Source organism: Cupressus sempervirens, chromosome 7 (genome assembly GCF_028749045.1).
Source record: "Cupressus sempervirens isolate cs-2001-9-10 chromosome 7, ASM2874904v1, whole genome shotgun sequence".
NCBI classification, from domain to species: domain Eukaryota; kingdom Viridiplantae; phylum Streptophyta; class Pinopsida; order Cupressales; family Cupressaceae; genus Cupressus; species Cupressus sempervirens.
In genome coordinates this window covers 509,600,747-509,744,925 of record NC_143124.1, presented here as the reverse complement: position 1 = coordinate 509,744,925, position 144,179 = coordinate 509,600,747, and the positions used below count along the sequence as shown (strand labels likewise).

The 144,179-nt window shown below is 36.9% G+C and overlaps 1 protein-coding gene across 4 annotated transcripts; it reads right to left on the bottom strand.

The window, feature by feature from the left end:
* Positions 1-33,129: 33,129 nt before the first annotated feature.
* On the bottom strand, positions 33,130-137,655 carry LOC149547763 (uncharacterized). 4 transcript variants are annotated; one of them, XR_016353917.1, is made up of 3 exons: positions 137,458-137,634; positions 96,364-96,524; positions 33,130-33,537 (listed from the first exon to the last, which is right to left on the bottom strand). XR_016353917.1 is itself a non-coding variant. In XM_089791820.1 (3 exons), the coding sequence occupies exons 2-3, from the start codon at positions 96,490-96,492 to the stop codon at positions 47,508-47,510; spliced, it is 360 nt and encodes a 119-aa protein (XP_089647946.1). In that variant the 5' UTR covers positions 96,493-96,524; positions 137,458-137,655; the 3' UTR covers positions 47,208-47,507. The 4 variants fall into 4 exon arrangements, 2 of the variants coding, with proteins under 2 accessions (XP_089647946.1, XP_089647948.1); XM_089791820.1 differs by lacking the exon at positions 33,130-33,537 and adding an exon at positions 47,208-47,738 and having other exon boundaries at positions 137,458-137,655; XM_089791822.1 differs by lacking the exons at positions 33,130-33,537; positions 137,458-137,634 and adding exons at positions 47,208-47,738; positions 106,830-106,901.
* Positions 137,656-144,179: the final 6,524 nt, after the last annotated feature.

Here is a 144,179-nt window from a genome sequence, read left to right as displayed (position 1 = left end):
TGTCATTGATTCATTCATAAGACATGAGCTCATAGAACTTTCACTCATACTCCACAATGGTCATGGTATACTACCTCAGATTATGAAACTCATCAAACCTCTATTGTTTCCACTGTTCTGGTAAGAAGCAATCACAAAAAATTTCAAGGAACAACTCCTAGGTAACAATATTCATGTACACACCTAGCTTCTTTTCCTCAATATTCCACCATGCGGCTGCAAAGACTTTCAAATGTGTGATGGCATACCTTACTTTTACATTGGATTCAAAGTCTTGCATTGTGAAACATTTGTCCAAGGCAATTAACCACTACTCTGCAACATATCCAGTACCTACCCCAGTGAAAGGTTTGATCTTGGATTGTTGTAGGTCCCTCATATGTGTAGCCTTGGCCGATCTCTATCTATCACCATGAGGATCTCCCCGAGGACTCATGGATCTCCACCTCTCCTTGTTTTTAGCATGATTTGATTCCACCTAATCAACACCTTTTGGAGGGGGTAGGTAATTTAGGATAATCCTCATCATCTGGCTCAAATTGAACTTTTATGAATCATCCTGATGTTCTCCATTGTTCTCCTCCCTGTTCTCTTCCTAAACAAGACTCTCATGACCAATCCCATGCAAATTGATATCTCTACCTCGCCTATGACCTCTGCTTTGGCCTGAGCTATGATCTCTCATAGTCGATTGAGTCCTGAAAACCATCCTCCTATAACATCCAAGCAAGAACAATGAAATACCAACAAGGCAATACCACTATAAAGCATAATCATAAGAAACATGTTTTAAAAATAAATCAAGATTTATTCAAATTTTGCCTTTTTCTAGGTTTAAGTATTCAAGTTTGAAGTTCATAGTTTTCACATTGTAATACATGCATATAGTTTTTAAAGTTTCGTTTAAGTTAACTAGTTGTCATCTAGTGGCGTTCCAATATACTCAAAGCTCCCAATGTAGAAACTTAGGCTCTAATACCAAATGTAATACCCTGCCAGGGAACCCAAAATAATTAACCTATTTTTTCACTAATTTTGTCAAAAAAATTTTTATAAAGATTAATACAAATAAGAGATGATAGCAAAAGCAATAACTCACATACATACATAAGCAATACATTAACAGTTACATCTCTTAAGGGTTCCATGACATTGAATCACATACATAAATTTTATCAAGATTAAATTTGATACTTAACAAAATCCACATCATAGGATAACCATAAGTATGAAATCAAATGAAATAATATACAAGTACATAAGATGCCACATGGCATAACCAAAATTCATAATCATCCTCTATACAAGTCACAAGGTATGAAATGCTTTAAAAGAATATACATCATGATAAGGTACAACATCTCATAAGATCTCCAATAATCAAAGTATAGTAAATCAACATATTATCATAGAACAAAATCACAAGATCAAAAGAATGGAACAACTACACAAGTACATCCAACAACAACATCTAGCTATCAAAATCTCAATGGTATAAGAAACACTACCACCCGGCCTTGTGGAACCTAAATGATCCACTCCCACCATGTTGAGGAGATAATCTCAAGTCCCATACATATAAAAATCCAAAATTCATAACTAGAATCAAGGTCAAGGAAATCTTGATAGCAATCTATCTCAAAGGTATCAAATACACAAATAACATCTAATCCCACAAGCAACAAAGACATGTAGGAAACCTACTATGTAAGTGGACAAGTGTCATCGCATGAGCCAACTCTAAGGTTACCTAGTAGCCTCTTTGGACTTTGGCCCCCTAGTGACTCTATGTGGCATCAATATCATTCTGTATTCGAGCTTCTGGGTGTGATTGTGTATGATTTTTAACATCAACATTTTGGATCATAATCTATGATCCATCATCAGGATGATAATGAGAGAGCTAAGAAAAAGACATATCATTATTTTTCTTAGCTTTCTCATTATCATCCTAATGATGGATCATACTCTATGATTCGAAATGTTGATGTTAAAAATCATACACAATCACACCTAGAAGCTCAAATATAGAATTTTATGGATTGTAGGAATCTGTTATAATTAATCAATATCATTTCTTATAGACAAGGCATACTAACGAGGCAAGGTTGCAACCGAACATCCTCTCTACTCCCATCCTAGCCTATACTAGCACTCAAGGTATGGACGAGGTAACACACTAATTCTTGTTGATTCATTTTTAACCCATTTAATGAAATGTTGTCACTTATTTATAGGACTTACAGTGGGTTACCTAGGCAACCTCTTTAGGGCTCTAGCCTCCATTGCAAACCACTTCCCAACATACATAAAGATAGCCTACCCTAAGCTTAGAACATAAAATCTCATAAAGTCATAATGACCACATCAGTCCTTTACAAGCAACTAGAAATCCCAATATATGTTGATCAATACCTCAAAGGTTAAATCAAAATAATCATGACATTTCACACAAAATCATAAAACAAGTCACTCTATTAAACATACCTAACTGGTCAAACCTAGGTTTACCCCAAAGTTGAACATGAAATAAACATAGCATCACTTTATGTAATTAAAACAAGTTTAGATATTTAATCATTCTAGTTTTCTATAGTAATACTCTAAGTTTCGATTTTGAGTAACACTGGAGTCTATGGTGTGCTAATGTTTTTAGTTGATAAAATTCTCCATTTCAATTTGATCAAAATGAAACTTTCAACTGTATAGTTAAAACCATAATTTTCTAATAATCAAGTATTATTCTCTTAGTTCAATGATCAAATACCTATTCGAAAAGCATCCTTTAAAAACAAAAGTCACAAGGTAAATAGGCAATTTTAATAATATTTAATAATCACATCTAATTATATTTAACATCAATCATATTTAATTGCTAAATTTAATTAGCATTTAGACAATAATCAAAAATTAAAATATGATTAAATTTATATTAAATAATATTTAAAAGACTAAATCTATTATTTATTTATATTTATATAAACTATAAACAAAATATTTAAAATTAAATAACATTTATATAAAGTATTTAAATTAATATAAATATATAATTTTTTATGTTTTTATTTTAAGAAAATAAATTCAATATTTTTTAATAAAAAAAGAAATTACCAAACCCATAATTAAGAAGTGGTTGGTGCATAGCCCAAGGCTTGGCTGCCTCGACAGCCTCGATGTTGTGGCAATCCTTGACTACATTGTAGCCAAGTACACACAGAAAAAGGGAAAAGGAGAAGGGGGGTGGGGTTGGTAGCCCTCACCCACCCAAACATACAATATTATTTTTATATAATTTCTTTTTAATAAAGATTATTTAACAAAACAATTTACCCAGCCAAAAACTAGTATTACCACAGTAATAGCTTTATTACTGTGGTGTGTATATATATATATATATATATATATATAACTATTCTTGTGCAGATCTGATAGAAAATATAATTATAACCATTAAAATTTTATTCAATTAATATCCTTTTCTTGATTCAAACCCTACCCATGAAGTGTTTCCTAAATTTTTAAGCTTCTTAGCAAGTGTTTCAACTCATTTTCTTTCCACAGATGTTTCAATACGAAGAATAATAATCTACAAAAAATAAGGGTTCTAATTTAAAATAAAATTTCCAAAAAAAGAATCATATATAGGCATAAGGAAGATTGAGAACAACATGAGATTTACTATGATAAACTCAACATAATCCCTACCTCGATCTGATGCTAAAATCTGACAGACGCTCAAAGAATGCAAGATTCTTGTCTCCCAAAATCCTTTCTAAAACTTGCTCCTCCAAACATGTGTGTGGAGAAATGAGCTCTAACCTCATAATAAAGGATTTTCTCCTCTTAGGGTTTCGGTTTTACAAACATACAAAAACATTTTCTTTTATTATTTTACATTATTTAATTCCATGTACCTACTTTTTTAAAAAAATTATAGTAATTTTTTTTTTAAAAATTCTCACTTTGATTCTATTAAATAATAAGACGTATTTAGAAAGTATATTTATTAAATTAACTAATAATAATAATTAGAAATCATTATTAAAATGAAATTTTTAAATTAATTATTATTAAATTAAATAAATATAACTACACCAAATTTGAATTTTTAATTAGATCTTTAAATTTATTTCCTCTATTTAATTAATTTCTCAATAATATTAATATAATTATTGATTTTTTCTTATAATTTTTCTCTTAAATTTAATCATTTAATAATATATTTATTTGATTTAATTATAACTAAAAATAACAATAGATCCACAACTTAACAAAAAAACCCATCTAAAAGACAAAGTACAAATTCAAACTCGAGGGTAAAAATCTTGAATTCACGTCACTTGACGAATTCAGAAGGGTACATAACACAGATACTTGTCCTATATTCTACGACATATGGCTCACGGTTAGGATTTGGAGTTGAGAACTGTTGGAAATGAGAATGGAGTAACTGAGAGGGGAGGGGTGAATCAGTTACTACAAAAACTTTTCCCACAAGTCCCTTAAGATGTCAAAGGAAATACTCATTGCTGATACTCATATAATCAAACTGAAAACACAAGAAACAAGAGACAAGAAACACCAGATTTAACGTGGAAACCCAATATGGGAAAAACCACCAATGTAACTAGTTACTATTTTTCACTCTTTTGAAGTGAGCCCTGTTAGGAGCCAACCTTGTTAAAGGTTACAAAACACACTGTTAGGTGCGACCTTGTTAGAGGATTTAATCACCCTGCTAGGAGTGGCCTTGCTAGAGGTCTTTAGATCAATTCAACTGAATTGACACCTTGTTAGAGGATTTTACAAAAGGTTGTTAAATCCACTCTGTTAAGAGATTTGAAAACACTGTTACAATTGTTAGAAAGTAACAATGAGTGATCTGAAATAAATACAACTTCTCTGGATCTTCTATGATCAAATGCAACTCTGCATCTCTAATCCTTCAAAAATTTGTTCTGACCTTCCTTATAATTCACATATTAGATATTCAATCATATCTGCTAGCTTTTTCACATTCGTACTTACATACTTGAATTTGCAACTTGATTCTTCATATATACCTTTCAGATTATCAAGTCGGCTCAAATACAAGTTACAATTATAAATAATTGTGCTATAAGTCGGCTTCATACATTACAAAAAGTAATTAACTTTAATTACTTAACCTTCAAGAAATCCTTCGCTGGCCGACTTAACTCGGTAAATACTGCACAGAAAATAATTCCTGTGTCAACCGACTGAGCTCGGTTAATACAGAGAATTTCGTGAAATCCTTCAGTCGCCGAGTGAACTCGGTAAACACCGATTTCTTCGACTTTCCTTTGAAGACCGAGTGGGCTCGGTTAACACTGTCTGCTACTTTTCTTCGATGATCGAGTGAGCTCGGTTAACATTGTCTGCTACTTTTCTTCGATGACCGAGTGATCTCGGTTAACACTGTCTGCTACTTTTTTTCGATGACCGAGTGAGCTCGGTTAACACTGTCTTTCGGCAACAAATCCTTTGATTACCGAGTGAGCTCGGTAATCACTGAACTTCCTTTGTTTACCTTGCAAGCTCGGTAAACTCTGTCAACAGTTGTACTTACCTTCTGAGCTCGGTAGACTCTGTCTGATGACTGATATGACATTTGTGTAACATCAAAGACAATCATGCAATTATCAATTGTATCCAACAATCTCCCTCTTTGGCATTGATGGCAACACAACATGTCATAGCAGAATGAAATTTGAAAACAAGTCCTTGTCAGCACAATGTGTCATCAAAACAATTCTCCCTTTAAGATGATAGACTCTCCCTCTTTCAGTAATCTCCCTCTGTGAAGGAATTACATAAGAACTTTCTTTTTCACACAAATTTCAGAAAGATATGACAGTCAAGTAAATCTCTCCCTCTTTGACAACAAATGCCAAAGACAATAGAACTTAAATGAATTGTAATGTACCTTTAGTACTGATTCATATGCAAAGCTTCCAGATTTGACTGCATCAACAGATAGATTTTCATTTTGGTATGCGTTGATGCATCACTAAAACTTGTTTTTAGTGAATTTCGGATAGGGGTGTAACCCCTAACTTACCTCTGAGATACAAGAATGCATCCTTAGGTAGTGGCTTTGTGAATATGTCAGCAATTTGTTCCTTTGAATTGACATATTCTAATCTGATCTCCTTGTCTTGTACCAATTCTCTGACAAAATGATATTTGATTGCAATATGCTTGGTCTTAGAATGCATCACTGGATTCTTTGATATATTGATTGCACTAGTATTGTCACAGAACATAACAACTGGTTCTTTGATTTCCATCCTCATTCCTTGCAATAACTGTTTAAACCAAACAATATTTGAACAATTTACTGCTGCAGCAACATACTCTGCCTCTGCTGTAGATTGGGATGTACAATTCTGCTTTTTGCTTGTCCAAGAAACCAATCTCTTTCCAAGAAAGAATGCTCCTCCACTTGTGCTTTTCCTGTCATCAAGGTTTCCTGCCCAATCAGCATCAGTAAATACTTTCAAATCCAAATTACCTCCAAATTTATACCATAGCCCATAATCTTCAGTTCCTTTCAAATATCTCATTATTCTTTTGATTGCCATTATATGAGTTTCTCTTGGTTTCACTGAAAATCTTGCTACAATACCGACTGCAAGGGCAATATCTGGCCTAGTATGTACTACATACTGCAACTTTCCAATCATAGATCTATACAGTGTTTGATCCACTTCTTTGGATTCATCTTCCTTGGTAAGTTTTAATCCAGTACACATAGGGGTTCCAACTGGTTTACAATCCTCCATACCAAATTTTTTTAATATCTCCTTGATGTATTTTGACTGTGTGATGAAGATGCCATTCTTACTTTGTTGGATTTGAAGACCTACAAAGAATTTAATCTCACCAAACATAGACATCTCAAAATCCTTGTTCATTTGTTCCGAAAATTCTTTGCATAGATCATCATTGCCTGTGAAAACAGTGTCATCTACAAATATTTCTGCCAAAACAATCTTATTATCTGGACCTTCTTTTATATACAAGCTACTGTTATCATTAGTCCTTTGAAAACCAATCTGAATAAGATAGTTATGCAATCTTTCATACCATGCTCTAGGAGCTTGTTTTAGACCATACAGCGCCTTGTGTAATTTGCAGACCATGTTCTTCTTATCTGGATCAACAAAACCTTCAGGTTGTTCAATGTAAACTTCTTCATCCAGTATTCCATTGAGAAATGCTGACTTGACATCCATCTGATAAACTTTGAATCCTTTGTGAGCAGCATATGCAAGTAAGGTTCTTACACCTTCCAATCTTGCAACAGGAGCAAAGGTTTCTCCATAGTCTATACCTTCTTCTTGAGCATATCCTTTGCATACTAGTCTAGCTTTGTTTCTTGATACCTTGCCATCTTCATTTAGTTTATTTCTGAATACCCATTTTGTTCCAATCACATTCTTATCTTTGGGTCTAGATACAAGAGTCCATGTTTTGTTTTTCTCTATCTGTTCTATTTCTTCATTCATAGCCTCAATCCAACTATCATTTGCCAATGCATCTTTGATATTTCTGGGTTCAAAATCAGCAAGTAAACAAGTGCCTTTTAACTTACTTCTTGTCAGAGTTCCTTCAGATTTGTCTCCAATGATCTGATCTGGAGCATGATGCCTTCTGACATATTTAGCTAACACAGGTTCTTTACTTCTTGAATGAGTTTCATTGTTGTCCCTTTGTACTTCAGATTCTTGCTGTTCTGGCTCGGTAGATTCAGACTCGGTAGATACTTGCTTGGTAGAGTCTGAAAGTGACTCAGATTCTTTTAGCTCGGTAAAAACTTCCTGTGTCTCGGTTTGAACTTCCTGCAACTCGGTCATTGATGACTCGGGGGTTGAGGATTCCTGATTAACTGGAGTACTTGGTATAGTATCAGGTTCAATGTAAATAAATCTTCTGTAGTCTTCAGGAACCTTCTTGCTTTCTTCTTCTGATTTCTCTGCAAACTCATCAACTTTTACATGTGCACTTTCTATGACCTTGTGAGTAGATAGATTTAAACATCTATATGCTTTGCTTTTACAAGAGTAGCCTAGAAATATTCTTTCATCTCCTTTTACATCAAATTTACCTTTTCTAGATTCTTTCAGAATATAACATTTGCTTCCAAATACTTTCAGATAACTTACATTGGGTTTGTAGCCATACCATAATTCATAGGGAGTTTTGAATGAGTCCTTTTTCAGTTGTACTCGGTTCAAGGTATGAACTACAGTGCTGATAGCTTCCTTCCAGTATTTGATAGCAATGTTCTTTTCAATCATTAGGGTCCTTGCACAATCCATAATGGATCTATTTCTTCTTTCAGCTATCCCATTTTGTTCTGGAGTTCCTGGTGCTGAAACTTGTCTTTTAATTCCTCTTTCAATGCAGAAGTTATTGAACTCATGTGAAATGAATTCACCACCTCTGTCTGACCTTAAGCATTTCAATCTTTTTCCTGTTTCTTTTTCTACTCTTGCCAAGTACCATTTGAATTTCTCAAAAGCTTCTGATTTATTCCTTAGGTACATAACAGTCATCATTCTTGAGTAATCATCAACAAAAAGAATGAAGAACTTTTCTCCAATATAACTTTCAATTCCAATGGGTCCACATAAATCAGTATGCACAATTTCTAATATATCTTCAGACTGATAGCTTTTGCTTTTAAAACTAGTCTTTCCCATTTTTTCAATCTGACAATTCTTGCATAAACCGACCTCAGGTTTCTTTATATTAGGAATGCCTCTTACCTTTTTGAATTTGCTTATCTTCACCAGATTATCAAAATTGACATGACACAACCTCTTATGCCATAACCAACTTTCTTCAATTTGAGCAATAAAACATGAGCATTCACCAAGTTCTAGGTAGAACAAGTTACCTTTAGTTTGTGTGCCAGATCCTATCAGCTTTCCTTGCTCATTCAACAGTCTTGCCTTTCCATGCATGAATTCCACCTTAAATCCGGTATTGAGTAACTGTGCCACACTTAGCAAGTTATGTTTAAGACCTTCAACCCAATAGGCATTGTTGCATATAAGTTCTTTGGTTAGAGAGATTCTTCCTCTTCCTTTTATGAAACGAGGTTCATTATTACCAAACCTTACACTGCCACCATCATAATCTTCAAACTGATCAAACTTAGTTTTATCACCAGTCATATGATGAGAGCAACCACTGTCTATAATCCATGTATCATTTATACTTATATGAGAGATAAGAGCCATTTTATCTTCCTCATCACTATCAGAATCATCTTTCACAGCAATATAAACAATTTCATCTTCACTATTATCAGAATCCTTAGAATTTTCAGCCATGAAACATGATTTCTTACCTTTGTTCTTGAATGATTTGTAATCTTTCTTTCTATTGCATTTATGACCCTTCTTTTCATCATTGTTCTGCTTGTTTGGGCACCTAGCTGCAATATGACCAATTTCTTCACATGAAAAACAGATTAGAGGAACTTTACCTTTATATTTTCCTCTGCCTCTGGAGTATTTCTTTGCCAGTAGAGCTTCAATTACTTCAAGATCACTGTCTGAACTTTGGTCTGATTCATCATCACTTTCTGACTCTGATTTCTTTTTGCCTCTATCTTTGAGTGAAAGTTTGGCCTCAAATGCTGATTCAGTGTTTTTGGAAGCTGGAACATAGTTGTCAAAATTGTCTAGTTCAAATGCGGTTAGTCTTCCAACTATAGCCTCCAAATTGATATTATGATTTGCTTCACACCTTCTTTCTTGAATTGCAGAAACTCTGATTGCATAGATGGGAAGCAAAGTTCTGAGAACTTTGCTTATAACCGTCTCTTCTTTGATATCACCTCCAGATGCCCTGATTGCACTGACACATGCTTTGATTCTATCAACATATTTTGCAATGTTTTCATCCTCTCTCATTCTCATTTGGTCAAATTGTCCTCTTAGACTTTTTTCTTTTGCTCTTTTCACATTGTCATCTCCTCCATAGATTTCTTTCAGCTTGTTCCACATGTCAAAAGCGGTTTGGCAATCCTTGATATCATCAAATTCTTCATAGCTTAGTGCAGATGCAATGTCTATCATCATATTTTTATGAGTCTTCTTTTCAGCAATATCATTGACAGATAATGTGCCGGAAGGTTCTTTGTATTTTTCATCAAGATATTTCAGTCCTGTATCACCAATAGTAGCCAAATGAAGTTTCATCAATCCTTGCCATGCAGAGAAGTTATTTTTGTTGAGTCTTGGAATTTCTCTCTTGTAAGACATCTTGATCTTTGGCTTAGATCCTTGAAATCTTTTCCTGCAAGCACCAATAAGCTTTGATACCAATTGTTGGAAATGAGAATGGAGTAACTGAGAGGGGAGGGGTGAATCAGTTACTACAAAAACTTTTCCCACAAGTCCCTTAAGATGTCAAAGGAAATACTCATTGCTGATACTCATATAATCAAACTGAAAACACAAGAAACAAGAGACAAGAAACACCAGATTTAACGTGGAAACCCAATATGGGAAAAACCACCAATGTAACTAGTTACTGTTTTTCACTCTTCTGAAGTGAGCCCTGTTAGGAGCCAACCTTGTTAAAGGTTACAAAACACACTGTTAGGTGCGACCTTGTTAGAGGATTTAATCACCCTGCTAGGAGTGGCCTTGCTAGAGGTCTTTAGATCAATTCAACTGAATTGACACCTTGTTAGAGGATTTTACAAAAGGCTGTTAAACCCACTCTGTTAAGAGATTTGAAAACACTGTTACAATTGTTAGAAAGTAACAATGAGTGATCTGAAATAAATACAACTTATCTTTGCTGATACAGATCTCTGTTCGGTTCCTCTGGATCTTCTCTGATCAAATGCAACTCTGCATCTCTGATCCTTCAAAAATTTGTTCTGACCTTCCTTATAATTCGCATATTAGATATTCAATCATATCTGCTAGCTTTTTCACATTCGTACTTCCATACTTGAATTTGCAACTTGATTCTTCATATATACCTTTCAGATTATCAAGTCGGCTCAAATACAAGTTACAATTATAAATAATTGTGCTATAAGTCGGCTTCATACATTACAAAAAGTAATTAACTTTAATTACTTAACCTTCAAGAAATCCTTCGCTGGCCGACTTAACTCGGTAAATACTGCACAGAAAATAATTCCTGTGTCAACCGACTGAGCTCGGTTAATACAGAGAATTTCGTGAAATCCTTCAGTCGCCGAGTGAACTCGGTAAACACCGATTTCTCCGACTTTCCTTTGATGACCGAGTGGGCTCGGTTAACACTGTCTGCTACTTTTCTTCGATGACCGAGTGAGCTCGGTTAACACTGTCTGCTACTTTTCTTCGATGATCGAGTGAGCTCGGTTAACACTGTCTGCTACTTTTCTTCGATGACCGAGTGAGCTCGGTTAACACTGTCTTTCGGCAACAAATCTTTTGATTACCGAGTGAGCTCGGTAATCACTGAACTTCCTTTGTTTACCTTGCAAGCTCGGTAAACTCTGTCAACAGATGTACTTACCTTCTGAGCTCGGTAGACTCTGTCTGATGACTGATATGACATTTGTGTAACATCAAAGACAATCATGCAATTATCAATTGTATCCAACAGAACTATCTCCCCTCTTTACCATTGAGATACTGTGATAGGGTACGCTCATCTTGGCAATTCAAGGAAGTCGATACCCAGTACCTATAATCTGCATAAAAGTCGAACATGTACATATGCATATATATCTAAACTAAATAGGCAATAGCGAGGAGTGGTACATCATGTAGATCTTGAATAGCACGTGATTACAACTCCCTCCCTCAACCATATAAGAAACATCAAACATAAAGTAAAAATATACATGTACACCATACACATGCAAGTATGGGGTAAGTAACCATAAAACCCATATATAAATCATCCATCTATCATTATGAAATAACTAAAATCACTATATGAACATACAAATTATCATCATCGAAAGAATAACCATGAATATATGAAATAACTAAGTATCAAGTAGCTCATCAAATATATAATCTAAGTATGAAATAACATCAACCAAATTAAGTAACCAAGTACCATTGAATGATAACACATAACCACAAAAATTGGCCTTAAAGAATTTGGCAATATAACATGAAAAATAAACTAGGGGTAGGCACTACATGCTACACATAAGCACTCAATCATCTCTTCAACATGCCAAAAGACTCCCCCAAAGGGATACTCTTAGCATTCATTCTAAGAAGCTTTCTCCTATTGAAGTCCTTTCTCTCTTTCTTACATATTCTTCATTATCATACTACTATCAATTTGCAATGTGTGTGTGTGTGTGTGTGTGTGTGTGTGTGTGTGTGTGTGTGTGTGTGTGTGTGTAAATTAGTTTATAGGGATATCTGACCCTCATCTTTGAGATATTACTTGGATTTTTTTATAGGCACCAAATGACATATGTATTGATATAATAATAGTTTTTATTAAAAATATATATCTTATGAACATGATCCTTTTCCAACACACTATACAAATGGAATATTAGAAATCGTTGTTTGAAAATAAGTGTATTCATTCATAGGTCATTTCTTTGATTATCATTCATTGAAGATATGTAAAGAAAACCGATATAATGCTACATTTGTAATATAATAGGGTTTACATATGTATATAATTATTCCATTTAGATTAAATGTATTAATATTATTTGATAAATCTTGGTGAATACATATAGAAATTCCATACATAATTATCTTGAAGTATATCATGATTATTACATTATATAAGAAAATAATCTATAAGACCATATATAGGAATTAGGGTTGATGTTTGAGAGACTCCATAACATTAGGATTCCACTAAATCTAAAGAAAAACACTTTTAAAACTCATTTTGACACACTTTTGGGACATAACTTTTAACTATAATATTTGATCCACTTAATATAGCTATTATTTTGAATCTAACAACACCCAAGAATACAACATAGATAAAGACATTCTTCAATTATATTACTTTTATAAAAAAAAAACCATGAAAACTTATATTACAATTTTAAAGTTACTAATTTTTTAAAGAAAAAGATCATATAGTTTGAATGAATATAAAAGGTTTATAAAACAATATAGAAGCTTCATCATTCATGTTTAGAGATTGGCCATAACCCTTTTCATGTTTAGCTCAATGCATTCAATACATCATTTAACTAAGTTATAGCAAAACCTGAACAAAAAGAGTGCACACTTGTTCCAAATAACTATGGTACTTGATGATTTATAAGCTAACACTCAATCACTATCTATTGGCACCTTACTAGATAGTTCTACTAAAGAAGAAACATAGATATTAACTATGAAATCTATTTCCTATGTAATTTTCAATAGAAAAATCATATATATATTAGGGAAACATGAACAAGATGAGGACCTAATTGTCGATATTCTCTTGATCATCAATAGATCAAATATATACAATGTCAATACTTCCTTTCTACCAATTAAATGAGTTTTGAACTATTCACCAAAAAATACAAAATATTATCCTTATAGTACACAAGTTTTCTCTATCTCTTTTGTATATTATTGTTAAGAAATATTGGGAATATTTAAGAATACATAGCAATTTATATTTTGGGCAAATCAGTAGTGATCCAATGACATGGATGAACATTTGGAGGTGATGATTTGGCATTACATTGTTCGAGGAAAATGTATGGAGAATATTGTAGAGGATGCAAGTGGTTGATCAAAATGTGTTTGACCTATGGCATAGAATTCTATGAATTAGTTGGTGTGATCGTGTACATGTGTTATGTAGCATAAGATATTATCTTATGGAGGTTGGATCTAAGAGGGATATTTGAATTTTGTATCAGTAACATGATTAAGGTGACAAAATTGGAAAGCCAATTTATACTAGTAAAGGATGAATAGTTTGTGTTGTTGATTATGGTCAAGCAAATGCGGTGAAGAGGTGCAAGGTGTGAACCATCTAAGAAGAGGCTAGGTGTGTTTAGAAGTGATGTTAAGATTTATTGGATTTTATTAGGAAGAGGTGGTGTTGTTACACAAATAATTCTTTCTATTGTTCTTTAATAGTTACAACAATCACAATCCCTTAACCGGGTGGATCCTAATAGTTCCTTTGTTGTAAATCCTTTTTCAGGTTGACAACTTATCTAGTGTTTAAAGTCATTTAACAAGGCCACCCCTAATAGGGTAAAGTTCATAATAGGGATAGAGGTAAATCCCCTAATAGAGTGGCATCTAACAATCCTATTACACACTTCAAAAGAGTACACATTTTGTGGGTGCTAATCTCCATTGTAATTTTGATCCAATTTTGTAATACAAAAATCTGTGTCAACTTTGTGGATGTTTTCATGTATTGAATGATTTTATGTGTTGCTATCAAGTTAATTAGCAGTTAAAGATTTAAAAGGTTGAAAAGATGATTATTTAGTTGATTACTTGTTCACCCCCTCTAAGTATTGTGATCCCTTAGGACTAATAATTGGTATTAGAGCTCTAGTCCTCTATTGTGATGAAACTTAATAGCTCAAGGGAACAATCTAAGATGACGAGGAAGGAAGGCCCTGATTTCACGAGGGAGAAATAGCTAGTATGGTGTCGCAAAATGAAACTTTGTCTCAGAGGTAAGGGTGAGCAATATTAAATCATGTAGTCACAAGATGTGTTGATCATGTATGAACTCTTGATGTAGACTAGTTGAAGGCACAATAGGAACATACAAGTACTATAGAAGCCATAGCTATCACTCTTTTTTATGCAGAATACACCAATTTCCAAGACCTAGATACATCTCATGATATGTGGGAGAATGGAGAGAGTCTATTGTGGAGACTCACATGTGTATAAGGATAAGGTAGGTAGTCTGAAAGGGAAATATGATGAAATGAGGATGATGGAGAATGTGAGCATGGAGAAATATAGTCAAAGGATCAAGGATTTGGTTTCTTCTATCAAAGGCATTGGATGTACTCTTAAGGAAGAGGATTTGGTAAGTAAGACACTTAGAATTTGATTGCATTAGTATCCTATTAGAGTCTCATCTATTCAAGCAGTTGGATCTTTAGGTAGTGGTGTTGTTACTTTGGATGCATTCATAGAAAATTTGAGTTCTTTTGAATTGAGTAACTTTGATAATAGTATGCCTATGATAGAAGTTGTATTCAAGGCATCTATGTCTCTTGCACCCATAAAAAGAGGAAAAGATATCACAAGAACTTCTACTTATTTTTCTAATGTCTATGAATCTATTTTGATTGAAGAAAAAGAACAAGAGGAATTGGAAGTGTTGCTTACTAGGAGTTTACCTAGAGGAAGTGGTAAATACAAAGGTATAGTACCTTTGAAGTGTTTCTCATGCAAGAATATTGGACATGTTTCTTTTAGATACCTTGACAAGGGAAAGGAGAAGTAAAGAAAACCCAAGGAGAACAACAAGAAGGAACACTATCTTGCAAAACAAGGTATTACCAATGGGGAATATAAAGAAAGAGAAGAAGATATTATGTTTGTTGTGGTCAAAGAAGATCCCTTTGATGGTGGTGAGAAAGAATTGGTTTCTAGTATGAGTCATAATGGAGAATGGATAATTGGAAGTGGGTTGTCACATCACATCAACAATAATAAAAGAAAGTTCATTAGAATGGACTAATTTGTTGGAGAATCAGTGTAATGTTTTGAAACAACAGTCCTTATGTTGTAACAGGTAAAGGTTATATGATTTTGGATAATAAGATAAATTATGATAATTTTTACTAGGTTAAAGGTTTAAAATATAATCTATTGAGTTTCTCTCAAATAAATAACAAAGGATATAGATTGGAGTTTAATGAAGGAATAGGCTAGATCACTGGAAAATTAGGATATGTGATTGCTATCGGTGAACAAACTAGAGGTAAATTATTCCATATGAACTTTACCATTAAGAGTTGTTTGATTACTAGAGTTGAAAATTATTGGTTATGACATAAGAAGTTATGTCATGTTAATTGTGGTAAACTAGTCAAAGTAGGTAAGATGAAATTAGTAAGATAATTTCCCAACCTAGTGAAACTAGATGATGTGATGTGTAAGGAATGTTAGCTTGAGAAGTGGACCAATTCTAGTTGCATTGGTAAAAGGATACATCTAAAGGAATCCTAGGCATAGGACATACCAATCTATAAGGTCCAATAGGAATTGAATGATTTTATGGAGATAAGTATTTTATATTGTTTGTATATGATTACTTTAGGATGATGTAGGTTGTATTTTTAAAATCTAAATCCAAAGCTTCCTACATGTAAAAAATTTTCAAAGATAGAGTAAAAGTAGGGTAAACTTTAAGAAACCCCCCTCCAGAAAAAAAATTAAATTTATTAGTGAATCTTTCATTATTTTGAAAAACCAACGTATTTTTATTCGCGAATCTTTCAATTTTTTTCTTTTAAATATTATTTACAATAGCGATTATTTTGGAATCATAATTTTTGAGTAGAAAATATTGGCAAATCTCAATAATAATAGGAAGATCGCTAATCGTAATGAAATATTACAAATAAAAATTGAACATGTTTTATCTCATGGAAATTATGAGGATAATTACATCCTATTTTAAATCAATAGTGAAAACTAAATATTGGTAATATATCCCTAAAGTAACTAATAATTATGATAATTATTGGTGAATTAATTTTAATTTCTTTGATAATATATAATATTGAGGTGAATCAAATCTAATCATGTATCAAATATTGTGGCAAATCTTTGAGTTTAAATTTTTTAATAAAATAAATTATTGAACAATTTTAAATATTTTAGAAGTAAATTTAATAAAAATGTGGTGATTTAGGTTGCATTAATCTTAAATTATTAACCAAATTACTAGCAAAAAAAATAAAAAAATTTGCAAAATTACGAATATTCGCCACTAAAAAACACCCTAAGTAAAATGGAAATTGGTAAAAGGTTGAAATGTCTTAGATCAAATAGAGGAGGTGAATTTACATCACATGAATTCACTGCATACTATGAAGAACAAAGTATCATAAGGAAAATGTTAGCTCTAATGACACCTCAACAAAATGGCATCACTAATCGGATAAATAGGTCAATCATTGGTAGTGCAAGAACGTTAATGTTGCAAAAAGTTGTTTCTCAAACTATCTCAAGAGAAGTGGTGAGTACTGCAATTTAAAAATTAAATAGGGTTCAACTAAATATAGGCACAAACAAAACTCCCTATGAAATATGGAATGGTCGATCACCCTATGTGAGTTATTTCATAGTGTTCAAAAGCATATGCTATATAAAGAGAGATGATCATTTAGGCAGGTTTGATTCAAGAAGTGATGAAGGGGTACTCATAATATATTTCACTAAGCTATATATTCCATTTTATATATTGTATCCTATAGGAAATCCTCAAGTGCCTTCATCCATTGTTTGAGTCCCAAGAAAGTTTTCTCATCTATGACATTATCATGTCTTCACATTTTCACAAATTCAAAGTCATCTGAGAGTTAGGAAAATTTCTAGAACCTTACAAAGTCAAGGTTTCCCCTATAATGCCTTTCGTGTTTGCAGTTTGTACCTTGTTATATTTTGATCTAAGAGATACTTATTACTCATGTTATTTTTACATGTTGAGATGACTCAAGGGTCGGATGTTATACTTTGATTTCAATATCAAGATGTTAGACTACTATGTTGTTCAGTTGATCATATTTGCATGATGATGCCATTTAGAGATGACAATATGTTTTATGATGATATCTGGTTATTTGGTTTTGGACATATCTCTGATTATGTTAGATGTGAATTTAATGCTATGGTGATTTACTTCATTCTAGTTTTGTTATGCTTTATGTGAACATGAGTGATGTAAATGGATTATTTCAGCATATTTGAATAATTGGTTAAATTAGGTATTTAATGCATTTATTGCTTCGACTATATCATTATATGCAATTGCACTTGATCATGTGTTTTAGTGTACAGGATTTATATCGCTAGTAGTGGTACATGAAGTTAATGATTCAACTGTTCATATTTTATAAATATCATCCTTGTATGGTCGATGTATCTTATTTAAACGTTTAAATTAAACCTTCCAATGATTTGAGAAATCCATACTCAATTTCTGGCAGCTTTTCCGTAGATGAATTCCAATTACTTGGAATAGCCTATTTTTGTTTGGGTTGATTTGAGATTTAACTAGGTTTCCTAGTTATTCACCCTAATCTATTATTCACTTGAAAAGTGAATAAGTATCCAAAGAGGAAATTATTTCCTCACTTCTCACTTTTGGATATCACAAATTTGAGAGCTTTTTCCAAAATCCTCTTCTGGAGGATTGTGTTTTTGTTCATTGTGAGAGCTACAGGCGTGGGATCTTCGTGAGGTCAGTCTCGTTGGATCCAACTCAGGGAGACCTTGGTTTGTCGTGACTTTTGGTAGTTTCTATGGGATATTTATTTTATCTGGCTGATTCATGTTTTAGCCCTTTTGGTTGTTAGGTAGGGCTCTCTCATTTTTGTGTTTCAACTCCATTTATGGTTTCGTTTCGGGTAGCTATTTGTTAGGAGGCTGAGAGCTAGTGCTCCCCTCTATTTTTGATTGTTGGTTATGCTTGGTTGGTTGGGTATGAACGTTTTCCCTATTTTTGGGATGAGGGTTTGGGGTTTGCACCATTATGCTGGTCATTTTTGCATACGGTGTTCCAACCCAAATTTTATTGGATTTTCATGGCTTTTATGCCCAAAGAACAAAAGAGTTTTTATTTCAAAGTTTTTGAGTTTTAGGGGTTTTACCTCGATTTGTGTGTTGCCTAGATTTCTCAAGTTTTCTTAGTATTGTATTGGTCATGGACTTGAATCATCTGTCGGATGTCAATTAGACTATTGGCACATTTTTATGTTGCATTGAGATGTGTGCCACATTCGTTCTCTTGAGTTTTTTATTGGTTGAGTGTGATTTTACTTGTGTTCTCATCTAGCCCTTGTGTTTTGACTTTCATGATGGTGGTGTGCCCACACACAAGCACATGCACGTGCATTTATCGAGTGACTTGCGAGGCCTGAACTCCTGGTGGCAATTTGGTTATGTCTTTTGGGGTTGGGTTGGGAATACACATGCCTACGAGCACTCATTGTGGGATGAGTATGGGTAGGGTAGGGTAGCTTTATGGAGGGGCTTCTATTGCAACCTTGGTGACTATTTCCTAGGTTGATGGAGAGAAGGCTTAATTAAGTGATAAGTAAATAAATTGTTGGGTAATAAACTTAAGATAATAAAATGTGTGAGCACCCGATTAAGTTTGAGGACATAGTGCATGATCCTTCCATTGGGAAGTTGATTCCGCACCACACTAGCTTGGGCTACTTGATGCCAAGCTATTTCCCCTCTAGGCTAGTCCCTACATAGTAACCCATTGAGTCTCTGACTAGGACCTGTTGTACTTGCATTGTCTCATGATCTTGGTTGTAGTCATCTTACTATCTAGTGTAAGTGTTAGCCATGGATGTTTTCTTTATGTGTGTTTGTGGTTGGGCCATTATCTCCATCAACACAGCGGGAGTGGACCTACAAGTTTCACATTGCTGGGAGGCATAGCTACCTATACCACTACTGGGGACCAATGTACAGAGATGGTCTATTATTCCAGTGTGACCGATGCTTGATGTTTACTTGGTATATTTAGGATTCCAAAGTATGGTTCCTTGTGATTTATGCTTTCATTGGAATGCTTGGATATCATGTTTAGATGATGTTAGTTATTTGACACATTACTATATTATGATGTTTAGCATATGATTAGATGATGTGATTTGTTTAGTTGGAGTATCTATTTCTTATTGGTTTAGCATGTTAGATTTCCTATTCTTATGATGTTATTATGTTTTAGTACTGACGTCCTCTTAAGAAAGCTTTGACTATCTAGTTGGTAGTTTGGGATGTTACGTGCAGGGGATGGCTAGGGCCTTCAAGGTCTCATGATGCTATTATGGTTGGGAGGAACTGTGCATGAGTTTTGTTATGTTCATTTATTGCAAGGTTGCTTTTAGTTCATTTCCTTTATTGCTATGTCTTAAATGGTTAGTTGTATTTCCATCATGCTATCTAGTGTTCGAGTGTCCAAGCCTCGACTTGTGGATCTGGTACTCCCCGGTGTGGAGGTTCTAACTCTTGTTGTGTCCCTTTGAAGATTCTTGTATCTTTTCTTGCATTTTTTGGGCAACAGTGTTCTAGCACTGAGTGATACTTATAAAGTATCGCATGTCCAAAGAAGGAATATCGTGCTATACTAGAAAATATCACACGCCTTAAGACAAAATGTCGTGCGATACTAGAAAGTATCATATGCCCATTGGAGAAATTTCGTACGACACTAGAAGAGTGTCACATGCCCTTAGAAACTTTATTGCCCGATCATTGAAAGTATCGCACTACTTGAGAGAAGTACGATAATGGAAAGTATCACCCATGTTGTTTGGAAGTGTCACATAATTTTGTTAAGAAACCTGTTTGGGCGACTAGCGAGTACTTTTCATCTCGACCAAATTTTTTTGAGATGTGTTTGGGATACCCTTTGCAGAGTTCTTGAACTCCTCGGTTTGGCTTTTCGAATTAGGGATGTTCTGGATTCAAATGTGTTTTGTGTTTTCCACAATTTGTCATTTTTAGTCAGTAGTGGCATTTGGAGATCCGTTGGTGTTTAGATGTTTGTTTAGTCTTCTGTTACGATCTTTGTGATCCTCGTATGTTGATTGTCGTATGCATCCATACTTGTTTTTTTTTTTTAAATCTTGGCTTTTATTTATCCTTGTTGCAAGGATCTATGGGCAGGCCATTACATCCCCAAACACTACCATTGTATTTCTCACATGTAATTAGGTTTCTAAAAATTGATTATATATTTCCCTTTGCACTACATCAATAATATGCAATCAAGTTTTTAAACTCAATTGCAAGTTGTGCACCAACATATGCCTATTTGCATTAAATGAAAGCAAGACCATATTGAACTAATTCACATGCAATTAAGTTTCTAAAATTTAATTTCAAGGAATTTGCAAGTCCAAACAATTCACTTGCAGTCGGGTTGCAAGCCATTCTTTTTGTTTTGTTAAAACATCTAGAATTGGACCTTATAACAACCCAATTGCAATTCATACACCTTACACATTTTCAATTAGGTTTCTAAAACTAAATTAGAGGTCTCCATTGGAAATATACAAGGAGTAACTGAGAGGGGAGGGATGAATCAATTACTACAAAAATAAATTCCAGATCCCTTAGATGTCAGTACAAAACAAACTTTGTGAAAACTTAACTCTGCTAAAACTCAACAAACACACAGAATAATGTTGTAACTCGGTAAACACTAAAATAGCTTGGCAAATTCTTAACATGAAAATCTTTAAGATATTAATTATGATTAATATTACTTAACTTAGTTGAAAACACATAAAAAAAATAGCATGAACACATTTGACACCAAGATTTAGCGTGAAAACCCAACTTGGAAAAAACCACCAATTGCAACTAGTTAACAATTTTCACTCTTCTGAAGTGAGCCCTATTAGGAGCCAACCCTATTAAAGGTTACAAAACACATTGTTAGGTGTGACCCAGTTAGAGGATTTAATCATCTTGTTAGGAGTGGCCTTGTTAGAGGTCTTTAGACAATTCAATAAAAATGCCACCTTATTAGAGGATTTGCAAATAGTTGTTAAGCCAACTATGTTAAGAGATTTAGATTACTGCTATAATGGTTAGAGAGTAACAATGGGATGACCTGATTCCTGATGCAACTAAATTGCTAATTACATATCTCAATTCTAGCTTGTGTACTTGATCCTTCTTCATCAAATGTATCTTTGCATCACAAGAAGGATATTCTGCATATCCTTCTTATTTGCTTCCACTTGGCATCATCAAGTATTCAATTATGTTCCACTCGTTCATTTTCTAATCCTCAACTTGACCTTATATTTATATCTTGCATATTGCCATGTTGGATAAAATATAACTTAGAATAATTATTGTACATCTCCTCAGTCGGCTAAAACCAACAAACAATTTAATTGAACTCAAAATGTCAAAACAAGAAAATCTTTCATTGGCCGACCCTGCTCGGTAGACACTAACTCAGATATAATTTTCCTATGTTAACACTACATATTCACAAAGTTCCTTTGGTAACCAAGTGAGCTCAAATAAGACTAGTTCCATCCAACATTTCCTTTATTAACCAAGTGAGCTCGATTAACACTCAACTTTCACAAACTTTCCTTTGATGCTCGAGTGAACTCGGTAGATGCTATCTTCTGAACTAGGAAAACTCTGGAATGCTCGGCATATACTAAAAATTATTTTTCAATGCCCGAGTGACCTCGATATACACTGACTGACAATGATATGACATTTTGTGTAACATCAAAGACAATACACAATTAATCAATTTTTCCAACAACCTCCCTCTTTGGCAATTATGGCAACACAACATGTCATAATGCAATGAAATTTTAGAGCAAAAATAAAGTAAGAAAAATATCCTTTGTTTCATTCTGATTCTCATCCATGAGAACTCCCTCTATCAGTGTGAACTCCTTCTGCCTTCAATGACTCCCTCTGGTAGAAAATTTTTGTCTTCAACATCTTCTTTTGATAGCAAACTCTGTCTTTGATATTAGACTAAGTTCATTCTCCCTTTTTGACATCTCTTTCTCTTTTTCTTTATAAAATTTATATGAGACATGACAAAAAACTTCTCCCTCTTTTTCATCTCATGCCAAAGAGAATATTTAACAAATATCAATGTACCTTATGTACTTATTCCTTTGCAATATGCTTTTTGTCAATACTGCACCAACTGATTGATCTTCAAAATCCTTTGGTTGATGCATCACTAAATTTCACTTAGTTAGCTTTAGATAGGGGAATGACCCCTAGCTTACCTCTTAGATACAAAAATGCTTCCTTAAGTAATGACTTGGTGAATATGTCTACAATTTGTTCTTTAGAATTCACATATTCCAATTTGACTTCTTTATCTTGTACCAATTCTCTCAAAAAATGATATTTTATAGCAATGTGTTTTGTTTTGGTATGCATCATTGGATTCTTTGATATATTGATTGCATAGCCACTAGATCATTGATCTCTATCTTCATACCTGCCAACAGTTGTTTGAACCAAACAATATTAGAACAATTAACTGTTGCTACCACATAGTCTGCCTCTATTGTGGATTGAGAAATACAATTTTGTTTCTTGCTTTTCCAAGACACTAGTCTTTTATCAAGAAAGAATGCTTCACTACTGGTGCTCTTTCTGTCATCAATACTTCTTGCTCAATCAGCATCTGTGAATACTTTTATATCCGAATTGCCTCATATTTTGTACCATAAACCATAGTCTTCAGTACCTTTAAGATATCTCATGATTGTTTTGATTGCCATCATGTGAATTTCTTTGGGATTTGCTGAGAATCTTGCCACCATACCGACTGTTATTACAATATCAGGCCTTGTATGCACTACATATTGTAATTTTCCAATCATTGATCTATATGTGGTCTAATCTACCTCTTTAGAATCATTATTTTTTGAAAGCTTATATCCAGTAGACATAGGGGTTCCAATTGGTCTTGAGTCTTCCATTCCAAAAAAATTTAGTATCTCATTGATATATTTAGATTAAGTAATGTAGATATCATCTTTCTTCTGTTGGATCTGCAATCCAACAAAGAATTTCATCTCTCCAAACATAGACATCTCAAATTCTTTACTCATTTCTTCTGAAAATGCCTTGCACAAGTCATCATTTTCTGTGAATAAAGTGTCATCCATGAATATTTTTGCCAACACAATCTTCTTATCTGGTCCTTCTTTGATATACAGACTATTGTTATCATTTGTTCTTTGAAAACCAATCTATATCAAGTAGTTATGAAGTCTTTCATACCAAGCTTTGGGAGCTTGCTTGAGACCATATAATTCTTTGTGTAATTTGCAGACCATATTTCTTTTGCTAGGATCTACAAAACCTTCAGGTTGTTCTATGTAGACTTCCTCATTAAGAATTCCATTCAGAAATGCAAATTTTACATCCATTTGATAAACTTTAAAACCTCTATGAGTTGCATGTGCTAGTAAAGTTCTAACACATTCTAATCTTGCAACAAGAGCAAAAGTTTCACCATAATCAATACCTTCTTATTGAGAATAACCTTTACATACTAACCTTTCTTTGTTTCTGAAAACTTCTCCATCTTCATTTAACTTATTTTCGAATACCCATTTTGTGCCAATTACATTTTTATCCTTAGGTCTAGGAACAAGAGTCGAAGTTTTTTTTTTCTCTATCTGTTCTATTTCTTCATTCATTGCTTCAATCCAACTTTCATTATCCAAAGTATCTATAATATTTCTAGGTTCAAATTTGGCAAGTAAACATGTACCTTTCAATTTGTTTCTTGTCATTGTTCCATCTGACTATCTCCAATGATTTGATCATGTGCATGATGCCTTCTAACATATCTTGCTAACATAGGTACTCTGGATTTGGAGTTTGTTTCATTGATTTCTTCATGATCTTCTATATTAAGCTTGGGTCCCACTGTCTATGACTCGGGTCCATCGTACTCGGTTTGCTCTAGTAATAGATCGATAGCTTCTAACTGCAATTCTGGTTGTATTGATTGCAACTCGGTAGCTTTTGGAGATTTTGGGGACTCAAGAGGTGAGGCCTCCTATCTTCCAGATAGATTTGGCAGAGTATCAGGCTCGTAGTAAACAAATCTTCTATAATCCTCAGGCTCCTTGTTTCTTTCTTCTTCAATCTTTTATGAAAACTCATCAATTCTGACATGTGCACTTTCTATGATTTTATAAGTAGACCAATTCAAACATTTGTATGGTTTACTTCTGTAGGAGTACCCTAGGAATATGTATTCATCACCTTTGACATCAAATTTACCTTTCCTAGATTCTTTCAAGATACAACATTTTCTGCCAAATACTTTCAAGTAAATTACATTAGGTTTGTAGTCATACCATAGTTTATAAGGAATTTTATTTGAATCTTTCTTCAATTGTACTTTGTTCAAAGTATGCATTGCAGTACTGATTGCTTCCTTCCAATATTTGATTGCAACATTCTTTTCTATCATCAATGTTCTTGCATAATCCATTATAGATTTGTTTGTTCTTTCAGCTATACCATTCTACTAAGGTGTGTTAGGGGCTAATACATGTCTCTTAATTCCTTTTCGATGAAGAATTCATTGGAAATGAATTCACCACCTCTATCTAATCTCAAACATCTCAACTTTCCAGTTTCTTTTTCTACTCTTGCTAGATACCACTTGAATTTTTTAAAAGCTTCAAAATTTTCTTTTAGATACATTACAGTCATCATTCTAGAATGGTCATCAATAAAAAGAATGAAAAAATTATCTCCACTATAACTTTTTATTCCAATAGGTCCACATAAGTCTATATGTATAAGCTCTAAGACTTCTTTAAAATGATAGTTCTTGCTTTTGAAACTAGTTTTTCCCATCTTACCAATTTGAAAATTTTTGCATAGACCCATATCAGGTTTTCTCAAGCTAGGAATACCTCTTACTCTTTTGTATTTGCTTATCTTGATTAGGTTATCAAAGTTCAATGACATAATCTTTTGTGCCATAACCAACTTTCTTCTACTTGAGTAATAAAACATGAATTTTCACTGAGATCTAGATACAATAGATTACCTTTTGTTTGATTGTCAGATCCAACTAGATTTCCTTTTCCATCCAGCAGTTTGGCCTTTCCATTCATAAATTCTACCTTGAATCCAATGTTATTCAACTATGCCACCCTCAGTAGATTATGCTTTAGTCCTTCAACCCAATAAGCATTGTCACATCTAAGTTCATTGGTTAATGAGATACATCATTTTCCCTTTATACAACAAGGTTCATTGTTTCCAAATCTCACACTACCACCATCATAATGTTCCATGTACTCAAACTTTGTTTTGTCTCCAATTATATGATGTGAGCAGCCACTATCAATAATCCATGTATCATTTTTGCTAACATGGGAGATACGTGTCATTTTATATCCTTCATCATCAGATTTATCTTTTACAACAATATATACCATTTCATCTTCACTGTTATCAAAATCTTTAGCCATAAAACAAGATTTCTTACCTTTGTCCTTGTAGTCCTTGTAGTTTTTGAATTCCTTTTTGCCTTTGTACTTATTGCTTTTATTTTCATCATTGTCTTCTCTATTTGGGCACCTTGTAGCAATGTGACCAACTTCTTCACAAGAAAAATAGATTAGAGGAATCTTACCTTTATACTTTCCTTTGTCTTTAGAATATTTCTTTGCAAGTAGGGCTTCAACAACTTCATGATCATTGTTTGAACTCTCTTCTTCTTCTTCACCTTTTGGTTGATTCGCCTTTGATTTCTTACCATTTTTCTTGAATGAAAGCTTGGCTTCAAATGTAGATTCAATACCTTTGAAACTAAGGGCATAGTTATCATAGTTATCCAACTCAAAAGCTGCCAATCTTCCAACTAGAGCATCCAAAGTTATTTTTCTATTTAGATCACCTCTCATCTCTTGAGTGGCAGACATTCTAATTGCATAGATAGGAAGAAGGGTTCTAAGTACCTTGCTTACAACTATTTTGTCATCAATCTCTCCTCCAGATGCTTTGATTGTGCTTACATTTGTTTTAATTCTCTCAACATATTTTGCAATGTTTTCATCTTCTCTCATGTTCATCTGATCAAATTGTCCTCTGAGACTTTTGGCTTTAGCTCTCCTTGCATTATCATCTCCTCCATAGATGGCTTTCAGTTTGATCCACATATGATAAGTTGTAGTACCACTTTTGACTTCATCAAATTCAACATAATTAAGAGCAAAAGCAATGTCAATCATCATGATGTTATGATTTTTCTTTTCAACAATATCTTCAACTGATAATGTTCCAATAGGAGTCTTATATTCGTTATCAAGATACTTACAACCTGAATCATTGATAGTTGCCAAATGTAACGTCATAAGTCCTTGCCATGTTGCAAAGTTGTCTCGGTTCAACTTGGGAATCTCTCTTCTATAAGACATCATGATCTTTAGCTTTGGTCCTTAAAAGCTTCTCTGCAACACCAAAAACGCTAATACCAGTTATTGAAAATATAAGAGCAGTAACTGAGAGGGGAGGGGTGAATCAATTACTATAAAAATAAATCTTAGATCCCTTAGATGTCAGTACAAAACAAACTTTGTGAAAACTTAACTCTGCTGAAATTCGGCAAACGCATAGAAAAATGTTGTAACTCGGTAAACACTAAAATAGCTTGGCAAATTCTTAACATGAACATCTTTAAGATATTAACTGTGATTAATATTCTTTACCTTAGTTGCAAACACATAAAAGAAATAGCATGAACACATTTGACACCAAGATTTAATGTGAAAACCCAATTTGAAAAAAACCGCCAATTGCAACTAGTTATTGATTTTCACTCTTTTGAAGTAAGCCTTGTTAGGAGCCAACCCTATTAAAAGTTACAAAACACACTATTAGATGTGACCCTATTAGAGGATTTAATCACCCTGTTAGGAGTGTCCTTGTTAGAGGTCTTTAGACAATTCAATAGAAATGCCACCTTGTTAGAGGATTTGCAAATAGTTGTTAAGCCAACTCTGTTAAGAGATTTAGATCACTACTACAATGGTTAGAGAGTAACAATGAGATGACTTGATTCCTAATGCAACTGAATTGTTGATTACAGATCTCAATTCTAGCTTGTGTACTTGATCCTTCTTGATCGAATGTATCTTTGCATCACAACAAGGATATTCTATTTATCCTTCTTATTTGCTTCCACTTGAAATCATCAAGTATTCAATTATGTTCTACTCATTCATTTTCTAATACTCAACTTGACCTTATATTTATATCTTACACATTGTCAAGTCGGCTAGAATATAACTTAGAATAATTAATATTCATCTCTTTAGTCAACTAGAACCAACAAACAATTCAATTGAACTCAATATGTCAAAACAAGAAAATACTTCATTAGCCAACCCTACTCGGTAGACACTACTCAAAAATGATTTTCCTGTGTTAACCGAGTGAACTCGATCAACACTGTATATTCACAAAATTCCTTTGGTAACCGAGTGAACTCGATTAACACTGGTTTCATCCAACATTTCCTTCATTAACCAAATAAGTTTGGTTAACACTCAACTTTCGCAAACTTTCCTTTGACGCCCAAGTGAACTCGGTAGACGTTGTCTTCTGAACTATGCAAACTCTGAAATGCTCAGTAGACACATGAAACTGTTCTTCAATGCTCGAGTGACCTCAGCATACACTAATTGGCAATGATATGACATTTTGTATAACATCAATGACAATACACAATTATTCAATTGCTCCAACAGTCTCCATCACCATGCATATCATATGTAATTAGGTTTTAGAAACAAGATTGCATGTCAAGTGACTTCCATATGAAATTGAGTTTTTGAACCCCAATCACAAGATCACCAATTTGCATTCTAATTGCAAATTGGTTTTCAAAACCTAGTTGAAAGATGCTCTATCTCACATGTAATCAGGGTTCTAAGACCTGACTAATGTAAACTTTTGCTCTATTCTAAACACTTTAAATTCAAGTTTTAAAACTTAGAATTCCAACTATCCCAAACTTAGTCATTTTCTTCTTTCTTTTTATGTTTTTGGGATTTTCCTTTGAGTGTGCATGACCTTTACTAGCGCTGTATTCAACCTCAAGAATTCTTGAATTCAATGTTGCATCTTTGATCCATATATCCATATTTGCACACCAAAGCCTAAAGACTTTGAAGTACAAGCTACTAAATGAAGATATGAAGACTCCATTAGTGAATAGTGTGTGCAAGAAGAGCAGGTCTCCTGACATTAAGCCCATTTTTGGGCATGCATTGTATAACTTTCTTTTGACATATTATGTGTAAAATAAAAATTTCTAATACATAGGATTGTATTTTTGAATAAGTCAAAGTTGGGTGTATCTCTACCCCCTTTTGTTAGCCTCTAATCTATAAATATGAGAGTGCTCATTGCAAATTGGGATCTTTTGGCAATGCAACGAAACTCTTCTAGTTTGAGAAGAATTTCAAAACTTTGATTTTGTGTAAAGCATATTGCAGTCAATAAAAGATGTCAGTTGATTTCGATCTATGTTGGAACAAATTGTTATGTTGTGACATTGTCGGAAGTTGATTGGGTGTATTGTAGTGTTATTTAAAAGGACTTGATGTTGCAATGTTTGAGCTCCTTGTTATGTTTGAAATGTAATATATCTTCAAACTAGAGATACTTGTAGTCTTTGAACCACTTTTATCCTCTATGCTTGTGTCATTAGGGTGTATTGTATGTTGACGTCTGAGTTGCACGCATATTTCATCTTTGTTCTTGAAACTTTATAAGAAGTAATTGAAAGTCTTTAAGCTTTCATGAACTTCTTGTTTATTGATTCTACTAGATTGTACTTGAATGATTGTTGTAAAGGAGGATAATCTATTTTGAATACGATGAAGGAAAGAATACTTATTCCAAAACAAAACAAAATAAAAGCGAAAAAAAGAATATGGTGAAGGTAACACTCTATTATTAATTTAGTGTAGATAATTAAGTGTTAGTTTATTTGAATAGCAATAAACAAGGGGAGTCTCCCCTTAGAACAAGAGAGCCCAGCCCCCACACATTGTGGTTGAAATTGCGAATCTTTTACAGTTGGTTTAATCAAGTCAATTGCAAAATATTCACCTAATACCACCAACATTTCATTCTTGCCCCAAGCCCTCCATAGAAGGAATAGCTCAATCCTCTTGTGAGGTCTTGGTCACCCTGTCCTCAAAACTTACCCTCGACCAAAACCCCACCAGCATATCTGATTTATCTTTATCTATCATCAACCTCTTTTCCTTCCATATTCATGCATAGATTTACGAATCTTAGGACATTTTCTGACCTATCTCTTTGGCATGAAAAACAAGAAAATGCCATGGATTCAAACTCTAGTAGAGTGATTCCAGATCCCAAGCTTCAAGTTAATTGGTGCAGCACCCAAGAACGTAAATTTATCGTAATACAAATTTTCATGTAATGTTGCCTACATGTCTTAATGTTTTGGTTTTTAGTTATAGGATTTACAATTGAACTGTGTCTTTTAATCTATTAGAATAGAGATTAAACGTAAGGGGAATGTCGGTCGAACTAGGTAATTGACAGCACACACGGAGATTTGCATTAATTTTTTCCAACAAGGAAGCAGTCGAGTGTGAGGCAAGAAGATGATTGTAAAGGTATTGTGAGGAATGTTTATTATGAGTCAAAAATATGGGACTGTACTGTCGGTGTATGGAGATTTCAATATAAATGAAATGGGATTTCTGCACATCGGTATATGTCTTGATTAATGTGTTGGCAATTGATTTCACTTAATATATTGGTTCATGCAAGGAGTCGCCTATATGGTGTTAAATACATGGCACTTGGTCCTTGCATCTTCAGTTTAAACTGAGAACAAATTAAATCTTGTGACTATTAAACTCTCGGCGCGAGGGGGCTATCTCCAAGCTTAACCATTCGATCTCGCTCATTAAAAAAATTTACTATGTGGTTGGAAATCAAATTTGCAAGAATCTCATTTGAGCGATCGGCAAAATCTGATTGGGTTCAAAAGTTATACCTGACTGTGCGCAAGTCCATATGGAATCCATGAATTAATTATAGTAGAGATTGAAGGATACCGACAGTGGAAGAAATGTTTAAGGTATATATTGCGGGGTTACTTAGTATTGGAAGAGGCCACGAGCATTGAAGGTGGGGCTCGATAATGATCAAATCTGTTTAACAGAATGGAGATGGAGGAAACGTGTGGGTAAGACATATATTGAAGGTAGTTGTAGAAATAGGGGAATCTATCAAGGTAAGTCAGTTAAGTTATTGTTGAGTTTCAATTCACAATAATCTGTAATTGAAAGTTGATGAAGTTATGGAACAGGGATTTATACATATAGTTCAGAATTAAATGCAAGGAGTAAATGAGTTAATATAAGGTAGGGATTTTGTTTGTGAAGATTAAGAAATATAAACAAATTGCCAAGAGATTTGAGAAGGTCTTACTATGTTATTTGTAATTCAGAGAATGGTATTTATTATTCAGCCTCTAATAAGTTTGATTACTGATAGGAATAGAAGCATCCAAAGGAAATGTTTAATTTTGTGAAGCACTCTGCGTCATTCTATGGATTCAAAACAAATGCCCCAAAGAACCAACAATTCCTCTAAAAACTTCCTTGCTGCAACCACAGGCAAGCCAGAAAGTCTCACCCATACTGATATTGAGCTTAAAGAACAATCATTGGGATTGGACCCAAACTCTCACCCATACTGATATTAAGCTTAAAGAACAATCATTGGGATTGGACCCAAATTCTCACTTTGTGGAAATCAAAGTAGTTTAGCGAATAATTCAAGTACATCTAGTCAACACATCCAGCTTATCATTCTCTTATACAAAAGAAAATAAAAACCCTTTTTGTCATATTTGCCACATCATATGACACATCAACCTACCCTTGTGTACATCATCTTTTAAGAGATAAAAGAGAACACCATTGAATGGTGACCAAGGAACTTCCCAACCAACCTACCCTTGTGTACATCACCTTTCAAGAGATAAAGAGAACACCAATTCAATACTTGAATTGTGACCAAGGAACTTCCCAACCAGAGACATTCTTATATTGGAAATACTTGTATATAATGTTGCCTGAAACCAAAATAGAAAACTACCTAAAACTTAATCAGAGATTATAAACCAAAGGTGAAGAGCTCATACCTTTTGGGTGGGCAACAAAATAATCTCACTGTTTCAAAATTTCCAAAGTATCTCAAAAAGATTTCTGAGGTATCGAATGGCGCATCTCTAGGAAAACTAAAGGCCCCATCAGAGACAAGGTAAACCCCAAAAAGAGGGCCCAATTAATAACCTAGTAGCGAGACTATGAGCATCCAACCCTCTACCAATAGTAGATCTACAACCATTAATACTAATTGTCATTAACACTTAATTCAAAATTTTCCTCCTTTTTTAAATTCGCATTCCATCTAACTAGAATTTGTTTTATTTAATATTTTAAATAAAATTCTATTTATTTAAAAGGATATATTTGTTCGTATCATTCTTATGATTTTTTTATATAAGATAATTTATTAACATTGATTAAAAAATATAACATAGTTATAATATTCATAAAATATGTATAATTTAATAATTAAAAATTAATTTAAATAAATAAATGGCAAAATTTATTTATATGTTAAAATGAATGGACATCAATTAAAATCACAGAAGATTCATTAAGACTCTTCAATTCATTCTAGAATATAATAGACTTCTAGATATAAATAATGCTCCTATTTATATAGGGTTTTAAGAAGACTCCATTGTCTAAGGTTTAAGATTTAATGATTGAACAAATGTCTTATTTCTTTCTCTTTTCATTTGAAGTGCTCACTAAACCACTTTCATCTGAATTGGAGGTATTGCCAAAGATTGAAGTTTTTCTTCAAGAGAATGATGAGTTTTGTAATTGAATGAACATGATGAAAGAATGTCTTACTCTAGTGCTGACTTGTCTTTGGATCATGACGGTACTCTTATACCATTCTAACTGAATATAATCGCAATGAAAGAGAATTCTTGAGTGCTTTGCAACCTTTAATGATCCAGTCTTTTTTAACTAGAAACTAAATCAGTAATGTAGTTCATTCAAGAGTTGCATTTGGTAAAAACTAAAACGAAATTAAAAATTAAAGCTCCAAATCTTATCAATATATTTTCATCTATAACATGTCTGAAGAAAAATGAAGGTCCAAATGTTATCAATGCATTTTTGTCTATAACATGTGTTAAGAATGGTACGTATAGGAAGAATTCCTATTTTAGATTTGAATGGAGAAAATTTAATTTTCTTGAGGATAGAAGAACTCTTCAATTTCACAAGATGAACACTTAGAAATTTTTTTTTTAGCATAAACCTTTATTAATGCTAAACAATTTTGCAAATTGTGCTGTCTTCAAGCTAATAAAATCCATTTCCGAGTCCTTATACCATGAAATTATACATGCTTATTAAACAATGAAACTACTAATTCTCCTTGTACTTCTTTATTTAGAAACGAGTTCCAGCGAGTGCACTAACATAGTATCATCTTTACAACATGGGACCAACTTTGACAACTCACAAATAATGCATCTATGCCAATAAGAATTTGTATTACCCAACTTCATTAATGTCATAAATATTGAGAACGAAATGAAACTTGAACGCTACTTGTTCTTGTTCTTCTGTTCCCATTCTCTCATCTCTTCTAGGGGGGGTGGCCGTGGGCCCTCAGGTGGATATACCACATAAGAATGCTGTTTCAATTATGCAAATGAACAAGTATCATCAATATCAGAACATCAACAATTAATCGATCTAAAATGGTATCAATGTGATACATTTCTCACACAAAATTTTTAGCATACTTTATCAATTGCTAAGTCAATTGCTACCTGATATGAATTCAAGAAATAAATACTCCACATCCAAGGATGATAATAAACAAGATGATAGCAACTAAAACATCCTATTCATGCTAAGCAAAATGAATCTACACTATAAATTATAAGTCATCAAAAAAGCTGAGGCTTATATTTTTCATTTCCTCTATTTTTACATATGAAGTTTAACGCTGGGCTGACTTTAAAATCAAGAAACAATATTCCTACATGAACCAAAAAATTAAAATATAGTGTCAAAAACCTATGAACTGTGTTGTGAAGAATATAGTTTATAAAACTTTAAGCATTCCATCTCTGTTTTTTATCCTTAACATGCCAGGCACATTGAGAGTTGTGTCAAAGAAGAGTTTGCAAGTAGAGAAACAAGATATTAGAAAGGATTTTTCACTCCCAATCTACGATTTACTATGGCTTCTGATTTTCTGCTATCATCGAACAGCTAAGGGCTCCGAGCGGGCTGATTAAACAAAAACACGTCACATGGGTATGCATAAATGTTTGGTGGCCCTGCTCATAATTCACTTCGTGTTTCTGAATTGAATGAGTACTTGATCAAAACTTGCAACTTAATATTATAAAGAATTTCTCCTAAAGCGATTGTAAGAATGTACCGCCGAATTCTATCACTCAAGTGTACAAAAAACTTCACGTTGAAGTTCTTCAAATGTGCACGTCAATCCATTTCTTCACCACGTCCACTACGAAAATGTCATGTCCCAGTCTTCAAATAAGGTTTAAATAACATAATAATAATAATAATAAAGATGAAGGATTAATTTATTTTTTAAATAATAATTTAATTGAGGTGTGGATGGAAAATTTGTCTCCCCTCAAATATGAGGTATAAAAAGGAGAGAACTTTATTTGTAGGGAAACTGGAGGGAGGAATAAAGGAGCCCAAGAATTAAGGATCAAGGGAAAGAATAAGAAAGAGGGAACATAAGAATCAAGGAAGGATTAAGGGAAAGAGTAAAGAAAGGAAGAAAATTAAGAATTAAGAATCAAGGATTAAGGGAAAGAGAAAGTAAGGGAAGAAAATAAAGAATTAAGGATTGTGGCTCTTTCAAATGAAAATATGTTTGATCATTGAAAAGGACAGATATGGTGAAGAGGTGAGACACTTCCTTACAAAAGATATAAAAGGGAAGAAGGCTCAAATGAATGGAGGAAAAGTAGAGGAGATTTAGAGCAGAAGTCTAAGGAGGGATTTCAAAGGAGAAAATAAGATGTGTAGATCTGCTGGGATTTCAAAGGAGAAAAAAAGATGAGTATATCTGCAGATTTTAGAAGGGATATGTGCAAATTTAAAAAGAAGTAAAGACAGATATAAGGAGTGAGAGATACATGAAGAGTAAATAAGAAATGAAAGGGGCAACAGTTGGCATCTTTTCTCTTCATAACCAAAGGGTGTTGGCCCTTTCATAAAGGCATCAAAAGAAATATGAAAGAGGAGCTTCATTTGAAAAAGGGGATTAAGGGAGATCAAGTTAGAAAATAAGCATAGTTACACCACCCTTGGGGATGGGGGGAACAGCGGAACAGTGGGGCAAGTTCTCGGGATGGGAGGGCAGAGAGACCTTAATTTGGGGACAACAGGGTACGATGCTGGAGGACAAGGGGGGATTGTATATGATATGATACTTAAAATGCTAGTTACGAAAAAGATGTATTGCAATATAAGATATAAAGACGAAAAAAGAGTAAATACTTGAAAATTGCATTGAATTGGAAAATCAAACATTGAACATAAATAGTCAAATCAGTAAATAGTCAACATCAGGATGTCCCCCCATCCTCGGCAAAGGTGGCGGAATCTGGAGCTGCCACTGGGGAGGGGGGTGGAGTCCCCAATTCCCTGGTGTGTCACCATCTCCGAGACGTGGGGCAAAAAGTGGGCGATGTGTCTCCGTGTTACTACAGAAATAAGATAGTAAAGGTAACATTGATAAGTGGTGACTGAATTCTTATGAATGGTGGTGACCCTTTCCTAATGATGTGTGAAGGAGAAATCAATTAGAGCCCTCAGGGATCACTTATCAGCACTCAACAATATATCAAATCAACACGCCTTCAATCCGTTGGAATGTAATGCTGATGCTATCATTGTCGCTGTCACTGATGGTCATTATTAATGTCAAAATATCTTGTTCTTAGATGTGGATTAGTTTCTTTGGTGATTTAGTATAGTTTTCTCTAGATGATGTGTCGTAGATATTTTTCTTTAGTCGTGTTCATGTTGGTTCCATTTATCTTGCAACATAATGTGGTTTGTGTCTCCAGATCTGGTCCTATCAAAAAAGTGGTCATTGTGCTTCAGTTCGAGTGTTTGCATTGTAACGAATAGATTTTAACTGTTGGTTCCAAAGATCTCAGGGATTGTGTAGTGTTTTGTTATGAGAGGCTTGTTTTTATGAGTGAGGTGAATCTATGTGGTCCACGTTTCAATCCTTACTACCACATGAATGGTTTTGTGTGACCTATTTCAAATTGTATTAGGTCAACCTAGTTCTTGGCATGGCATTGTATAAGAGAACAATGATTCTATTCGACAAAGGAAGTGAGCAATATGTGAAGTGAATGCAAATCTTGACAAGGAAAGATTTATGTGATGAGTACATGTGAGCTCGTGTGACTAGTAGCAGACTATAAAATTATTTATGTGTTTCTGATTGTTGGTGATAGAGAGATTTTAGTGGTAGATTTTGTTCATTTCTTATATTCTAGCAGTGAGACTTATTTCTTCTAGGTAGTTCACCCAACTAATACAAAGCCTTACCTGCAGTGGGCAAATCGACAGTAATCCCTTGTAAAAACCACCTTAACTAATATTCTATTCATGAGATTTGATTTCTCTGTGATTTTTCCAAACTTTATTTTCCACGTTCATGGTGTTTGAAGTTTTGTGCTTTCATGTTCTCATTTATTACAATTTTTTGCTTGCTTTAGGTATTCATTAGATTAATTAGGCTTAAGGAAATTGTTTTACAAAAATTTATTTGCCCCCCCTCTCAGTTTTTCGGCCCATTCAACACCATCATCTGTTGGCAAGTGTATGTCATGTGACCATATAGGTGTTGTCATTTATAGCAACATATCTCTTTGGTATGGCAGCTAGTCATGATAACAAGCTTTGTTGAGTTAGATAAGTGAACAATGACTAAGTCTAGGAAGGATTCATAGTGTGCAATTGAACATTTTTGGTCAGCAACGATAGAGGAATGATCAGATAGCTTTATAACTTCAAGGATATGATATTGATGTATAGAGTCTATTATCATGGTCACTAGTTTTGATATGTGATGCAGCAAAAGTTATGATATCGTAAAGTGGGACAAGTCTAGTAAGGCAGAGATATAGAGTAGTTTTGAGCTATTTAGGATAGTTTAGCTTAGTAAATTAAATTGGCCTGACAATTCAATTACTTAGCATTGAAGGGACAATATCTAAGGTCTTAAATTGTGGATAACATGAATTTATTTGATGTTTTGATATGGGTATGGATGCATTTAATTAAGTCCCTAGTGTAGCCAACTAAAATAAAGAATGATGGTGGTATAAATGAATGTACTATGACATGCAAGGATATAGTCTGGTATAAATACAATGTGTGAGTCTTGATGTTGATTATCAAAGCAAAGTAGATGCAAGTTAACACTGGAACTAATCAGGCATTGTGATGCTATGTATAGTTCATTGGCTATAACCTATACCCAAATTTAATGTAATATTTCATGTAAAGAATTGTGAGTCCTCGAAGGAGGCTTTAACATTCTTTGTATTTGAGCAGTGAGCTCCCTCTATGTTCTCCTCAACTCCTATCAGGGTTCTAGACCTTTAACAAGGTCTAGTCCTCTAAAAAGGACATATGTAATAGATGTATAGGTCTCCTAATAAGGAAACTTTTATACTAGTACATAATTGGTAAAAGAGCAACTTCCCATCAACTCATGATTCTTGAGTAGTTGATCGTTAGAGAAGACAGATGATCTAGTTCAAGGTTTCATGAAGAAGTTTTCTCAAGCTTGTAATAGGATGCAATAAATCAGGGTCCAATTTGGGACCAAAATGTCCTTTAGGGACATTTAGGGACAATAGGTTAAAAAGTTGTAATAATGGCCAATATAGCAAAAAACATTATGTAATGGCACATTTGAGTCATTTTTGTCATAATTGGACCAATTATCACCAAGTTGGAGTCATAGGTCAATATTTAGGCACATATGCAAAAAGTTGCAAAATTTGCTCAAAAGTTGTCAAGAAACTTCGCAACTTTTTGCAATGTTTCTTGCAAACTAACAACCCAACAGTCCTTTAATTCAAAAGGTGGTTGAAACCAGTTGGGATAGCTGTAATATGATAATATAAGCCCTTTCGCATGAGGATATGTTGTTATTGAATTTTGGTGGCTAGAGCAAATAAAAAACACAGACTTTCTCAACAATATTCCTGTACCTCCTATTGTAACTGTTTGTACTTGGATTGGAAAAGAAGATCAAATGACATGGTAAGAAACTAGATCGAATAACCTTTCTAACATGCTTGGTTTGACATTTGTATCTACGCATACACAAATGTGGCAAGCAATTCTTTCTTGGGTGGTTATGAAACCCTGACTGTCCAAAGATTTGAGAAAGAACATGAGCTTTGACCTATCATCCGCTAGTGAAAAAACCTAAAACTTGGGGAAATGATAGGCCAACTCATGTACTTTACAAATCCACAAATTGTAGAGTGGTTCCATCAAATAATGAATTTCGAGACCAAGCCATAGGCCTGACATCCTGAATGTGGTAGGCCAATTTGAGACAATACGCATTAGGAGGCTAGGCTAATTACTGAATCTAAGGTTGGGGTGAATGAAGAGAGTGGCAAATGTCAAAATCCACTTGTCCTAGCATGTTGGAGGCCTCATTGGATTGTCCAAACAAGTTTTGCCCACAATTGTAGGTTGTGCAAGTGAATTAGTACTCTAGGCCTAATAAGAGGGTTGTGAAGGAAGTGGGGTCAAATCAAGGAGTTACAACTTTATTTTGCGATATTGTCTAAAGAGCCAAAAAGGGTATCCCAAAATGGCCTTAGTTTTCCCAAGACCACCTTGAGTCAAAACAAGCAATCAAAGTTCCTATTAGGTCAACCTAATTGGGGCAGTTAGGCCTAATTGAGAAAAACAAGGCGATCGAGTATAGGAAAAGATTTTGATCCCTAATTCTTACATAGTTTGGCCTTAGGACAATGTATCCAAAGAGGTTGGAATCAGGAGTCAATGGTTGGTACTTAAATCTCATGTTAGTAACAAACATTAGAAGGAAGCAAATAATGAATGCGGAAACAAGGCATAGGATCACCTTGAGATCTTCCTAGTCATGAGTCTTTGATCAATTGGTGATGTCGAAAGTGAAGCATGAGGAAGTTGAGTACCTTAGTATGAGGACTAGAAGGTATAGTTGGTTGAGGTTGGATTAGTGAAGGCAATCAAAAGGAGACTGAAGGGTAAAAGACCATCTAGAATACTTGTCTCCTCATCATATTGGTCAAAGCATAGTTGATCATTAGGGGAAAGAAGGAAAGAGGTCTTTTATGTCAAGAGAAGAATTAGGAGAGGTTTCAATCATGGTGACCAATGCAGAACTTACAAAGAGGATGCAAGAACATGAAGCAGAAAACAAGTGGAATAGAGAGGAGATAGAGAAGTTGAAGAGAAAAATGAAGGAAGTGGAGAAGAACTCTGGCAAAGATGAAAGAGATGTGATGAAGTTGAGATCCTTGAGAAGAAAAGGCTCTTGCAAACCAGAGACCCTTTATAAATGCCCTAAAGTCCATGGTAGTTAGGATCATGGAAGGTAAGACTATGGTTACCACTTTTAGTGGAAAGGTGGATGCAGACAACATGACGGATTGTATAGAAGCCTTAGAAAAACATTTGAGTGTAAAGGAAAACCTGAAAGCCAAATTGTGAGGATTGCTAAATCCAAGTTGAAGGAGCAGCCCTTACTTGGTGGAACTTTGTACAAGGAGAAAGAGTCAAAGAAGGAAAGAACATGACAGGTTCATGGAAGAGGACGATCTCAAAGGTAAAAGAGATATATGTCCCTAAGGACTATGAATTCCAATTACATAGGAAGAGACAAAATCTTAGGCAAAAGGAGATGGATGTTAATACGTATATTGAAGAATTTCAAAAATTGTGCCCAAGATCAAAAACAATTTAAAGTGAATCTATGAAGGTGGCAAGGTATTTGAATGGCCTTAGAATGAACATTCAAGAAGAACTGATTGTGTCTTGATACTGTACACAAGTGTTATCAATTAGCCTTGAAAGTGGAGGAAAACATTAAGAAAAGGCAAGAGTAGAACACCAAGAGAAGAGGAAGAAACCACACAGGTTGTTTTAGAGGGAGAAGTATAGGCCAGAGGTTTCAAGGTGATTCCAGCTAGTCTGAGCAAGGAGGGGAATCAAGTAGAAGAGAAAGCTATAAGGTTAGGATACCTAATGCGAGAGGAAGGTCTAGTGGATCAGGCAAAAGATCCCACTTCTCCAATATGAGATGTTATAGCTGCAATCAAATAGGACATCATGCATACAACTATCCTGAGAAATCCTCCACTTCACATGGTGGTGAAAGGAGGATCAACTATATCCATGAAGATTTTGCAAGTGTAAAATTACCAGTTGTCTAGTTGGATACAGATGTTGGGAAGACTGTGATGGTGAAAAGAATCTTGTTTAAAGAGCTAGTCAAGGTTGAACTATCCCAAAGGAGAGCCCTATTTAGGATCAATTGTAAGATCCAAGGCAACATATGTACAATAGTAATTGATTCTAGTTCTACAAATGATATAGTTTCTCTAGAATCAATTAACAAGTTGAAATTAGAAAGAACACCACATGTTAACTCCTATAAAGTTATTTGATTAAATAAAGGCCAACATGTCCTAGTGAATGATAAAGCATGGGTAGAGTTTACCTAGGGGTATATAAGGATAAGATACTCTATGACATTCTTCTCATGTATGTCTGCCATCTACTTTTAGGTAGACCCTGACGATTTGACAGAAAGGCACACCATGATGGTGAGATAAGATAAGATAAGATAATGATATTAATGTCCGACAAAAGACCACCAAAAGGTCTATGGGACTAGAGGATTACAACAAGGAGGCTGGCAACAGCAAGAGCACCAAATAATATCCAAAAACTAAAGCGTACAACAAAACAAGAAAAAAAGAAACAGAGAGGCCAAGAAAAAGAGTAGGAATCCTTTTTAGGCAGAAAGAAATCAGTCACAAAAGGATACATCTATCGATGGATAGAAGCTCTGCTTTGTCTTTGAGAACTCATAGAGGAGTGTCGCTATTGCAAATAGCCAATACGGGATCTAACAGATCTAGAATGACCACAAGAGTTGGTAGAACTAGACGACCTTTTCACACCACGCAAAGGAGATAAGGGTGTGAAAAAGGCAGTAATGAGCTGAGTAGAAGTATGTCGATGAGGAAGTAGTGACTGTAGCATACTATCACAGAGCATAGTAGCCTCCTGCAAATAAAGTGCAAGACACCGCTGGTCATAGTAACTAAAAAAATCATAAAGAGAGAAACACTTTTGGAACAAATAGAAAAATCTCCCTCTGATCTCATACATAGTAGATAGGGCAACGGAAAATAAAGTGAGTCTCTGTCTCAATCTCATCCAAAGTACACAACTTACAAATTTACTCCCTGCTATCAATATGATGATCGGTCTGAGCCCGAAGATGGTGAGAACCGACTCTGAAGGACCCTAAGGAGATACGCAAGGCGTGAGACCACCGCTGAGAAAGGTAGCTAGGACGAACAATAATCCCATCAGAGATCTCCAAAAAGTGCTCCGCATAAAATGACATCCTCAAACGTAAACCACTAGGCGGGTTAATCCAGGTAGTGGTAATGTACCGTCTGTAAATGTCAAGTCTGACATTCTCATTTAACTCATGCCGTGAGGGGAGGAGATGAGCAGGGGCATTCAACGAGAATTGGTAAGGGGGGAGGCGGTCAATATCAATCCCAATCGATCCCAGCAAAGAAGAAGCCTGTGCATACCAGCAGTGAGCTGAAGAACAATATGTCAAGTAGGAATACCGATCATGTTCACCAACTAAATCAGCAAAACCACGCAGACGATGGACGAAACCAACTCAGATAAAAAATGGCTGCAAGACTGAATGGATGAGCACCAAACTCAACAAGAATGATACTATGAGGAGTGAACCTGTGACATCTAATGATGCGTTGCAAAAGCAATGTTTGAAACTGCTTGATCGAGGCCCAATCAGGACCAAGGAGAGACGGGCCCCAAACCACAAACCCATAAATAATTGTCGGCCGCACAAGGCAGTCCAAGAGGGATAACTTGGACGAGGTATCCTGAAAGTGATGTCTAAAGCGTTGTTTCTCAAGCATAGCAAGAGAGCCCATACCCTTATTGACTCTGGGCTGAATCGTCGGTCTCATACTGAACCAAGGTCCAGAAAACTTAACCCCTAGATATGTATAAGATGAAGTGATCTCAATCTCCTGTCCCTGAAAAAAGAAGTGAAGATGAGAAGTCTTTAAGCAATTAAAGATCATGACCCGAGTCTTACCCAGGTTAACCATAAGTTGTCGCTGGTCAAAAAAAGAAGCCAAGCCATCAAGAAGCCTTTGTAAATTGTCTGGAGAGGAAGCAAGAAGAACCACATCGTCTGCAAAAACAACAATGGAGATTAGGACCTAGTGTAGGTAGCAACCATCACCTAGGAGTGGAGACTTCAAAAGTTAGTCCTCAAGCTCATCAATATATAATCCGAACAAAGTAGGAGAGAGAGGACATCTCTGCTTGACCCCAATGGTACTATGGATCAGATCTGAGAAACCCTCAGGGGTTCTGAATCTACCAATCACAGTCTCATATAATCTCATAATAGGGGTAAGTAACATCTCAGAAATCCCAATCTCCCGAAGCCTCTCAAAAAGAGCAATCTTAGGAACAGAATCAAAAGCCTTGTGAAAATTTTAAAAGCAGCAGTAAACCTTGAGAAGAATGCCTTTTGTTTCCAAAAAGATAGGATTACATAAAAATACTCTCTTGGGGAAGCAAAGTAGTCTAAACAAACTAGTCCTACTGTGTTGATGATAGGAGAGAAGGATTTTATGTAAGCCATGAAAGCAGAGGATGGTATTAAGCTCAAGATAGAGGAAGAAACTAAAGAGAGATAGGAGATTTCTAAAGAGGCCTAGGAGATACTAGATCAATACAAGGATATTGTCAATGATTGAAGACCTTATGGATTGCCTAGGAGCATAATATTTTTCAAAGATTGATCTCAAAAGTAGTTATCATCAAATTAGGATCAGAGAGGTGGATGAGTGGAAGACAACATTTCAAACCATTGAGGGCCTTTATGAGTGGCTTGTAATGCCATTTCGACTCTCAAAAGCACCAAGCACTTCCATGCTCATGAATGAAGTCTTGAAGGATTAAATTGGTCAATTTGTAGTAGTTAATTTAGATGATATACTAATATTTAGGAAGACTAAAGAGGATCATCTTAAGCATTTGAGTATTGTTTTGAGAAAGCTTCATAATGAAAACTTGCTAATCAATCTTGATAAATGTGAGTTTATGAAGCAGGAGCTTGTTTACCTTGGTTTTGTAGTCATAGAGGGAAATTTGAAGATGGACCCCTCAAAGGTAGAGGTCATATTGAACTAGCCCCGACCTAAAACTGTAGGTGATCTAAGGAGCTTCCATGGGTTGGCTACCTTCTATAGAAAGTTCATCAGGAACTTGAGTGAAATTTGTTCTCCTATGTTAGACACCATGAAGGGTGAATGCACGACAAAGTCCCAGTGGATTGAGGAAGCCAATAAGGGGTTTGAAAAACTAAAACAAAAGGTAGCAAGTCAACCTATCTTGGTACTATGTAATTTTGATAAATTGTTCACCATAATTTGATGCCAATAATGTGGCAATAGGAGTTTTCTTAAGCTAGGAAGGGAAACAAGTAGCCTTCTTTAGTGAGAAGTTGAATGAGGGTAAGAGGAAGTATTTTTCTTACGACTTGCAACTCTACTTGTTCTAAAGGAGTTTGTAGTGTTTACTGATACTCATGCACTAAGTTTTCTGAATTCTCAAGACAAATTGAGCCATAGACATATGAGATGAGTTGAACATCTATAAGCTTACACCTTTATCATTAAACATAAGAAAAGTAGAGCCAATAAGGTACTAGGTGCATTAAGGAGGAGAGCGCTAGCCATTCAAGAGATTCAATTGCAGAGTATTGGACTTGAAGCTTCAAAGAATATTTTTAGGTTATATGTGTAGTGGTTGCATGTTGTATATAAATACTGGTTATTGAATCACATTTGCATGCATTATCAAGGAGATTATTCTTCAAATAGATAAGTATTCTGATTTATATATTTAGGATGAGCGTTTAATTTTGATCTCTATTGGTCACAGGATGCAACAACAATGATCTTGGGAGGGAGGTGTTCAACTTCAGAGGGAGTTGATTTTATAGAGAGGGAATCTTTATAGTAACCCTGTATTTCTTATACATGCTTTTAATAATTTTGGTATTTGTAAAATTTGAGACTCTAGTTGGAAAATAATTTTCAGCTAGGGTTTTATGAGTTATTATTCATGCGATATTAATATATATTAGTTATAAGGTTAACCTGATAACTCTTTCACTTATGAGAGATTCGTACTGAGCATGATGTAGAGAGAGTTCATTATGTCATCAAGTTGAGAGATTTCACTATGGGAATTGAAAGTCATGTTGAGAGAGTCCATGACTATATCACATTGAGAGAGTTTGTGATAAAACGTTGGTTGTAAGCCTTACTAACTTGTCGTGTTGAGAGATTCCATGACAGCATCATGTTGAGTGAGTCCATGATAAAAGGTGATTGTTATTTTTGCAGGTTTGTCATGTTAAGAGATTTCATGACAGCATCACACTGAGTGAGTCTGAGGAAAGTTGAATGTGACTTTTGCAAGCTTTTTTTCATGTTGAGTGTTTCCATAATTATTAGTTATGAATAAAAATTTCCATCTATCATGTTAAGTAATTCCATGATTATGAGTAATTGTTACAGGTTTATCATGTTGATTGATTCCATGATTATTAACAATGAGTAAATTGTTCTCTTAGTGTCACATTGAGGGACTCCATGACAACATCACGTTGAGAGAGTCTGTGATGAAAGTTGGTTGTGCTTCTTGCAAGACTTTCATGTTGAGTGATTCCATGAATTTTATAGGATCTATGTGATTAGATTTTATCATTGACATTTTGGTTCCAGCCCTATGTGACTATTCATCTAGAGATCTCTCTCGCTAAGAGGGAGTGTTGGAGATTGTAGCTGCAATAGGGATCTTTATCTCTGGGTGTTAATACTATTATGGTGAACTTAAGTTGAAAAGGACATTTATGATAAATTGTAATATTAAATATTAAAACATGTGTCATAAAACATGTTGAGGCATGGAAATACAAAGAGTTATATTTGAAAATAAAGAGTCGTATTTTGGGAAACTCAAGAGACTTGTGGTTGTAATGCAAAGAGTCTTTTTATGTGTTATATATATCGCATAAAGCGAAAGGCATTGCACACTTAAACATTTAATTATCAATAAAGTGCTATTTCGTTGTGTGGCTGGGTTTTTTCTCTTCGTTTTTTAAAGGGTTTTCCCAGGGTAACTTTTGGTGTATGTTGTCATCTTTTATGTTTTCCTTATTGTTGTCTATTATCTATTTTTTTGGGCAAATATCCAACACCTATAGAAAGTTCATAAGGAACTTTAGTAAAATTTGTTCTCCTATCTTAGATACCATTAAGGGTGGATGTAAGACAGTTTTTGTTCACTGAGGAGGCCAATAAGGGTTTTGAAAAACTAAAACTAAAGGTAGCAAGTCAACCTATCTTGGTACTACATAGTTTTGATAAACAGTTCACCATAGAATGTGATGCTAGTAATGTGGCAATAGAAACTTTCTTAAGCTAGGAAGGGAGACCAGTAGTCTTGTTTAGTGAGAAGTTGAATGAGGCTAAGAGGAAGTATTCCTCTTACAACTTGGAACTCTATGCAATGGTGCAAGCATTGAAAAAATGGAGACATTAATTGTTACCAAAGGAATTTGTAGTGTTTATTGAGAGTCATGCACTAAGTTTTCTAAATTCTCAAGAAAAATTGAGCCACAAACATGTGAAATGGATTGAACATCTATAAGCATACACCTTTACCATTAAACATAAGAAAGGTCAAGCCAATAGGATAGAAGATGCTTTAAGTAGGAGGGTGCTAATCATTCAAGAGGTTCAATTGCAGAGTATTGGACTTGAAGCCTTCAAGGACCTATGCAAAGAAGATGATGACTTTTCATAAGCCTACGAGGTATCTACACAGTTTGAGAATCATTTTCAATGAGATTTCTGAATATACTTTGTGGAATGGGTTGCTCTTTAAAGGTGGAAAAATGTGTGTGCCAAAAGGTTCCATGAGAGAAACTAATTCAGGAAAAACATAATGAAAGTCTTGGGGGACACTTTGGGTTGAACAAGACCTTAGAACTAGTGCAGAGGTTTTACTATTGGCCAAAGATGCAGAAGGATGTCAGAAGGTATGTGGAATGTCATACTACAAGTCAAAGGGCCAAGGGGACTTCCACCAATGTAGATCTCTATCAAACTTTGTCACTTCCCAAAAGGCCACAAGAATGTCTCAATATGGATTTTGTAGTAGGTCTTCCTAAGATTAAGAATGGTTGTGACTCTGTGGTAGTTGACAGATTTAGTCAGATGGCTCATTTCAAACCTTGTTGTTTCTTTTATCCACCAATTTCAAAACAACATTGGTGCTCAAGTTTCTTTGACTGATTTCGTGCATTGTAAACAAGGTCTTAAAGAAAATGTAATTGATTTCATTGCTAAATTTAAGTATTTGCATGCTTAGATTTCTAATCATATGCCTCATATTGATATTCAACATATGTTTATTGCTAATTTACAAATAGACATTAGAGATAAGATTTTGATTACTACGTTTACTTTTTTTCACAACTTTGTACAGTGCTTCATCATTATCAACTACAAGTCAATCAATTTGAGAGCACCACTCCAATGGCTCATGTACCAATTAATAAGAGTGATGCCACACCTAACAACAACAAATTTCAGCAACTTACCAACTATGTCAAGATGATCAAAGCAACGAATAGAGTAGATGAACAAGTAGTTGCTGCATCCAAAAGTGTCAATGCTTCTTCCTTTGTTTTTTAGACGAGTCACAAGTTTACTCCTCTCCGATTCTTTGCCTTTATTATGGGAAGGTTAGTAAGTGTTAATGTTATTACACTCCCTCCTATTAGAACACTTCTTCCTTCTACAACATCAAGTTCACACTTTGATTCCAAAGCCTTTTGTCAATATCATCGTCAGCCTCGCCATGATATTGAAAGGTGTTTTACCTTGAAATATAAAAATTCAAGACTTGATTGATTCCAATGTTTTTTCTTTTTTTTTGTATTAACATAGTGCAATCATCTGGGTTACATCATAAGTTCTTTTATACGCTGAGCATCTTACAAAATATGCTTAGTGGATGGTATATGCATACAGCCTAAGCAGATACCAGAAATCGAACTATTTTTTTACATGTAGTATCTGTTAACTGTTTACAGCAACAACTATCATATAACCAAGAATTAAAATAGTTAAAACAAAAAACAACTGCATAGCCAGCTTGGCCTGTCTTCCCATCATAAAAAAAAAACCCATATATAGGGTTAAGCACTCTATCCATATGCAACATGATCATGAGGAATATAATTTCCAGATTTTACTCTATCTCCAATACTAAGGCCTTTAATAAATTGATTAAGATTGTCCATTTCGCTTTGTTTGAGCATATCCTTGTGGATATCAAAATATTGACAGGAGACAATATCATCCTTGTGGATCAAGATCTGACCCTCCCGCATCAGCATCATAAATCTGTCCCTGGAGATTTCCAAAGTAGCAGCACCCTGTGACATAATTTGAAAATGTATGAATTTACATCCAAACTCAGTAAGTTGTCTCCTCTTCTGAAAGATCTTTGCATTTCTCTCCTTTCAAAGAAACCAAAGAATTTCACAAGTAAAGATAGACCAAAAATTATTCATTTTTAGATCAAAATCATTAACAAAACCAGCAAGAACTTCACTCCACAAGACCTGGCCTACTATTCCAGACTATGGGTGACCCTAGAAAAATAGACCAGACACCCGTGGAAAAGGTACGCTCAAAAAAAAGATGCTCAGAGGACTCATGGACGGAACATACACCACACACAATAGGACTATCATGACCATTAGGCAATGTATAAACCACAGCAAGTTTTTTCAAAAGTAATAACCATCTAAAACAAGATTTCTTAGGCTCACAATGAGAGTGCCAAAAAAAGGAAAAGATGAAATGCCATCTATCAGCCGACACTCCCAGTCATGGTTAACCTTGTCAAAAATAGAACAATCATCTTTAAGCATTTTATAAATATTCTTAGAAGAAACATTATTGAAGTGAGTCAAGTGACTACCATCTTTCCATCTAATGTTCTACACAAACTGATTAGAATTCATAATATATGCAGGAAAGACATTTCCTACAACTTTAACAATGATGGAGTAAGTCTTCTTTTGAGAATTAGGAATGTTAAACTTGCCAACAATCTCATTCCATAACCCTAACCTATTGTCAACCAATATATCACCAATAGTAGAAATTCCAAATCTATTCCAGTTTTTTGCAGAACAGCTTTGGGTTAATGCAAGAGGTTTACCATTAGATTCAACACCCCACCAAATAGATCTATCTAAAACAGAATACTTAGGGGAGCCACCAATTGCATCCTTGAATGGAATAAGTTTCCTAACCTGAGACCATGCCTTCCAAAGAGAATGAAAATCTTTGGATCCAAAAATTGATAACTCAAAGTTCCCAAAGACCATGTCACATAACTAAACATTAGTCTAACTTTTCCCCTTCATTATACTAGATCTAGAGATGTTATTTCTAACTAAAACCTTGCATGGTTCATCCCCACTTAGATCTTGAATAATCCATTTAGAAGCTAGTGCCATACCTTGATCTTTTAAATCTATTATCCCCAATCCTCCCTTTTCTTTGGGTAAACAACAGCATTCCCTCTTTACATGGTGCCTTTTCTTATTCCCTAAACCATCAGACCACAGAAAATCCCTCATAATCCTTTCTAAGCTACTGCTCTGATATTTGGAGAATAGCCAAGTTGAAGAGAAATATATGTGATGAGTAGATAGCACTTTCTGAACCACTTGAACTCTACCTGCCAAAGACAAGAGATGAGTTTGCCATTTCAAGTATTTCTTTTCCACTTTAGAAAAGACCCACATCTACATATCCTTAGTAGATGGCTCAATAGAGAATGGGATCCCAAGATATCTAACAATCTCATTAGGTCCCAACCATTGCCAACCCTTACTTACCACCCAATCTGGAGGGGACAAGGACCACCCAATAATGGATGGTTTGTGGGGAGCCACTTTGGCCCCAAAAATCAAACAAATAATTTGCAATATGTGATACATATTATCAAAATTCACTTCATCCAAACCTATGAACAGGGCAATTTCATCTACAAATTGAGCATTAAGCAGTGTCTCTTGATTGGGCAAAGTAATATCCCTGATAGGAGGACCTAATTGAGAAGCTTTGAGAATATAAAATAATGCACTGGCAGCAATTACAAACAAAGAGGGAGCAATTGGACAACCCTGCCTTATAGATCTTTGGAGAATTATCCTTTCAGTCAACTCCCCATTAATATCTATGGCTGTAGAAGAACCTTTAAGCAATATTTTAATCCATTTACAAAAACCAGGTAGGAACCCAAAATCTTGCAGCATACCCATCACAAAAGGCCACTCTATTCTGTCATAAGCTTTTTCAAAGTCTAACATAACCATTGCTGCATTCTGACCATCATGCTTAGCCCAGTGCATCGCTTCCCAGCTAGTAATGAAGTTTTCCAAAATAAATCTTCCTTTGATGAAACTAGTTTGGGTAGGAGAGATAAACTCATTGAGAAGCCCCCCTATCTGCCTAGCCCAGATCTTGGCAATAATTTTGTATGACAGATTTAATAATGTTACAAGTCTCCAATTCTTAACTTTCGATTTATTCCCCCCTTTTGGCAAAAGCTTAGTAACCACTTTATTGATGTCAGCGCCAAGTGAGTCAAGCTGGTAAGCATTCTCATACAATTCCATCAATTCAGGACCAATCCATCCAATATTGTGTTTATAAAACTCTGCAGGAATGCCATCAGGTCTTGGAGACTTGTCATTAGCTAGGGAAAGAATAGCCTCCTTAATCTCCTCCAAAGTGATGAGTCTATCCAGTGCCTTAGCATGTTCATTACTAATCTTTTTGGGAATAAGTTTAAGACATTTATCTAGCTTCTTCTTTTTTTCATTAGTGAATTATGAGGTAAAAAGACCTTTATAAAAAGCTATAAAAAGCCTCCTTAATGCAGCTAGGATCATTATTAAGATTTCCATTTACCTGGACAAACTCAATCAATTCTTTCTTATGTTTAGCTCTAATAATATTAAAAAAATATTTAGAACCTTTATCCCCTTCCTTCATCCAATTCATCCTGGCTCGGATTTTCTGTCCTCTTATTCTATACTGTTGGATCTTTCTAAGTTGGGTTTTAGTCCATATAAGTCTCTCCTCTAGGTAGGGATCACAACCCTTACTCTGAAGATCTCTCTCAATGGAGTTCAAGGAGCTCTACAGACCTACTCTTCCTCATCTCTATCCCTAGCTCTTTTCTTAACAATAATTTGATAGACTTTTTTCCATGAATCCACAAAAAGGCTCCATCTATCCCTAGGATTCAGCTCTGAGTTACATAGCTTACATAAATTGGTCACCATATGAATGATACCATCATCCTCCTCATTATTCAATAAGGACGTGTTGAGTTTAAAACCATTTTTAGCTTTCCTTTTATTACCAAGCTCACTGTCCATGAGAATACTTGCATAAATGGGATGATGATCAAACAGAGATGCAAGAATAACAATACCAGGATTATGGCCATCTTTATTGACAACACTAAAAACTAATTCTTCCACATAAATCCTATCCAACTGGCAATAGACTCTTTGCCTCCCAGCTTGATTGTTACACCAAGTGAACCAAATATCAGAGAAACTTTTTTTTTTAAGAGCTAAAGGGTCAGCAACTCTGTATTTCCTCTTGAACCAAGACTAGAAGTATAATCCATTACCTTTCCAACAATGTGTAGAGCCTCCACTTTTATCTTCCTTATTCTCTATCATATTAAAATCTCCAACAAAAATCCAGTGAGCTTTAGGTAGATTACATGTTAACCATTCCCATAAAGCAACACGTTCTCTATAATCATTAGGGGCATAAATGTTGCATACCCCAATTAGCATTTCACCATGTTTAAACAAAACCCACATAGCTCTATGACATGGGGAGAAGCCATTACCAGAAATCTTATCAGCCCAAAGTGGGCCAACCATGATAGTCGATCCACCTTTACCTCTAGGATGGTTAGAATAAATTCCTGTGGATTGGTCCCAAATAAATTTCAAGATGGTATGAGCTTGAAACCCAACAATCTTAATTTCTTGTAAACAAATAATATCTTTTAATTTAAGATTGTTACACCATTTTCTAACCAAATATTTCCTCTCAAACATCTCTAGACCTCGCACATTCCAACTATGTAGATGCATCATTTATGATGAAGAGATTTAGGATTGTTGTACAGTCTATTAAAACAATTTGGCATCTCCTTACCACTCCTATTTTCATTAGAAATAGACTTTCTTTCCACCATTTTCCTCTTTTTTTTGCATTCTTATTAATGACTTCTGTAAATGAATCCTTCTCCATTACATCATCTAAATTACCATTGACCTTCCTAACCACCACAGATTTTAGGGCTCCAGCTAGGCTCTTATCTCCATTCAAAGATTCAACAGTGTTCCTCCTAACATTCTCAGCCCTTGCATTAATGGTATTAAGAGCTAATTGTTGAGCGTTAAGCTTATGGGGAATAGCAAGAACTTCTGTATTACGACTATCAATGACCGAAGGAGATACAAGTTGACAAGAAGTTAGGGCTTTGGAGGCAACTTGACTCGGGGCTGGCACAACCTCAAAGTCGGTTTCAAGCAAAGGATAATCCAAACTGCAAAACTTACCTACATCCCTTGTCTCAGTTACTGCCTCATTGACCAGCACATCCTTAGAAATATTAAAGGAATTGACATTAACGTCTGTTCGAATGCCTTTCACTGAATCATTAATGATATTATCATCCTTTTTAGAAAATTCCTACTTATCACCATTTTTAGGGTTAGCTTTAGCCACAGTTTCAAACCTAGGGGCTTTCGAATTAAAAAGGGCTGGATAATCCTTTGAATGGTAATTTTTCTTAAAGTGAAAACATGACCCTAGGTTCCCTAGTAAAGAGATTTCCCATAAAAAACTTTCCTCTTCTAAACTCATCGAAATAAATTCTGGAAAATCAATATCAGGTGCTAAAGCAAGCAAAATTCTAGCATTTATATTCAGCAAGGTTTACCTAGCATTTTCAACTTGAAGAACAAAGCCCAATGGTTGAACAATCTAAGGGATAAAAGGCTAGAACTTTGGCTGAAGATTCTTAATCTCAACCCATCTAGGGGGAGAACGAGCAACCACCTGCTCAAACTTACCTAAGGCCAACCATTGATAAGCCCTAAAGAGCGACTTACCAACATTCCAATAATTCTTTCTCAACACTCTTTCCTGCATTCCATGTGTTTAAAAAAAAAACACAAAAAGACCTTTTTGAATCATTCTACAGAAACTTACTTGAATCCCTAATTTTCTCCCCCATATATTAGCAATCCAATCATCAAAAAACTTACGAGAGGGAAGGGACTCTTTATCAACACAAACAAAGAAAATGGCAATGTCCTTCAATCTTTTTTGTTCCTTCTTAATAGCCACAATCATATCTTCGTTAGGAGATTAAGATAGAGTTTTGAAGTCATTAGGGACAGACTTACCATTTCCACCATTGTCTCAGCCTCCATCCTCAATTTGTCCTCCTTCCAATCTATCTCCATTGGCTGTGGGCCTTCGACAACTGCCATCTTTTCCACCAAAAACTCCATTAGAAATCGTTGATGGTGGACACTCGGGTTTAGATTGCTCAGAAAGAGCATCTTTATATGATGGCCGAGAAACCTCACCTTCCTTTTGCACATTATCTTGGCAATTGTTGATCAGACACTCCAACCCCACATCATTCCCTCCATCATTAGACAAACCTCCAACCTCAAACACGGGTGAAACAGGCTAGGAGCCGAGGGGACATGGCTCTAACGACATCAATCTAAACCCTATTTAAGCAATCTCATAAACTTTAAGCCACAAAAAAGTTAAAACTCACACAGGCAAAGAGAAAGATGAAACAATAATGATCACCCAAATTGACACGATGGAGCAAAAAAGAGGAAGTACAGCCACACAAAGGAAGTAGTGGAAGCCATGAAGCCTACATTGCATCCAAGGAGGCCATGCAGTTGCAAAGCTCCCCAATGTTTTCTATATTGATAATCATGATAGTGGTAATAAATCCGTGGTGCCTCCAAATCAAAATCTTCAAATTTACACTAACCCTTTACCTCAACACAATTGATCAACCCTCCTCTTCCACTGCTACGCACATTGTTTATGACCGAAAAATGTAAGAGATACCCATATCGTCAATAATGTGGAGCGTATACCTCAACCTCCACATCAACCTAAACATCTAAACTTCAAGTTCAGCTTAAGCTTAAACCTGCCCTTAAGCATGGTAGAGACCTTACTATTTCATTTGATGAATACTCAAACTATAAACTGTCCCGATGGTCCTCTTTACATTGCTGTTAAGGTTGCTAAGTCACCTTCTTATGGTTGTCTTGTTGATCCTACTTCCATGGTTAATGTCATCACTGAAGAAGATCTTTTTCACAAATAATTGCAAAGTGACTTTTATCATTCAACTAATACATGGATTCAGACTTGTGATGGTTTCTTGTATAGACCTCATGGTTCCATTTCTTTGTTTGTTGAACTTTGTGGTAAAGTGGTGGATACTACCTTTGTTGTCATCCCCACTTCCAATCAATTCCAAGTGAATCTTGTTTTACCTCGGTTGACTTCCATGTAAGCCGTTGCTTCTCCTATCCATAAGTGCATAAATTCCCTCATAATGGTGAGATTAAGATGATCAATCATTGTCTTTACCATCCCTCTAGGCCTAGGCATTGTGTCGTCCTTGACTTCTTTCAGCCTTTTATACCCACTACAGCTTGTACTTATCTTGATTTCCCTTTTCAATCATATCAAGCTTATAAGCATAGAAATATTGATGAGTTAAGTATGGCTAAGGATTGTACCCATGGTCTTTTGCCAACACCTTCTATAACTATTTCTTCCAATTCTTCCATTTCTAATGAGACACCGCCTCCCAAATCAAATGCTTTATCTAGGGTGGTTCCTCCTCCTGCATCTCAACCTGATGCTGTTCCTTTTGTTCTCCTGTTACAAGGTAAGAAGGAACCTATCTATTGACACCACTTCTTCTCAAACAGTTTCTAGCAAGACAAAACACGAGTGATTTGTATAGAAACAGAGTAGCCCTCTAAATAAAGATTATTTCCTTTTGTGATTTGAGGGTGGAGTTGGGGCTCCTAGGGTTGGTGTCCTGAACATAACCAGTCATGTTTTGATCAGTGAGGCCTTTGTTAGTGGAGTGGGTGCTCCAAGTATGAGTTGGTGATCATGTTGCCAGTGAGGCTTAAGTCTCTAAAATGGGACAATTAAGGAGAACGAAAAACTAGGCATAAGTCTGGCATAAGTCCCTTAAACAGCCATACCTAAAGTGCTCTGAACCATGGAAAGTTGTCAATAGGTTCATGCTAACACTGGCTGCATACAGACCTATAAGACTTCTCATTAGCAGATTATAAACTCTCTCACTACATGGTGCATGCACCATATGATATATCAGTGTATCCCTTTCATTGAATCCACTTAACCATGCATACCCATATATGAGAAGGAAGACGTAAATCATGATTCTCCAACAATCTATCTATTCAAGTGTGCAGAAGATTAGACATTGGTTCCATTAATGGATCATGGAAGCATGGCGAAAAACTGCGCTGCTACTACTATGTTACTAAAAACAAAAGATGATTACAATGAACTTTGATTGGTCTTTCTCATTATAGACTGGTGCCTACTCCAAGGCTAACTGTGTCACAATCTGCAAGAGACATGAAACACGCCTGCAAACCAGCAACAGAAACCAACTTCCAATGCATCCAAATTAAAAGATTAAGGACATCTCTAAGCAAGCATACTTAATAATGTGTTTCAAGTCCAGACCCCACATGCAACAAGAAAAGAGGATACAAAGATGACTGCAATGCTCTAGAATGTCTATCAACATTAATCTACCCTTATTATAGTTATGACAGAAAAATTAACATATGAAAAATTGAAAACCAGTAACTGGTTCAAATGTTTTCCTGAAATGTCATAGGCCTGCCATGGGGACATTCATATACAGATAGAACTCTACATAACTACCCCTTCCCCTACTTTACAAATAAAATACTTTCAACTCTTGAAAAGCTTGACCACCTTTGTTTGACATCGTAAACAGCCTTGGCAGAGAAATTGGCACCAAGACCAACCCAATAACTAAGTTATAAATAGGCAATAAGACATTTCAAATAACAATGAATTCCTTGGGTAAATACACAAGTCACACATCAACTTACATCAACATTTACACCTACACGGCCATAGTTCACTTGTATGCATGATGAATATACATGCTGGAGGATGATATCCACACTGGATTTTCCTATAGGTACATGAGAGCATTGAAAGTCCTCAATTTATGCACCCAGCAGTAAAATTTCAAAATATTGAGCCAACAACAGCCTGGGGTACAAATTTGCATTGCAATAATATTATTTTGAGCTGCATCCAAGCCATACTGAGCAATAAATATAGCAAAAAGAAGTCACCTATATAGATTGAAAACACTGCCCAAGGCCCTATTATACCTGCAATAATTATTTACAACTCTATAGGCTACTGCTCTACTACACCACATTGCCAAGGATTAAATAAATATAACCATGGCCACTGAATCCCACTGCCACTGACCAAAGAAATAAAAGTTGAAGCATGTGGTGAGTGCATACAGCACACAACTACCATCTAAGTTACCGATGCTGGTTCTGATGCTGATGCATGGATGCGTGATTTTTTTTTTGAAGGATTTTGGATGCATCCATCCATCCATACATACATACTATGATTTATGTATGCAAAGATATGCAATAAATATACAAAAATAACCATTCCATAGCATGATGCTTCACCATCGATACGTCAACTATAAATCTCACTAACACAAAGTGACAAATATACAAATTGAAGTAACTAATTAGTAAATTTAAAGTTACTCAAGTTCAAGATACCAATGCAATTTGAATTACAAAATCAAAACTTAATTTATGACTCAATGTTAATCAATCAAGACTCAAGACTCAAGATTCACTAATAAAATTCAGTTATTCAAAATCAAAAGAATTCTGAAAAAAGCCCACATTCTCATTGTCATCAATTAAATACATGCTAAAATTGGCATTTAAAATGCCTTTGGCCGCGGGTGCTTTCTAGATGGGCCTGGATGCCTCCCGGATGCTCCCAAGAAGCACATTCTGGGTCTGTGGGTTTTTGCTGGATACACTGCAGCGCATCCACCAAGAACCCACAGTCCCAGGATGCACTTTCTGAGAGAATCCATGCAGCATCCAGACGCACCAAAGCATCCAGACACATCAGAACCAGCATCCGACCATTTCAGCAAAGAATCGGTACCTAAGACTACCATCAATAATTTCCTCAGCAACTCAGTCCATTGGGCACAAACTAATTAGTCCAGTAAATGTTCCTGTTGAGTATGTTTATTTCTTGTTCCATGAGACAATTCCTCAAACATTCTTAAACTCATTGACCGATGTTTTAAGCATACAGCAATAAATTTATGAATGATGGTTCAGTAAATGTTTGAATGTTTGGAAGGTTATTTCACAAAAATGATATCATATTATGGTAATTGTAGTAATCATTGCCAGAGAATATAAAAGCAGAGATGCGCGGTAATGCTAACATTTATCTTTCATTCTTCTTATTCTTCTATCATATACATCACACTTATATATGGTCAGACTGGTAACATAGCATGAACAATATGAATGCTATGAGTGCTCTAGCTGTACTTCCTCACATGCTCCATTTCATGCAACTAGAACTAGTTGCAATGATGCTTCCTCTCGCTGTCCAAGTGGTTATGCACCCTCTCCAAGTCAATCTCAAAGCTTAAATTCATCTATGAGAGAGATTGATGACTGTTGTCGGTAAACATTGTATAGCTGACAGGTAGATTAGAACCGAAAGGTTGCGTGACGGTTGAGTCACCCCTTCGGATAGATATATGTACTTGAACCATAGTAACGCGACTCGCGGCGAGTCACGTGAGTTATGACCACCCTCCCGAGTCATAATGACCCGTGACTCGCGAGCAGCGAGTCATCTGGCATGACTCACATGACTCGTGAGTCACGAGGTGATTCGCCTGACTCCACATGTCTTGACTCGGCCACGGCAGGCACAAATTCGGTCATTAAAAATATAAATTTTTGCAAAGTTTTTTTTTTTTTTTTGTTCTTCCTCACTCTTATAACTCTGAAAGGGCTCCCATAACACTCATTTGTGACAAGAAGAAAGAGAGAGAGAGGTGGAAGAGAAATAGAGTTTCCTTGTTTTGCAACCAACTGAGAGGAAGAGGAGAAAAGCTTGCATTTAGATCATCAAGGAATTTATAGAAGCTCTTCTCAACACTTTCACAAAGCATTTGAAAGAGGTAAGAGTTGATTTTCTAGATTTTGATAAATTTTTTCTCTATGTTTATGGGTTTTTTGCATGAATTTTTTTAATTTGTTTATGAGTTTTTTTAACTTTAGATCTTCATAAAATACAATGCTTAAATGGTAATATTTGGTCTAAAATGTCTTATTGCAGCAACCTTTACATTTTTCCTTACTCATAATGGCTCCTGGAGGTAAAAAGCCCAAGCTCTCTAAAGGCAATAAAAAAGATGAGTGTTGGAAGTTCACCATAGATTTTCCAGGTAAAACTAGAACTCAAACAAAATGCCTATTTTGTAAAACCATTAATAGTGGGGGGATAAATAGATTGAAATACCATATTGCTGGCATATGTGTTCATGATACTGAGCCTTGTAGACTTGCAATTGTTGAGGCTCAACGTTTTTGTTATGTAGCCTTGGAAAAATATGAACAAGAAAAAGAATTAAAATAAAAACAATTAGAAGAGTTAGCTCAGATTGGTTCTAGTTCCCTTCCACGCTCATCTGAAAATGTTTCTGAGTCAGTAGGTTGTGTTGGAGAAGGTTTTTCCCTTCCCCTCTATCGTCCTAGTGCTTCTGCTAGTCGTACCTCTTCTACATCTATGCCTTGCACTGCTGGTGGTGCTACTGCTACAGCTGCTGCCCCTTCTAGTAGTACTGGGCCTAGTGGATTTACCTTTCGTCCTAGAGTCAAAAAATTAAAATCTAGGTTGGACAATTTTTTTGTACCCCGTACCACTCCTGGTGCACAACCCTCACTTGAGAGCTTGGGCTGGAATAGGGAGGTACATGAAGCTGGAATAAGAGCAATTTGCAAGTTTTGGTTTTTCTACAAAATTCCATTTATAGCAGCTAGGTACTTCAACTTCATTTATATTTGATTGTTTTACGTTTTAAGTTTTAAAATTTAAATTCAATTTTATGCTTTTAAGTTTTAACTTGATGTTGGAAATTTGAAATATGCTAATTAAAATGTTTTTATAACTGTAACAGGACTCCTTATTGGCAGGGGATGATTGATACAGTTTCCATCTGTGGTGCGGAGTTCAAAGCCCCCACTGAAGATGAGTTGAGTGGCCCCCTCTTACTAGATATGGTTGAGGAGATGAAATTTGAGTTGGAGGACCATAAAAAAATTTGGAGCCAAAAGGGGTGTACTGTTATGACGGATGGATGGACAGATAGGAGGAATAGGACCCTCCTAAATTTTCTTGTTTCTAGTGGAGGTAATTCATCATCCTCTAAGTCTATAATTTAATGTATTATTGAATAATGAAAATTTTGTTTTATTGACTATCGATCCTTGGATGATAATTATTTTGTTTAATTTTCACTTTCAGGATCCACTATGTTTTTGAGGTCTATAGATGCTTCCTCACATGTGAAAAATGCAAAATTCTTATGTGAGACTATTGAGGAGGTCATAAGGGAGGTGGGGGAAGACAATGTTGTCCAAGAAGTGACTAATAATGCAGCTAATTATGTTGCTGTAGGTAAAATTTTAACTTCTAACTTTCTAAGTTCTATTTTTTAAAAATTTGTTTTAGTTTTTCATTAAATTTTGAAAATTAAAAATTTTTTAATACATCAAAAAATTTCATTGTTTACTAATTAATTTAAAATTGCTACAAGAAAACTTTTGATGGAGAGACACTCAAAAATCTTTTGGACTCCATGTGCGGCCCATTGCATTGACCTCATGTTAGAGGATATTAGCAAGCTTGCATGGGTGAAATCATGTGTTACCAAGGCCAAAAATCTTTGTAAGTTCATCTATAATCATGCCTTGGTCCTCAGCACTATGAGGCAATACATGAAGGGAAAGGAGTTGGCTTGTCCTAGTATCACAAGGTTTGCCTCTAATTTTATCACACTAAAGTCCTTGCTGACTTCAAGGTTAGAGTTGAGGTGCATGTTTGTTGGTCCAAAATGGAGTTCCTCCTTCCCTGCCACCAACCTTGCAAGGATAAATGCAACAAAATGCATTTATGATAATGAAGGTTTTTGGGAGCCATGTTCGAAGATTGTGGAGGTAATTTAAATTTTAAATTTTAAAAGCTTAAGTCTTAAAATTTTATAAATTAATTTATCTCATACATATTTTTGTTTTATTTTTATTGTGCAACTTTGCAAAGTTTCATCATTCACTAAATTGTTTTTTGTTTAATTGTTTTGTAGATCACTAAGCCCCTTGTAGCCCTCTATGGGCTACATTTATGAGGGCATGGATAGGGTCAAAGAGGCTATTAAGGCCAAATATGTAGGAGTTGAGGAAAACTATGGCCCTATTTAGAACATAATTGATAGGAGATGGCAAAATCAACTTCATATGCCCATCCGCGCAGTAGCCTATTACCTCAATCCGGCCTACCGTTTCCGTGATGGTTTCAAGGTGGATGAGGAGGTTCTTAGTGGCCTATACACAGTGATATCGAAGATGTCCCCTAATTCCACAGATATATTGTTTGAGATGGATGCCTATAATAATGCATCAGGAGCCATTTTTTCAAGTCAAATCTGCAAAGAAGGTTGTACAAAATTGCAGCCAGGTAAAAATTGCAACTTAAGACTTATACAATCTAGTTTGTAAATTTCTAGCTTTAAAGTTTTAAACTTTAAAAGTTTAAAGTTCAAATTTTGAAATGAGACTAATATTTTTTTGTTTTCCTTTTTTCAAAATTCAAATAGATGGTGGCAAATGTTTGGGCCTTCAACCAAAAACCTTCAGCAAATCGCCATCCGCATTTTGAGCCAACCAACTAGCGCTTCTAGATGTGAGCGCAACTGGAGCATGTTCGAACACATCCACTCGAAGAGGCGTAACAGGTTGTTTGTGGAGAAAATGAATAGGCTAGTCTTTGTGCATTACAACATGCGCATTAGGATCAAGGAGATTTTGGATAGTGACACCTCTTTGATTACTCTAGAGGAGGTTGATCCAGAGTCTAAGTGGATCACTGAGGCTACTGATCCTATCTTTGATGATGAGGACCTACAGTGGCTTGACCAGGTAGATAGAGAGAGTCAGGCTGAGGCTGAGGCTGTGGCAGCAGAGGACTAGAGAGCTCCAGTTGTTCCTAGTGGCACCTCATAGGCATTGGTAGAGCCAGAGGCAGAGACTACAATTGATCCTAGAGGCTGATGCTATGGCTACTCAGACATCCAAGACCTACCTTAGACGCCTTACTAAGAGGCGTTTTATAGATTATATTGAGCCTGAGGTTGAGGCTGAGGTTGGGGATGAGGATGAGGATGAGGATGACGAAGACGATGATGATGAGGATGACGATGACGATGAGGATGATGATGAGGAATCTGACTAGGAGCCATAGCTATAGACTTATAGTCTTGTTTTAACATTTTGTTTAACTTAATATATGATCAAAATTTGGAACATTTGATGATGACTATTGATTCATTGAATCTTGATGGGTTGCATGGATTTATCATTTTATATATGATTCTATGTTTTACAGTTTTACTTTTATAATATTTCCTTCAGGCTTCAGCTACTGTTTAAACTTTAAACTTCAAAATTTAATTACTAGTAATATAGTATTTAGCAATTTACCTTTGTAGTATTGTACTTATGTAATTGATGTATGTTTGACTTTTAAGTTTTAACTTTAAGTATGTGCATAATGATCAAATTATCTTCTATTTAATGATGTTATTGTGTCTTTATGCTTTATTCAATAATGGGTGTATGGAATGTTCTTTAAATCCTAAAAAATCTCAAAATTTTGAGGTTTTTTCACTTTGTCGAGTCACGATTGAGTCACTGCCAAGTCATTTCCGAGTTCAAGCCAAGTCACAAGTCAAGTTACCCTTGCCGAGTCCGAGCCTAGTCTGAGTCTCGTTACTCTGACTTGAACAAAAGGAAAACATTTGGCATCAATCATATCGAATATTGTAGTATCTTCTCTATACATGCGAATAATAAAAGGAATACTTCTGTGTTACATGTTCTTGTCTATTGTCTACATGCATTAATAAACCGTTTACCCTGTACAGTAAACATTTGACGTTGTTGCCTATAAGGATCGGGTGCTATGAATGCCAAACACATTGAATAAAGATAGAAATAAGAATCCAGAAGATGACAACATAAGTGTGGTACGAGAAAGATTAAACCGCACACAGCAAAGCGACCGGAGGCACAGATTCCAACAACTCGCCGAAGGGTACAGCAGTGGTGTCAAAGGAGGTGACCACAGTACCACGGGAGCACTGACGAACAAAGTGCAATTGCCAAGTCAATCAAGGGAGAGGTTGATTAAAGAAGCCCGAGAAAGGCGAAGGGTGATCGAAGGAACAAAGGCAGCATTGGCAAATTGGTGTAAGCCAAGGGGGAATCCAGACGAAGGGAAAGGACCAACACGGCTCAGAGTGTCGAAGGAACATGAGTGTGGGGTGAACTCTTTGTCCTTGATACACCTGACGAGAAAATACAATTTGGTCGAAACAACCAAGTCCTTGAGGAAGCCTTCACACCACTCGAGAACATAGGTGTCTGTAACGTGGGTGTTCAAAGCGGTACGAAAGTACAGAACAATGCGGGTACCGATAGTAGTGCACAACAAAAGAAAGAAAGGGTACTGATGGCCGGTCTAAAGAAAAAGTTACCAAAGTTTGACGAGAATGGCACGGTTGACCCAATCAAACACTGCAAAACTTGCGAAATGATTTGGACAGCGAATGGAGAAAATGACCATGACAAATGGGTGAGGCAATTTCTAGCCACCTTACGAGGTGTAGCAATTGATTGGTTTTCTAACACCGATCCGGCAAAGCTAACCACATGGGAAAACATAAAGAAGGAATTTATTACAGAGTTTCAACAGCTATGAGACAACAATGAGATAGTAGCAGAAATCTACGCCACAAAACAAGGAAGAAATGAAACAGTCCGTGTATATACTAGAAAACTAAAAGAATTAGTAAACAAAATGGAAAGTAAGCCAGCAAACGAGCTAAAAAAGAGATGGTTCATAGAAGGACTACGCCTGGAGTTAAAAAGGAAAATGAATATTGTACCACCATCGTCATACACTAAAGCGTACAATCGAGCGATGGACTTAGAGAGTGAAAAGAAAACAAAGAAGAAGAAGAAAAGTAGATCATCTGACTCGGATGAATCCTCTTCTGAGGATAGCAGAAGCGATGAAAAGGGCAGTAAGAAGGTCCGAGCCCTCCAAAAGGATATGATCAGGATGATGAAAGAGTTTAAGAATATGTAGAAAGGGAATAGCCCGACCAAAGAAAACGAGCTATGGTGCATAGAATGCAAAACAGAAGGTCACACTAAGGGATCCTGTCCGAAGAATTAGTTCTATGATATCTGTCAAATTGCAAGACATTCCACAAAGGAATGCCCATTCAATATGAAAACAAGAGGGCATCAACAAGTGCTCCTGACATAGGAAGCATCCGTGTCAGGAGGGAACAGAAACACAAACAATGACGGTGCCACCCCGAGTGGGTACAGAAACAATAAACGGGGACAAAACAACACCAACAACAACAATAATAACAATAATAACGAGGGCCGCAGTCGGATTCAGTATGATGCTAACGGCCAACCGATGGTTCAATGTCGGACATGCAACTTGCGGGGCCACTTTGCACGAAATTGTACAACAACGAACACACCGAAGTTGTTATGCAGATGGTGTGGTCCTAGAGACCATGAAGATGCCAAGTGCCCGAAATCAAAATCAAAAGTGAATTTGATCAGCATCAAATTAGGAACGGACGAAGAGGAAGTCCTGGAAATTACACATAAATAGGCAAAGCTGTACCCAGACCCGACGAAAGAAAAGAAGAGATTGGAAGAAGCACGGGCGGAAAATGAGAAAGGGATGCAGACAGAGAAATCACAAATGGAGAAGAGGGACAATACGAATACCTCAACAAGGAACTACGCAAAACAAAACATCATAAGGCGAATATTACAAACTGAAGTGCCAGTAAAATTAAATGAGCTGATCCTCACAATGCACCAACTACGAACAACACTCACAAACATGGCTCTGACTGCTAAACTACCAAAAGAACCTAGGAAGGAGAAGGGAAGCAGAACAAGCACAACAAACCCAATGCTGCTAGCCCTCACATCAGGAAGGCATCCGACGATCGTAGAAATGGGTATATTAAGAACGATCCTCTCGGACATGATTGTGGACGGAGGTTCAAGGGTAAATGTCCTACAAGAAGATACCTAGAAGAAGTTGGGACAGCCGATGTTGTGGCCACCCACGTTCCAATTGCTAACTACAAACCAGCATGGCATTAAGCCTCTAGGGATCCTGATGGCACAACCAGTAACTATTGGAACACAACCGTTCCTGCTCGACTTTGTAGTCATCTGCTAAAGATTTCACATAAAGATTTCAGATCTTGAAGAACTGCATCCCCAGCCCCACCTTGCAGCCACAAAGATAGCAATTGATAAATACCTTAGGCCTTTCCTTGTTACTAAAGGTTTTAAATAGTTGGACTTATCTTGGGTGACCTGTCAACCAAGACCCAAGTGAAGTTCATAATCAGCTACATATGTTTGGTGCATATATTTATTTCCAAAGAAGCAAATGTCAACAAGTTTGCAGACTTAATGGGAAGTTTTGGAATGCAATAGGAGGATTCATGGATGAGAGTTTTTGTTCAGACTCTGTGGGAATGATAGGTAAGGAAAGTTTGTGTGCAGCCCTTAGTGACATAAAAACGTGAGATTGATCCCTCTTATCACATCAAAGAAAATAGGGAGAAGTCATTTCATCTTTTTATCAAAGGTTTTCTGCTGTCTTATCCTGTATTCTCAAAATCATAGGCACAAGACTACGGTTTGTATGGACATGTTCTGTGATACTTATGAGTGGCCTGAATTGGTGCCCAAAGAAATGTAACGTTCTAGCTTGTAGTAGATTTATGGATCAAGAAACCTTCTTAAGGATATGAAAAACAGTATGTAGGTAGCTTGCTGTCTTCAATATCTGGTAATGACAGATCTTCTGTTGTAACTTGAGCATACTACTTATGTTTCTGAGCCTTATAAGACTTATACATCAGATGAAAACCATGGCAAGGAGGTAGAGGTGTTTAGTTCCACATCTCATGACGACTATTCAAATGAGGAAATAGGTTTGTTTATGAACAATCTACCAAAATTCAAATGATTCATCTACATGCTAGATGTGATTCCATACTTCATTCCTATCAGTAATTGTGCTGGTGAAGACAATGCTGCAACTTCCTGTGCATTTGAAAATGAAGTTGACAACTCAGTACTTAATGATGAGTGTGCTGCTGTTAACATTGGTGTTGTAAATGCCAATGATCAGTTAGCAAGTGTATGATTTTTCATTTGATACTTCGTCTTTCTATATCTCCCTTGATGATAATGCTACTCCTAAGAGACTTCCTGTATCAACTTGATCACATAAGGATGAGATGGATCAGTTGCTCATGAGGATGAATTTGTTGACAGGAAAGATAGTGCAGACCTTGATTGTCAATTAGAAGAGCTTTCCTTAGAAGAGTGATAATGGTGATTGCATCAATGCATATTATGACTTATTCTTTGATGCAGGGTATGCAGTCCTCCCCACCATGTTGAGTATATGACAAAGAGGGTGAAGTGAAGTTTGTCCATGTGAGCAAGGAAGAGGAAGAAGGATACTGCACATCAAATAGAAGTAGTTATATTGCAGTAGTTAAAAATAGGGTAACAATTTGAAGAAAGAGAAAGAAGAATGCCAAAGATCAAAAGTAGTTATGTTACAGCATTTAGTAGCATAGAGCTTAAAACAGAAGGACTGTTGTCAATAAAAACTATTGCCGACAGGTAGAGTTATGTCCGAAAGGTCGCATGACGGTTGAGTCACCCCTTCGGGAAGTATATGTACATCGTCCGAATGACTTGAAGGATCATCATTGTGTAACAAACAAAATTTCATAACCAATTTAAAACACCTAATTATCTGATTTAATAAGTATCTAATTCCATTTCACATGACAATGTCTTCCATTAACTATGATAAAGTAACTGTTTTTTAGTCTAACTGAAATTCATATTCAGCTGATATAACGAGATAAATAAATACATTGCTAACAATTAAAACATTTCTAACTGATAACACATTCAGCTGAAAGAAAAGTAATGATTATCTTCAATAATAACTTTTATATATATATGCTATTAGAATACTATAACATCTAATTATTCTTCTAAGGATTTAAAGGTAAAAGTGCAATAGAAACATACAGAAATAATGGAGGAATCCCTTTATCTTATTGTTCAAGCCTCAGCATTGGTGAGAGGAGAAGCATTACATAGGCTTAACCTCCCAACCTCGGACCATACTTATCCCCACACATCCTAACTTAATAAAACTGCCCTCCCTACCTCGGGATCGGGCTTGGGATGTTCTTAAGTCCAGCCATCTGAGCTACCTGATGGTTTGAGTGCTCCATTAATTATACCTATATAACTGATGTCTATGGACAAACAAAAATATCTCATGATTGGCACATATGCCTATATCTACCTTTGCCAAGGATTTCAATTTGGGCTCATAAACCCAATCTCCACCACTCGACTTGACAACAAATTTCATTATCAAGACATGCATGAGCTATTATGTGTTTTCATTACATAGTTATTTATATCTAATTTCATTCTTGGTTCTTGCAGGTTATCTCCACCTCTTCACCATTCATGGTTTCTTTGCCGGTGACTCCTAGGTGCTTGAAAGATTATAACCATTCTATTTAATTTACACCTCTTCACCCTTCATGGCTTCTTTGCCAGTGAATTCTTCGGTGTTTGAGCATTCTGATGTATTGATACACCTCTTCACCATTTCATAGCTTTTTACTGGTGAGTTCCTCGGTGATTATAATTCCATGAATATTCTGACCATTATGACATCATGTTTACGAAAAACTATTATCAACATTATTTACAATTACAATTCGTTCCCAAAGATATTTCCAAAATACAGAGGTAAAATTAATGATCTCAATAACTTAAGGGTTTGCAATAAACTACTGGCAGAGTAATTTGGATGCTTGTGCATTTGGTTTATAACCCAATGAAGATAACTTGTGAGAACAAATTACACAATGGTTCCCTTTTATAGTCCTACTGATGCACGAATGGTTTCACTTCTAAATAAAACAATGATCGATTTCTTTTACATACTTAGCATATCATAAAGCTGACTGTAGTCGGTCCAAAATTCAAAGATGAAGATAATATAATATGGAATGCAGTATTTAAGACATGACCTGTGTTCTTGGCTGAATACCAATTGGGAAGTGACTCCTCCCATCCTTGGCCGGATCTACTGTCGACTATTATCACACCTGCGAGTTTGAGACTTGGTTCACGAAATGTAGATTATTGGCAGAGTAATGCAAGACCAGAGTACTTGGTTATGTAAACGGAACGAAAGGTTTGGCAGGAAATAATTTCATACGGCTTGAAAGGAAGTCGTATGAGACATAGAGAGGGTGATGCGTCTTGGTTGGTTCACAACTTACCTTAAAGGCTAGCCGTGACTTCTCAGCTACTATCGATTATCCAAGATATCCCATTGAATTCAAAACTTAATTTGATTTTGAAAGGAAGAGAAATAAGGAGTTGAAGAGTTTTAAATTTTATTTTTTTATTATTATATGCTCTTATATACATTCATGTATGTATATTGATGAGATGACATCATTAGATTATATTATTATAATTTATTGGTGCCTTCATTTTTATATATATGTGTTCGTATTTTAAGTTTTTATAATAATGATAAAATAAGAAAATTCAAAAGGTATGAATTATATTTAATTTAGATTATTTTATGTTTTTAATATATTGTTTTCCTAATAGCTCATGCGGTCTCATAATGTAACCTGTGGTCAAGTCTTCGTATCCTTTCCAAGGGAGTCTTAGGTCATACCTACCGATCCTGATGACTAAACCAAACAACCATCCCATTTTGATGATCCCGTTTAGCAATGCTTCCCCTCTCTTCAGTCTTCTCCTGCAATCATCCAAGCAAAACATTCTCGCTGACACATTAATTCAAAATATATTGATTATTTATTCAAATCAAATAATTGTTAATCATCTAATGGCAATTATAAATTATTGGTTATTTCATCAACGTTTATAATAACTAACTCATTTCACATGATCATGAAAGAAATAATTCGTTATCAGTTGGTATAACGTAAATTAACTAACTCGTTTCACATGATCAAGAAGAGAAATAATTTGTTAACAACGTATATAATTAACTAACTTGTTTCACATGATCAGGAAAAGAAATAATTCATTAAACCAACAGTTATGATCAAATTAAAAATTAGGGCAAAATTTGGGATGTAACATAGCCACCCCCTTAGGTTTTTCATCGTCCTCGATGAACATAACAACAAAAGTTAAGCAATACTTAGCCAATTTATATAGGAAGAAACGAAATATTCAATTTCAAATTTCAGAGAAAAGATGGGGGATATTTTTGAAAAATTTCATGATAATCCTCCCAAGTGGCATTGTCCTTAGCATACTAATCCCACTAGACCTTGCACTGAGTCATCCCCCGATTTTGTAAGTGTAGCTTACGCACCTCGAGTATTCTAAGTGGTCTTACCTCTACCACCCTTGGTTCTCGCACCTACGATAATTTCCAATCAATCATATGATTATGGTGAGTAATGTACTTTTTAAGATATGACACATGGAAGACGTCATGCATCCTAGCAAAGGCTGGCGGTAAAGCAATCTTGTAAGCTATTGGGTTCACAACTTCCAGTACTTCAAAGGGTCCCGCATATCTCGGAGCTAATTTAGCATCCTTACCAAACTTGATGGTACTCTTTTGAGGTTTGACTCTTAATAATACCTTCTCTCCTACTGAAAATTCCCTAGGTGTTCTTTTGGCATCAGCATAACTTTTCTTTCTGTCATTAGCTTCGTTTAACCTTTGACAACTCTAGATTACCCGCTCTTCCATCTTTTGAAGCATTTCAGGTCCAACAGTGATTCTATCTTCCAAAGTATTCCAACTCACTGGAGCTCTACATTTACGGCCATACAAGGCCTCAAAGGGAGTCATTTTAATGGTGGACTGATAGGAGTTGTTATATGCAAATTCAACCAAGGGTAAGTATGTTTCCCATTGGTGTTGTCGGTCCATACAGTATACTCTTAGGAGATCTTCTAATACCTGATTCACCTGTTCCGTTTGACCATCTGTCTCAGGATGGTAAGCTAAACTAATGTTTAATATAGTACCCAAGGCTGTAAATAATGATTGCCAGAATCTAGAAGTTATCCTAGCATCCCTATCTGAAATAATTTTCTATAGAATTCCATGCAACCTGAAAATCTCTTTCATGAACTTGTGGGCAATCTCTGGTGCTCCATCAGTTAAATTCCCTGGTATAAAATGAGCAACCTTTGTCAATCTATCAACCACGACCAAATTAGTATTGTGTTGATTTCATGTCATAGGTAATCCTTGTACGAAATCCATAGATGTTACCTACCATTTCCACTTGGGTACCTCATTAGGGTGGAACAAACCTGTTGGGTATCGATGTTCTGCTTTTACTCTCTAGCATTCCAAACAACCTACGAGAAACTTTGTTATCTCTCTTTTCATCCCTTTCCAGAAATACAGAGGTTTATATCAGACAACATTTTTGGTACTCCCAGATGTCCTGAATATGGGGCTGAATGGAATTCTCCTAAAATTAGTCTTTGGAGTTCAGGGTCGCTGGGTACATAGATCCTGTAGTGATATCTTAGTAATCCATCCTCTTCTAAGCTAAACTCTAAATACTTGGGATCGTGTGGGTCCCTAATAAAAGCTAGGTTGACTTCTGCATAAAGCTCATCACGTTGTAAGTGTTGTAAAATCTAATCCCTTAACCTGAAGTTCACAATAGTTATTGCCGAGATGTGTCTTCTCCAGCTTAGGGCATCTGCCACCTTGTTTTCTTTGTCTTTAATATAACTTATATCGAACTCATAATCTACTAAAAATTCTAGTGACCTCCTTTGTTTAGCATTAAGATTTGGTTGGGTGAAAATATACTTTAGACCATGATGATCAAATCTAAGCTCAAAAGGCTTTCGGATTAAGTAGTGTGCTTTCGGATTAAGTAGTGTCTCCACATTTGCGAGGCATGCACAATAGCTGCTAATTCAAGATCATGGGGTGTGTAATTTTGTTCATAGTTTTTTAGTTTCCTAGATTCGTAAGCAATAACTTGTTCATTTTGCATTAACACACCTCCCAATCCTTCTTTGGATGCATCTGTTATAACTACGAACTGCTTTTGTGGGTCAGGTACCCTTAATATAGGTGTTGTAGTTAGTTTTTCTTTCAAAAACTCGAAGGCTGGATTGACGCTTCTCTGTCCAGATAAATTTCTTCCCCTTCCTCTGGAGTGAGGTGATCAGATAGGCTATCCTTGAGAAATTTTTGACAAACTTCCTATAGAATCCTGCTAATCTCATAAAGCTCCAAAATTCGGATACATTTCTAAGTATAGGCCATTCCTTAATTGCTTTTATTTTTGATGGATCTATTGCTATACCCTAAGCTGATATAATGTGCCCTAAATACTAAATTTCCTTTAGATAAAAGATGCACTTAGATAATTTCCCATACAATTTATGTTCTCTTAATCTTTGTAGAACTATTTCTAAATGCCTTTGATGTTCCTGCTCGTTCTTAGAATATATTAAGATGTCATCTATAAAGACCAATACAAACTTATCCAGGCAGTCTTGAAATATATTGTTCATTAAGTTCATAAAAGTTGTTGGGGCATTGGTTAACCCGAATGGAAATACTGTAAACTCGTAATGTCTGTACCTGGTTCTGAATGCGGTTTTATGTATATCTTCGTCCTTTATTCGAAGCTGATGGTATCCTGACCTCAAGTCAATTTTTGAAAACACTGTTGCACCCTTCATCTGATCAAAATGATCATCTATCCTCTGTAATGGGTACCGATTTTTTATAGTGACTTTATTGAGCATTCTGTAATCTATGCACAATCTCATGGTTCCATCCTTCTTCCTCAAAAATAGTACTGAGGCTCCCCATGGTGAGACACTAGGCCGGATCAATTTCTTATCTAACATATCCTAAAGTTGGATTTGTAATTCCATTAATTCTATAGTTGTCATCCTATATGGTGCCTGAGATATGGGTTCTGCTCCTAGTATCAAATCTATGGTGAAATCAAATGCTCGGGAAGGGGGCAGTCCAGGAAGTTCTTCAGAGAACCCATCTTGATAATTCTTTAAATAAAGGGTATTTTTCCTCGAAGGATTGTTTTAACTTTTCTTTGATTTCCCCATTTTCATAAATGTAGTCATCTCCATAAGTGGTGGTTTTAGGTTCCCTTGTGTCCTCAATCCTAACTGCAAAAATCTCACAACCCTTTCTACCATATCTTTTAAGTTGCATTGCATAAATCTATTTTGATCTAATTTCATATTTAATCCCTGTAATGCTTGTTGGTCTACCTCGATCATCCACACAACTTATAGTTTTGGCTTACAGTTTTGGCAAGACAATCCACCTTGGCCTTATGTTCATTGAACCAATTGATTCCTATGATAATGTCATATGACCCAAGAGGTGCTATATATTAGTTCAATTCTGTTGAAAAATTCAGAAAGTCAACCTAAGCTTCAAATAGGCACTACTCTACCTTAGCCCTTGACTAGTTTGCATACTTGACTGTCCATGGTTTTGCCATAAAACTAGATCTTTTCGAAAACCTACTTAACAGTCTAGGTGATATAAAACATTCAGAAGCTCTAGTATCAATTAAAATGGACACAGGGTTTTTGTAAATCTTAACCGAAGTTTCAATGGGGCTTATTTGTTGTTCTGTCTACCTATTATCCAGGGCCACATGAATCCTCTGCTGAAAGACTTGTTGTTGTTGCGGTAAAGGTGGTTGTTGTGGCTGGTTGGCATTGGGTTTACTAGGGCACCTGTTGGCATAATGATCTCCTCCATAGGTAAAACATCCTCCAAGTGGTCCCTTCTTTTCATTATTCTTGTTATTCTTATTTGTATTGAAATTGCTTTTAACATCCTTAACTCCATTACCCTTTGACTCTAATTTTCTGTACTTGTAGTCCTTAAATTGTCTTTTCTGGGGCCCAAAATCAGCACCCTCTGAATTCCAAGTTGTCTTTCTCTTCTTGTCTCGGATGGAGTCATCCTTCCTAATCTTGTGTTCTTGCCGAACAGCCTTCTCTAGAGCTTCTTCCATGGTTCGGGGACCAAGGGGAGCGAGAACATCAATAGCTTCTATCCTATTGTTCAAACCCATAATGAACTTCCTCACTTTCAGATTGGTATCCTACTAATACAGTGGTACATATTTTAACAATCGGGTAAAGCTCTCCCAGTACTTGTGTACTGACATATCTCCTTGCTTTAAGTTTTGGAAGTCTAAAAGCTTCTGATCATAAAAAGTTTGAGGCGGCCAATGGTTCTGAAAAATGTTCACAAATTTCTCCCAGGTGATGTCAGTGGTTTTTATGTTCTGCTCAACATTGGTGTTTCCCCACCAAGTTGTAGCTTCTCCAGTAAAATGATATATTCCCCAAACTACTTTTGAGGTTTCAGAGAAATTCCTAATTTCAAAGTACTGTTCCATCTCAGTTAACCAAGCTTCTGCTTCCTCTCCGGACTCAAAACTGGAAAACTTGGATGGTTTTATTTTCTTAATGTCTGCTAACAAATCAGCCACTATTTCTTTCTTCTTTTGTTTTTCTGATTTCTTGGGGGAGGAGGTTTTGTTATGCTTAGAGACTTTTGTCTCCGCTCTAGGAGGTGGTGAGGATTGAGTTTCCTCGCAGTTCTACCCTATTTGGGCTGCCATTTCACTCATTCTTCTTTCCATGCTTTCTAACTTCAGTTGCATTTCTTACAAGATCTGAAATAACAAGTCATCGGGAGATTGGGTGTTCTCATGAATTATGTCTTAATTTACAATGTTCTCGTTGTTGTTCATTTTATATTTATTGTTCCCACTTATTAATTTACAAATTGTGTCAATTAAGTGGAGGAAGAAAAAAATTTCACAAAAAGAGTCTTACAAATACATTACTCGCAATATTTAATAACTTAATTTAATTTAATACTCCGTTGCTTCACTTAGAGCAACCTTATTTACAAAATTTTCCTCTATTGAGGATATTTACATAAAAATAACATTTAGTCTTGCTTTGTAGCACTTAATTTTGGTTCGGATTGGTACATATCCCGCACCATCCAAGATCTATGAAACTATAAAAGAGGATTGCTCTACCGAGCATTCCAATTTTGGATCAGCTTGTTTCTATATGTTGCTTTACTAGCAGGAGTCCACTTGACTCTTTGCTTCTTCTTTCATTGTATTCTCTAATTCAGAGTTTTGTTGTCTCAAGGCATGGAACAACAAGTGCAGTCATATTTCGTCATGTTTTTAATGAGATCGGGAAAGATGGGGTGTCGAGTCTTCTTGCAAAGTGTTTTACGTACTTGCATCCTGTATAGTTAGTCCAAAATCTTTCAGGGTTCAAAGAAGGCAGGGTGCCCTAGGTTCAGTGTTGAACCCAGCGCTTTGATGCCATATGTAACAAACGAAATTTCATAACCAATTTAAAACACCTAATTATCTGATTTAATAAGTATCTAATTCCATTTCACATGACAATGTCGTCCATTAACTATGATAAAGTAACTGTTTTCTAGTCTAACTGTAATTCATATTCAGCTGATATAACGAGATAAATAAATACATTGCTACTATTTAAAAAATTTCTAACTAATAACACATTCAGTTGAAAGAAAAGTAATGAATATCTTCAATAATAACTAATATATGTATATATATATATATATATATATATATATATATATATATATATATATATATATATATATATATCCATTCAAATTATGCTATCAGAAAACTAAACTATCTAATTATTCTTCTAAGGATTTAAAGGTAAAAGTGCAATAGAAACATACAGAAATAACGAAGGAATCCCTTTGTCTTGTTGTTCAAGCCTTGGCATTGGTGAGAGAAGAAGCATTGACATAGGCTTAACCTCCCAACCTCGGACCATACTTATCCCCACACATCCTAACTTAATAGAACAGCCTTCCCTACCTCGAGATTGGGCTCGGGATGTTCTTAAGTCCAGCCATCTAAGCTACCTGGTGATTTGAGTGCCCCATCAGTTATACCTATATAACTGATGTCTATGGACAAACAAAAAGATCTCATGATTAGCACATATGCCTATATCTACCTTTGCCAAGGATTTCAATTTGGGTTCATAAACCCAATCTCCACCACTCGACTTGACAACAGATTTCATTATTAAGACATGCATGAGCTATTATGTGTTTTTATTACATAGTTATTTATATCTGATTTCATTCTTGGTTCTTGCAAGTTATCTCCACCTCTTCACCATTCATGGCTTCTTTGCCGGTGAATCCTAGGTGCTTGAAAGATTATAACCATTCTATTTAATTTACACCTCTTCACCCTTTGTGGCTTCTTTGCTGGTGAATTCCTCAATGTTTGAGCATTTTGATGTATTGATACACCTCTTCACCATTTCATAGCTTCTTACTAATGAGTTCTTCGATGATTATAATTCCATGAATATTCTAATCATTATGACATCATGTTTACGAAAAAACTGTTATCAGCAATATTTACGGTTACAATTCGTTCCCAAAGATATTTCCAGAATACAAAGGTAAAATTAATGATCTCAATAACTCAAGGGTTTTTCTGTAAACTACTGGCAAAGTAATTTGGATCTTATGCATTTGGTTTATAACCCAATGAAGATAACTTGTGAGAACAGATTACACAATGGTTCCCTTTTACAGTCCTATTGATGCACAAATGGTTTCACTTCTAAATAAAACAATGATCAATTTCTTTTACATACTTAGCATATCATAAAGCTGACTGTAGTCGGTCCAGAATTTAGAGATGAAGATAATATAATATGGAATGCAGTATTTAAAACATGACCTGTGTTCTTGGCCGAATACCAATTGGGAAGTGACTCCTCCTGTCCTTGGCCAAATCTCCTGTTAGCTATTATCACACTTGCAGGTTTGAGACTTGGTTCACGGAATGTAGATTATTGGTGGAGTAATGCAAGACCAGAATACTTGGTTATGCAAATGGAACGAAAGGTTTGGTAGGAAATAATTTCATATGGCTTGAAAGGAAGTCCTATCAGACATAGAGAGGGTGATGTCTTGGTTGGTTCACGGCTTGCATTAAAGGCTAGCCGTGACTTTTCGGCTACTATCGGTTATCCAAGATATCCATCGAATTCAAAACTTAATTCGATTTTGAAAGGAAGAGAAATAAGGAGTTGAAGAGTTTTAACTTTTATTTTATTATTATTATATGCTCTTATATACATTCACATATGTATATTGATGAGATGACATCATTAGATTATATTATTATAATTGATTAGTGCCATTTCATTTATATATATATATATATATATATATATGTGGTTGTATTTTAAGTGTTTATAATAATGATAAAATAAGAAAATTTAGAAGGTATGAATTATATATAATTTAGATTAGTTTATGTTTTTAATATATTGTTTTCCTAATAGCTCATGTGGTCCCATAATGTAACCTATGGTCAAGTCTTTATATCCTTTCCAAAGGTTCTTAGGTCATACCTGCCAATCCTAATGACTGAACCAAATGACCATCCCATTTCGATGATCTCGTTTAGCAATGCTTCCCCTCTCTTCAATCTTCTCCTACAATTACCCAAGCAAAACATTCTTGCCAACACATAATTCAAAATATATTGATCATTAATTCAAATCAAATAATTGTTAATCATCTAATGGTAGTTATAGGTTATTGGTTATTTCATCAAAGTCTATAATAAATAACTCATTTCACATGATAATGAAAGAAATAATTCGTTATCAGTTGGTAAAACGTAAATTAACTAACTCGTTTCATATGATCAAGAAGAGAAATAATCTGTTAGCGTATATAATTAACTTGTTTCACATAATCAGGAAAAGAAATAATTCATTAAACTAACATTTATGATCAAATTAAAAATTAGGGCAAAATTTGGGATGTAACACATTGTATTTGGAATTGCATATGTGCTTATATGAATAAAGTATTTGTTTTGTGTTACATTATAACCTATTAATGCGATAAGTATTTGTTTAGCCTGCACAGTAAACATTCGGCATCATTGCCATTCAAACCTGGTAAACAAGAAGTGTTATGAAGATCAATGCCGAATCTGCTCAATAAGTATAGGAATAAAATAAAAGACAAGAATGAGATACACATAGCACGGGAAGCATTAATACTCACACAACAAGCAAAGCGCAAATAGAAGTTTCAGTAGCTTACCGACGGACATTGAGAGGGTGAAGGAGCACTGACGGAGGGAGCGCATTCACCTAGCAGACCAAAGAGTGTCGAGGACTTGCTTGAGGAAATGCAACAGAGATTAAATTTGGTAGAAGAGACAAGTGAGGAGTTCCTAAACTTGTATACGCCAAGGGTAGAGAATCCGAATGGAAGAGAAGGAACCCGTGTTGGTTCCCAAAACCGCAGATTGGAAATCCAAGAGCCTGCCACTTCTCTGATAGGACTTCTCAATCAGTTCTCGCCAACAAACAAGAATACTTTTGATTCCCTTGCACTTCAAGCTTTGCCACACCCAGGTAGGTAAACCTTCACCTCAAATGCTAACTGTCTGGTTCAAGGCTTTTCTATAGCGAATTTAAACTTTTGGAGTTTTCCGGCTAGTAAGGTCCTTGAACTCAAAAATGAAAACTGGATGTTGGATAATGGTTGGATATTTTGTATAATATTTGTAAATAATGGATTTGATGCTTGTAGAAGGAATATATAGATTTTCTGACTTCAATAATAGAAGACCAGTGCCTCTGCTCATCCAGGCAATAGAGTCAACTTCAGTGAATTTCCACGTACAACTTCATAAAGTTTTACACACTTTACTACCAACAATTAAATAATCAAGATGCGACAGATCAAATATATATGCAATCTTAAATTAGTCCAAATTAAATTTTAACTAATCTAGCAAGGAGACAAACTCAACACAGATGCGGAAACAATTATTTATTTCACAATATCTGCGATGATCAAATTTAAAATGTTAAATGACCATGTCCACTTATCCGACACTTAAATTGTATACAGAATTCCAAAAAATAATTACAAAGGACGATTCACCTATAGTTTAAATCTCCATGCCATTTAAAAAATAAACAAAAGATTTTTTATTTTATTATTAAAATAAAATAAATCAATTTATATTACAAGTCATATTAAACTCCTTATCCCTCTGTACAAGTAATATAAAATAATCTCTCCTGAATATGAATGTGAATGTTAGGGTCTATTTTTCTTGCCGAATGATATTTGCCCCTTTATACTTTACATTATAAAAGAACATGACTTTGCATAAAGTCATTTCTTAAATAGCACTCCTTCAATAACAATTATTTTAAACTTAATTGCACCCTTTGCTTATTTTAATCAATTCCTTGCTTTACATATTACCCTTTCTTAATCGCATATCTTCCTTCATTATTATTTCATAAATGGAGGCAAAAGAATTTGGGCTCCATTAGTGGCTCTTTCTAGGGATGTATGCTTCTTGTGAGCATAGCGAGATCACAACTATCTCTAGAAGAGCAGACTGAGCATCAATGCTTAACATGATGCAAGGTGAAATTGGGTGGCCCCAAGCCCCCGAAAAAATGAATGTCTTCTTTCCTCTATCGAACACTCGGTTCTGATCATGTAACAACTCACTCCTTCTAGTCATGATATGCCTTTCTTTCATCATTTAAATTTGCTGCCCAAACATCAAACTTGTAGTTGGTGTGCCATCCTCGTGAATAATATTCATTGGCTCCATTTCATCAATGAAGTCTTTGCTGAATAGAAGATCCATATGTACACAATCTGACCCATCTTCACAAAAAGAGTTCGAAGATAACTTGCATTCAAGAAATGTTTCCTCTCTCTCATCAAGAATTCCATTAGATATGATACTTGGTAAATTTTCAGAACTATTCTCCAACATACTCTCCTCACTACGCCTTTCTAATTCTATCGCTCCTTCACGTATTTGTTGCAACTCCTGCTCATAGGATGAATTGAAAGAAGGCTCATCTTCTCAATACACTTCATGAGTCTCATCAATTTCAAAATCAGACATGCTATCTTCATCATGGTGCTGATGGATTTGGCTACATGGAAAATCTTCCTCAAATAAAGGATTCAAGACATAGTGAACTCAGACATATCCCTTTCTACTTGCTCTTCAAACAATGGGTTTAGGAACATAGAATATTCAGGTATGCCTTCATGAGAGCTTTCATTTCGATCATCAAGTGTGTTATCGACAAAACTAATGTCTTCATCAACATTACCTTCAGAACTTTCCTCTTGTTCATACACCATATAATGTTCTACTTCATCCTCACTATATGATTCCTCAGAATGATCATCTTTCTCATCTTTCTCATCTAATACCCCTTGAGAATGCACTATTCCATCAACTTGCTCACCATGGTGATTTGAGAAAAAATTTGTACCATTTCTTTCAATATGTTTCTAATATTCCACATCTAACAAGGCTGAAATTTCTTCCACACTTAGAGAATCCTCTTCCTCATTTTCACATTCACTATCATCTGTAGGCATATAAGTATCATCATGGGTTGATTCTCCTTCTGAATGTTCAAATTTTCATCTCCATTTGAATCTGAAACTTCATTTGACTCATATGTTATTTTAGTCTTACATTCATTCTCCTCCGAAACTAGTTGATTATCCATGAGTTTGAGAAAGTTAAGAAACTGATGATCATATAAGAGGCCTAATTCCCGCATCCTGTAGAGAAGATGAGATGATGGAGGTCTGCATTCTAAAGGTATTTCTTGATAAGCATTAAACATTCTCATGAAGAATTGTGTTGCAGATTCATCTTCTTGCTTTTCTAAATTCAATATGCATCCAAAGGAGATATATAACAGGGACTTCCATCTAATATTTGGAAGAGAAGCATCAAATCAGGATCTTTTGGTGAGATTCCCAACTCACAAAACTTTCTTATCAGTTCCTTACATGGAAGCATGATGTTTGAAGGCACTTCCCGAAAAATATACACCATCCTTATAAACAAATGTGTCAACGTCTCACCTTCATATCTTTCCAAATTGAAAAATTCATCTAAAGGGTGTATGTATTCTTCCTCCATGGTGTAACATAGATCCATTTCCTGATCGTAGTATATATCATTCATGTTAGGTAATCAAATTATTTCCTTGTGAGTCATTTCCCTTAGCAGAGCTACCAACTGAAAATTGCATTGAATAGAGTGGCCACCTCTTTCGAAGAATGTATTGATCTTTTGGGTTCTTACTTCCAACAGAGTACACTTCCAAACAAACTAATAGAACTATCTACTGATTCTGGTCTTACTAACTTTGAAACTCTGGGTAACTACACAATACTTATTGTGAGCAACTCTCCCCAATAAAGTCGCCAATATGTTGGTTCCCAAAACTGCAAATTGGAAATCCAAGACCCTACCACTTCTCCAATAGGACTTCCCAATCAATTCTCGCCAACAAATGGGAATATTTTTTATTCCCCTGCACTTTAGGCTCCGCTACACCTAGGCGGGTAAACCTTCACCTCAAATGCTAACTGTCTGGTTCAAGGCTTTTCTATATCAAATTTAAACTTCTGGAGTTCTCCAGCTAGCAAAGTCCTCGAACCCAAAAATGAAAACTGGATGCTAGCTAATGGTTGGATGTTTTGTATAATATTTGTAAATAATGGATTTGATGCTTGTAGAATGAATATATAGATTTTTTGACTTCAATAATAAAATACTAGTGCCTCTGCTCATCTGAGCAATAGAGTCAACTTTAGGGAATTTCCACGTACAACTTCATAAAGTTTTACACACTTTACTGCCAACAATTAAATAATCAAAATGCAATAGATCAACTATATATGCAATCTTAAATTAGTCCAAATTGAATTTTAACTCCTTTGGCAAGGAGACAAACTCGACACAGATGCGGAAACAATTATTTATTTCACAATATCTGCGATGATCAAATTTAAAATGTTAAATGACCATGTCCACTTATCCGACATTTCAATTGTATACAGAATTCCAAAAAATGATTACAAAGGGTGATTCGCCTGCAGTTTAAATCTCCACGCCATTTTAAAAATAAACAAAAGACTTTGTATTTTATTACTAAAATAAAATAAAACAATTTATATTACAAGTCATATTAAACTCCTTATCCCTCTGTACAAGTAATATAAAATAATCTCTCCTGAATATGAATGTGAATGTTCGAGTCTATCTTTCTTGCCGAATGATATTGCCCTTTTATACTTTACATTATAAAAGAACATGACTTTTCATAAAGTCATTTCTTAAATAGCACTCCTTCAATAACAATTATTTTAAACTTAATTGCACCCTTTGCTTATTTTAATCAATTCCCTACTTTACATATTACCCTTTCTTAATCGCATATCTTCCTTCACTATTATTTCATAAATGGAGGCAAAAGAATTTGGACTCCAACCCGCACAGCTCAAGGTGCGGCAGGAGCATGAGCGTGGGGTGAACTCTTCGTTCCCGATACACCTGACGAATCGATACAGGTAGAGAATCGAACAACTTCGCTTGAAGAAGATCTCTTCACACCGAATAATGTAGTTGTCCAAAGCGCGGTTGTGCAAAACAATGCGGGTACTCAAAATAGCGCGGGTACTCAGAACAGCATGGGTGCATAGCAAGTAAAACAGATTCAAAAGAAATTAACAATGGTAGGACCGAAAGAAAAATTGCCGAAATTCAATGGCGATGGGACAGTCGATCCAGTCAAACACTGTAAAACATGTGAAACAATCTGGATGGTGAATGGTGTAACGGACTAGGATGATTGGGTCCGACAGTTTCCGGTGACCCTACAAGGTGTAGCGATTGATTGGTTTTCGGATGTGGATCCACAGAAGTTAACTTCATGGTCAGACGTCAAGAAAGAATTCATAGCAAACTTTTGACTACTGAGGGATGATAACGAAATAGTAGCGGAAATCTACAATACTAAGCAGGTAAAGAATGAAACAATCCACATATATGCAAGGAGGCTGAAAGAGTTGGTAGGAAAAATGGAAAGCCAACCAGCGGACGGACTAAAGAAAAGGTGGTTTGTCAAAGCGCCACGACCAACATTGAAAAAGAAGATCAAAACTGTACCTGCAGCATCATACGTGGATGCATATAACCGGGCAATGGACTTCGAGAGTGAATAGAAAACGTGTAAAAAGAAGAAAAACAAACCATTGCACTCTGAAGATTCATCCTCCGAATGAAGCAGCGACAAGGAGTCAAGTAAGAAGGATCGAGCACTACAAAAGGAGATGTTACGTATGATGAAGGGATTCAAAAACATGAAAAAGAATCCTGGCCAAGCAAGAGAAGGAGAACTGTGGTGTACGGATTGTAAGGAGGAGGGCCACGCAAAGGGCTCCTATCCAAAGAAACAATTTTGTGATATTTGCCAAATTGCAGGACATTCCACCAAGGAATGGTTGTTCAATATGAAAACGAAGGGACGCCAACAAGTTTTGCTAACATGGGAAGTGTCCACCTCAGGGGCAAGAACGGATATGACCAATGATGTGGCAACCTCGGGAGGGTACCGTAACAACAATAATAATAATAACAATAATGGGGGCCAAAGCTGGATACAAGACGATCCAAGTGGACGACCAATGATACAATGTCATGCATGCAACCTCTAGGGACACTTCACCAAAGACTATCACAAAGGGAACACCACAGCTATTGTGCAGAAGGTGTGGTCTTGGAGACCATGAGGATTTGAAATGCCTAAGCAAGGGGTGAACCTGTTAAGAATAGAAATATGTGATGAAGAGACATTAGCTATCACTCGCAAGCAAAGAAGACAACATATCCAAATCCAGAAGAGGAGATTGAAGCAAGCACGAGCAGAATTAGAAAAAAAATGAAGGCTGGCAAATTGTAGATGAGGGACACTGTCGGCACCTCAAGGAGGAACCAGGCCGAACAAAATATCATATGACAGGTAATGCAAATAGAGGTTCCCATAAAGCTGAATGACCTTACAATGCCTCAGTCACGGACTGCAATCCTGAACATGACACCATCTTCAAAAACAATGGAAGAGCCAGGAAAAGACACACAAAGTGAAAGCGAAATGACCGCAGCAGACCCAATGCTACTTGCGCTCACCACAGGAACACACCCTGCAGTAGTAGAGATGGGTATTCTTGGAACCATCCTCACGGACACAATTGTAGATGGAGGATCAGGAGTGAATGTACTACCGGAAGAGATGAGTATTCTTGGAACCATGCTCATGGACACAATTGTAGATGGAGGATCAGGAGTGAATGTACTACCGAAAGATATATGGAAGAAGTTGGGGCAACCTAAGTTATAGCCACCCACATTTCAACTGCTCATCGCCGATCAACATGGGATCAAGCCGTTAGGGACTCTGATGGCACAACCTGTAACCATTGGGACACAGCCATTTTTACTGGATTTCGTGGTTATACCATTAAAAAGAAAAGGGTACGACGCCATTCTCAGACGGGGATGGCTAGTACAAGCGAAAGTAAAGCATGATTGGAAACGAAATACCCTGTGCATGGAAGTCGGAGGTCGAAAATTTGTAATTGACTTACATACACAAATGGTAGGAGAGGAGGCAACATCGTCAGATTCTGAAGGCGGCAACGAAGGAGACGACAAAGGGAAGAAACAAATGGAACCCAATGAAGAAGGTATCCTTAGACTAGGAGGGTCCAATGATGATGACCTAGATTCAATAAACGACCTACTCCATTGGCAAATGGAGGACTATGAGCTCTTTCCGAGCTGCCATATGTTAGGGGTCGAGGAAGGGAATAAAGGAGAGGAAAATGAATTCTCGAAGGAATATAGAGAAGCAAAGGAGGGAGAAGCGCAAATAAACAAAACATCGGCACATACATTTAGTGAAGACAAGCCTACTAAATAAGAAGAACCCACAGTAAAGATGATGAACTTAGGGGATGAAGCTAACCCAAAAAATATATTTGTGGGAGGTGACTGGAATCCAGTTCTGAAAGCGGCAGGGCTTAAAATATTTATGGAATATAAGGATGTTTTTGCATGGACGTATAAGGACCTAAAAGGGGTACCGCCAGAACTATGCATCCACCAGATACCACTAATAGGAGCAGTACCCGTACGGAAGCGACTGTACCGAATGAACAAAAACTATGCCACATGAGTCACTAATGAGATCAACCGAATGCTCGAAGAAGACATTATTTTTAGTGTACAGACAAGTGAGTGGGTATCACCGATTGTGATATCTCTAAAGAAAGACACCACTCAAATAAGAATATGTGTGGACTTCTGATGCTGTAACACAATAACGATTAAGGATCCGTTCCCAATGTTGGATACAATTGTTCAATTGTGTGTTGTCTTTGATGTCACACAAATGTCATACTAGTCATCAGTCAGAGTCTACCGAGCTCAGATGATCAGCAAGGCAAAAGACAGAGTCTACCGAGCTCAATTGGTCAGCAAGGTAAAGGGCAGCGTCTTCCAAGCCCAAAAGGTTAGTAAAGAAGGTTTACAGTGTCTACCGAGTATACAATTGTTATCGAGCTTTCAAGGTTAAACAAAGAAATTTAGTTGTTACCGAGCTCACTCGGTCATCAAAGGGAAATATGGCAGAAACAACTCTTACCGAGCTCACTCGGTCATCAAAGGAAAATATGGTAGAAACAGTTCTTACCGAGCTCTCATGGACAGTGAAGGAATTTAGTTCTTACCAAGTAAACTCGGTAGCCAAAGAATTTTGCAGAAGTTGCAATGTTAACCGAGTCAAGACGGTTAACTCAAGAAATTTCTGGAAGCAGTATTTACCGAGCAGGGTCGGCCAGTGAAAGATTTCATTGTTTTGTGAAATAACGTTTATTTGTTTAAAAGTAATATTTGTAGCCGACTGATGTATGGATTATTGGTAAATGTAACATGTGAATGAGCCGACTTGATAATCTGAATGGTATAAATAAGAGGTCAAGTTGCGAATTCTAAGTGTGGAAGTAGAATTGATGTGATATGAGGACTGATTACTGTGGAAGCGAACTTGAAGGATGATCAGAGATCATTGAGGAGTAGCAAAGCCATATTTGATCGAGGATCTAATGATGCAAAACAGAGACCTGTAATCAGCAAATTCAGTTGCATCTTGTTCAGGTCAATTAATTGTTGCTTTCTAACAATTGTAGCAGTGATTTCAAATCTCTTAACAGAGTGTGTAACAATCATTTTGTAAATCCTCTAACAAGGTGACAGTTCAGTTGAATTGTTCTAAAGGCCTCTAGCAAGGCCACTCCTAATAGGGTGATCAAAATCCTCTAACAGGGTCACACCTAACAGTGTGTATTGTAACCTTTAACAAGGTTGGCTCCTAACAGGGCTCACTTCAGAAAAGTGAAAAATTGGTAACTAGTTACTTGGTGGTTTTTCCCATATTGGGTTTCCATGTTAAATCTGGGGTCTCTTGTGTTCATTTTATTTTCAATTGCATGCATGAATGCTTGAAGATAAGTAACAATTTAATTTACCGAGTTATAGCATTTTTGTTATGTTTACCGAGTATTAGTAGTAACTAGATCTTTAAGACATCTAAGGGATCTGAGGATTAATTTTTGTTAATAACTGATTCACCCCCCCCTCTCAATTACTCCATCTATTATTCCAACACCCAATACTGTTTGTAGACAGTATTTTGGAAGAAGTCGTGGGGCATGAAATCTATTCATTCATGGATGGATTTTCTGGATACAATCAGATATCCATCGTGAAGGAAGATAGGCTTAAAACAACTTTCATTGTAGAAGATAGAGTATATGCCTACAATAGAATGTCGCTCGGCCTATTCAATGCCCTAGCAACATTTCAGAGAATTATCTTGCACATCTTCAATAAGATGTCAGTCAAGAACTTCAAGGCATTTTCGGACGATTGGTCAATTTTCAATGCGGAGGACAAACAATTTACTACACTCAGAGAATGCATGGAAAGATGTAGACAAGCAAGAATGGCACTAAACCCGAAGAAGTGCATTTCCATGGTACCACAAGGGAAGCTATTAGGACACATAGTATGCAAAGCAGGATTAAAGACGAATCCTGACAAAAATCCAGGTAATCTTGGAAATGCCACCTTTGATGGATGTAACAGAGGTAAAATCATTCCTCATACACATTGGATACTACCGAAGGTTCATTAAGAAATTTGTGAAAAATATCTTATCCGCTCAACAAACTAACTTGCAAGGGCAAAACCTACAAATGGGAAGTAGAGCAGAATGAAGCTTTCGAAGCACTGAAAACAAGATTAGCCACAAAGCCTATCTTGGCTTATCCAAACTGGGACAAGGAGTTCCATGTCCATGTTGACGCATCGAACTACACAATTGGAGCAATGTTGGCATAAACAGGTGACCACGGATTGGATCATCCAGTATACTTTGCGAGTAGACTATTATCTAAAGCAAACAAGAATTATAGTACAATAGAGCGAGAGATTCTCGGAATGGTATACGCCGTATAGAAGTTTAGACATTATCCACTCGCGACTCCATTCAAATTTTATGTAGATCATCAAGCACTGTTATATCTCATGAACAAGTTGATCATCCAAGGACAAATAAGCAGATGGCTATTACTATTATAAGAGTTTACATTTAAAATTGTGGTACGGCTTGGGAAAAGCCATGTAAGCGTGGATCATTTATCAAGGATCAAATCGAGAGAACCACCGGAGGGAGTCAACAATGATTTTCCCGATGCACAACTATTCCAGATTGTCGTACTACCATCCTGGTACATGAGTATCAAGGAATATTTTTCGATGAGGCAATTTCCTAGGGAAATGCCACCAAACAAGAGGAGAAAATCAGTGCTGAGAAGTCAAACGTTTTGATTGATCAATGGATTGCTATATAAGATGGGACTCCACTAGATTTTACAATGGTGTGTTCTAGAAGAAGAAATACCAAAGGTGTTTAAGGAAGCATATGAAGGACCCGCAAAAGGAGATATGGGGCCGGATACAACTGCGCAGAAGATACTTCTAGCAGGGTTATGGTGGCCAACCGTGCACGACGACACCAGGGAGTGGGTCGTTGCATGCAATACATGTCAAAGGGTTGGGAAACCACTGATGAGGGATTTCATGCCCCTGAACCCTTCACACGCATAGGAATTATTTGAACATTGGGGGTTGGACTTTGTCAGACCCCTCAAAGTGAGTAAAACCCAGAGATGCAGGTACAATGCAGTAGCAACAGAGTACCTTACCAAGTGGGTAGAGGCGCGAGCCCTATCGGACAACTATATAGTAAGCACAACAAGATTCATCTACAAGAAAATCATCACAAGGTACAGAGTCCCACTATAGTTGACAAGCAACCGTGGGGGACATTTTGTCAATCACATCATTTGGCTACTGACCATAGAATTCAAAATATACCACTCTATTGAGCCCGTACTATCCTAGAGAAAACGAACAAAATCTTGGTTGCAGTAATCTACAAGTCCTGCGCAGTTGAAGGTGAGGATTGGGAGGAAACGTTGCTATCGACATTATGGGCATACCGTACCTCATACAAAGTCACCACAGGACACACTCTGTTCCAACTGATGTATGGGTAGGAAGCTGTAGAACCAACAAAGTTCATGGTACCAAGTTTGCGAATAGTGATCGAAAACAAGCTAGGAGATATGGAAAGTCTGAGGGAAAGATTGCACAACCTGAATAAACTTGATGAAGGGCGATTGCAAGCGCAATGGGCTATTGAAGTTTCACAGTGTAGACGTAAGGTGTGGCACGACAAGCACTTACAACTCAACAAGTTTCAACTGGGTCAACTAGTATTGAAGTACAATGGGCGCAGCCACATCAAACTAGGCAAATTCAAGGTGAAATGGATAGGGCCATATAAGATTCGTGAAGTGGGCGACAACGGAGCAATAAAACTATGGACATTGGATGGGAAGGAAGTAACCGATGCACTAAATGGGTTGAAATTAAAAATTAATCACGAAAGAAATAAGGTGCTTCCGAGGACGAACAACTCAAAGACAGTATAAAAATAATAATTAGTAATGTATATATGTAAGATAAATAAATATATATATATATATATATAAATAATAATAAGAGAGAATATATACCAAAAGCAAAGTAAGAGCACATTAAAGTCTCCAAATTAAAGCGAGCACCATATCAGCAGACCATACGACCAAGGAAAAGGGACATAGACCCATATGGACTTAAAACATAAGACCAACCTTAGATATCGTACCGTACGGCCAAGAATGATTTGATTATAGGGTGCCAATACTAATAAGGAAAGCACAAAGAGGAGCAATTATACCGTACGGCTACAAGCAGTCCAGGAAAAGGTGTGAACACCACTATACGGGTATAGGCAATCCAAGAAAAGGAGTGAACATCACCGTACGGCTACAGGCATAGGGAAACCATCAGTAAGGGGAGACTATAAGGCCATACGACATCAATGAAAACATAGAGGTAAAGCAAGTTTTAAATACAATACGGTAAGGATAGGCTGGAATTTGTGGTACGGCCTTAGAAGCAAATAGAGAGGATATCGTACGACGGAAGTAACCTGAATAGAGAGCAAGTATGATTTTAAAGCCATGCCCACCATACGGCCTTAGAGGATACCGTATGGTTTATGCAACCCAAACAACAACCACCTTTTACAAACTATTGTACAACTGTACGAGCATTGGGAACAACCGTACGGCCTACTAGGACAAGGTATACAGAACAAGGTATAAGTGCACGAGATTTAACTGTACAACCCACCTTTAGAAGGGAAAGTTGTACACTGTACGGCCAATCAGGAGATAAACTCCATATGGCCAACATCATCAAAATATATCATGCGGCTCTGCAAAGACTAGAAAATAAAAGACTTTAGCAAGTAGATAAGGAACATCTGTCGTACAGTATCGCAAGGTCTAAAGGTGTCAAGAGAAAGTCACCGCACAGATAAGGTATAGGGTGTACCATATCGTACAATAATAGAACAAGTGTGTACGTACGATAATTGTGTTAGTATAAAGGGAAAAGTGCAACCACAAGTACAGTCGTACGGTAAGCAAAGTCAAGTGCGTGGATAGTACGGTATTCTCTAAACACATCAATCATGAGAGGTTAAAGTGGAGCCATAACATTTAGCAAAAAGTTGCACAGTAGAGTTGTGACAAAGTGTGAGCAACTAACCTAACCGTTTTTGTTCTCTTCACACAAAAAGACAAAGGAAGTGACAATTATGCAGTCAATCGGAAAGAGGGCTTGGAAAAAGAAGTTAAGAGGAAGATTCAGCAATGACCACAACCATGAACAGAAACATGAAGACCTTGTTGTTAGGAGTGGGTGTTACAAGAGGCACAAGCACAGGCACAAGTAAAAAGAAAGGCAAACAAGTAGCACAACTGATCACCTCATAGCACAGAATATCTCTTTTGAGGGCTTGAATGGAGCGGAATGCAGGAAACGGTGGCAGGAGACACTTGAGAAGAATAGCATTCGAAAGGCACAAGTGGAGTGGGCAATACAAATGTTGGTATTTTGCATTTGAGATTACAAAGGCTTCCTGTGCACAATGGTAGAGACATATGATAGGTTCTCTCGAACCAATTCATTCGCCTACCTTGGATGCGACCTTGTAATTTCATTCAGAGCACCAGATTTCACACAGGTATTTGGAATACCTAGTCATGCACAGGGTGGAAAGAAAATTGACAAGCCAAAAAAAATTAAGTCAAGAGGTGAAGGCGCAGCTGATACAGTTGGTATGCGAGGATTTGTCACAAATAGAGAAAGAAGCCCTCATGAACACTTCAAAGGGGAGAGGACTGAAGAAGTCCAATATTCAGGAAGGGCATTGGCATTGTCTCATGGACTTAGTAAAGAGTCGCCTCACAGGATCAAGCCGCACATCCGACATCTCATTTCCGTAGGTCCCGATGATGAACACGATTCTACAGGGGAGAGTATATGATTAGGCTGCACTATTGGCAAAAAGAATGTACAAATTTACGACATTGCAGCATAAGACATTCTACATGTCGCACTACGCAGTTGGGTTATTCTTGGAGGTGACAACACGGATGATCCCCCACAATAGGCTGGAGGCCACTCGTGCTAGGCAAGCCCCCTATTATGCAATGGAGACATCTGGACACACTTGGCAGCAAGACCACGGTTGGGCAAAAGTGATCAAGACAAGATGCAAGAGATACTGATAGTGGTTGACAGGAGACTTCTTCCAATGAGAGTGGGACCGATGAAGAGGACAAAGAAGATGACAAGGAAGTGGAAGTGATCACGGTAACACCACTACTATTTCCGCGACCTACACTTTCAATGACAACACATTTGGTTCCGGTGGGTAGGCACGACACACTTATCCCAGGGTTTGGTCAGTTTAGGCAGCTAGTGATGATGACCCTGGTCACCGTAGCAGTTCAGCCAACTACAAAGACCCAGACCATTCCGAAGGCTGTAGCCGTAGTGGGAACAGAGTCACATACATCACCGACGACAGTCGTAACAGAGGAAGCGATGGAGTTACCAAAAGGGGTTGTTTAAGAGGCTTTGCCAGCCAAACCAAAGGTAGGGGTTGAGATACTTATACCCAATGATGAGGTAGAGACTTAGGAGGGTGTGATGGAGATATCGATACAAGCAAAAACAAGTAAGGGTTTGAGGACACCCGATGTTCACTTATAGATGTAGTGGGCTCGTACACAGTGGTTACAATAGATGTAGGATTGTTAGCAACACCAGTAGCAAAGGAGTCGAGCAAAGCAAGCAAATCTCATAAGTTGAGCACATACTTGAGCATGAGCTTTAAACACACACTAGCACCACGGGCATTGGGCATTCATTCACCTGAGTGGGAAATAGCCCTGGAAGGAGATCCTATAGGCATGCAGACATAAGGGGGGAGAGTCACCCAACGCAGATCGATGAGATGCCACACTCCTCGACAAATAGCATTGCTAAGCGGATGGTAGAAGCAGTGAAGATGGTTATGGGTACCCAGCAACCTACAGTGGGGCCAAAGACATTGATGGGAGAGGATGTGGGGACATTTCTCGCTGATGTAGGGACTCAGGCTCGCTGAGTGGTGATCTTGGCGCAAACACATGTGTTGGATTCTGTGGTAAAGGAGCTGGAGCATGTCATATTCTTCATGAGAGTAGGGTGCTATACTGCCTTTTCAGTCTGCTTTGAGGAGCACAGGTGGCCTAGAGTAGAGACTTTGGAGATGCGCCAGGATTGGGCCACTACCAGAGAGCCAATTATGGAGAGCTGCACAGTGACTTTGACTTGGGAGGTAGTCCACATATACCATGATGCTTATTATGCTCTTTGGAGGAGCCAGGCAAACCAAGTAGCGGCAAAGAGGGCTCGGGAGGAGTCAACTACCCAATTTGCAGTAGTGAACGCAGATCTAGCTGTAGAGAAGGAAACTAGGGAATCAGAAAGAGCAGCTTGGGAATCCGAGAGGACATCATTTATGGCTCAGCTAGATGAGGCTAGGCGAGAGAAGAGTCAGCTACAACAGGAGGCAACAGAGGAGGCAGAGCTTGGAGAGATTGCCAAGATGATGCAAACAGCCTTGGAGATTTAGATGGAGGCCGAAGCAGATTTAGAGGTACAGACCAAGAAAGTGCGTGAGCTACGAGCACAACTGAACAAGCGTAGAGCACAAGGGACGTCTACTACACCAAGGACACATCCCTCTTCTTCTTAGTTGTTTAAATTTTGATGTAATTAGTGATTGAGTTATATTTTGAGTTTTGATGTATAAGTTGTCTCTATTTTGTTGCCCAGCAATGACTTTACTTTTTGGGGGTGATGATGTTGTCGGTAAAAACTATAGCCGACAGGTAAAGTTGTAACTGAAAGATCACGTGACAGTTGAGTCACCCCTTCGGGAAGTATATGTACATCATCTAAATGACTTGAAGGATCATCATTGTATTTGGAATTGCATATGTGCTTATATGAATAAAGCATATGTTTTGTCTTACATTCTAACCTATTAATGCGATAAGTATCTACTTACCCTGCATGGTAAACAAGGACAAATTGAAGAACGTGGTCCTTCACTTGAGGAGTCTCCTAATATTGACTTTTGTGTCACTGATTTGAAATGTGCTTCAAATCATGCTTATGATTCAGACATTGGAAAGTATATCAGCACATGTAAGGATGTATGCCAAGTGCTAGCTATTACTAAGTTGGATGAATACACAAATGTGTGTGAGGCCTTCTTCTTTGAAGAAGGCCATGTTTCTTTCCTTAATGATGCATGTGCCATGCATCAATTTGAAGGCTTTCTCTTGGGACTAGCATGTCTACGAAAGGGGCGCTGAGCTACAATATCCAAATGAGTTGGAGTATCAAATTCAAGATTGTGTGATCCAAATTGACCTGGCCTGAATGGGAGGACATTTCAATTTGACACTCATGGAAAAATGTTGGATGCTAATCATGAGTGTGTCAAATACCTTCTCTCTGGATTATGAAATTCAGACATTCACTTTCAGCCTCAACCTGTGCAAGAAGGTCAGTCAACATGGTGGTATTGCAGCCATGAAAGGTGATAGCTCTTTTTTCATCTATGTGCTTATTTTTGGTTACTAATACTTCTAAGTTTTGTGAACCATAAGTTGCCTTGGATGAATATGATGTGAATATTAGTTGGTCGGAATTTGGCTCTCCTCTTTGTTGTCTTGGGTTGATTGGACATTATGAAATTCACTATGGGCAGCCTTGTGACTATTCCATTAGCACTGGTGATCCATTTTGGTATGGTCAGATAATGTGTTTCAAGTTGTAGCCAAAAAAGGAATACATATCCGATCAAGGGTGACCAGATCATCTATTCAAGTGGTGTTTGGTAGAGGTACAATGCATATCTTAGTTTGTCTATGCACAAGGCCAATGGATCTCCTTGCAGAGCTTGACTTGCAATATGTTATCAAGGAGTTGCTAGCAGCAATATGGACATTTTTTATGCTTACATGTCTAGGGTTGAGAGCTATGGGATTAATGTTTTTCCTTATGTATTTCTGTTTCCTTTCTAGTTTCCTTTTTGTCTTTCGAGTTGTCTATGTTTGTACATAATGGTGGGTGTGTTCGTTTTGTGCTTCTTGTACTCGCTCTCCTCATCCATCTTGGTCTTTTGGTTTGAGTTCCAGAGACAACTAGTGTCTTGTAGTACCTATTGGTCCCCAAAACCGCAGATTGGAATCCTATGAGTCTTGCCAACTCAATGCTGGGATATCCAACCGGTTATGGCCAACTTGATGAAACTAATCGATGCAATCCAAATCCCCTGCGCTTCTGGCTCTACAAAACCAAGGTGGGTGTACCTAATCCTGAACAAAACACTTAAGCCCAGGATGCTTATAGCAAATTGGTTAGAATACGAATGCGATGAAAGTCTTCCTAATGGCAAGAATTACAGAAAACTCTTAACTTGCAAATTATGAATTGAGAATAATAAACAAATATATGAATGTTTTTTAAATGAAAGTATAGATTAATGCAACAAATGAATATATTAATTCTTCAAAGGCAAGATTTGAAATGATTCCCAACCTATGGATTGCAAATTATTAAAAAATATAAAGCCCAGTGCCGAAGGGCGATAGAGTCAGTACTATAAGTTTAAAACGTATAACTTTATAAAATTCTACGCACATTATTTATAAACAATTTAGTAATCAAGATGTGACAGATCAAATATATGGACGCAATTTTAAAACAGTCTAGAATGTATTTTAACTCCTGTGGTACAGAGACAAACCAAACATAGATTTGGAAACAATTAAATATTTCTCAATATCTATGATGTTCAATTTTAAAATGCTATAATTGATCCTGTCCACTTGTCTATCATATAAATTATTTATAAAATTAAAATAATAATTATAAAAGACGAAACTATATAATATCTTAACTCTAAAGCTTCATGCAAATAAAGTATATATTTCTTATTGATCATGCCGGAAATAGAACTGCACTAGAGACACTCCTTAGGGATGGTCTATCCAATACAGTTTGACTCCAAAATCGCACATGAATATATTCAATAATCCACAATCCACAGGCTTAGTTCAAAACTTCATTTATTTAACACTGAAAGAATAAAATATATCGAGTGCATATAGTATGCTAAAATTTAAAAATTGTATATGAATATGAATTGTTTGTGTCTGATTTTACATTATATATTTATAGAGATTGAAGGGTGTTGGTTGCTTTTCCAAGCACCACACCTTTTCAAAACAAATAACTGACCATTTATAATGGTAATATTACTTTAATATAATTTAATTGTCTAACATAACCAGTGGTATATCCTTAAAATGTCCATCACACATATTCCTATTTCCAGCATACGTCCATATTCAGGCTTCCAGGTAACTCCCCATGAAGTGTCATTTTCACACCCCCTTTCAATATGTATACGCCTCATGTTTGGACTCTGTGATAAAATCGAATGCAATGTTTTGCTGCTTCATTTCCATGTTTCTTGAATCTATGCTTGTCGTTTTATCCATGCAAGATATATTGTGTATTTAGAATCGTCAGTCTTCTTTGTCTCATATGCTCATTTCTGCCCAGATGTGCTTTCTTGTCATTTTAATCTGCCAATTGATAATATTATTGCCACTGTTGATATCTGATGTCTTTAGTTCAAACTTCTTGCTTCCATGGTGATTCTTCATCCTGCAACAACACATGACAACATTAGATATCAATGATTAGAAAAGACAAAAGTCCTTGGCTCTGGTGGTTCTGGAAGATATATCTACTCAGTCCTCCATCATCGTGGATGAGAGACAACTCAGAAATGGCAAACATGAATAAGACAAAGCAATGAGTTATTTCACAGCATGGCTGTAGGTATACTATCATAACATTCAAGTTTATCAGACCTTCATGTACGTCTATATCCAACTTCTTTGGCAACAATTATCTCTCATCGTACATCTTGTTAATTTGATAGTATTTTCAATCTTTACAAATTGCCAACTGCATATATTGAGAATGTCTTGAGACTTCAAACATTTATATGCTATCATATCATAACTGTAGAATCACCTTGGTAGACTATGACTGATGGTATGTTTTTATACTCTTGTATGATTATCAATTGGATCTGCAGTGCTGTGACATCAAGCAAGGGTTATTACAATATAGACAAAAAATACCCTTTAATTCTGTTCTTTTTATGTCCTCATATCCTCTGATCCATTCATATAAATTCCAAATACATGTACCGTTTATCTTGACAATAGTTGAATATTTTATAGATACAAACCTAGATCCAAGGATTGCTTTAAGATTGTTGATGCTGACTCATAAAATTGATATTTATAAATCGAATCCACCAGTTATGTTGGTGTCTTTGATGCACATCAATAAATGCCCTGTTACCAGGCAGAATCATGGCTTTTCCCTCTGTTATATCCTTTGTAACAGAAATATAAGGCTGTAGATGATCGCCACCAATCTGGATGCCACTCATAGACAACTTAGTTCATGCTAGTTTCCAATTTTTGTATATCCTCGTGCATATTTGCATAAATGAAAAATGTTGTGAGTGGAGACTATAATTTGCAAAAAAAATTATGCTCCATCAGTACCCATGAGTACCCCTCCCCAACCAAAGACATGTTGGGTACCCTCCTTATATTCGAGAGATTTATTTCCTTTTATTCTGTAATGGACCATATCTGGATCACTACTAGAGGAAAATTTAAGTTACGGTTTCATATATGTGTGCTAAGGCATTTGTTCGTCATTATTCATGGGGATTCATGTTGTCATGTTTTGTGGCCTCCTAGTTATTTTCATATACATTTGTCTTGCAAGCCTTAATGTTGATGGATCAATCAATTTATCGCATCACATTGACCCTTTCGACTTCATGTTTAGTGTGTCTTGGTTTTCTTTGGATCATGCTCCATACTGCACTCGTGGCAACTTAGATTCTTCAATAAATTATTGCTGACCATGTGTAACCTTTGGTGGTGGGCCCATTGTTATATGGAGGTCGTTTATAATTGAATACACACTAGTGGAGCACTTATCCTATGTGGTATGTGAAAACCCTTCCCATTGCCTTGTGACAATGTGGCTACAACAAATGCTCATTTCTCACTAGATGACCCCCAAAGGCAGTTGAATTTGTGACTTTTATAACTAGATGGATGCATATTGACTCAAAATCAAGGTCCTTGAGGAACTTCCTCAACATGGGAGAGATAGGGACTCATTTGACATTGGTAGTGTATAACATACCATGTTCTATTAATGCAAGCTATACGAACTCAGTTTTGTTATTAAAATCATCGGCCTCCATAGCACAAGTTATATGGTGGTTACATATAGACCAATGATTATCTTAAATCATAATTGCTGGTCCTTCAAACAGCACACCAGTTGTAGAGATAATGACGTCAATTCAGATAATATGTCGTAATTGTAGCGCTCTCGTTTTATTGAACAATACCTTTAAAATAAAGAATTGAATTCTATATCCTATCAATTACTGGTACAACAGCTTGTGATTTGGTAGTGTAGTTTAATTAGTTAGCAAGGAGATTGAATGTTGACTGATGGCCAACAACTCATTTTTGGCTTCACCAAACTCAAGGGTACTTACGCACTCCCTTGGCATAAATGGAGCAAGGATGAGAAGCTTGTCCAGATTAGGAGGACAATGTGTGAGCAATATGGAAAATTGAAATTGCATGTAGATGGATATTGAAATTCGATACAATTATACAATAGAAGTATAGCATACGTGTTCATACATGCATGCATCTGCAAGCATGGATATGTATGTGCATATCTGTCCCTTTCTTTGTTTGAGTGTACACGCAGAAAAACCACTAAACATAGGAAATTTACAATAGAAATTCCTCACCAATAGACATTCCAGAAATGAGCAATGTGAGTAAAAAGAAAATATTTGTACTCTTCACAATGATTCCTTTTCTTTTTCATTGCTATTATTTTGAGCAAGTTTCATTTGTTCATTTTGAATTTTAATGGGATACTGCTAAAATTTCATATTGGTTTGTGTTTGGTATGTTAGCAATGGAACAGATGAAACTCAGTATCGTAGAGGTTTTTCAATTCATCTATGTGAATATCTTATCAGATTGCAGCAACTACCATGCACTAAATGGATAATCGACATATAAGAAGCATTTTCACTTTTATCAATATTTGAGAAAGGTATTTCAACCCATAGCACTAAGGAGAGAATCATAACTTACATTTTTTATTAATTTCTGCATAGCACCAGGGTTGCTGGCAACTGAATACATGAGAAAAATTGGAACTGTAACATAGACTCCAAACTTCAATACCTCAAGGATCCCCTTGGAAGTCCCCAAAGAAGACATAATGGTTAGAACTGCTTGCTTACACCAATTATCTGCAAGCAAAAAGAAAATGTTAAAAGGCATCATCAAAATAGTTTGAGTTCAGCATTTAATTTGTAGAATTAATCATGTTTACAGTTTTGTGTGTGCGTGCATGTGCGTGCGTGGGTGTGTGTGCTTGGGTGCGTGGATGTGTGTGTGTGTGTGAGTGCGCCTGTGCATTTGCATGTGTGTGGGTATGTGTGGGTGGGTGCATGTGTGCATGGGTGCGTGTGTGCATGTGTGCCTGGGTGCGCACACGTGTGTGTGTGTGCACGTGTATACATAAATATATAAAAGCTTGGAAAACTAGTTGAGGGTTTTATACTAAATGAAAATACTAAGCATGAGATGAAAACACTGAGTAAGAGATGTTCATTGAAACATACAATTCTTTTGAGGGTTTTAAATGCTTTCGAGTGTGCGGTTTTCTTACCTAAAAGAGTTTTCCCTGTGTATATCGGTGTTTCTTGTTTTTTGTCTATCTTTCTCCTATTCTTCTTCTTTAATTCTTGAAGTGTTCATTTACATGCAATAATGCTGCCGAAATTTGTTGAGATTGTTAAATAGATTATATTTCCTCGGATGGGAAATTGATTATGTATGTTTCTACTTTAATGGCTTAGTAATATGTTCTTATATCAAGTGGTTGAAATTTGATTTAAAGGTAAAATATAGAATTCTAAAGGTGCATACTAGTTCTCAAAGGTCTTTCTGGGCTCATCTTTCCCTGTCAATAGCTTGTTGAAAAGAAAATGGAATTTTCTAAATAATGAGACGCTGAAAAGAGACAAGAGTCAAAAATGTTTGATAAATGAACTAAATAGCTTTTTGGTGCAACAAAGCTTATTAAATTATTAAAGTGATTTTATTATGGAGTTTTCTGCAAGGTTCTCAAAAAGGCTTATGAAAAGGGAGTTGAGAGTGTTTGATACTATACAGACTATGCAATTTATTATATTCCTCTTTGATTGAAACCTTTGTGGTTCTGGAGATTGAACTGTTAAGTTTTGACAAATATAATGAGTGCAATCTACAGAAAATCAGAAAAGCATACGAGCACATGACATGGAGATTTACCCTAGGAAATACAAAAACAATATATGGCATGCTACTAGGATCTCACAAATATTTCTACTATAGAAGATATGTACAGAAGAATCCTGTATTTTATATCAGGCACATAACAGAAATATAAACAGCATATTCAAAACATAAATCACCAGTAGCAACATATAAATCACCATCTTCTTTATCTGAACAATGAAAACATCTTCTGTAAAACTTCACGTAAACTGATCATATGTCTTCACTGTCATACGATAAAATTGTGCTTCAGACACAGGAATCATCAATACTACATACACTGAAGTCTCTTGCTATTCTGAGAATTACACACCATACAATGATATAACATCCAGCTATGCAATCTTATCTGAGGAAAACAAAAGGAACACCTGCTACATTACAATGAATTGACAGGAGTTATACTATACAAGACATTTCCAGATCATAGCAACATATGAGCCATGATGCCAAGTCATCCAACTCCCGCTTTGCAAAGGAATACGAAGGCACAAGCATAACCGATTATACAAGATGTTTAATACACAACCACCCAGCTCCTAATGGAAACACGCACTCATGCACCCAGCTCCCGATGGAAACATACATACATACTCCCACCTCTCAATAACATTCATCCAGCACAAGATGATAATAGCCAAACTAGCAAAAGTGCTTTGCTTACCACTTAGGGTAAAATGAGTTAATACACAATACAAATAGCAAGGAATGTAACACAATAGAAGAAAATATAATTTCAGAGGACTGCAAACTTCTCCATTAAGGCCAGATAAGTTTAAATATAGTACTCAGACTCCACAAGACACTTTCTCCATACACAATGATGCTCTATTCCATCCAAGAGAGCACAGATATAGACCCGAGAGGGTGCGAGGTGAATCATCGCAAGCCATAACTGCCTAACCCTCAGTTAAACTAACAAACGTAATGACACTTAACAACATTATTATTTCCCGACAACATCATTCCCCAAAAATAAGAAGTCGTCTTTGACAACGTACAGAAAAATGAAATGATACCAAACCAACAAATATACAAGACAAAAGAAGGAAACAAGATCAAGGAGACAAAGAATGCATCCCTAATGATGAAGGCTCAAGTGGTGGTGTGACAACTACCAAATGAGCCTGCAACTTGTATAACTACTGCATCCTCAGGTACCATCTTTTGTTCCATAGTGTGCTTCACCATCAACATTGCCTCCAAGAGCTTCTTCTCCTTCACATCCACAATCTCCATGGAGCTAGCTAGGCAACACTCCAACATAGCTCTATCTACACAAGCCTCCTCTAACTATGCCCACAATGCATCCCTTTGTGTCTTTCCTACCTCTAACTGAATCTTTGTGGTTGTCCTCTTCATTGTCCATGTCTCTTGCTTCCTAGCCACATCTATCCTAAGTTGAGCCAACTCTCACTAAACTGCTCACGAATGGTAGAGAGATGTTATGTCCACCTAAATGTACAATAATCCTCGTGGAAGGCCTGCTCAATCTCCCAGATCAGTACATTTTTTCGGCTCTCTCCAACCCTCTCCCAGAGAAGCCAATCCTCCAACATAATCAAGGACTGCGCAGCCAGCCATCCCCAAGACTCATAACATTTTGTGAATGCCAGGACACATTCCCCACGGGAACAAAGTTGCCATACGAATATCTCACAGGAAACACTGGGAAGGCACTGTATGGTTGTATAGGCATATTGGGAAGAGAAGAAAGTACTGCACAGTAAGGGGGAAATAAATACATTGGTCGTACGGCTATCATAGAAGGAGAAGGGGGAGCAAACTGGGAGCAGCCATACGAAATCACTCTTTATAGACCGTACCAGAGCATTCAAGAGGAAGGAGTCGTACTCTTCAGGAAGCAGGAGGTTCTAAAAAAAAAATACGCTGACAAATCAAAACAATTCTGAATGAGTAACATATGATACTGAAGGGAAGGGAAAGACATAAAAAGGTAGTAAAACATAAGCCTTTGGCAAAAAAAGTATGGGATCAGAAGAAAATCACAAAAAAGGTGTGTTCCATGGAGTTTTTTGTGAGTTTGAGGGTGCTAATTTGGTCTTAGTGGTGGGGGCGCTGCCCCTCCACCCCGTTGGTGGCGATGCCCCCTAGACCCCCCGTCAGTTCAGTTATCAGTCATGGTAAGTGTGACCAGTTGATGAGACCTGGAACTACTATAGGCATGGAGTGTCTACGTGTTAGAGGTGGAAAGAGCACTGGAGCAAGCCTTTCAAGAAGGATGCTACGCTTTGAGGCACTTGGAGTAGGTGTTGGACATAAGGTTGTCTTGGTGGATGCATAGAAAGCTCGGGAGGAGTTGATCATCGAATTGGAGACAGTAGAGCGACACTTGGCTCAGTGTACCCAGTAGTTGGAAATAGAGAAGGTGGCACGGGTGGCTATCAAGGTCAGATTGGCTAAGGTGACAATATTGTGTTAGCAGAGGCTACAGATGCAATGTGTTTTTTGAGACCAATTTGGTGCAGACACGGAAGGAATGTGAATGTGATGTGACGAAAACAGATCTATCTTGTTATACTTAGTCAGTTAATGTATTCCATTTTGTTAATCTGTCTCGAATATTCTGTAATTGTCATTTGGAGACGACTTTTCTTTTGGGGAGGATGATGTTGTTGGTAAAATCTATAGTGTAGCCGACAAGTAGAATTGTATCCGAATGGGCGCGACAGTTGAGTCACCCCTTCAGAAAGGTATATGTAGACCATCCAGAATGGTTGTAATCATCATGGGAGTTATTGTAATAAGGATATTGCATATATGAATAAAGTATATGTTCTGCATTATATCATGCTATACTACATGTGTTAATTATCCTTTTACCCTGTACGGTAAACAAAAGCCAACGACCTCTCTAACTACTGGGCCACACCCTCCTAAGCCTATGACTAAGCAAAGGCCACCACTCTCCTAGCTCCTCCAACCACCTCATGCAAAAACTGCTCCAAGCCACCATCCCCAAACTCCCTATGAGGCTCCTCTGTAGGGCCATGCTCCAAAATCTCTATCAAATATCTTGTAGGCATAATTTTTCTCTCTAGGGAACGCTCTTGCACAAACTCTACCAATGTGTCTCACTCCAAGGAATGCTCCAAGACTATCTGCTCCAACTCCATCAGCTTGACCGTTGAGTTCTCTCCATCAAGATCTGTTACCACATGAGGAGGTAATTCTCATCATGGATATGTAAGAGTAGTCTCATTGGCACCATCAATGTCATGTTATACTCAATGCACCAAGAATTTATTGTTGTCTCGTTCTCTACCATGGCACCAATTCACAATATTTGTAACTCTCCTTGTGGCTCACCCATCAACTCTACTCTCTCCACCTTTGCTACTACTATCTCTATCTCCGTTTGTGGCTTGAACACCTTTCCCACAGGCATCTCCATACTCAAACTCTCTGTCAGGCAACTCTCCACTAAGAAACTCCTCTGCCATGGACTCCACTCTAGTCTCTACTACCTCCTCTGCTACTGGAGGTCCCTTGGCCAACTCCACTGAAGGTGATGCAACTCCGTGCACTACGCTTGGTACTAGTTCCATACAAGTATCTGAATTTGACTGAATGTAGGAATGGGTGTCATCATCACCAAACTAACTCTCTCAAGGAAGTCAAATGAGTTCTCTAATAGAAGAGGTGCAATGAATAGAATTGGAGAGGGTGTAATCGTTTTTGTCCCAACAATTGCAGAATCTACGACCTCACCCTCTGCCACCTGACTACCACCCTCATCCATCTGCAAGCTATCACCAAGGCGTCAAAAGTCTCTAAGGTAGCCTCTGTCACTATCTACACCTCAGACTCGAACTCCGAGACTACTTGGGATCTCATCTTTTGTCTTGCTAGTGTAGTCCCTTTATCCAAATGCCTTCAATAAAATATGGTCAAATCGCCTAGTGTTAGGGTGCCCCTAAGCTTCACCTCCAAATTTCTAGGTCGAATCTATACACGTGTGGTCTCCTAAACAAACCAATGGCATAGTGAGGCATGTAAAACATCCTATGTTGCAATGTCATAAACTCATACATGCACTCTACCAAGAGTGACTCCCAGTCATATAAGAGGTCATTCCTGAGACTATTCATCAAGAGAATTTGTGGTAGGGCTATTTCTGAGGCCCAACTAGACCCTATTAACTGACTCGTCACAACGTCCATGATGCATCTCCATGACTCTTCTACAATGAAGGACTTCTTTATTCCTCGCCCTTTAGAAGCTTTTTCCACCAAGTTCATCTCTGTAGTTGTGACAGTTCATGACACCATTTCGATCCAATATTATTTCTCGTCCCTCAACATCTTTTTCACCTTCAAAGATCAATCTTTTTACCATGTTTCCTAGGTATGCCAAAGACTAGCGAATTTTGTGGCCATAAAGAAAACCCTCAAATCCTACCCAAATACTCCAGCATGCTCAATCATGAGAACCTATCGAAAGTCTCTATCATCACTCGAAGGGGACACTTGTAGTCGCAAATGTAGAAAACTGTCATCCGGATTACCTACTGAGCCTCCACTTTTCTCAAACCCTACTTTATTGAATCTGAGTTGGGAGTATCCTACCACCATTTTTGGCAGTAACCCATTCAACCCTTTGTGACGCCAAGGGACTATCTATGGTGTTATAAGATCTTTTTGGGAAGCCATTTTCACTTTAGGTCTCAACTTCTTGGTGCTTGTGCTTGTATCTACTTTTCTTGCGAACTTCACTCTAGCAAGTAAAGCCCTTGCATATTCATTCATGCTCGAACTACTCAATTGTGATTGCAACTGTCTCCCAATTTCTCTTCCCTGTTGAATCCATCAATAACTGTCTCTTAATGTGTTGTTTGTGCAATAAGAGAAAAATTGGTTAGGATTGATCACTCCAATGCGATTGTGGATGGTGTTTTTCTTTGTCTCAATTAATTGCTACATCCTCAAGCCACCCTTTGTCGAGAATGGCATCATATCCTTTCTTCTTGAGCAAAATCACAACAAAGTCTAGCACAAACAATTGTATGGCTATTGTGACTTGTTGCACCATTAGTGTCTATAGGGGTTTAATTCCCTATTGTCTACAACTAGTAAATTGAAAGTCGAGGGCCATAGAGTTGGTTTCTCGAGTTTCTTCCACTTCTCTTTTGAAAGTACATTTAGCCCAGACCCACCATCCACAATGGTATCCATCATAATAGTTTTAAGGATGCCCATCTCTACTACTGCGAGGTGTTGGCCATTATTTACTACCAACAACATAGGATCCATTACGTTGTGTGGTGTTGGGTTGTACGAAAAAGGTGTTCAACATTGTTATCTACAACTAAGGCTTGGTGCGAAGGAGGTCATGGACTTTGGCTAGCACCTCTATGTGTAACATTTGCGTTAGTATATTTTGTACTGCTTCCATTCGACCAGAAGTGTCAACCCTCTCATGTGTCTCCTTTTGTGCCTTTATTGCTTTTTCAATCTCTTCTTTGGCTTCATGTACCCTTTTCTTCTTGATATGGGGTCGGAGTATGTAGCCTATTTAGCTTGTGCATGAGAAAACCACGCTTCATTCAATGTTTAGTTGGTTGATGTCGGGTTTCAAGAAGTTGGCATCTTCATGGTCTCTAAGGCCGCACCATTAACACAACTTATGTCATCTATCCTTTTGACAATCTTGGGAAAACTAAACCCATTGGTTGCACGTCCCGCACTACATCAACAATTGTCCCTTGGTGTCATATTGTATTTGGTTTCTGTTACTATTGTTATTATTCCTTCTCCCTCCATGTCATTTGTTGTGAAACCCACCAGATGATGCATTATTGTATGAGCATCCTTGGTGAAATGACACATAACTTGGAAAATGTCACATAATGCTTTTCTGGGATAGGATTCATTCGTGTGACCATTCCCGTTGCAATCAATGCACCACAACTCCCCTTCATCACTTATGTTTGCAATCCCCTTTATTGTTTTAAATTCCCTTGTCATTCTTCCCATGTCTTTCTGAATGGCATGTACCTTCTAATTCAACTCCTCATTGCTTCTCCTTTGATGAGTTGTCACTGCTCGATTATGACTTGCCCTTCTTCTTCTTAGAGGTTTCATCCTCGCTTTCAAGATCAATGGCTCTATCATAGGTTTCTTCCGTGTATGATGTGGGGGGTATCATCTTCATTTTCTTCCAGTGAGAAGACTTCAATCCCTCCATGAACCATCTCTTCTTTAAACCATTGGATGTTTGGCTCTCCATCTTCCCCAACAATTTCTTTAGCATCTGGTTGTAAGCTCTCACCATTTCCCTCTTCCTTGCTTCGTACTATAAATTCTGCAACTCTTTCATTGTCATTCTGAAGCAAGTGCTCAATCTGAAATTCTTTCCTCGGGTTATCCCATGTATTTGTTTTTTCTTTGTCCATTACTGAAGCAACAATCAATGGCAACTCCACTTAGGATTGTTGAGAACTTTTAGACCCATTCATCCTTGTCCATTACTCAATTTGTTGACCAGATTGTTTTGCAGGTACAACAGTGTCTTACGAGATCCTCATTTTCGTCACCAGCAAGTTTTGGCAGCTTTTGCCTCTATGACACCATTCTTCTACTTATGTTACTTCTGACTGATTGTGCTCCCACACTGGGTGGGTTGGAGCTTGACAAATTGTGTTGACTACCATGCTCCAGTGTCCCTCTAACACTCTTGGGACACTCTTGGTAGCACTAGCATCCCCTTCATTCCCCCAAGCTTCCTTCACCTCTATACGTGGTGTGAGGGAAGTTCCCAAACTGGTTCCTGGTTTCTTCTATCAAGTCTTCACCACCATACTCTAGTGGTATTCCTCCCTACCGCACTCCTTGTGGTATTCCTACCTACCGTACTCCTAGCAGTACTCTTCCCTACCATACTTCTGGTGGTATACCTCCCCGTCTTACCCTTTCCTTTGGCCTCCTCACCTACCGCGGCACCATCTTGGCTTCCTTCTTTTGGTAGCCCTTTAGTAAGTCTCTTGAATCGTCATCTTCATTCCACTTTGTGTTGTAGCATTAAGGATTTTAAGGGCCTCGAAATTGTATATAGATTCTTTTCTATTTTTATTTTTAATGAGCAAGTTTGGCATTAACTCTTTCTCTTATGCATGAAATGTAACACAACATGATATATAAAAGAACATTCAATGCTTTGTATTAATTCATCAACTGTGTATGTCAGCAATATGACAGAAATGTAACACCTCAAAAAATTGAACTTTGAAATCATTGAAATCAGATAATTCAGTATCTGTAACTAATAATCAGTCACATAAGAAAAACTAAAACATTATTAACATGACTGCTGCAGCAAACAGTGGAATCTAAACAAAGCAACTGGATTTCTAAACTTCAACGAGCACATGAATCTCCCAGATTAGCCACATAAAGTGTTCTCTCATGGATAACACCAATCAAACAGCATGATCGAACTGATATAAGATCAGTTGATATTCCATATTGCTCCAGTGCAAATTTCTGGAAACGACAATAGAGATTATCATTGATATAGTGAGCTGCCTCTGACCACCAAGACCATCATAGACACCAACAAATATGCCAGTCAAGGATGGACCTGTTGACTCCACCTGGCACTGATCCTCTACAAGATTACTGGCATGGGCAACAACCGTTAAGAATTTCCCTGCTACATGCTTCCCAATATCCTTAAGCCAAAGCAGTCCCTTCTGCACTTCCTCCATAAGATTTGCACTGGACTGAACATACTTCTCTATGGGATTCCAATAAGCACTTGCTAGATTCATTACACAATCAAGCATCCCTCATTCCCTTTGATACTCGATACACCATTTAAGAGAGATTACTAATAAGTTATAGAATCAACCTATACCCTGAAGAGAAATATACAGACCAATGATAAAGGAATACATAAAATATATTTCAAAATAAGTACATAAAAGATGCATATAGATAATTCAAGGATAAAATGCTTATCTCTTTATTGTCATTAGCTTCCCCTTGGATCAAGGAATAAGAATCTCATGCTTGTCAAGATTTTAAAACTTGTCCAATCACCCCCAATGAACACATAAAGGTCTTTTGCAACAGACTTTACATACTGAGCGCATCCATAATCAAATCAGAGACCATTCAAAAGTTTCTTTCAATCTTCTTCAGTCGTATAGATATCAACATATCAACTGTAGAGATAATACAGTTTTCCCTTACAGTGAAGTCTTGAGAACCTAATAATAAGATTATTATTCCATGAATGCTCCTCACGACAATATCATTTTGGAGAAAACATTATAGATTCAAAAGTTTTAATGGAAAACATCTATTCAAGCTTACTGTCAGCAAACTCCATCTCCTAAAACTGTACATGCAGCAGCTCACTTCAAACACTCCAGCTCATCTTTGTTTCCAGCTCAGTCAGGAGACATTACTACCAGCTTCAACAGACTAAAGATTCATGGTAATGATACGATCTTGAGGTACTCAGTGAGCATGAACTTCTGCAAGAGTTGAAACATCTTTGGACCCTTGGCACTTTCACGGACCCTAATAGGCCACATCAGGTCCTCTATGGCAGTCCCCTCTACAAGAAAATCTGAATTCGACAGGACCTGATAGTGAATCCCTTTTATAAAAAGATTGAATCAACTCTGCTGACTTAACTGGAGCGATGGATTTCTTCAACATCTTGGCAGACTTGGAAATATTCACAACCGCAGGCCCAAGCAATGCGAATTGGTGGGAAATTTTGAAAGAAACAACAACAATCTCAGCTCCCACGACATGTTACTCAACCTGAGGTCTGAAGAAGAGATTGTGGTCACGACATGCCTACACCACGTTGATCAACCTAGGTTCGAACAACAGGGGCGATCACTGTTTCAAGCCATAATGTGTTCTACAGATATATCCACTTTCAATTTTTGTGCAACTCACCACTTTCATAGCCATTGTTGGCACCTTGGCAATCATCACTAGCCATAGGGCATACATGATGCTGATGATTGATATGTGCAGCTTCAAACATCAAATAGTCATCTTTCACGTCATTGATTTTCAGTCAGAAAACACTGATATTTCTAATTCGACAACCATTCACAATTAAGAATTAATTCTGGTTCTTGATCTTGCCTAACCTGGCTTTGATACCATGTTAAGTTTTGAACCAAAATAATATGAATGCAATATACAGAAAATCAGAAAAGCATACAAACAGATAAAATAGAGATTTACCCTCGGAAAACTCTGCTACTCCAGAGAAAAACCCAGCCACGCCCGAAAAATAGATCCTTAATTATATGTTCTGAAACCAAATACAAAAGTTTCTCACTTATGATTGATGGCACTAAACAGTCAATCAATAAGCCTTCATCTCAGTCCAACATCTTTTCTATACAAAAACAACATATCATATGCTACTAGGATCTCACAGATATTTCTGATTACAATTTATATACAGAAGAATCCTGTATTTTATATCAGGCACATAACGGACATATAAACTGCATATTTGACACAAATCACCAGTAGCAGCATATACATCACCGTCTTCTTCATCTGGAGGATGAAAATATCTGCTGTATAACTTCACTAAAACTGATCATATACATCGCTGTCTTCTCTAGCATACAATAAAATGGTTCTTCAGACACAAGAATCATCAATACCTATTCTGAGAATTACACACCATACAATGATATAACATCCAGTTATGCAACCAATACTCAACAACCTGCAATAGTCTTATCCGAGGCAAACAAAAGGAAAACCCGCTACATTACAATGAATCGTCAAGACTTATGATAAACAAGATGTTTCAAATCATAGGAAGATATAAGCCATGATGACAACTCATCCAGCTCCTGATTTGTGAAGAAAAACAAAGGTACAAACATAACCTATTATACAAGATGCTTAATACACACTCAACCACCCAGCTCCCGATGGTAACATACATACATACTCCTAGCTCCTGAGAACACTCATCCAGCACTACATTATAATAGCCAACTTAGCCAAAGTGTTTTTCCTTAGAAAAGAATTCAATGCTGGAAATGGTATCTGCATTTAAAACAACTCTCAATATCTTTATTAATTCTGAAACATGTAAACAATAGATGTAACAACCATAGAAGGATAACCATGCACAATAACACCAAATATGTTAACTAGGGAAACCCTTGATTGTCGTTGGTAGATATTGTGTAGCCGACAGACCCCTTTGGGAAGGTTCTTCGGAAAGTATATGTACACCATCTGAGATCATTGTAATGAAGATGGTAAACATTATGTAATCTCTTTGGCATATGCGAATAATAAAAGGAGCACTGTTGTTACCTATTCTTGTTTAATTGTCTGTATGCATTAATCTATTTACCCCATACGATAAATATTTGACACCGTTGCCTAATGGACCTAGAATGAAGGCAGAGGAATGAAGACTAATGCCAAATCAGCTTAACAAGGATAGAAATAAGATAAAGGGAAAAGATGGAATACGCACCGTACAAGAAAATTTAATTTTGGCACAACAGGCCGAGCGCAAACGGAGGTTTCAGTAGATTGCCAACGGACATCGAAGCGCCAAGGAATTGTTGGAAGAAACTCAACAGCAGTTGGATTTGGTGGAAAAAGAAGCAATGGAGGAATTTCTGAACCTATATATGTAGGGAAGAGAATCCAGACGGAAGGGAATTAACTCGCATGGCTTAGAGTGACGAGGGAGCATGAATATGGAGTGAACTCTTCGTTCGTGATACACTTGTAGAAGGAACAAATTCGCTGGAGGAAAACCATTTTTCACCAAGTAACGCAGGTGTTGGAAATAAGACAACTGTCCAAAACAGCAACCGTGTTGGAGTGCAGAGCGTCGATGTGGGAGTACAAAGTGTCGGTGTCAGAGTGCAGAGCGCCAGTGTGGAGTGCAGAGTGCCAGTGTCAGAGTACAGAACAGCGCTCGTACACAAAATCAAGTAATAATGGCAGGACCAAAAGAGAAATTGTCAAAATTTGACGGTGATGGAACGGTCGATCCAATCCGATACTGTAAGACATGCGAAACAATTTGGATGGAAAATGGCATAACTAACATAGATGAATGGGTTTGACAATTTCCGGCAACCCTAAGAGGTGTAGCAATTGATTGGTTTGCCGATGCGGATCCCCAAAAATTAACTAATTGGGCAGGAGTTAAAATGGAGTTTATCACCGAATTTCAATTGTTGCGCAACGACAATGAGATCGTAGTAGAAATATACACCACAAAGCAAGGGAAAAATGAAACTGTCCGTGTATATGCCAGAAAGCTAAAAGAATTAATAAACAAAATGAAAAGTAAGTCGGCAAATGGGCTTAAGAAGAGATGGTTCATTGAAGGACTACACCCGGAGTTGAGGAAGAAAATGAAAATTGTGCCGCCATCATCATACACCAAAGCATACAATTGTGCGATGGACTTAGAAGTGAACAGAAAACAAAAAAGAAGAATAGTGGCTCATCTAACTCAGATGACGTGTCTTCAGAAGAAGATAGCAGTGATGAAGAAAAGGGCAGCAAGAAGGTCCAAGCCCTCCAGAAGGATATGATCAGAATGATGAAAGAATTTAAAAATATGCAAAAAGAGATGAAGGGGAACGAGCTATGGTGCACGGAATGTAAGACAAAAGGTCACACAAAGGGATCCTGTCCGAAAAACCAATTCTGCAATATCTGTCAAATTATAGGACATTCCACAAAAGAATGCCCCTTCAATATGAAAACAAGAGGACATCAACAAGTGCTTCTAACCCAAGAGGCTTCTACATCAGCAGGGAGTGGAAACACCAATAGTGATGGTGCTACTTCAGGTGGGTACAAAAATAATAGAAGAGGGCAAAACAACAATACCAACAATAATAATGGGGGCCGCAGACAAATTCAGTATGATGCAAACGACCGTCCGATAGTTCAATGCCGAGCATGCAATTTGTGGGGCCACTTCGCATGGAACTATACATCAGCGAATGCACCACAGTTGTTATGCAGACGGTGCGGTCTTGGAGATCTTGAAGATGCCAAGTACTCGAAATTGGGAGTGAATTTGATCAGCATCAGCTCAGATGAAGAAAAAGTCTTGGCAATCACTCATAAACAAGCAAAACTGTACCACGACCCGACGGAAGAAAAGAAGAGATCGGAAGAAGCGCGCGTGGAAATTGAGAAAGCAACGCAAGAGGACAAATCACAGTTGAAGGACGCTATTGGTACCTCAACAAAGAACTACATGGAACAAAACATCATAGGGCAGATATTACAAACGAAAGTACCAGTCAAAATAAATGATCTACTGCTCACAATGCCTCAACTTCGATCGGCACTCACAAACATCGCTCCAACTGCTAAATTACCAGGAGAACAAGGAGGGGAGAAGGAAACTGGAGCAAGTGTAGAGGACCCAATGCTACTAGCCCTCACATCCGGTGGTCGTCAAAATGGGAATTCTGGGAACTGTTCTAACAGACACAATTGTGGACAGAGGGTCAAGCGTGAATGTGTTACCAGAAGATACTTGGAAGAAGTTGGGACAACTGACGTTGTGGCCACCTACCTTCCAATTACTGATAGTGAACCAACACAGCATCAAACCTGTCAGTGTCCTGATGGCACAACCATAACTATTCGAACACAACCATTCCTACTCGATTTCGTCATCATTCCGCTGAAGAGGAGAGGATATGATGCCATTCTGGGCCATGGATGGCTTGTACAAGCAAAGGTTAAGCATGATTGGAAGAAGAATACACTGTCACTAGAAAGCAAAGGGCAAAAATTCATCATTGATTTACACACACAAATGGTGGGCGAGGAAGCTCTCTCATCTGATTTTGAAGAAGAGGATGAAGGAAAGCAGTGAATGGAACCAGATCCGGAAGGAATCCTATGGTTGGAAGGTGGATTGACGGATAATGATTTGGATTCGGTGAATAGATTATTTCACTGGCAGATGGAGGATTACGAGCTATTCCAGAGCTGCAACATACTAATGATAGAGGAAGGGCACAATAGAGACAGATTTCCAAAAGAGTTCAAGGAAATAAAAGAAGGGGACGCACCATTGGATGAAACACCTGCACATGAATTCGGTGAGGGAAAGCAAATAAAATATGATGAAGCCACAGTACAAACCATGAATTTGGGAGATGAGGCTGAACCAAAAAACATACTGGTGGGGGTAAAAGTAGTGGCATTTTAAATATTCTTGGAATACAAAGATGTATTTGCCTGGACATATAAGAATTTGAAAGGAGTTTCGTCAAAGCTGTGTTCACCACATCCCACTGTTCAAAAGGTGCAGTGCCCGTACGGAAGCGACCTTATAGGATGAATAAAAATTACACGGTGCGGGTTACAGAAGAAATTAACCGAATGCTGGAGGCCAGTATTATCTTTAAGGTCCAAACAAGTGAATGGATGTCACCTATAATCATATCCCTAAAAGAGGATACCACCCAAATCAAGATATGTGTCGACTTCAAATGTCTCAATGCAGTAACGATCAAGGACCCCTTCTTGATACCATTCACAGACAGCATATTGGAGGAGGTAGCTGGACATGAAATTTATTCATTTATGGACGGATTTTCGAGATATAATCAAATTTGCATAGCAGAAGAGGACAAACTAAAAACGACATTTGTGGTAGAAGACGGGGTGTACACATACAACAGAATGTCATTCTTTCCTAAAAATCCTACTGCACATATTCGACAAAATGTCTGCCAAAAATTTCAAAGCATTCCTAGATGACTGGTCTGTATTCAGCACCGAACACAAACATTTGTCGACATTGGGTGAATGCATGGAAAGATGTCGAAGGGTGTGCCTCGCTTTAAATCCAAAGAAATGCAGATTCATGGTTCCATAGGGAAAATTACTTGGACATATAGTCTGCAAGGAGGGATTGAAAACAGATACAGACAAAGTCAAAGTGATAATGGAAATGCAACCATCTACAAATGTAATGGAGGTAAAGTCATTCCTGGGACATAGGATATTACAGAAGATTCATAAAGAACTTCGCCAAAGTATCATACCCGCTGGACAAATTGACATGCAAAGAGGAACCGTTCAAATGGGAGAAAAAATAGGATGTCATTTGAAGGGTTGATGATACGATTGGCCACAGCACCTATATTAGCGTACCCAGATTGGAACAAGGAATTTCATGTACATGTCAACGCATCCAATTATGCAATAGGAGCAACTTTGGCACAGACAAGTAACCACAAGTTAGATCACCTGGTATATTTTGCCAGCTGACTACTGTCAAAAGCATAACAGAACTATAGTACAACAGAATAGGAAGCCTTTGGTTTATGCAATGCAGAAGTTCCAACATTACTTGTTGGCAACACCATTCGTGTTTTATGTAGACCATCAGGCTCTGTTGTACCTGGGGAATAAACCTGTCATTCAATGAAGAATCAACCGGTGGCTACTGTTGTTGCAGGAATTCACCTTCAAGATCATTGTACGGCCCATGAAGCATCATGTCAACTCAGACCACCTGTCACGAATTAAAACAGGTGAACCAGCGGATGGAGTCAATGATGATTTCCCTAACGCTCAATTATTTCAAATTGCAGTATTGTCAAAATGGTACACAAGTATTGGGGAGTACCTATCCATGGGACAGCCACCAAAGGAGATGCCACAAAGTGAAAGGTAGAAATTAGTAATCAGGAGTCGTACATTCCAATTGATTAATGGCTTACTATATAAAATGGGGCCAAATCACATCCTGCGACGGTGTGTGTTGGAGGAGGAAATACCAAAAGTATTGAAGGAAGCACATGAGGGCCCAGTAGGACATATGGGACCTGACACCATGGCAAGGAAGATATTACTAGCAAGACTATGGTGGCTAGTAGTGTACAACGACGCGCAGGAATGGGTCATCGGTTGTGATACTTGCCAAAGGGTTGGAAAGCCGCTACAGAGAGACTTCATGTCGCTGCATCCCTCCCATGCACAGGAATTATTCGAACAATGGGGATTGGATTTCGTGGGACCCCTGAAAGTAAGCCGAGTGCACCAATGCTGATATATAGTTGTAGCTACAGAATACTTGACAAAGTGGGTGGAAGCACGAGCTCTACCAAATAACTCAACGATCAGTATAGCAAAATTCATCTATGAACAAATAATCACTCGATATGGGATTCCACTTCAAATGATGAGTGATCGTGGAGGGCATTTTGTCAATCATGTCATTAAACTGTTAATGATGGAATTCAAGATATATCATTCTCTATCAAGCCCGTACTACCCACGAGCAAACGGACAAACCGAGGCTATGAACAAGATCCTGGTAGCAATCATCTACAAGTCATGTGCAATCGAAGGTGAAGACTGGGAGGAGAAACTACCCTCTGCCCTTTGGGCATACCGCACGGCATACAAGGTGACGATGGGACACACTGTTTCAGTTGATGTTTGGCCAGGAGGCAGTAGTACCAACAAAATTCATGATACTGAGTCTGAGGATCGCGTTGGAAAATAAGCTAGGCAACATGGAAATCCTGAGGGAAAGGTTGCATAATCTGAACAAACTCGAGGAGAAGCAGCTATTAGCACAATGGGCCATGGAGGTGACACAGAACAAGTGCAAAGCGTGGCATGATATATACCTAAAACTGAACAAGTTCCAACCGGGACAGCTAGTGTTGAAGTATGACGGACGGAACGAAATCAAACCTGGCAAGTTTAAAGTTAAATGGGTCAGGCGATACCAGATCTGGGAAGTAGGTAACAATGGACCAATAAAGTTATGGACGCTAGAAGGGCAAGAAATTCTCAAGGCCATCAATGGATTGAACTAGGAGCGACAACGAGGCAAAGTAAGTAATAATCGCCCTATTAGCCCGAGTTAAAAAAGAAAAAAAAATTGAAAAAAAATGAAAAAAAAAGAGATAAAGTGCAAGTGTGCCCCACGGACACCTTCCGCAGACACTGAGTGTCCTGCGGACGCGTGTCAGCGGACACTTGTGCCCCACGGTGATATTTCTGCAGACGGTGTTAGATTTCAGCAAAGGTGTTTATGATTTCTGCGGACTGGGTCTTGGATCCCCACAGATATGTTTTGGATTTCCGCTGGCACTGTTCTAATATTTGTGGGGTGGTTTGAAGTTTCCATGGCTTATGTTTATACCTTCTGCGCATATGTTTAAAGGTCCCGCGAGGTATGTTCCAACCTTCCACGGCTTATGTTTTAAGGCTCTGCGCACTCTCAAACGGCAAGGTTACAATGGTGATATACTTAGTGAGCTTCCATGCGTATATCTAGGCCAAATTTATGAAGGGCACATGACAACTGAATGTTATCCATTTTAAGCCAGTTTGGCGAGAAAGCAGGCAAGTTGGAAATTGAATCAATCTTGGCTCTCAGGGGAAATAACGAAACAGTGTTCCATTTAGTGAGAAAAATCAAAACTCTAACAGAGATTGAAGAGGTATCCAACGTGGGATAAATTTTTCTCATATGCAATTGAAGTCATCAAAGATAATGAATTATACCACACCAAATTCAAGTTCATTGGAATGCAGAGGAGAAAATATTATTTGCATCTAAAATCATTGTGTGACCGGGCCAATATTCCTCAGTCTTATATGGCAAAAGAAAAGTTAAGCATATGACAAGGAAATGGTATTACATCCACGTGCATCAACCGAAAATGGTGATAATAGAGATTGTCATGAGGTGAACGTGAATATGACTCTAGAAAGGAAGAAGCTCAGAAGATCTTTGTTTTCATTGGTTGGGTTCATGACGACAAAGTTCTAAACTCCCGCAAACAAGTAATTTTCCCGCTGCTAGTAAAGGAAACACCGTCACCAAGTGGAAGGAAAAGAAAGAAGCAACGGGCAAAAAATATAGAGGCATATCGGGAAGTCAGAAAGAGAAAAGAGGAGAAACCCTACATTATAAAGGTAAAGCAAGAAGCCGTTATTATGGAATCTGCAGGGAAAAGGAAGCAGTGGAAAAACCAATTGAAGACAAATATGGAGAAGAATGCCAGAGTCTTGGCTTCCGGAATTCGAGTTGCAGGGCCAACAACATCCAATAGTAAGAAGCAAAAAGTGAGGGCTAACCTCTCACACCTTACAATTCAATTTGAAGGACTGAATGGCAATGAGTGTCGGAAATGGTGACAACAAACTCCAGACATAGAGGTAGTCAAACAAATTCTGGTACGAGCACAAGTGCATTGGGTCATACAGCTTCCAGTATTTTTCATTCGATTGTTTGAATTGGTTTTGCGAACCATGATAGAATCATACAATAAGAATAGAAGAACCAGTACATTTTTGTACAAGAAGCACCGCATGACAGTTTCTTTCAAATCGAAGGATTTCACTAGGGTTTTTGGCATCCTTGGCCAAGGAAGTCAGAAAGTGGAGATCAAGAACCGCAAGTTATCACAGGAACGAAAAGAATATTGGGTGAACCTAGTAGGCCACGATCTTACGCCAGAGGAAATGGAGTTAGTGGTTAAAGGTGCCAAGTGTAGAGGGCTTTGGAGAGATTTTATTCGGGAGGGCTATTGGAGATGCATCATGGATGTCATCAAAAGCAGGTTGACAAGGGCAAGTTGGGCTTCAAATATAGCTTTGCCGCAAATTGCATTCATGAATAGCATCATGAATGACACAGTGTACGATTGGGCCACGGTCCTTGCCGACAGGATGGAGGAGTTCCGACAGGATGGAGGAGTTTATGACACTCCAGCACTGGACATTCTTCATGCCACACCATGCCATTGGGTTGTTTTTGAAGGCAGCAGTTAATTAGGTACCACTTGACGATTTTGAGGTTCCACTGAAGGGAAAGTTGGCGCCAGGGGAGCCCCCTATATTTTATGGGAGACATTTGGACACAGGTGGAACAGCAGCCAAACAAAAAAAGGTATTTCAAGGATTGGAGGCATATGGAGACACAGATAGCAGACGGGAGGACACTTTAGAAAGCAGTGGAGCCGATTCAGAGGAGAGTACTTCTGCGGAAGTTGGTAGCGACACAGCGGGCAACGGGTTCACATTTTTCACCCCTCAGTTGCCAACTTCGGCGCACTTGACCACCACCACTTCCCTCATCCCTCCATTTGGCCAGTGACATGCGCGGGTCGTTATGACTCCAACAGCATTGGTAGATGTTGTTTCCCCGACGGCCACAACCATGACAGATGTTCCACCGTTGGCCACAATCGAGAGCTTGCCTTCCCAAAGTTGTTCGCCAGGCCCCATTACACCAGCAGAGCCAACCTCGAAGATGGTAGAGTTGCCAGTGCCAAAGCCGAACCTCAAGTTCGATTAGATGTGATTGGCTTTGATGCCATGGTCACTATTTCGTCCTCCTCGTTGACAGATGCACAGTCAGTTCAGCCAGCACAACAAGATGAGAGCATTGAGCCGACACAGACAGCACAGATGTCACAACCAGAGAGGATGGAGGTGATGGACAGAGCGAGTGCATTCCTGCTGCAACAGTTCTAACTCATTCCTGCAGAGGTCGGTCTGTCCATTCAATCCCCGAAGCATGGAGGGGTCTCCCCAGGACCAGTTACCATATCGAAGCCACAGGAGGTGGCAGTTCCACAATCCGAGCATGCGCCCAGAGAAGAGGAGGCGGCACCAGATGCGGACATGGCTACCGTAGGAGTGACAGAGATGGATAGCGATGGGGAATGGACGATGGACAATGTGGCAAAGGAGGATTACAGGTCAGATGAGGATAGATGCCGAGACTACCTCAAAGCCATGTGGATTGCGTTGAAGAAAGGACACACCATTGCATTACAGGCATTGACTCATCAGAGAGAGTTGCATTTGATCCGAGCTTATATTCGGAGAGTTTTCCCTAAGCGGTTTCGCTCCTGCTTTGAGAACAGAGGTTGGCCAGCTATTGAGACACCAAAGATGTTGGTTGATTGGGCCACTGAGCTTGAGCTGGGACCATGTAACACTTCGATGGAGAAGTTGGTGCACGAGATAGTGGGGTTGTATAAAGAAGTCTATTATGCTCACAGGCGTGCAGAGGCGAACAGGGCATCAGAAAAGATCACAGCTGAGAGACCTCTGAAAATAGAGGGGGAGACTAGAGAAAAGTTAACTGCGGACTTGGGTAGCCAACAGGCAGTGTGGGCAACTGAGCATGCTGCACTGTTGCAGGACAAGGAGAAGGCCGAGCAGGAATTGCAAATAGCTAAGGCCTAGACTATGGACGCAGCGCTTCTTCTAAAGGAAGCAGTAAAGGTTAATACGCAGACTCAAAAGGACTTGCGCATCGTAACGGATCAAGTGTATGAATTATGCCAGCAACAGAACTCTTCGGAGACACAGCCTCCTCTCTAGTATATATTATTTCTATATTGTGTGTTGTTGTCTCCTATTTTTGTTAGTTTTGAAGTCGCCAAGAGACGACTTTTCTTTTTGGGGGAGATGATGTTGTTGGTAGATATTGTGTAGCCGACGAGTTGATGTTGTCGGTAAATATTGTGTAGCCAATGGACCCCTTCGAGAAGGTTCTTCGGAAAGTATATGTATACCATTTGAGATCATTGTAATGAGGATGGTAAGCATTATGTAATCTCTTTGGCATATGCAAATAATAAAAGGAGCATTGTTGTTACATGTTCTTGTTTAATTGTCTGTATGCATTAATGGGTTGATGTTGTCGGTAAATATTGTGTAGCCGACAGACCCCTTCGATAATTGTTATGTAGCCGATGGACCCCTTCGAGAAAATTCTTTGGAAAGTATATGTACACCATCTGAGATCATTGTAATGAGGATGGTAAGCATTATGTAATCTCTTTGGCATATGTGAATAATAAAAGGAGCACTACTATTACATGTTCTTGTTTAATTGTCTGTATGCATTAATCTATTTACCCCATACGGTAAACACTGATCAGAGGGAAAACCCCAGTAGGAATGATGCCCACAAGATGATGTACTACTATAAAAGTTCCTTGTGAAAGGATGAACTCTATTAGGAGCCAATGAGATACAATCAGTACATATGAGTCCATGTTAAGAAACTTTGAGTCCTTGTTAGAAGATTCCAACTCTATTATAAGTTGTGCCAACCCTATTAGGAGTTGAAAGTAGAACAACTGAACCCACTGTTCAAATAGCCTCAAACTGTCTTCCCCCAACAATCTTCAAGATAATCTATCCAAGTTCTTGAACTAACTAAATAGCAACTTCTTTGCCAATACAGTTCCTTTGAAGCTCACAATACATCCTTGACATCAATCTCTACTCTAACCAAATACGTATTTGCATCCAAGTTTACATACATAATAACCATCTGCACTGGATACCAATCCACAAAGAAATGAGTTTTCCTTTATATCAAGTCCTAAAACAAGTATTGAGTTGGCCTTGAGGCTTTCTCAATTTACAATGAATAATATAGGACATCGTTAAGATATAACAGTACACGTTACATTATAATTAAACTCTTTCCATAATGATTTTATCAATAATCGGCTCACAGGAATAAACACGTTGAACAAACTTCATAAGTCAACTCAAACTGCATATCTAATTTTTCCATCTGGAACATAACATCTTGAACATGTCTTTGACTATCCTCTAAATGTGCTGAACATAATTCCATCTCAGCTAAAAGATATAGCTGATTTACCAGTACCTGCTTTCTAGAAACTCTCTAAAAGCTACCTCTAGAAAACATCGCAAAACTCTATCATAATTGCATCTCTTTCTCCACAATTAACCATACTATCAATGAACATCTCTAAACATATGTCTAAGAGCACACAACCCAACTTGTTGACCGTTGACCACACCAAATGCATCTACCTCTACGACTCTAGAAATCTTCACAAAATAAGGTGTATGTTGACATCAATAACAAACACTGTCATGAATGCAACACATAAGCACTGAATCATATCTCCAACAATGCTATGATACTCCCCCATAAAAATATCATTAGCATTCATGCTAACAATCTCCTCCTTTGGCATTGATGGCAACATAGATGAAAAACATCTAAGTACCATGAATTCCAAATATATCTCTTCCTCGTCTGCCTTTACTCCCCCATTCATGTTGTCCATGAATGTAAACATATAGCTATCTCAAATAGGTTGTATAGGTTTTTCATGTTCAAGTCACAACCTTACAGTATAGGTTGTCTACTATCAATAAACATCTCTGAATATATGTCTAAGAGCGTACAATCCAACTTGTTGACCATTGACCACACCAAACGCATCTACCTCAACAACTCTAGAAATCTTCAAAAAATAAGGTGTACGTTGACATCAATGACAAACACTATCATGAATGCAACACATAAGCACTGAATCATGTCTCCAACAATGCTATGATACTCCCCCATAAAAATATCATCAGCATTCATGCTAACAATCTACTCCTTTGACATTGATGGCAACATAGATAAAAAAACATCTAAGTACCATGAATACCAAATATGTCTCTTCCTCATCTATCTTCACTCCCCCATTCATGTTATCCATGAATGTAAACATATAGCTATCTCAAATAGGTTGTATAGGTTTTTCATGTTCAAATCACAACCTTACAATAACCAGTATGCACCAACCATACAGTAACTAATATGCACAAGGAAGGTGTTAATCTCCCCCATACATAAGCATTTCTCTCCAAAAGGATGATACTAGACTAATGCAATCTCTGCATCAACTACTCTGAAGTAGGTTGGGGCATAAGCCCTGGCATACCTCTCAAATACTCAAATGTGTCCTTAGCCAAAGGTTTTGTAAATATGTTTGTCGTATGCTCCTTTGTGCTGACATATTCCAATATGATCTCTTTCTCTGCAACCTTCTCTCTCAAAAAGTGATACTTAATAGATATGTACTTTGTCTTTGAATGTAATACTAAATTCTTTGACATTCTCATTGTACTTGTATTATCACAATGTATGATAATAGGCTTAGTAAACTCAATTCCACTATCTTTTAGCGTCTAACTTCATCCAAATAATCTGATTATAATTATTTGTTGCTACTCCATAGTCTACTTTTGTTGTACTCTGTGAAATGCAGTCTTGTTTCTTGCTTAGCCAAGAAACCAATCTTCCTCCCAAGAAAAATGCTCCACCACCGGTGCTCTTTCTATCATATACACTTCCTACCCAATCAGCGTCAGTATATGCACACAATGTGAAATCAAGTGATCTATCATACCATAAACCATAATCAGGTGTTCCTTTCAAATATCTAAAAATTCTTTTTATTGCTACAAGGTGCGTCTCTTTAGGATCTACTTGAAATTTTGCCACAATTCCAACTGCATTAGCTATATTAGGTCTTGTGTGTGTCAAATACTACAATCCACCAATCATAGATTTGTACTTTGTTTGTTCTACACTAGGGGATTCATCTTTGTCAGATAACTTACATCCAATCCAATCCAAATCTCTTCAACAAATCTCTAAGATACTTAGCTTGTGATATAAAAAATCCATCTTTATTCTATATGATCCGCAATCCCAAGAAGCACTTCATCTCTCCAACCATACTCATCTCAAAAAATTTCTTCATTTCTTCTAAAAAATGTCTTGCTAGCTTCATCATTCCCTCATAATGTCATCCAAATATACTACAACAATCAGAAAACCATCTTCATTTTTTATCAGGTACAAATTACTTTCAGCATTACCTTTCACAACCCCTAAATTTTTCAAATGTTTATCCAATCTTGCATAACAGGCTCTAGGTGCTTGTTTTAGTCCATACAATGCCTTCTTCAATCTGCAAACCATATCTTTTTTGTCTGTCAAGAGAAAGCTGTCAAGTTGTTCAATGTATACCTCCTCTTCAAGTTCTCCATTCATAAATGTTGATTTAACATCCATTTGATAAACTTTAAAGTTCTTATTAGCTGTATATGCTAAAAACATTCTCACTACCTCTAATCTAGCAACAAGTGCAAAAGTTTCTTCAAAATCAATTCCTTCTTATTGCGAATATCCTTTACAAACTAGTCTTGCTTTGTTTCTCATAACTTTACTTTGTTTATTTACCTAGATTCTAAATACCCATTTAGTTCCAATAACATTTTTATCTTTAGGTCTAGGAACCAATTCCCAAGTCTTGTTCTTTTCAATCTGCTTTAACTCTTCTTTCATAGTTTTTATCCAGTAGTCATATTTTTATTAGGCTCAACTTGAGAAATTAAACACAATTCTTCAGTAACTTGTTTTTTTGTCATAACTTCTTCGTTCACACTTCGAATAATTTGTTCAATAGGGTGATTCTTTGTCACATTTAAGTTCGATGTCACTTGCTCAATTCTGCTTTCTGCTCTAGGTTCAGATCTAGGTTCTCTCTTTACTTCTCCTTGTAATTCAATTTGTAAATCAGTGTCAGATTCATAAAACAATTCCTGCTCAACATTCAGATTGTTAGTCCTTTGATTAGTCTCTTCATTAGAATTATAGTCAAGTATCATTTCTTGAATTCTAAACTTTTCATCAATTCTCACATTAGCACTTTCAACAGTAGTCTTCAATCTCTGATTAAAACATCTATATGCTTCATTTTTCAATGAATAACCAAGAAACATTCCTTCATCGCTTCTACAATCAAACTTTCCAATATCAGCATCCCTCTTAATATAGTATTTACTTGAAAAGATTCTAAAGTATTTTATTGTAGGTGTATGTCCAAACCAAAGTTAAATAAGGTGTGTTACTAGTACCTTGTTTAATTTGCACTTTGCTCATAGTGCATATTGTGGTGTCCACTGCTTCTCTCCAAAATATTTGTGCTACATTGTTCTCAAACATCATTTCTCTAGTTGCTTTTGTCATTGGTATGTTCCTTCTTTCTGCTATCCCATTTTGTTGCAGAGTATTAGGGGCTGAAAGCTATCTCTTTATACCATTATCCTCAAAAATGTTGTTAAATTTATTTTAAACTAATTCTCCTCTTCTATCAGATCTCAAGCATTTAATCTTCAAACCAAATTCATTCTCAACTCTACTCTTAAATATCTTAAACTTCTCAAAAGCTTCAAATGTATCTCTAAGAAATACAACCCACATGATTCTAGTGAAATCATCAATAAGAAGCATGAAATACCTTTCACCATAAAAAGTTTTTGTTCTTGTTAGACTACTCAAATTTGTATGCACAATCTCCAACTTCGCTGAAGTAGTAAACATCTTGCTTGGAAATGAACTTATCTTCTGTCTTGCCAATACACATTCTTTGCACATCATGTTAGTAGGTTTCAAAATCTTAAGCAAGTCTCATTCTAGTGAAATTATCAATAAGAAGCATGAAATACCTTTCACCATAAAAGGTTTTTGTCCCTGTTGGACCACTCAGATTTGTATGCACAATCTCCAACTCCATTGAAGTAGTAAACATCTTGCTTGGAAATGAACTTATCTTCTGTCTTGTCAATACACATTCTTTGCACATCATGTTAGTAGGTTTCAAAATCTTAAGCAAGTCTCTAACTACAAATATAGTATTGAGCTTCACAATGTTATCAAAGTTGATATGACAAAATCTCTTATGCCATAACCAACTATCATCCACTATATCAACCAAAAATGTCATTTCAGTAGGGTTCAACTGAAATACATTATCTCTCGTTCTTATACCAGTACCAATCAATGTACCATCTTTATCCTTGATAATGCAAGTCTACTCTATAAACTGCAACCGATATCCCTTGTCAACAAATTGTCCAACACTCAAAAGATTATGTTTCAAACCATCCACGAAGTAAACATATTCAGTGTTAGTCTTTCCATCAAGAATAATAGATCATTTTCCTTTTCTGTGACACGTTGCATTATTTCCAACTCTTAACTATACCTCCATCATAACTATTGAACTCAAAAAATTTGTTCATATCTCCAATCATATGATGGGAGCAGCCACTATCTATAATTCAATCAAACTTTTTCTTCTCAATTTGTGATACTAATGCTTTTTCTATTTCCCTTTTAGGACTTTCTTCTTTAATAGCAACAAATCTTATCTCATCATCCTCATCATCCCAATCATCTAGGAAATTCACCATCTTAAAATCAATTTCATCATCTTCATTAACAAAGAAGCAATCCTTACGTATTATTGACTTGTAAGGCTTTCGAGGTTTAAACTTCTTTACTCTCTTAGGACATTTAGAAGAATAATGGCCAAGTTCTTTACATGTCCAACAAACAAGAATTTTGTTACCTTTAGGTTCTCTCTTCATAAGCAAGATAAGTCCTTCATCAATCTTCTTATCTTCTTCTTCTTTTGCTTCTCGGCTACCACTAGCATAATCTCCACTTGTACTCACACATCTTATCAATATAGGTATGTCTCTTTGTATGCTAAAGGCAATTTCCACTCTAGCTAATTCTCCATTTTGTTTCATCCATAATTAAGATCTTTGCAACCTCGCAAGAAGAGCCTCTCTTTTAAAGTTAGGTGTCTAGGGAATAACTTGTTCAATCATCTATGCCCTTAAATGAAAAGCAAGTGTCAATGTCTTCGAAATTTTCCATAAAACTTCATCTTTTGACTTTTCACCTCTACAACTTTTTATTCCAACAACAATTTATAATATTCTACCAATGTAAGCTCTTATAGTTTTATCTTTCTACATTTTAGCATCTCAAAACATACATATCCAACTCTCTAGCCTTCTTAGCATGTTCATCACCTTCAAATATCCTCTATAAAGTATTCCAAATTTCATTAGCAAGTCTTAAAGATTTTACCTCTCCATACTTGGTTTCAGGAAGGGCTGGTAGCAGTGCTTCCCTAGCAAGCATATTCTGTAAAAATAGATCTTTTTCATCTTGTTCGCAAGAGCCAATCTTATCTTCTTCTATCACAATCTTCTTGGTCAATGTAACTAGCCAATATTCTGGACCCATACACAATAGGTGACTCTTTATCTTCTCCTTCCAGTTGTCAAAATTGATTCCATCAAACTTCAGACTTTCTTTCTTGAAATAAGTTGTGGATCTCCTCAAGCTGTTAAACTTTTCCTTCAAGGACTTGATGTTTTGATACCAGTTGTTAGAAAGTAAAATCCACCAAGATAACTAAGAGGAGGGGGGGTGAATCAGTTACGCATGTAAAACAACTCTCAATATCTTTATTCATTCTAAAACTTTTAAACAATAGATGTAACAATTATAGAAAGATAACCATGCACAATAACACTAGATAAGTTAACTAGGGAAGCCCTTGATTAGAGGGAAAACCCTGGTGGGAATGATGCCCACAAGATGATGTACTAATATAAAAGTTCCTTGAGAAAGGATGGACTTTGTTAAGAGCCAATGAAATACAATCAATACATATGAGTCCCTATTAGGAGACTTTGAATCCTTGTTGGAAGATTCCAACTCTGTTAGGAGTTGTGCCAACCCTATTAAGAGTTGAAAGGAGGACAACTGAACCCACTATTCAAATAGCCTCAGACTGTCTTCACCAAACAAGCTTCAGGATAATTTATCCAAGTTCTTAAACTGACTAAACAACAACTTCTTTGCCATACAGTTCCTTTGAAGCTCACAATAGATCATCAACATCAATCTCTACTCTAATCAAGTACATATTTGCATCCAAGTTCACATACATAATAACCATCCACATTGGATACCAATCCACAAGGAAATGACCTTTCCTTTATACGAAGTCCTAAAACAAGTATTGAGTTGGTCTTGAGGCTTTCTCAATTTGCATTGAGTAATAAAGGACATTATTAAGATATTACAATACATGTTACATTACAATTAAACTCTTTTCATAATAATTTTATGAATAGTCATCTCACAGGAACGAACACGTTGAACAAACTTCATAAGTTGGCTCAAATTGCATATCTGATTTCACCATCTAGAACATAACATCTTGAACATATCTCTGACCATCCTCTAAACGTGCTGCACATAATTCCATCTCAACTAAAAGATATAACTGATTTACCAGTACCCGTTTTTCAGAAACTCTCTGTAAAAGCTACCTCTAGAAAACATCGCATGACTTTGTCATAACTGCATCTCTTTCTGCGCAATTAACTGTAGTACCAATTGATGAAGCCCAAGATTCTAGGCCTCCATTTGTGCACGTTGTCTAATCTTTTCAAGCTGTGGGACAAACCATTCAGATTGGGACTCTTTTTATTTCAGTATAATATAAGGATATGACCCTAGAATCAAGCACAAACAATAGATGCCAATATGAAAAGCTTGATCCTGTTGTTGGTTGTTTTGATGAGATTAGGGTAAAGCAAGAAAGATCTACTATGCAGGGTTGTGTGTTTAAATATGCTGCATCCAGATTGAATTGATACAACAGGAAGAAATGTTTGGAAAGCTTTCCTTGGATCCACTTAACTGCCAATACCAGATCGATCACATGAAGTGTTCCTTAGATTGAACTAACAATAATAACTCCAGATTTTACAAGAAATTATTCAGCACTGACTGATCTTGGGTGAGAATGAGGAAAGAGTCACATCTATTGTTCAGGATTGTTCATTTTGTCAGTAAGATGGCAAAGGCTGAAGCTTACATTCACAGTACCTACATTCGAGGCTTGTCCTCTACATTATTACATATGGGGAGTTTCAGACAATGGGCTGAAGGCAGATATCTTTTATACTATCTTCCTTCAGGAATGTGAGCACCAACTGGAAGTAAGAGGACATTATCTACAAAATTGATGATGCTTCATTTGTTCAATTTTTAGACCAGATATGAAGGTTATTAATATCACACCAATGAAGGCTTGAGGAAAACTTCTCTGAAAACCATCAACGAAGTTGTATAGGCAAACAGTGGATTGTTTCATATACATGAAAATTGGAGGCAGAGCGAGAATGGTACAGTTCAGAGTTGTATTCTGAATATAGAGAGAGTATTCATCTGATTTTATTCAAAAAGCTGGTACTTCCATAATTTATGAAGCAAGGGGCATATGGACCTGAAAATGCAACTGACTTGTTAAATCTCTCTATTTAGCAATTGTTTTATGGTGCCCAATGATGGAGTGAAATGATGCTATAGAGGTATTTCCTCGCAGCCTGCCCAGCCAAAGCACGTCTTCATTTAATATTCTTTTGGAGTACCGTCTCGTGCTGCAGAACATTGACAAATGAATGGTAATCCATATCGCAACCAGTAAATATGTGAGCATCGATCTCTCTAGAGGTTTCTGTGTATAACAGCAGTATAAGGAAAAGTCTTTTTATTCATCCTGATCATTCTCCAGATGCTGCTAAGTATAAATCTGAAGTCTCAGAAAAAAGAGCCAACAATTATTACAACAATCCAGTGCTCATGGAAAGACATACAAGTCATCCCGATGAAACAATGAACAAACAACTACACTACTGAAAAATTGTCGTATCTTACAGGACCCTTCCAAATAAGGATGTTTATCTATCAATATTCGATGATCTGTATCTAACGATGCTTCATGTCTCTTGCAGGTATGAATAAATACATGAAGAGGGAGTGCCGGCTCAAAAAGGAATGCAAAGTGTCAACAATAGTGATCGGATTTGGACAAACCGCTAAGAGCAGGCAGAGTGAAATACATTCATTTCTAAACAATTTTCACATGGTTATCATAATGTGCCTTTCAGAGTCAAGTGGCAGTCTGCAGGAGTAGCTTTGGAGAATTATATTATCATACCCGATGAAGAAATATGCACAGGATGAAGTCAACAAGAAACGCAGGAGAGTTACATCTGGAAAAAACTCTATTTCACACAGAGTTAGAAAACAAATAAGTCTGAAAGTGCCATAACCAAGTTGCTCAAAACTAACGGCATTGTGTTGCGCACCTCTCAATCAAATTGATTTGAAAAGAAATATCTTGCATACGGGAAAAGACACATGAGCAATCTCCAGCTTTCCACAGACAGACTGCAAGTATCTTCTCAAAGCCACTCCATAACTTATACCCAAGATTAAATGAATCGGGTGATATTATAAGTTATGTGTTTTACAAACTATATTATAAATTTTATCCCTAAGCATAGCTTGGAATAGATTTACCAATTAGTTATTTGTTATAAAGGGTCTCGTTGTTATGAGGAGAATTCAGTACCCTTTCATTGGCTATAAATATAGATGTAAAATCATACAATATACAATTCATATTCCTACAAATTTTTACATACCCAGGTTATATATATGCTCTATGATACATTTTATTCTTTCATTGGTAAAGAAATGATTTTTTGAACTAAGCTCATGAATTCAGATTATTGAGTAAATATATTTATGCGATTTTGGAGTCAAACTGCATTGGATGGATCATCCATAAGGAGTGTCTCTAGTGCAATTTTTTTTCTGGCATGATCAGTAAGAAATATTTATTTTATTTTATTTGCATGAAGCTTTAGAGTTAAAATATTATATAGTTTTGTCCTTTGTAATTATTATTTTAATTTTATAAATAATTTATATGATAGATAAGTGGACGGGATCAATTATAGCTACTGAGAAATATTTAATTGTTTCTGAATCTATGTTTGGTTGGACTCCGAACCACAGGAGTTAAAATACATTCCAAACATTTTTAAAATTGCGTTCATGTATTTGATCTATAGCATCTCGATTACTATTATTTATAATTAATGTGCGTAGAATTTTATAAAGTTGTATGTTTTAAACTTATAACAGTGACTCTATCACCTTTTGGCACTAGTCTTTATATTTTCCATAATTCGTAATCCATATGCTAGCAATTATTTCATATCTTTCCTTTGAAGAGTTAATATATTCATTTGTTGCATTACTCTATACTTATTCTTATTTTGAAAACATTCATATATTCATTTATTATTCTCAATTCACAATCCACAAGTTTGAAGTTTTCTATAATCCTTGTCGTTTGGGAAAATTTCAATAAATTTGCATTCTAATCAATTTGTTATAAGTGTCTTGGATCTAAGTGTTTTGTCCAGGATTAGGTGCCCCCACCTTGGTTTTGCAGAGCTAGAAGCGCAAGGGATTTGGATTGCATTGATCAATCTCGTCAAGTTGGCCATAACCAATTGGATATCCCAGCATCGAATTGGCAAGACTTGTAGGATTCCAATCTACTGTTTTGGGAACCAACACCAATAAACATCTATGAGTATATGTCTAAGAGCACATAACCCAACTCGTTGAACGTTGACCGCGCCAAATGCATCTACCTCTACGACTCTGGAAATCTTCACTGAATAAGGTGTATGTTGACATCAATGATAGCTATTATCATGAATGCAATACATAAGCATTGACTCATGTCTACAGCAATGCTATGATACTCCCCCACAAAAATATCATCAGCATTCATGCTAAAAGTATCGTCATCTTGTCATCAAAAAGGCGTGACAATATCATTACAAAGTCCCATGAATAATAATCTTTGGCAGATGGCATAATAACCAAATGGTTTACATTTCCCATAGTTATAGGGAAACTAACCATTTGGCGGACTAGCTTGCCAACCTTGTTGTTCAAATTGACACTATAACTACTTGGAGGGATGACATGAGCCTACATCCGGAAATAAAGATTATTAGTAATTATGACAGAATAAATGCAATTGTTGGGGGGATATTGTCATGATTTCCGCCTTTTAATCAACCACTTTGGTACTTATGAAACAAAGTTGCCTTTTTCGACGATGTGCCAAGCCATTATTACTCCTTTCTCACATGGATTATGGGTCATTTGATCGCCGTGCGTAGAAGGATCAATTTGTGGGTTTTGGGTATCCTATTTTAGTGCTATCCTCACCATTGTTACCATAGGCTAAAGCTATTGTGGAATTTTTCAATGATGGGAGCTAAGCCTAACAAACAAGAGCCTAATAACCATAACTTTTGGAAGGAGAAGGAGCCTGTTTGGGAGCAGTTGAGTAAAAGGAAGTTGTTTGGGAGCAGTTGAGTAAAGGGAAGGTTACAAGCTAAATGGAAAGGCTCCATCGTTGCAAGCCCCATATCACGAAGAAGTTTTATAAGAACTAGGAGGGGGCTAAGGTTACCCTTTATGGTGTAAGTGTTACTGTCAATGTTGATCTAATGCAAAAATCACTGGGTTACCAAACACTAGTATTAACTTCCTCAAGCGAAAAAAAAAATATCGAAAGAGATTTCCAAAAATGGAGAAAGAGAAAAGGCTGGTTTAGGTTGGGGAATTCTTTGACTTGGACCAGATAAAGGAGATTTGGGAAAGGGTTCTTTCATGTGTTAGGGTTTACTTCATTCTGGATGGCCACTATCATATAGTATACAATTATCACTTTATGTTTCTCAATCCCTTTTGATATAAAAAGAGGATATCCTTTCCTTTCTACCTAGTGAAATCTTCATTTCAGAGCCTTAATGCCCCTCGTAGAAAAGCCGGTAGGCTTATTTTGTATGGAGGCTTAATTTTGCTTATTACGAAGTACTACAAAGCTAGGACTCCGATGGCCTTTGTCCCCTCTATGAAAGGGAAAAGAAAAGTGGAAGAAAAGATCATTGAGGCTGGTCATGAGAAGAAAGGGAAGAAGGGTCCTGTGACTGGGAAAAACAAGATTAAGCCACGGGGAATGGAAATTGAGTCACGGATCTCTCAGATGGTGAGGCTGAGAGGAAGGTGGTTTTACAAGGGAATAAAAGACAGGACATGCCTACAAATAGCGGAGTTTGTAGTTCCAAGGACGGCTACTCTATTAGTCTTGAGGAGACTTCTATGAAAAATAGCCAGAAGAATAGTTCGAGCTCAAGGAGTGAGTCGGAAAATGACACTCCCGCTGGGTCATCTAAAGTTCAGGAGAAGAAAGCCATTGTTGTGATTAAAGATGGCAATGTTGAGCATGGAGGCAATAACAAGAGGAGTCTGATTTCTAGACCTGTTGATACAGATAAAGCTGAGGATGTGGAGTTCACCCCAATAGCTGAGGAGAAGGATATTTCTACGGCTGACAATGAAAATAAGGATGAGGGCCATATTGCTGGTAGTATTGGTCAGTAGCCTAGGGTTGATAGAGGACAAGGCTAGTTATGGAAAAGATAACATTGAAGGGATCATGGAGGTCGGGAATCAAAATGTGAATCCTGTGGATGAGATAGGCTATCCCTGACCTTTGGGGATGACACTATTTTCCCTCCTGACATAAATAATCCTAAAGATCATGGTTTTGATGTGAGAAGCTCAATGATAATCAGCTTAAGGAGGATAGTATGCAAGATGTGCAGGGTGGCCAGGATGAGGTTACTCTAGATAGCACCCTTGAATTTCTCAACAGGGCCAAGTTGAAAGCCCATACCTCTCTGGGAGTTGACACCTGGATTTATAATGAGCTGAAGGCTTTGAAGAAGATAGTCTGTGAATTGCAGGAAAAGCTAGATGCTGAGATTACCAAGAGGGAGGTCTTGGAGGCCAAAGTTGGTGACATTCCTAGGAGACTTTTGGAGCATGAGGGGAAGCTGAGTCAATTGATCAAAGCCAGTGAGAAAAATATTCAGGATGTCACCTCCAGTCTCCTTGCAGCTGCTACTAGGCTGGGTAAAGGTTATTTGGAGGAGGTAAAGACTAAAGACTCTCCTGTTGCTGTTTCTCTTAGCGGGGGTCCGAGCAAACGCACGAGGCTTAACACAAAGAAGGCTGGAATGGTGTCCCCTACAGTGCAGGTGAAAGATTATGTTGAAGAAGTTGCTAATATTGGTAAGAGTATGGCTAATGCCATTAAAGAGCTAGTTTAATGCTCTTAAGTTTTTTGTGTCTTTCTGTCAATTGTATGGTGGTTTTTGTTGCTGGAAGCTGGTTGTCGCTGTTGGCATTTTGTTTTTCCCAGCAAGTGGTTGGTCTGTTTTTGTCTAGAAGGGTTTTGGTCTTATTGTCTATTTATTGTTGTATGGGCTGGGATCTCAGGTCCCTATAAAACTTGGTTAAGAGTTGGTACTTAAAATTTTTATCTTTCTGATGTTATTTTGTTTGGGGTTTCAGGGCCCCTCAAAACCTGTTTTTACTTTCATCCAAAAAAATAATCTTCAGCAGATATGAGCTTCTTCAAAAACGATGACGGCTTTCATACTTGAGCAGAAGTCATAAATACATGGACCAATGAAAACCCCACAACGATGCCAACTCATACACAACTGGTTGAACAAGCTATGAAGATGCCTGAGGTAATGAAGAGATGGTGCCAAGTCACATATGATTCAGCAGAGACCACAATAAGGAGAAAACAATAAAAAGTAATAATATGAATCGATTCCAGCTTAATGTGAACCACAAATTCATGAGATTAAGGCAAACACAGAGAAACTCCAAAGAATACATGCTCAACTGTGATAGAGTTTGATTAACAGAGAAGGCTAAAAATATGATAGTAGAAGATCACTGTCACAACAGAAGTTTTGAGAACTTTACTGCAGGTAGTCTCAGGTAAGATCTTTATCTTAGCTATCTAAATTTAACGTGAACTTGGTTCATCTCAGCCTCTGGAGGACAAAAACCCTTTAGAGAAGAATAAGATATGATGGTGAAATATTCCTCCTCACTGGTGAATTGGCAGTGACTCGGAATTCACAGTTGGATTCAAAAATCGAGCTCTGTCAAAAAAATCATGTACCTTTCTGAGACAAATTTGTAAAGCTTGAAGAATTAATATTAGCTAATATCTTTATTCACCAACTTTATAATTCATTTGGTAAGGAGCATGTTGAGTCACCATAAAGTAAATAAAGTAAGATTTAATGTATTAGGTGATGAACATGTTTTGTTAGAGATTGAACGTGAGCTCCATACTAGCCGTGAATTGGAAGATAGGGATTTAGTCTCTGGAGCATAAAGTATTTGGGAATCGTGGTCTTCTTTGTGTGCATAAATTATCATTGCTAGGCGATTTTCCAATTGCTGCCATGGGAGACTGGTTAACGGTCAGTTTGTGTGTGGCCTGAGAAAATTGTTCAAACTCAAAACAAACATATAATACTGTAGCAAAAGAGATCTCCTCAATAAACTGGCACATATATATTCATTGTTTTGAGCACATTCATTACAAATGCAAGCAGCAAGAAAGGAAGATGACAAACAAGCAGTACAGTGAAAGTAAATCATTGGAAAAACTCAGAAAATCAGAAAATACTATAAGCAAGCAAGCTGTTTGGTGAAATTCTCAGAGAAAATAGTGAAAAAAGGGCAAAAAACAGTAAGGTTTTTTGTGGTGGTATCAGAGCTTGCAAACCTGCCAGCCTATGTGTTGTGTTCGGTGATATGCATTTTAACCAATGTTTTACCTGTGTCGACATTTTTACCAACATTTGTTTGTGCCCATAAATAAGCGAGAATCAAAACTTGTGAAAACTTGGCCAGCAAAAAGAATGGTGAGTACTCTAGGAGTTAGCATCTATGGCTGAAAGGGTTAAGTCTGAAAGTGGCAAGTTTTAAGAATTCAATCCCGAATTTCTTCCCATTTCTACTCCCCCAATCAAGCCTTAGGGCGTGCAAAATGAAGAGCTTGGAAACTTTGAGTAATAATGTAAAAAGAGGTCAAATTTTAAATTGAACACTTATAAATTTTTGGAGTAACTGAAAATGCCCAAGAAGGGTCGGAATCTGACCCTAATTGGGAATTATTTCACATCCACAACAAAAGCCCGCCCAATCTAAATAGCAATTCCCTTTGCCATCAGTCAAAAAAATTATTAACACTTCAAATTTGGAAAAGGGTAGCTGTAAGGCTGAAAGTTGTACGAGTTGACCAAGCTTTTCAGGAGATTGCCCAAGAAGGGTCGGATTCCAGTCCTCTTTGGGGAATAATGACCAAACTATGAAAATCCTTGTCCTGCCATTTTAACCAAATCTTTGCTGCCTTTAAAAAAAATTGTAAGATTGGCAAAATCTGATAAATAAATGACTAATTGGCTCGAGTTAGGATGGGAAATGATTAAGTTTTTCAAGAAAATGCCCATGAGGTGTCGTAATCGAACCCTCTAGGAATTAATTCCCAAATCAAGCAGATTTCCAACCCTACTTTTTTGGCAAAATCTTTGATATCAATCAAGTTTGTGAAACAACTTTAGCAAGATATGGGAAGGAAACGAGGTAGAAAGTTAAAGTTTTAATGAAAATGACTAAGTATAGAGGAAATTGTTGAGGAACGATTGCAATCCGACCCTTTTTGGGATTTTTTTCCCATGATTGTCTAATTGCCGCCCTCCCTCTCTAAGTGAAAATGCCCAAAAATCAGGGAACCCACCCCACTTTGGGAAAAGTTTTCACATCAATGTTGAAATTCTGACCCTTAAAGCATGCCAAACTTCCCAACAGCAAAACACATTTCCATTGCAAATGTGAGGAAATTTAATAAAGGCAAGGTTCAAATCTGATTAAACTTCTGAAGGTAGGTCCAAGGTTGAAATTGGTGTCGAGGAATTTCCAAAGAGGGGTCGGAATCCGACCCTCTTTAAGAAATTTTCCCATCTCCTAATCATTTTCACCCAGCAGTTAAACATTGAATAATTTGCCACTCAATTGTAGCAGGTCAGCCTTAATAGATGGTTTGGAAACTCACAAAATAAGCAAAGCCCCATGATTAATTTAATTAAATTTTCATTGGCTAAGAAAGCCAAAGTTGGCCTTCTTGAGTGACGTCTCTATTCACATCCAAACCGCCTATATAAGAAAGCTCCAAATCATTTCATTTCCACAACAAGTCAACAGCAAGTCGAGCTCTGCCTATGCCTGCAATTTGTATCCCTATCCAACAGAAAATTACATCAAGATTTAAGCAGAAAATTCCCTCTGCAAATTGGTAGTGATCCCGTGTTCATTAGCAGCAATTTTGGTCCTTTGACGAGATGGCAGATCTAACCAGCAGCGAATTCTATTCCTCATCAAGCGATGACCTTCTACAAAAAGGACAGGTTTCGCTAAGATCAGAGATGGAAGATGAAGGATGAAAGGAAAACAATTCTGGGCATGTGATATATGAAAAGACTTACTTCCCAGATTTCAGAATAGAATTTACAAGGAAAAAGCTGGATCTCAAATTTGAAAGGATTCATAATGACAATAGAAAGAAAGAGGAACTAAAACAAACTTTATTCATGAGCATGCTAAGTCTTTCTTCATTTTTTGTTTCTTTTCATCATTATGTGATCTTAAGACTTCTTTAGTCTTTTGTCTTGCAAGATGCATTCAAATGGGGAAGGCTAAGATGCAAGTGGGATGTCTCAACATCAGGACTTCAAGTTCAAAGATGCAAATGAGAAGGAAAATCTGACATCAAGACCATCAAAGTGCAGGCCCAAATCAAGATCAAGATGGAAATCCAGGAAAATGAAAGCAGTTCAATCACATGAAAATATCATTGAGAAATTCGAAGACAACCACAAGTCCAAGTCCAACCATAAGAAAAACTTTCAGAAGAATGGAGAAAATTCAGAAAGATGAACAGTTCAAGAATAGGAGTCATCTCAATTACCCTCAAGAAACCTGGAAGAGTTAATCAAAGTTAGAAATCTTGAAAGTTGCTTTCTGACCGAGCAAGAAATATTTGCAGTTTAAACAGACAGTTCCAAAAGCTAAGACTCAAGGCACATGCACTTCAATAGACTTACAAGATAAAGGTAATGAGGTGGCATTGTTTAAAGATTGATAGCTGCAGGAGCTATTCTAGTTACCTGTGATGATTTTTCTATCTGGTACTATATTATTCATCAGCATTGTTGCATTCTTTTGGTTGCAACATATGGTCTTGCATGTGCCCATTATCAAGAAAGGCTTCGTATAGTCAGTTAAGTTCATATATAATATACTAGAAACATTGTATGTTTGGCAGAATTTCAGTTTCATCGAAGAGCCTTAAATTCTTGAGAACAGAAGCTATTGAATAGTCATGTGTTTATGTAGCTGCTGGCACATGAAGAGCCACATGGTTGTGTGGCTAATGAGTCCATTGGCACAATCAAGAACCACTGTTGTGTAACAGCGATCAGAGCATGTAGCATCTCAGTCAACACATGGAGAGTTACCATCTTTGAAACAGCACTTTATGGTAACTGTCATCTGTACATGTGAAGTGGCAGTCAGAATTCAATGCGGCCTTCATTCTTATTTATCGGCATATTTTAGAATCAGTTATCTTTGAGTTGTCTGCATTGCTTTGGGTGGTGTGTCACCATTCATTTGTGGCCTGATATCAGGGATTGAGGATTATTCTGAATTCCATTTTTAAGTGGTGTGTGCTCTTTGTGTATGTTCACCACAAGTATTCTCTGGTCATCATCGTGTGATGCATCTTTCAGTTATCTTGATCTAAAATTCAATGCTCAGGAGTTAAGCCCATGTGCGGTCTTGACTCTGGAATGCAGAATGATTTGACATACGACTGATTTAATCATCGTGATTATTCTGTTTGGGGGACAGTAATAGTTTGCCTAATATTAATCAGCAGTATAACATTCTCTGTGGAAATTATGTGACCATTTTTGTATGTGACATTTGTGATTCAAAAGGAGGGATATATATTTTGTGGATGTCTAATCCTGTAAGGACAAACTACTAGTATTTGTTATGTGATAACAGTCTTGGCAAATAAGTCTTTCATCTGTCTAAGCTTGTGAAGCTTTGTATTGAATCTCTAGATTATTCAATTAAGGGTCTACTTTGAGTGTGGCTGGTCCTTTCCCCTCGGGATGGAGAGTTTTCCCAGGATACATATTGTGTCTTATTGTTTCTTTTTCTGATGTTTTGCTGCTTATTTTCATTCATGGTCTAAAATATTAACACTAAGTTGTCTACCTCAATCAGAAGATTCTAAATTCAAGCACAGTCAATCAAATCATGTCAAGTGTCCAATTTTTTCATCGGTTGTAAAATTCATTGTAATTTTCTTATTGGCTCACGATGTGGTGCTCTCATGTAATTGATTGTACATTTGGCAACAATAATTAGGGTTTTGGAGGATTAATCACAGCCTTTGATCTTCAATTAATCTTGGCCGTTCATCATAATTGGACATCCATAAAAGGTCAAGGCCTTCTCATCTATAAGGAGTATTGTCTACTCCAATTAGAAGTTTCTAAATTCAAGCACAGTCAATCAAATCATGCCAAGTGTCCGATTTTTTCATCGATTGTAAAAATAATTGTAATTTTCTTATAGTCTCATGATGTGGTGCCCTCATGTAATTGGTTGTACATTTGGCAACCCTAATTAAGGTTTTGAAGCATTAATCATGGCCCTTGATCTTCAATCGATCTTGGTTGTTCATTGTAATTGGACATCTATAAAAGGTCAAGGCTTTCTCATTTGTAAGGAGTTAGAAAGTTAGATTCATTAGATTAGAGGAGAAGCATTAGAGAGCTAGAAGTAGAGTGGGCTAGCTAATGGATAATTCATTGTTGGTTCTCGTGGTGAATTACTTAATATTGCTTTGAAGTGTTACATGGTTTCGTCAATCTTTCACTAGATTTTTTTCATGTTGAAGTAGTTTAGTTGAATGGAAATAATTTGGATGTTCACTTGATTGACTCAAACAAATCCAACGACTAGCTTCTACTGATGGGAGGAGTTTCTTGAGTGGTAAGTTGATGACTGAAAGCACTTAAACTTCAATTGATATTCAATCTTTAGTTTGCATCCATTTGATGGGATTGGAGAGGAGATATTGATTTGAAAACCATTAAGTGTTCCTTAGAAGCTTACGCTAGGTAGCTGGAGTCGTTAATTATACTACATCCAGTAAACTCTAAGTCATCCATAATTCCTTACATTCCTAGTTAAGAGTAAAACAAATAGAAGCCTCTAAGTCATCCATAATTCCTTACATTCCTAGTTAAGAGTAAAACAAATAGAAGCCGGCAATTTTAAGTATTGAAAAGTTGAAAAACCAAAGCTATATTTTCATTCTACATTGTGAAGCCAGATCTTTACAAGTGTAAGAGTTGATATCTAAGAATAGCATAAGTCCTACAATGACAATCTTACAACCAGCATATCACATTATAAAAGTGAAATCCACAATTAAGAAGGATCGAGGATCCTTGAAGCCATTGCATAATCTTACTTTGCAAGCTTAGAATTAGATGACCTCATATCAAGAGGATTGAATATTTAATGTTTCACCTCGAAACAGTGAGTGTTTGATTTTGCTTGTTATAAGCTCGATTTTGCTTATTATAAGCTCACATCAACACTTGCATTCCATATTAACCTGAGTACTAGTGACTTGGCTCAAGTATGTGACAACGTAATTTAAGTTTGTGACAACGTCCTAACTCAAAGATTCTGATGCAAATTAGTTTCCAACTTTATGATCTGTTGAAATAGACTTTTGCTTGGTACATTGGATCAATTACGAACTGCGCTTTACACAATATGATATAAGCTTACATCATATTCTCTAAAACGATCAAATATAACATTCCCCGCATTCTTAATATTTGTAAACCTGAACCCTGCCCGTTTGGTTGCAGGCATAGGAATGGAGAATAGAAATGCATATTGGAAATAGGAATGGCTATTCCAATAACAGCTATTTTTTGGAATGGGTATAAGCTCATTTTAGAAGCAAAATGAGAATATGTATTCATATTCCCTATTCCAATTGATGAACCAAACGGAAAATAGGAAACGTATTCCAAATTTTCTATTCCTATTCCAGCAACTGAACAGGCACAAATTAAAACTAATTCTGCCCTCAGCTGCCGGTGGTGTTTCGGTAAGACTGCAGTTAGTATGTAAATACGTTGAATTCAGGATAATTTTGCTACAAAAAATTCTAAGTAACTTTCAACATAATAGATTCTTCACAGAGCGATATTCATAGTAGAAAAAATCACCTACCTTAGCGTTGGTGTGCTGGAAGTGGCTTTTTTAGTTGCCAGGACAGGCGAGCATTACTTTCGGATCCAACCCTTGTTCAATGAACTGCTGCACTATAACAACTGTAATCAAAATCTTGTTTTGAAATGTACGCGTCATCTCGTGCAACAGCCACGTAGTGACAATGTGTAGGACATATCTGTTTAAAGGTGTTTTATGTGACAGGTGCGTCTCCTGCAATTTTTCCTTAAAATCGTGGTGTGCAAGGGAGAAAAGATTTTTACTATTTTAAAATTTAATTCTATATTTTTCTATTTCTTTTATAAAAAATTAAATCGTTATATTTAAAATTTATTAAATATAATTTTTTATTCTTTATTATATAATAATTAAAAGATATTGAAATAATAAATATAAACTTTAAAAAAAAAAATTGCTTTTTTAAATATTATTTCACTTTCAGAATTTTAATAACTTTTAAATTATGGTCTATAGTTAAGATAGTATAGATAATAAATTATATATTTAAAAAATTAAGTTATATTTGTATTGTATTGTTTATATTTTTAACAATATAATACAATCTAATACATATATGATATTTATAAGTTTAAGTTATATGTTTTTTATTAAAGAACAAACCAAAAACTAGGGGGATAGCCTTTTACAATAGTGGTGGAACAACCATCAAAAACCTACTAGTAACATCACAAAACTAGCTGGCAACCAGCACACAACCAAATAGTCCCCCTAACAGCTCATATCAAAAACATCATAAATAGTATACCAAAATATAGAGTTACTAGTATTCCTACTTTTAAAACCCGCAAAGTTTACCAAATTAACAAACTGCACATAGGTGTTCATTGCATCGTACCACCTATAGCCCATAAACAAGTTCAACATAAAAAGCAAAACCATCAACAGCAGATGAGGAGAGACCAAAAGAGGACCAAAAAAGAAACAACAAAAACCAGAAAGCCATTAACTAGCCTCTTTCTTTTTTCCCTTCCCAGCCATGAGATTCTTGGGCCAGTCAACCTCAAGCAAGCTATAAAGAAGCTTTGTGTCCTCCTTTCCAAGGTTCTCCTCCTCCAAGTTATTAGCCAATAGTTGAAGAGTGGTCGTCGCTGTGTGTGTCACTCTGAGAGTGAACTTGGAGAAAAGGTCGAAACCCTCTTCTAGCGCCATGCACTTATCCATCAGCTCCTTGTGTTCCTTTCAGGTAACAGGTTCATTTTCCTTGTTTTTCAGCTTGTTGGTGAACAGATTGTCCTTTCAACTATTTAACAAATTCACTCTATGCCCAAGGTACAAAAATTACAAAATGTCCACAATAGTTGAGAAAATCTCATGTTATTCGATTTTCTCTTTGAATTTTAAAGGTATATCTCTCTTATGAAATTTGCAATGAATTCAAAATTATCTTTGCACTTTTACCAGAAAGCACGTAAGGATCTCTCACTTACTCTTCGGTACTAGGGTAAGAATCAATACAAACAACAAAAATAAACATTCATTGAACCATACTTCCACAAAATATCTACTTTAAAGGAATGAATAACACCATAAACTGGTTTTAATCATTCAAACACCTTAATTGAAATGAACTTACAATAAGAACAACAATCAAATATCTTGAACCAATAAACTAAAGTTCACAAAGTAACAGTGATCTAACACTTTGAACACCAAGTTTCTAAGTCGAATTCAAGATGCTATATATATATATATATATATATATATATATATATATATATATATATATATATATATATATATATATATATATATATATCCTTCTTCATGCACACAGTCATTCAAAAAGTAAAACATCCATATACTATCTTTTGATTACTGTCTATAAAGTATCTACTTATCAGATTTTTTAACTATCTATTTCTAAACTTAATCAGTTCAATACCCCAACATTTATAGTTACATTACAAAATCTGAAAGGCCTCCATCAAAACCCAGCATTTCAGTTAAAACAAGAAACAGTTACGAACAAGCAAGCAGTTATAAAAAAGTGTCAAAATGTAACTAAAATGACATCTTGTTCAAGCCTCGCCACCAGTCTTCTCTTCCTCACACACGGTCTGACGCACCGGCTTCCAGCTTCTAAAAGTGTTCATGAACTCCTATAGGGCATGGGAATGTGGGTTTTGCAGACTCAACAACCTGGCCCTACACATGTCCTTTTTCCATTTGAACTCCTTTATCTTCAAGCTCTGACGTGGCATGAGGTTCTTGTTGAGATGTAACATCGACTCAATGTTCGCCAACGCAATGAAGTCATTGGCACTTGGTGATTCATTATCCCTAATCTGCTCAACAGCTTCATTGAAGCTCTTAGTTAGTGTCTCAAAATCCATATTCTCATCATCAAAATGCAGAATTCCTATTGGATTTACTACTTTCATATCTTTAAGGAGTTCTTCATGCATTCCAGTGACTTTGTTCTTAATGCTCTACACTTCTTTAATTGCCTCCTTGTAAACTGACTCCTTCTAACTCATGTTGTTTTTCATGATAAACAACATGCAGGGATCTACATTTTTCGTAGGATTCTCATTCATAAACTTGAGCACCCCAAACCTCTTGACTTTAGTTACTTGAAAAAAAATTGCTTGACACTGGCTTTGCTCTACTTCTCACCCAGGAATCAAAGTTTGAATCTCTCTGAGCAGTGATTCCCCTTCGACATATATATTTACGAATTCCAAAATAAATTTATTACCTTCTTTAATGATGACTTCCACCCAATCCTTCATGGCATCTGCTAACAACTTTCCTCTTTGCATTTGCTTCATTAGCTATTGACTTCCAGTAGAATTCAGGTCGAAAGCTTGGGGGGCTTGAACAACTGGCAATGCATTGAGATTCATCAAGCTATCGATATACATGACCATAATCATCACCATGCCCTTAAGTTCCTTCTTCTCTTTGCTATCCTTCTCAGATTGAGTTAACATGTGGTCAGAAGAGAATTTGAAAAAGTGATTACCAGTGTTTCTATTAGTGGTCCCTAATTCAACCGAGGTAACTTTGAAACCTTCATCGTCAATATCTTCGAACTCCATTTTCTACTTGTATGTGGCTATATCAGCAATTATCTTGCCCATCACTAGGTCCTTGGTCAGGTGGGCATGTGTCTTCAACTTCTTAACCTTTGAACCCCATGCAACATATTTAGTTACAATGTCCTTCATAGGTGATGTAACCGGTTGTAGACTTCTTTTCTTGTTGATTGTGTTGGATAACTAAGCAGGGATAGCAAGGCCTACAAAAATTGCCTGGGGATCTGTAGTGGGAGTCATAAAATTTGGTTGATCCACCTTAGGAGCCTCAATGAATTGTACATTGCCATTAGCGCCATCTGAGAAATTGAAACCATCAGTTGAATCCTACCCCTAAGTTGACATCTTCTCTATTTGAACCTTGTGTTACTTAAGGGCCTCGGATTCAGCCTGAGACCTAGTCCTAGGAGCCATGTTTTGTGTATGGATGGGTGTCCTCCTCTGTTTACCTCGAACCAACTCACTACCTACAACAAGAGAGGAAAGTGGGATGTCAGAAGATGATGGTTCAGAAAAAGAAACCACCCCTAAAGAGGGTTCATTGACATTCTTCTTGTTCTGCTTCTTTAGCCAGTCGTCAGTGTAAGTAAATATAAATTTAGCTCTTAGATTTATATCCTCTTCCTCATCCTGGTTCCAATCTACTACCAGTGACTTTGATTCATGAGATTCTTCCCAGCTTGGTTCAATCATATCAGAACCATCCTCAATCACCCCCTTTGTTTTGAACTTCAACCTCAGGGAACCAATTTGCTGTAATGTTAACCTTGAATGATCTCTCCTCAAAACCTCCTCTTCGTCTTTACAATCTTTCCAAAGATCTTCTAACTATGGGGTTGTTGATGAGTGGCCTACAAGCCCAAGAATCTGAACTGCATATCCCTTACTATCAAAGTTTCTTCTACTATGATAGGAACCAAAATTGAATCCAAGTAAATTGCTTCCAATAATAGAAGCGTTAGTCATACTATTACAAAACAGAGAGCCCAACTTAATCGGGAAGGTTGTCTCCCAATCTTCCTATGGTAAATTATCCTTAACAATAGAGAATAGTTGCCTGTAAATCTTAGTTAAAACAAAGCAATCTAAAGCATATCACAGAAGTTTTACAGGTTCCTCTTCATATCCACCTATTCTCAAGTAAGTGAACCTGGGAAACTATATGAAATAACTTATGTATTGTTGAATCAACCTTTGAGCTTCGGGAGACAACCTAGGCATTGGTGCTTTCTTCAAGGTTGTATGCACATTTTCAATTAACACATCATGAACTTTCCTAAAATTCTCTAGTAATTTATCCTTTTGCAGCAGAGGGCAATATTGGTACACCATTATTTCTTCACTCCAAACTCTGTGAGGAAGACGGGTAAGGTTACAAATACAAGCAATACAATAAGTCAAGTAGGAAGCCATATAGAAATTTTCTCCAAACTCTTTGGCATGCTTAAGCTGTGTCCTTAGTGAACTAGTGATAATCTCCACCCAGTCCATCCATTGTTCTCCCTTCAAAATAATTTCTATATATCTGTACATTCATTCCTCAAAGAGGAGAACATCAACAGAACCTTTGACTCTATGCAATAACACCACAAGGTCTTGAATATGAAGTTTAAGGTGATCTTTAGTGATAACTTTGGGTAGCCTAGAACCTCTGCCATACATGGTCTCAGTCCATTTCCTAGCCAAGGTATTGTGAAAGTGGTTTGGAGTTTCTTGATATTCGACCTGGGCTTGAATAGGGGAGAATGCGACAAAAGTGCCCTTTGGCAAACGCAATACAAAAGCAATAGTTTCTCTCAAAATTGAGATCACTGTTTCACCATCTTTTCTTACAATACATTCACTCCTAACATCATAGTGGTCAATACACATTTGGAGCAACTCAAGACTCAACAAAGGTGGGGGAAAAGCTACAGCTTTAAGTAGTCCATTAGTTAGAACCTGCATGCACCCTTTCAATTTTTCAGCATACCCAAGGAAATTCACTTGCAAATTCTCTACCTTAACACCCTCTAAATTTGTACCACTTATGACAAGCTTTCTACATTCCAAGCTTGAAACATTGCCAAAGAAATGCAAAACAAACCTCATCCTTAGTCAAAATAGTAAGGCCTCAAATTGATTTTCTTGGAAAATACAGAGATTACAGAATTAAAACAAGAACTCCTATGTTTCTCACCTGTGATTTGCTGAAAAACAACGATTTTCCCTTCCTTCCTTAATAGTTTCTTCTCCAACTTTTTGCACTATAAACAAAAAAAGAAAGCCTAGCTCATTTTAAGAAGGAAAAACACTTACGTGCAGAAGTACATGCTCATTATTAGGCATTAATGACAAATCACTCCTTGTTAAAGATCACACATTCAAAAGCCTTGTGATACAACCATTACATTTAATAATTCCCCTTTTCCGCTATATCAATAATGATTAGCTTTATTGCAACATCCAATCTCTTTTTCGACCGAAGATTTTTCACTTTTCTCATAATGATGATTTTTGCATTGGGAATAAAAATGTCCTTTAAATCATCACTCTCTGACATAACCATCAATGCCTTGCGAAATGATAGCGCATTGTACACCATAATCCAATTTCACCAAGATGCCTTTGTCATTGAACAACTTTGAACTACTTTGAACCAAGGTTCAAAGTGGTTCAAATTGATTCAGAAGAACACCATGCCGGATGAGCGCACACTTCCTGCAAGAAAACTCATTAGTGTAAAACCTTTGGTTGAACTACTTTGAACCGGAGTTCAAAGTGGTTCAAAAGAAGGGACTGCGATAGGAAGCTTTTGGGATTTGCACAACGCTTCAGACGATGATAAATATGTGAAGCAATGAAGGGAAGACTTTGAAAATCTAAGGAAAAAGCTTTAAAATATGGTGACTCATGGACAACTAACACAACTCTAGTGTCCTGCTACTATTCTCTAGAGGGTTCCGCTTCACCTACACATCAGAAATGTTAGCATGGCCCTTTAGGTTCTCCTGGCCCTCTTTACCAATCAGGGAGGAAATAGTTTCAAGGGAGACATTGGTGGTATTAGGGTGCTCTTGTTTGATAGCAGAAGGCAGGGTGATGGTGGCAGAGACATGTGTAGTGTTGAGGGAGGGGTCCCTATTAGTGTTGTCTACCTCAAAGTCTTGGGTACCATCAAGGGTATCATCCCATTTCTCTAAATCTTTATCTATCTCCTCTTTCCCCTTATCTATATCATCCCCCAAATTCTTGTCACTCTCCCTAGAGTTGGTATCATGCTCCTCCTCATCTTGAGAGCGATTGGCCATTTGTTTGTATCAAGCCCTAGTTTTAGCAATTCTTCCCAACCTTCTTCTACCCCCACTAATATCCTCATTAGAGTCACCAATTTCAACCTCCACCCTCTTGTCCATTTTAATTCTTTTATTGTGCTCTGGCTCAAGGGTCAGAATTTCTCTTCAAGAAGTGGTGGGTTATGCATTCCTCTATTTTCTTGCATAGATAATATAAGTTGGTGAATGGTACATCACACCTTTGAAGGTTATCAGTTCCGAGGATTTTACCATGCATCATCATCCACCACAAGAAGTTTACTTTTGGAAGTAACTAACTAATCCATATCTTTCTCCAGCTTATCGTAGTCTGGCCATTTTCAAAGATGAGACGGTAGGCAGACTTGAC

Bases quoted from the DNA above. Each gene is read 5' to 3' on its own strand.
- LOC149547763 (XM_089791820.1), bottom strand. From the start codon at position 96,492: ATGTCTTCTTTGGGGACTTCCAAGGGGATCCTTGAGGTATTGAAGTTT. The intron at 47,739-96,363 runs GTAAGTTATGAT...ATTATGTCACAG, and splicing joins TGCAGAAATTAATAAAAAAT to GGTGCTGCTACTTTGGAAAT.